Below are 144,179 nucleotides of genomic sequence, written 5' to 3'. Positions count from 1 at the left end.
CAGATCAGTAGCCGAGCGCGCTAACCACTCAGCCACCACCAAGATACGTTTCCTTTCCTTAAATTGTCCCGCCAAGGCGTCGCGCCGAATGGACAAAGTATTGTATGTCGTATTGTATGTCTTATTCTACGTCCTTGTTTTTTGCGCTTTTACGTTCAGCATGGTAAACCAACTCGCCCAAACTCATCCTTTATTGCAAAACATGATCAATTAGTAAGGCAGAGCAAAACGGTATGTCTAAAAATTAACATGGGGAAAACCAAAGCACTGCCCACCTTCTGTTAATGCGAAAGCATTGCTAGTCTTATTACGAGAAAGGCGGGCGGCGTGTGTGTGTGTGTACTCGCAGATGGTACAAAAAATCCCAACAGGTGCAAAATAGAGTGACGTCATCAAGCAGCATTATGACGCACACAGCAATCCGAGCACCGCTACTTCAGATAAACCTATAAATGTCGTTCATCCATATATGCTCACCACAGGCCGAACTCCAAGCGGCGCCAGTTTACCCGATATTCGTGCCAAACGTTTTACGCAACCGTTTGTCGTGCAGCGTTACGGATGGTCTCATACGATCTGTTGTTGCATATAGCTTAAATGTGCTAGTCAAATTGGAGGCGAGCTTGAGACTGGGATTCGAACCGACTACATATGCACCTGCCTCGACTTTCATATGAAAATTGTGAGGCAACGCATGGCACAACCAGGAACACTTTACGAAGCTGTGGCTTTTATAAACTCGTAGAAAAGAACTTTAATGCCTGTACAAACATTACGCGTAAAAAATGCACCCAGGTTCAGTAATACCTTCGCTTTCCCACAGTCTTAAATGTCTTTACCGGATTTTTTTCTCCGTCTCGGGGTCTAGAAAAGATGTTAATGATTTTTACTAAAAATCTGTGTAAAATTTTCGAAACTACAAAAAAGAATGTTTCTACCACTAGTGACAAAAAGTATGGTGGAGCTGCCATAAAAAAAAAAAACGTAAACCAATAAGCTCCTGCCTTTGCCACTACGTATAACAGGCTTAATTACCACTAGTGACAAAATGTATGGTGGGGCAGCCAGAAAAAGAATGTAAACCAATATGCCCCTGCCTGTGCCACTAAGTATAACAGGCTTACCACTAGTGACAGCAAGAATAATAAAAAAGTTTCCTGCGGTGTATTTGTCAACTTGTCCACGAAGGGCGGGCAAATATGAACGCAACTCTCGGGAATACCGCCTGGACAGACATCTCGCATATTCTACCACCACCGAAGTTTTCAGGGAACGGATGTATGTTTTCGTAGCAATCAACTCCCCACGGGAAATTTAGGAACGCTTTATGTTTTGGGGTGAATCTAAAGTATGAAGCTGAGTGGGCGCCTGGCGGCTGTCTTCTAACCCTTTGTACAGCAGCGGGACACGAGTGTCCCACATTCTTCAAGTGCTGGCAAATGGAGAGCGGTGCACCTATATACAATATTTTTGCATGCTCATTACTACCGAACTTCAAAGAAACCATTCAGCATGTTTTAATCTTTCGCTAATGGGCCTCTTTGGTGTTGTGGGTATTTTTAATAGCGCGGGTGTATAGTTCGACGAGACATATCTTGGTAACCTCCAGATTGCTTGCACATCCTCTAGCCTTTCATTACATTGTGCGAGAGGCAAATACAGCTGATAGTAAATAAACTAACGATATGGGCAGATAGAAATGGATTCGCGTTTTTCACGTAAAAGTCAGTAGCTGTTCTGTTCTTGATAAGAAGAGGACTGCACACTGATTCCACCCTTTATCTGAATGAAGTCCCACTACCAGTTGTGGGGACATTTCCTCACCACATCCCCCTTTGGTTTGCTTACCCGTGATTCACCCTCTCTGATGAGTTACTTTAACTTGTTAACAATGGAGGGCTCCGGCGTCGCAGCGACACGAGCGCCACAGACGACGGGATTGCTGCGCGCGTGGGGTAGAGGACATCCTCTTCGCCTGGGGAAGCAATACGCGGGCTGACGTTCAGGTGCAGCGCTCCGCTGTCCACCAGTGGGGCGAGTCCTTGTGAGGAGGAACGTTCTTCCGCATCTCGTCTCGTCCGGCAGCAGAGTATCCCCTACCCTTGCGTGAGCGAACATTCGTTCGTAACCATGCTGGTGAATCGGATGATCTCGATTCCTTAACGTGTTTTGTTGCTAGCTGGCATTATTTTTGCTGTAGCAATAAATGCCTGTTTGTGTCAGCCAGAGTGTCGTTCTTTTGTTCCCTCAGAATAAGGCCCGCCGTGGTCGGCGTGCGCTCGGTAGCGTACGCAACCACGGGATGGTGTCGGGCGGTTCTGCACTGTGTCAGCCGCGATTAAATGGGGGAAATCCCCCATAAAACCCCATACAGTAACAGATGAGCCCAAAGTTATAGGAATAACTTTTCACAAAAAACTCACATTTCTGCCACACATAAACCTCCTCAAAAAGATAGCTTCCCTATCCCCCAATATACTAAAAGTGTACTCTGACGAGAACGCATTTGTCTTTTACAAAGCTACCGTTCCGTTGTACGCTCTACCTCAGATTATGGATGCGTTGTATAGGCCTGCAAGGCCATCCTACCTTAAACGACTGGATCCTGTACAAAACATAGGTGGAGACACCAAATTTTTGGTTGGCCTCTTCTTTGTTTCAAAAGTTGCGTATTGCCCCAGGACGCGTGATACACGCTGCACAATTCATATATGTGCGGTAAATAATTTATTATTGCATTATATATACTCTCGGTTTCTGAGCGCCGGTGTGTGCTGCGACGTGACGACCAGGAAAGAGCAGCAGCCCTGGTCACGTGGGCCCCGAAAGTTCTGACACACGGAGTGCTGCGTCGTCTGCTCTCGTACACATGTTGTACCACAGCCAGTCTCGAGGTGAGCGCGCGCTCTCTCTTACGCCCTGTGCAAGAGGGGCAGTTGCGACGTACCATCGGATCTCTCCGGCGGTGCTGCGAGCCAACCCTCTCCGCTTGAAGCGAGCCGTTGAAATGTTCGCTGGAGGCAGCCTCGGCGCGCGCAGGTTCTGACACCTTGCACCTGTTACTGAACGGCTGCTCCCAGTGTTGAACAAGAACCTGGCAACCGTGTATTATGCAGGCATCGCTATATATGCATGCAAAGGAGGGAAGTAGTAGATGGATCTCAAAACATTGAAATTGGCATGCAGTGATGGCGCATAGCTCGGCTGGATCATTTGGGGCTGGCTCGAGTAAAAGTGAAGCAAGGTATTTCAGTAACAACCAGTTTTAGGAAACATTTATTTTCATCTCAAAGGCCGGCACGGTGTCTGTCGGTACTTCAAAATGTATTCTGACAATAATAGCTTTTGCTGCTGGAATGCGTTCAAACGCACCTATCCAATCTGTTCACACTGCACGAAACACAATAGATAAGACAGATAATTTCCTCTTTGAAACTCTGACAACGTTTACCATACTTAAAAGAACTTGCAGCAATAACAAGAACTGCTTGTAATGAATTATACAACTTTGTCGTGTGACTGACAGTTACGAGTGATGTCGTTTAGACCCTGAAATGCTTTCGCGTTGGTTTGTGGATAAACCCAGATGGCTTGTCATTTTGGTGTGTCAATTTCTTTGTGTAATTGACGAGAATAATTCGGAAAAGCTTTTCAGAGATCAGATGTGCTAAGCGTTTGGCGTGGCTACTGTAAACACCTTCCGGGCCGCATAGGAGGGGACAATCTTCAAGACGTGGCTCAACGATTATTTGCAAGGTTTCAAGAATATCCGATGGTGAAAGATCCTTGAACACCTTTTCAAAAAACGTCGTAATAATTTCCAAGAGAGCTAGAAATTCTGGCTTTGGATAGTCAAGTTCACCATTCTCCTGGGCACGCAGAAGTTTGTAAAGGGGCTGCTAGTCTTGTTCGTCGTCACAAGCATAACGCATGTACGTCACACCCAAGATCACTGATAAGTTTGACAATATAGCCGCCTACGTATAACAAGCCTGAATAAGCAACAGACGCAGGCGGAGCTGGAAGATGTGCTTGCAGAGCTTTCAATTCTTCAACTACATCTTGGGGAACAGAGACGGCCGCTTGTTCAGCTTCTTCACCTTGATTAGTGGCTTTTTTCGATGGCAGTGCTTTTTCTTTACAGTGTGATCCAGAGCTGCTGTAACGGCTCTTGCGTCCAGCGCGTCGTTACCTCCGCACATAAAGCGCAATATTCCGAACAATGCCTCGAGAGGATCACTCCTGAACTTTCTAGTGAGAACGTAGTTGACGCCTCTTCGCAGCAGAAATTGAGGTACCTCCGCTGTTGATTTCGTGGTGAAAAGTAGGGCACTGTACGTTTCCTCTGTGAAGTTCCCAACGCCCGTGGCGATGGAACAGTCTTGGATATTCTTCACGCAGCTGCAAAACTCAGTTTGCAGCCACAGTAGCCGGCCATCGTCTTCCTTGGATATGGACATTTTGCAGTCACTTCCCTTGTATGTTGTGTCATGAATTTCGAACCATTTCTTCATCACTTTCATTACCTGGATCGTAGATGTTGTGTCCTTGAAAGCAAAGAGAATGGAGCTGACTCGCCAGTTCTGCTGGAGGTGCTTCAGAGCCGCGGTGACTTGGGGCGAATACACCTGCACGGCGCGTAGCATGCTCATTTTCTCAAGGTTTGACGGATACACATGCTTCCGTGTCACATTTCTGGCCAACTTTACGGTCATTTTCTTCTGGTGCTCATACAGTTTTTCACAAATGCACCGCTGATGACGCCAATGCCGTCTGTGAGCTCCGGTTCGAAAAATTGGCTGCGAACATTCTTGAAAACATGGCAAGGATCGAAGCTTAAAAAAATTACTCTTTCATCGTCCTGAGGATGCTTCACTATAGTTGACAACGAACCGTTCCCCGTGTGCCTAAACATCGTTCTGTTGGCTGAGTAGTTATCCGCAACGATATGAATGACTACAAAGCCGCATTCCTCAGCTGCAGAGATGACGTCTTTCGTCCACGCATACAAGTCTCTCCCGCTGAGTTGCTTTGTAAAATAATATGAACATGGTATCTTGTACGAGCTGACCGCTCCTTGGAGCATGAAACATAGCCCTCGGTTAGCAAGCGTTTCGTTCTTGGGACGTGACACGCCGTTTCCTGGCTTGTCTCTGGTGCCAAAAACCACGTCGGACTTCCGATGATATATGCACTCCTGCATTATTGCTGCTTCCTCGATTCTTAATGAAGCCATGTGCTGTTTGTGGCGGAGAAGGGAAACTTCCTGAATTAACCTTTCTTTCATGGCGCAACTCATTCCAGAAGACGTTGAGCTGGGACCAACGTAGCGCTGCAGTTGGCACTTATGTGGCAGTGTTAGCAGAGTAGTATACGGGCATGATCATAACCCATCGGCGAAAGAAATCGCCATATGATGCACTCTGATTACTTCTTCGAGATAAGACTGGAATTTCTTCTGATATTCGTCAATTTGGTGAAGCAGGAAGACAGCCTTTTTCTCACCCTTTTCAGCGTCTGAAGCAATGTTTTTAGGAAATGAGTAGCGCTTGTAGTCGCGATATGTGGATACCACCTTCCTTTCTGCTTCTAGTTGCTGCTGTGCTTTTGAGACCTTGGAGCGATAGTACGCTACCTGTGAACGAAGCCTCGCTGTCGTTAAAAGGTATCGGCTAGCTCGCTGCGCATCTTTGTTTGCTGTTTGCAGGAATATAGTAGCCATCTGCTTGGTTTCACCTTCCGGCGACTCTAACAATGCATGCTCGCAATTTTCCGGCTCTGCCTTTCGTTTTGCGGGCTTCCTGGAAAGAGCAATGTCTCTGACCTTTATGGTCCGGCGTGCTTTCTACACACTAGGTGCAAGGTAAGAAGGATACTCTTCAAAATACAGTTGTAACTACACCGGAAACCAATTTTCTTATTTTAGAGTCACTTACGTAGTCACTCGCCAATAAATGCTGTACACTGTAGTTGAGGGATATTTGTCATTAATGACGAGATTCGTCGGAGAATTGTTTTTTTTTCCCATTTGGTGCACTGGTGAAATGACACACTGGGAGACTTTCCAGACCGCGGTTGACAGAATGGCACACAACAGTACACCATGACCACACTACAGCGAGCTTCACGCCACAAGTTTGTGAGACGAGTATCCGTGAGTAGTCCGATGCAGAAACTTACCGGGGAAGGTGACCTTGTCAGGATGGCGAGCGAAGCATGAGGCAGGCGTATTGATGACTTCACGTGGCAAGCCTTTCATTCACACGTTTAAGCGCAGCGACAAAAATAGCGCGTGAGAATATGGGCCCGTGCGCGTGGCGACTTGTCGCTCAAAACCGGCTCCGGCGCCCCCGCAACAAGGGTCGGCTCGCTGCGGCCTCTCGCGGAGATCAGTGGTGGAGCAGCGCAGAAAAAAATGCATTGTCCCCTTGGCGCCTGCTCAGGCCGTAAGGAGAGAGCGAAAGCGTGCGTCAAGACCGGCCTTGGCTGTACTTAGCAGCGTCTTTCGAAATCATGTGCCGACAAACTTAATTGGTTGGTACGGCTATATGGTGGGAAAAGCCAAGCGAACGACGAACGACACTGAGTCCTTAAACCAAGCGGCTCGACGACTGTAGCTGCCGCCGCAACCGCCTGCAGCATTGACCGACAGACTGGGTCACGCCGCCTAGCAGCGGCGCTTCCCGCTTGGTGTATTTGCGTCCTAAGATGTTAACAATCCTGGATTTCAGGACACTGTTGTAAAAAGTACGCTCGATCGTAGTTTGTATACGCTAAAACTTGTGAACCCGCTCTCCACAATCACCGACATTGCACGTACGAACCCGGCGGACTCGCTAGGCCTATTCTTATTGCAAGTGAGCCGAAGGGTAAACATGAAATACAGTCGCTCGTTTCGCTTATTCGCATTACGGAGAAGGTGTAAACAAGAACCAATATAGTCATCGTCTCATCGGCGTGACGGCTTCGCTCGGCCGCCGTTACAAGGTGCCGACTGGTGCATCAGCAACGGCATATATGCCGATCAGCACACCGACCGCTGAGGCGCTGAAGCAGCGCCTCACCGATGCCACGCGTCGCAGTTCATAGTGCGTCATGTTACTGTGCTTTGATGTCACTACTGTTCACTGATGTCACTCCCAGGGCTCTATGTCACTACCTATAGCGCTAGCGATGGGCTTCGATCGTGAGAAAAAGCATTTAGGGACTCTTTGGAGCTCAATTAAAATGTATTTTAAGCGCTTGTTGCATCCAATTCTTCGCCGTGGGGGACCTTACCTACAGAGGAAGCCCATAACAAGCTTATTATAGCCTCAAAATTTGATGTCCCATCCCCTTTAACCGCAGCGGGGGCCAAGTGGTTGAGCATCCGCCTCGCATGCGGAAGGTGCGGGTTCGATTCCCAGTGCCGCCGGGTACCCACCGGTGATACATTAGGTACAAGATTTCCCCTGGTCTGGTGCTGCGCTTATTTAGGGTGAAATGCTTAGGAAAATGGGTCTTTGACCCCAGCATGAGAAATCTAAAATACCCTGTGCCATGGCGCTGTTTGGCCATAAGTGCCCTTGCGCTGTAATAATCTACAATCATAAACAAAACAAACGTTTGCGTCTCTCAACTGGCACATACAGAACATCCCCCATAAATAGTGTCTATGTAGAAACAAATTACCCACCCCTTGAAAACAGAAGGGCCCTGCTTATCTATGCATACTCGATCAAAGACTCAGCGAAAGCGAAGACGCAGGACAAGAAGAAGGCATACACACACTGACGCCGGACTTACAACTGATTTATTTCTTGCCCATCCACGTACTTAAAAGCTATTTTCTTGCGCAAGCCTGTATTGAGAAGTAAAACAAGGAAACACGCCGCACAAAGGCTGTATGAAGTTTGTAGAAAAGAAACTGAGAGCAAAATGGCAGGCTTCATGGGGCAGCGAAGTTAACAAGCTGCACTTTGTAAATCCCGTCCTGGGTAAGTGGCAGACCTGTAAGCACCGGAAACGTTTTGTAGAAGTAGTTTTGTCTCATCTTCGCATTGGACACACACACACGTTACACACAACTTTTTGCTGATAAAACAAGACAAACCGGTTTGTGAAAAATGTGGAGATTAACTTACATTTAATCAAAAGAATTACTAGGCTACTTGCAACCAATAATTATCAGACTACTTCGTTACCTTCGCCGCTAACTTTCCACTAAATTTTCTCGAGTCGAATTGGTTGCTTTTCAAAGCAGAGATGCATCGACTTATACGTCTTTACATTCCGTCCATTATAGTAACAGAAAGAATAACATAACAGTTGTTTAATGTATCCCTCAAACGACTAAACAACAAGAAAAAACGCCTCTTTCGATCAGCCAAACGATCCAACTCTCCTTCCACATGGCAAAAGTATTACGCTGCTGCAAAAGAATACGACGCGTCAACTGCTCAAACTAAAGGCATTTTCTTTTCTACTACCTTACAATCCATGCTGCAAACTAACCCAAAGTGTTTTCGCAAAACCATTAACCCTAATCAATTGAATCACATTTCACTTTGTAACAGCTCTGAACATACGATTCCTGAAACTGGGGTGGCAGGTCTTCTAAACACGACATTTAGTTCAGTTTTTACTAATTAACCGGTTGACAGTTTTTCCGATCATCCATACCTTGGGCATCTACTCACAAAATATAGCACTTGATCCCATCGGCATTGTCAAAGTCATTGAATCATCGAATAATTCGTCACCCGCCGGTGTGGACGCGTGCGTGCGGTGCCAACGCTAAAGTGCTGAAAATACTAAACATTGTGTAATCTGTTGTGATCACTCATTTCCCAGGAATTGCTCAACATCGGTTCAATTCCACATGACCGGAAAGGGGGCATGGTCATCCCAGTCTTCAAGAAAGGAAGCCATTCATCACCGAATAACTATCATCCGATTTCGGTAACAAGCGTCTCTTGTAAAACAATGGAACACATTTTATACTCTCATAATAATAACTTCCTGACATCCGCAAATTTTTTTCATCCAAATCAGCACGGTTTTCTCCAAAATCATTCTCGTGACACCCAACTTGCTCTTTTTCTGCACGACTTACATTTAAAAGGCCACAGGGAGGGGTGTTTGAGCTTGGCTTTAAGATGCTTGTACTATGCAGAGTACAGGCCACTGAGCGTCCGTGCTGCGTACGAGACCTCAAAAGCGAGCGGGAAATTTACAATACATTTTTAAAAACTCCCCCTTTCGCACCCCACAGCGACACCTGACATTTGCTGGCGCGTAATCTTGTGTTCTGCGCATGCTCGAGGAGAAAAAGATGGCAAGGAGAAAATTCATTTCTTTTTTGTTAGCGGAAGTAACGTGTTTGTTTTGTGCCTACTATCCAACTCTGCTTTTGCTCGCCTGGCAGCTGCGTGGTTAGCGCGGTGGCGGTTTCAAAGATCGGTGGTTTGGTGGGTTTGGCCTGATGACCGGGCTCACCGAAACACATTTTCACGGTACCTCTCCCTGCAGCTTTCTCCGGACTTTCATGAGTACTGCAAAAACGCAGCGTCGTGCACGCATGTTGGAATATCGTTGCTGCTCTCCCACTGTCATCGAGCTTGCTGGAAGTGGTTCTTCTTCGGCACACATACAATGATAGCGATTATTTGTGCGGCATCTTCTTGCGAACTGATTTAGCGAAGGCTTCGAAGTGAAGGTGTATTTAGAGTACGGAGGGGTACGGTGAGCTCGTTTTCCTGCGCTTAAAATCCCCGTCATGTAGTTGCTTCCCGTGCTTCGTTATGTCGCCGGTGGCACGCACGAAAGCGCCTTTCTTTTGTCTTTTATTATCCAGTGCGCCTCTATTTCTGTCATAACCACCGTTGTTTTCTCAGTGAATAATTTCGAATAATTTCGTTGCACAGCAACTGTGGGATCTTATATCCTTCCTCGCAGCTTCTGCTCATGGTCTCACTTGCACCATGGATACCTTGTGATATTAACGAGAGGTGGGGAACCCCGGTTGCAGTACAGAAGAGAGATGCAGTTTAACTGAAGGTTTCAGCAGTGTGAAATGAAATAATTACCTTGGTGAAGCTGCAACTCTTATGCTGCACGACTATAAAATGTTGCCACAGGGTGTGAATTTTTTCTCCATGAGTGGCAAAGCCAAATCAGCCTTTTATTGTAGTCTTTTGAATGCTGCATGTAAGTGAACGAGTGATTTTAATAGCTTTATTTTGAACGTAGTCATCAGTTTTCTGGACGACTGTGGAAATATTGATCTCATTATAAGCTTAACTGCTTCAGCGGACTTCCCTATTTTTCGTCTGCTGAGGTTAAACATCTGTGCTAAATAATGCATATTACTTAGCTAGGGTGTGCACCATGACGGGTGTTATCTCTGCGGCCATTAGGTTTGTTTATGGTTCCTGAGGAGGAGAGTGGATGGGCAGGCTGGTTCGAAGTGTTGTTCCGAATGCTTCATTTTCTTTTGAGGATTCTGTAAGGAAAATGGCTCGTGCCGGTTCCCATGCCCGCAAATAGAACCCAGTTAATGTCTTCCAGTACCTGTCAATTGTTGTGACGGGGTATTCAGACATTGAAGACTGAATGAAGCTGAGCCAGCCTGCTTTGTGTAGGGGAGCTAGTGCCCTTAGGGCAGGCCTCTCAGGTAGGAAAGAGCAGTGCAACTGCCCCAAGTGCTTCAATGCAGCACTTTTGGGTGGGCCAGCTGGTAAATACTTGAAATGTGACTTCACTATGCAAAGTGGACGATGACACACAGCAAAAATGGGCTAGGGGGTGCTTCTATTTTTCCGCCTGCATGTTTTTTTTTTTCAGTTCGTACAACCTAATCATATCCATGCTTTCCTGCATTGTGCCTTGCAAGGAACAAATGCACCAGCTGTGCTGGCAAATATTCTGCATTTTTCTGCTTAATAATTAGCCAGCTACCGGCATTATAACTTTCTGTTCGGCACAAAATTATTCACATCTTACCATTCCCCAGAGGGGGCATTTTTTACTTTGTGTTTTCTCTTTTTGGTGCATATACAGAGACTGGGATCTCTTTTAGTCAACGTTCAGTTTTCTCTTGTCGTATTGATCCTGTGTTCACCTTTTTAATAGTCGGCAACTATGACTGGCATGGCCAAATGTACTGCACAGTATGGTGGACTAGCATTCGGTGAGTATATCTTTACTGCTTTTTTCAGGGTAGTGCAAGGCTCCAGTGTAGTTCATAAAGAAAACTTTGGATTTCAGACAGCTTACTTTCAGTGTTTTCATTTTTTTTTTTTCATGTATCATGTGCTGGGCTACCTCTCTGCTTCCTTATCCAGTTATTCTGGTGCTTCAAGAATAACAGTAGGCTTTCACAGCTAGCATGGTCTGCAAAGAGAGGAGTAGTGGAAGTGCTGTTACTTGGGTCTGTATTCTAACTGCGTTGCTTTTGAAAATGTCCCTTTCAGCGACACTTGGTTCGCCAGTCGAATTGAAAATGTCAACTCATTGACTTCAGCATTTCGGCCAAGCAGGCGTTGCCTTAAGGACGCAAGTTGCAGTACTGGCTCTCATATGTTTTTGTTTCATTCAGAATAATGCCACGCTAATTTGATCCGCAGCGGTGCCCTAGTCGTTTCAGCATCCGCCTCGCATGCGGGAGGTGTGGGGTTCAATCCCCGGTGCCACCGGGTACGAACTTTCCCCTTCCTGGTGCTCGGCTTCTTTAGGGTGAAATGCTTGGGAAATGGCTCTTTGACCCCACCTTGAGTATAAGAAAAAACTGTGCCACAGAGTCCCTTTGACAACAGATCCCCTTGCGTAATGAAACTTCATCATCATCAACCCTAATTTCGTTGATGTGTGTCAGTCAGCAGTTGCAAAACATGAGCTATGTGTGACTGAATGGAGTGCACTGCTGTGATGTGTGAACTTAGTGGTTTTGATGCTCATATAAAAGAAGCAACAGCCACCAAAACGTAGGAAAGCACAGAGGAATATTTTTATTTCTGATTTTGATCAACAAGGAATCAATAGAGTAATTTTTTTTACCTCAAAGATAACAGAGTAGTAAATAGAATACAAAAAGGGCATGCTGTCAGTGGAACTTAACCCACGACCTTCTCAAGTTCATTTAGTTTATTTGCTGTAAGGACCAGGCAATGCTGCCTTGGGATTTTGGATCTTATAGGCAGGCTGTACATCTAAGCTTTGCAAATAATAAAAAGTACCATTTAAGAATGGGTGTGGAATATTTTGAGAGAAATTGGGTGTCCTTGTTGTGTGGTGAGAACATCACTAGCAGAGTTCTTGACAGGCAGCCTGCAAATGACCTGTATGTGCATGCATTTTCAAATTGCTTTAAAAACCGGCAGAGCAGTTCAGTTCTATATACCACCATACAGTTGAGAGCACATACACTCTTAAGAGGTTTCACCAGTAACAGTGTCCTTAGGAAATACATGGGAACTTTCAGAACCTGTAGCGTGTCTAAAAATGGCTCGATTTTCATGAGGTCTGTGGTCGCGTTTTCTTCTTTAATGAATGGAGGAAATGTTGAAGACAGCTATTATTTTCAAGTTTCATTTCTTTTACAAATAAGAGGTAAATACCCAGAAAAATTGCACTTTTAGATATGGTGGTCTCTCATGTCATCTCGTGAAAAAACTAAGCCAAATATCAGAGTTTCGTTCGCAACATTTCCTCTCTTTTTCTTTTTTGATTGTCAAGCCGCAATTTTCATTTATATCGAGCTTAGTATTTGCGTTTTATGGGCTTTGAAATTTGCATAAGTACTTTCTGCGGGGATTTGAAATTCGAGCCAAATTTAACTAGCGCGACGTGGCTTTATCTGGCGTCAGACCATTTTGTCGCTACAACACTCTACCACCAGCCACTTGGTTATCTGTGTTCGTGCGCGCAGGTTTTTACTCAGAACTTCGACAGACCTGATCTCTTTCTTTCCTTTCTTCTTGCTTGGGCTGTATTCCGAAAGGATTTTTGTGTTTCCTCTTTGCTCCAGCTCTTGATGCGGAAAGGAAGTTGAATGCAAGGCCCCACCCAAAAGTGCACCCCTCCCCTTCCCCCTCTTGGCAGCCACACAATAAGGCATTGTTAGTGCCAAAACACAGGATGGGGGCTCCCTATTCAGGACAGTGTTGGAAAACAGCTTTGTTTCTTGCCCAGCACCAGGGCGCAGTGACCCAGGTGTCTATACATGTCAAGAATGAAGCTGCAAATATTTCTCATAGGAGGGCGTGAGCTGAACCCACAGGCCTGATTGTTTGAAAACCGGTACTGGTACATGCGCTGAGCCGGGAGTCGGCCAGTCAATTCCTCCGCAAGGGGTAGGTGAGTCAACTTGACCCTGAACCGATATGCTTGTAAACGTTGTTGGGTCGAAAAGTAGGGTTATTGAGAGGGAAGGGGATAAATGCGAAATTGCTTTCCACGTATGCCGTCGCACCTCCGATGCAGCGATGGCGCACCTCAATCTCGGAGGCTGCTACTGCTTGCTCGATGCTTGTTGTCGCTACACCTGAACCGGTCTCGAACCGCTAAAATCGAGATCATGTAAACAAGCAGTGGTTGAGTTGGATTGTCCGTGCTAAACCCGACCCCCGAATCGAACCGACGCTATCGGGTTCATGTAAACAGGGCTAATGATGTAGACTGATTGTCATGTCGCAGCGATTAACCTCCTTTCACTGAGGCACTTGCCAATCACCTGCGATTTCACGCTGTACTCGCGGATAACTATGTATGCCAGTGCAACAGCCCACATCAAGGGGAGAAAGGACCGTCTCCTTCCTTTTACTGCTCAGTCCCTGCAGCACTGCAACTGCAACGTCATGAGAACCGGTGGAAGCCAACGTTCGGCTTTGGCTCCAAGCGAGTGAAGCCAGAATGTGTCGGATCGGCACCGAAACATCGATTCTCTAACGAATCTTTGGTCGAGTGTAGCTGTTTTTCCTCTAATTCTCCTCCCGACCAGGCATATCTGTGCCAGAATGTTCGTGTTATCAGTGCAGGTGATGCCCACTGGATGCGGGTAAGCGTGGGTGCACTCTGTCTGCAGGAAGGAGCTCGCGGATATCCGAGCCCCTTACTCCAGATTAGACATCTCCGTGGTGTAAATAACGTGATGTCAAACGTTCATGGCCTGGCTGGCAAAATCATCCAGTTTTGCTTTTGAACCGGTTTCGCATGTGTCAAGCATTCTCCAGCCGTCTTTATTCTCCCAATTAGGTACGCCTGGGTATGCGCCAAACCTAGCCACACCTCACGCACTACGCTTACAAAAGTCGGATATTTCAATCAGAAAAACGCTCGGAAGGGACGCTATATAAATACATATATAAATTATATAATACATTAAAGCGTATAAAATATAAAATATATAAAAACATAAAAAAGCAGGGCGCATAATGAGATTTTTCCGTAAACCATAGCAGGTGTGGAATTTTCGCTTTCAAACACGTGACGTCATGACAATTCAGGTGCGCTGCCGTTTTTGTGTACAGAATGAGCACACGCGGTTGGCGTCGCTGCAGCGCCCATCTTTTCTTCCATTACACAGCAATTTTTATTATTTTTAACAATAAACCCCTAACAGCAACTTCGTCCAGAACAGTTGGAATTCGCTTGTGCAATCACGAAGTTTGCGTTCAAAGTCACCACGAATAGCAACAGGACGATATCGGTGCTTTTGCAAACCACACATCTCTCCCTTTTACCCAAGTCTGATTTGTTCCGTGCAGAAATTATAAGCAGTGAAGGAGACATGAAACGAAGTATTTCAGCAGTAATTCAGTTACTGAAGTGACTATCGGCCATAAATAAACTGAAGAATTCGGCGACGCCGATAGCAACAAATGTGCTCGGTGGTCACCGAAGAGGAACCTTCAAGATAAGGCGCTAAAAAACAACAACAAATCCAGTATAATGTCGAAATAGTTGCACCTGACTGCAATCCTTCCAGATAGTGCTCATCGCATCTCGAATAACGAAGTGATATTCCTGCGCGCCAATGGTTTTGAACTCGAACAAACAAGTAGTACAAAAGTTTCGCGCCATTACTTCTGTCAAAGAAGCATAGGCCGGATGCTTAAACGAAAAGTAAGGTCAACAACAGCAAAGACAATGCAAAATAAACACTGGCAGCGCAAACAATGAGAGCACAAAAAGCTTTTCACTGAGGCCGCGTCGTCGAATCGGCGCCCACACTCGTATACGGTCGCCAGGCTTGTATTGCGTGTTTGGTTTGGTTTAAGGGGGTTTAACGTCCCAAAGCGACTCGGACTATGAGGGACGCCAAAAATGTCTCGGGAAATTTTGACCACCTGAGTTCTTTAACGTGCGCTGACATCGCACAGTACACGGGCCTCCAGGATTTCGCCTCCATCGAAATTCCGCCGCCGCGGTCGGCACCGAGCCCGCGTCTTTCGGGCCAGCAGCCGAGCGCCGTAACCACTCAGCCACTGCGGCGGCTCTTATATTGCGTGTGGCGATGAAGGAATACGCGGAATGGGAATAGCCGGCCAAAGTGCGGAAGGGGAGGTGTTCCCAAGGTGTGTCAAAAGGTGACTGACATTCATCTGTTCTGGCTAGGCTAAAACAACACTGCTTCTAACCTTCTAACTACAGGCTGTATACCCCACCCTATCATTGTAAATGTATTTTCGCACAGAAGATGCGAGGAAGCTTAGGGGGACCCAAACAGGAAAACATACTTTTCCTTGTGGCAGCTGAGTGGTGGGTTAATGGAAAAAGGTCCATTCTGTGCCCCCCCCCCCCCCCCCCCCGGGAGACGGGTTATTCTTTCGTGCTTCCGTCTCCCTGCTTTGGCAGGATATACACAGAAAGTTCTCGTCCCTACTTTTTGTTCGCGGAAGAACTAGTACTTTCGTGTCGTGTTCGAGGAGATGTCGCGGTAGAATTTACACACCTGGAAGGGTAATGGAAGTTCCTCCTTTCCTCCTTTTGTGGTACTTAAGTGCTGCCATCTATTAACATTAAAAGTTTAAATCTGAGTTGCCTCGTAGCTGGCGAGCCCTCTTAAAAGGGGCTGTGAAAGGGGGTCTCAACAAAGATGTGATGTGCCTAGGATGCTAAACGACGCCGCTTCACAAATATCCTCCTGCAAGTATTTGTCAGATGCGCTTCATGGAAGCCGAGTTATATGTAGTCAAAATTTGAATTTACGTATCTTCGCGCATTTCCCTCTACTTACCTCACTTTATCACGTTGAAATGTCGGCGCTCTTCTGCCGATCTCCTTGCACTTGCCCCTCCGCCGGCTGCTGACACGCGCGAACCAATGTTAACATGGTTATGTAGAGTACAGGCCAACGAACGAAGGCCAACGCAAACCAATGTTAGTGAACAATGTTACCGCTGCTGAGGTAACGAGCACGGATTTTGGCGAAAGCCCAGCACCGCAGGTCGCCGCTAGGTGCGGAAGAGGGCAATTTAATAAATGGTACTGTAAATTACCGGCTTGCTTTTGAAGTCTTGTATGCGTCATGAACGCTTGTTGGCCTGTACTCTACATAATGCTAGCATTTTATAGACAACCTCCAAAAACCTTTTCAGGGACCCTTTACATGTATAGCAGTTGAGACAGCTTCACTTTACCAGTATTTAGGAGCTTACCTGCAGTCTGACTTAACCTGGAAATATCACATTAACTTATTCCAGCCACTGCTAACCATTTTCTTGGTCTCCGAAACCGGGACTTTCAACGTGCTCCTGTGCAGCTACGAAAACTTGATTGTGGTACCGTAATCCATTCTAAAATCAAGTACGCTTCTGCCATATGGGACCCGGAGCAAGCCTACATCATAGGTAACAGCAAATCCCTGTAAAACCATGCCCATTTCATTTTTTGCGGACTACTTGCATACCACTAGTGTAATCGTTTTAAAAGCTTGCGTTGGGCTTGATTGATAACCTCTACCATCATTACAGACTTGCTCTGCTCGCTTTACACTTTTTCACAAAATTTCCTATCATCTCTTGCTCGATGACTATTTCTTTCACTAATTCTCGGCAGTCTTCCCACGCCATGACCATGCATTCGAGAGTAAAACACATCACATGGCACACTTCAACTTTTGCAAAAATATTTCATTCCTAAAGCATCATTGACTGGAGCTGGCTGTCTTCTACAATTGCAAGTGAAATGAATGTGACGTTATTTCATGAAGTTTTAAAAAATGAAAGCGAAGTGTAGTTTTTCTAGATCTTCTCTGCTCATCATAATGTGTTAATATTTTTTACTGTTCATTATGTTGCTTTTTTTCATTATTTTTTGACATCCGTAGCGTATTTATTTCTTGCGTTATTTCTAGTTTTGTGTATTGTTCAGTTTGTCATGTTAGATGTTCCCTGTTGTATTTCTATTTTTTCATTTTTGTCACCCCCTATAATACCCTCGTAGTGAGGGCATTTAGGGTTTCTGGAAATAAAATAAAAAATAAAAACAGTGAGACTACAATTTAAAAATTTGGGGGACACTTATGACCTCTCTTTGAGGTACCACGCGACTGCATTTATGGGTCCTTCAACTGCTCGCTCCTCTAGGCCGCGGTGGCACGGACACATCTTCCTCTTTCACAATCTTATCATTGTGTAAAAACCATTTGTCATACATATAATACCCTGCTTTAACCAAGCCCTACGAATGTGCCTGCGTGGCGTAGAGTAGCGTGTCTGACTCGCAACCCAATGGTCGGGCTCGATTGCAGACTAATTACCCAACTTGTAGTTCTTAGTTTATATTTTCAAATGTCCTAATGATTTTTCAGTCATATTGCAACCATCTAATCAACAGTTTTGTAATGTTTTAATCACTTTTCATTTCCGTTGCTGCACGTGTGATGTAGCCAACTTTTCAACCAGTCCGGAGTTTGACACAACGCTGATGGACTACACCAGGTTTTTCGCTGAACAGGACGCTTAGTGCAGTCGTGTTGGTATGAACATATGTAGTCATCAGCAATCTATAAATACACGAATATTAACAACAATATGCAATAAGGTATTGGAAGTGATATAGCTGTGTTGGACAAGTAGTGATTGTTGATCTGGGCCACGAGAGCAGAATAGCTAGGAGAATATGAATGGGGTAAAATGCATTTGGCAGCTATTTTGAGCTCATTTACAGTGGATTACCCGTACATCTCAATAGGAAAGTACATACAGTTGAACCTGGATATAACAAAGTTGCAATTTTTGGAAAAACTTCGTAATATCGGAAACTTCACTGCTTCGAGGTTTTTGTCTTTCAGTGGCGCAAATGATATCGCTTATTCCTAAAATCTACCCTTTCGCTTTATTTTGCTCGTGCGCATTAATGAAGATCTTACAAGCAATTTGAGAAGAAACACCACGCATAACAATCGGTGAGAATCGTTCAATACAGCTTCGTTACCTCTAAATCGCATATAACGAAATACAGGTTCCAGCAAAATTTCCTGCAGAGCCAAGCCACTCCCCACAGTCTCATGCATTTATATTACCGTTTGCCTTGAAGTATTTTCTTGACGAACTGCAAATATCTTGAACTCTTGACTGATAGCTGGAAGTAAACACCGCTTACAAGAAAGTATCACAAAGTTCATGCATTACTGAGGCAACTGCCACAAAGTGGGTGCCTTCACTGAATGCAAGATCACGCAGTGCTGTGGAAGTCAAGTAATGGTGTCAAGCAACCGTGCAAGCCATCACGTGCTACTGCAGGCTGATGGGAACAGAACATGCAAGCAGGACGGCCCCGAAAAATAGTGCAGATGGTTGTAGTAGTAAAAACGTCATTAAGGTGTGAAGAAGAAAACAGGCATTAGCCCAGCCGCACTGCCATCGCTCAGAGCAAGAGCCTGCCGGCCCTGACAGGCCAAAGATTGTTTCGCCGCTGTGGCTTCGCTACCGCTTAAGCGCTGACCTTAAGGTCCGTCTATACTTCTTAAAAGGTAGAGACAACTGCCGCGCGCGCCACCTAGAAAGGTCCTGTGTGGCAGACGACCCCCACGCTAAACCATAGCCTGCGGAATTCATAAGCGGGGAACCTATATTCACATGCGAGGGAACCATACGTTCCGGTGCCTTACTCCTTTGAAAAGTGTAAAAAAGAAGACCAAGGTATAAACAACATATTTGGCCTTGAATTTCAAACGCGTGGTAAAAGAAAAACACAAGAGAGGATTAGTGCTCCGTAGCCTAGATTCCGCATGATGGGGGCTTGTTTGTTTGCGCTTTGCGTAATAGGTTAAACTTTTATAACTAAAATTAGTTTCATCCAATTAAAAAAACAGAAGAATATTGTAGTAGTCTAAGTCCACGACGGTGGATAAGATAGTCGCAGCCCAAGACGCCGCGAGTTTGTTAAGTGTTTCACGAAGTCCGCATGAGCCGTGGTAGCTGGGCTGTATCAGCTGTGGCTATATCAGACTGTATGAGTTACATCAGAATGCAGTGATATTCATATGAGACTTTGGTACTCAACATTCACGCACGCATGCGCAATACTGTCGCAGCTCGACACACGCACTTATAACCTTTTTCTTGTACCTCTGTGTAGCGAATATCGTTTACCTTCTACAGTCGGGCAGTTGCCGAAGTTTAAAGTCTCTCCGACCGATACTTTGAAGCCACACTTTTCTTCTTGTCAAGTTTTGCTTCCCCGCGCAGGATGCAAAATATTTTTCTTGCCGTCTTCCGTACAGTTTCGGCAACCAACCGTACAGCAACGAGGCATTACGGCTTTCCCAGACCATAATTAGCACAGCAATGTTTGTATGCTGATATCTCGATCTTTCAGCAAAACTTAAATAAATAAATAAATAAATAAATAAATAAATAAATAAATAAATAAATTCGTTGAAGGGAGAAGAATGCGGGCCGTTAACAGAACAGGCGATGCCACAGCAGCCGTCAGCTACTCTACGCGAGCTCTCCACGCACACAAGCGGGAACATTCATGGTGGCGGAGTGGCGGAGCAAGGTCATGTGCTACAAGTGAGCCTATAACTGACGTTGGCGGCGGGATCAAGGCCTTTCCTTACTTATGAATTATCGAGGGTGTTTAGCTGACCTACTCCCCCGTTATATTAGGTGGAGGTTCAGTTTCCCGTCCTCGTACCTCGCTGGACCTCCGCAGCCGCACACTACCAACCCATGGTATGCCCGAATACGCCAACCAGAAAGCCATGCAGGTGGGCTCAGCAGTCCTCTGTTCCGGATACTTCTGGCAAGTGGACACCGCACTCTTCAGCGGTACTGACGATCATGACGCTGTAGACTGGCTCTTATCATACGAGTGGGTGAGCACATAAAACAAGTGGGACGATACCATCATGTTGAGCAACATCATCTTTTATTTGACCAGCATTGCCAACCTGTGGTTTCTAAACAACAAAGCAGGCTTGTGCACATGGACTGCATTCAAGGCGAACCTCATCGAACTGTTCGGATGGCCTGCTGTGTGTGTGCAAGCTACGTGCCAAACACCGCTTTAGTGAGCGCTTTAAGCAGTCGGATGAGACGTTCACAAGCTACATTGAAGATGTGGTAAACCTGTGCTCGCACATCGATTACCAGATGTCCGAGGCTGAGAAGATCAAGCATATTTTGAAAGGCATCGAAGATGACTCATTTCAGATGCTGCTGTCGCGAGATCTCTGCACCATCGCAGAAGTCGTCAGTCTCTGCCAGAGCTACGATGAGCTGCGCAAGCTGAGGCTAATAATTCTGCAGCATGTCACGCCTGTTGAGTCGCTTGCCAGCCTGTCGACTGCACCCGGCTACTCGAAGCTAAATACTTCTTGCGTGAGGAATTTGCATGTGAACTCTCGCTTCTGCCACCCACTCCGTGCCATTTTGCATACCTGGTGCCCGACCTTCGCAATGTCATCAGCGAACAAGTGGCTGAGGCCCTTCCATCGGTCCCTCTGCTAGCACCCAGCACAACCGCCCGTACCTTTCGCTGCATCCCATCCCTGACCTACGCTGCCACCGTCGCATGGCCGTGGCCGCCTAACTACTGCCCAGCCAACGCTCCTTCTCCAGCGTCTGTGCCTCAATTCCCTCACGCTGTGACGCCTTTTTTCCGACTGCTTCGACAATTCGGCAATCTCTGGTGTACTGGTGACAACCGGCCTATTTGTTACTCTTGTGGTCATTTGGCCCGGCTTTGCCGTCGTCGAGTTCCAGTCTCCCAAGTTTCCAGTTGCTGGCCTTCTCCAAGTGAATACTCACTGCCAGCCGAGCCGCCTCAGAGTCGCCCTCTTTCACCTGATAGCACAACCTTCCCCACCGGCGTTCACCTTCTTCTTGTCGCCACTCTCTTTCTCAAATGCATCAGCGCCCGGATATTTCACTAGAGGAAAACTGGACGCCGCAGTTCCTGAAGCAAAAACTGTGTCACCAGCGAAATTTCAAGGCCTCATTTATCTCTCTGAAATCTGATCGCAGTTTCCGTAGAGGGTGTTTCTGTTCTGGCACTTGTCGACACTGGTGCTGCTGTATCTGCTATGGCCACCACCTTTTGCCGCTCATTGCGAAAAGTGACAACCGCACTTTCTGGATTCTTGCTGCGCACTGCAAGCACGCAGGCTTTTGCGCCATTAGCGACGTGCACGGCTTGTGTCGTTATTCAGAAGATTTTCTGCGTCACTCAATTCATCATTTTGCCAACCTTTTGTCATGAAATCATCTTGGGTTGGACTTCCTGTCGTGCCATAACGCAGTCATCGATTGTGCTAGTGCTGAACTCGAGTTCTTTGCACTCAGCGGTTCCTCGTTGACCGATGCTCCTTCTGCTGCTTCTGGCAAGGCCATCGTCGCTGAGGACACTAACCTGCCTGCGTGCTCTTCAGTTCTTGTGCCCATCATTTCTGACCTTGTTTGCGACGGCAACGTACTTTTTACACCCTTACCCCTCTTTATGTGCCGCACGTACCTGCCCATACTTTGCGCCATACTCAGCCTGTTAGCTGGCCTTACCGCGTTGTTTGTAACCAATCCGTTTACATATGCTTCCGCTGTGCGTTGCGGTGATTGCCTCGGTACCGTCTAGCCCATTGATTTCATTCTGTGTAGCAATGAGAATGATGATTTCCATCCTTCAACGTAAATTCCCGCAGCCCGCGGGTTTCTTGCACTTTTTCCTGCACCTCATCGCACTCATTTTCTAGAGCTGGTTCATCAATTTCGTTCCTCCTTCGATTCACACCAACCCGCTTTGATGCGAACATCGACTGTTGCCCATCACATCGACACCGGTGACCATGCCCCTCTGCATCAACGCCCATACTGTGTCTGCACCAGTGAACACCAAGTTTCTCAAGAACAAGTTGACACCATGCTTCAGAGTGGCATGATTCAGGCCTCACACAGTCCATAGGCCTCACCGGTGGTACTCGTGAAGAATAAAAATGACTTTATTGGTTTCTGTGTTATTACTGCCGCCTGAATAAGATCACGCGAAAGGATGTTTACCCTCCTCTCCGTATTGACGATGCTCTGGACTGCCTACAAGGAACGGGGCACTTCTCTTCTCTCGATTTACGCTCTGGGTGCTGGCAGGTCCCTATGGCAGCCGAAGATCGCCCTAAAACCGCATTTGTGACCCCTGATGGCCTGTACGATATTAACGTCATGCCTTTCGGCCTCTGTAAGGCTCCGGCTACTTTCGAGCGCTTGACGGACACCATTCTGCACGACCTAAAGCAGAAGTCGTGCCTCTGTTATCTCGACGACGTCGTGATCTTTTCGCCCGACTTTTACACTCATCTGTCTCGGCTGAAGCACGTATTAACCTGCCTTATGGACGCCGGCCTTCAGCTCAACTTAAAGAACTGTTGATTTGGTGCTCGTGAACTGACAACTTTAGGTCATGTTGTGTAAAACGAATGCGTCCGCCCAGACACCGAAGTCTAGGTCCAGAAGTCTAGGTAGTGACCACAAGCATATCAAGTTGAGTTTCAGAAGTGAAACCAATGTAGGACTGAAGCGAGATGAATAATCAGAGGGCAATTTTTTTTGAGAAAAGCAAGTGGAAACAGCAGCCAAACAAATTGAGAAAGTAATTTTTGAGGATAATGAAACAGAATGGACTTATGCCAAATTAACTCGATTACTTGAGCTAGAGCTAGCTAAGGTGCGAGTAACGCCAAAAGGGAAAAGACGCAAACCCAAGAGTTGGTGGGATGAGGAGGTCAAGAGGGCGATAGAGAAACGTCAGGAAGCGTCCACAGAACACACATATTCCAAGGAGAGGGGAGAACCAGAAGTTGAATTAGACATAAAATGGAATACCTTCATAAAGTGTAGAAGGAAAGCATCCTTTTTGATTAATGAGAAAATTAGAAGAAAGGGTGCCCAATAAATGTCAAAAGTAAATAAAAAGGACAGAAAAGCAGCTGAAAAATTGTGGAAACATATAAATGCAATGAGTAATAAGACTAGGCTAGACCAAAGGTTTATTGTTACTGATCAGGGTATTCGACTAGAAGGAGACGAAAGAATGAAACACATAGGAACAAGGATGACAGAAAATTTTAAAGAAATATTGCACATAATTTATCGAAGGAGGATTGACCGGTTACTGCAATTGCTTCACTTGAGCAAAAGGAGTGGGAGAGGGCAGAGAAGAAGGTTCCTAGTGGCACGTCAACAGGACCAGATGGTATTCCAATTATGTTAGTAAAGTAGCTAGGACCAAAATCCAAGCAAACATTAACATAGGTAGTGAATAAAATGAGAGTGGATGGGTAGGTTTCCGATGAATGGCATCCATGCTCAACCGTACTTCCCAATGCTAGATGTTTGTTTTATAGTGCTCTGTTTTTTTTTTCAAAACACTCAACGAGGCCTCAAGTGGAATGAATATATGGAAGAGTAATATGGTTTTTTGAATGCATATCCGCAGCCTCCGCTGCGTTGCCTGCTACATATGTGAAATGGAATATAGTATAGTTTATGGCACTGAAGACAAATATGAAATACAATGCAAGTACATACAAAAATATAGCAACAAAAGTTAGGGACAAATATGTTGAATCACAGACAATTTCGTTTAATGGGAGGGAAAGGTTGGTACCTGGCAGGGAATTGCAAAGTTCAATTGTTTGAGGGGGAAAAACTACATTTAAAAGTGTTTCTATGCGCAAGAAATGGTGTGATGTTAAGAGCATGCTACAAGAAGAAAATTTAGCGAAGGCGATATCTTTGTTACCGGAGAGGCGATAGGACGAATTTATGATGTGAAAAATAAACAGTTGATGTACCGCTATTCAGCGAGATGTGTTAGGTTATGGGAAGACATGACTGAAGTTGGTGAGAACTGGTAGTCCAAATGGAGCTAGATAAATCTAATGGTTTTCATTTGCACAGTCTGAAATCTGTATTTCGCACTGCTTTCAAGGATTCCGGATTAGACTAACATAGTTAAGCATAGGGCTTGTAATTGTTTCATGTGATAGTAATACAGTGTCACGTAAAGAATTAGCTAGCGTACAATGCAACAAGCCTAGCTTTTGTAGAGCTTTAGGCGTAATGGAAAACATGCATTTCGATCAGGACAGCTTAGTGCTAAGGAAGGCTTTCGTAAAGGACATTCCACAATAGATCATATTCACACTATCAATCAGGTGATAGAGAAATGCGCAGAATATAACCAACCTCTATATATAGCCTTCATTGATTACGAGAAAGCATTCGACTCAGTAGGAACCTCAGCAGTCATACAGGCATTGCGTAACCAGTGGGTAGAAGAGCCTTATGTCAAAATACTGGAAGATATGTATAGTAAATGCACAGCTACTATAATCCTGCATAAAATCAGCAATAAAATTCCAATAAGGAAGGGCGTCAGGCAAGGAGACACGATCTCACCAATGTTATTCACTGCCTGTTTACAGGAGGTATTCCGTGCCATGAATTGGGAACAGTTGGGAACAAGAGTAAATAGAGAATACCTAAATAATCTGCGATTTGCTGATGACATTGCCTTGCTGAGTCACTCAGGAGGTGAATTGCAAATCATGATCAATGAGTTAGACAGGCAGAGCAGATCGATGGGTCTAAAAATTAACATGCAGAAAACCAAGGTAATGTTCAACAGCCTAGCAAGGGAACAACAGTTCACAATTGGCAGCGAGAGCCTAGAAATTGTGACGGAATACGTCTACTTAGGGCAGGTAGTGACAGCTGATCCGGATCATGAGAGGGAGATAACTAGAAGGATAAGAATGGGGTGGAGCGCATATGGCAAATTCTCGCAGATCATGAGTGGCAGTTTACCAATTTCCCTCAATAGAAAAGTGCACAACAGCTGTATCTTACCGGTACTCACCTACGGGGCAGAAACGTGGAGGCTAACGAAAAGAGTTCTGCATAAGTTAAGTACAATGCAGCAAGCCATGGAAAGAAAAATGATAGGTGTAACGTTAAGAGACCGGAAGCGGGCAGAGTGGGTGAGGGAACAAACGCGGGCTAAGGACATCTTAGTCGAAATCAAGAGGATGAAATGGGCTTGGGCAGGGCTTGTAGTGCGAAGGCAAGATAACCGCTGGTCCTTAACGGTAACGGAGTAGATTCCTAGGGAAAGTAAGCGTAGCAGGGGGCGGCAGAAGGTTAGGTGGGCGGATGAGATTAAGAAGTTTGCAGGCAAAGAGTTGATGCAGCTGGCTCAGGACAGGGTTAATTGGAGACACATGGGAGAGGCCTTTGCCCTGCAGTGGGTTCAGTAAGGCTGATGATGATGATTATGATGATGAGTGCTAAACCTGAGAACAACGAATTTATATTCAGAAACGTGTTGAAAGGAGTTATCCTTAAATTTGTAACTGAAGAAGGATGGGCAAGTTTTATTACTGAAGGACATAATGACAATGTTATTGTAGTTAATCTTGATTTGGCATGTTTTACACCATCTGGAAAATGTGACGAATTATTTATTATTGCAAATATGATCAAGGGGAGATGAAATTCTGGCATATAACTTGCACTCATCAGCATACATTCGGATTTTAGATGAAATCTTGCCCTTTCCTCACCAAAAAATCTACTGATGTCGGGCATCTCCTTTAGAGTACAGATGCCGCAAGGTCTCCTTTTGTTGGCTGTTAAGGAATGTAACAAGGAAAAGGCGACTGAGTGCCTGATGAAATTTCATTCCTTTATTGCATGTTTACCTGAGTTCAACTTTCATTGTTGTAGACAACCAGCCCCTTATTTTCAGTGTAGTGGCACTTGCATTGAGTTCTGCGTGACCTTATCCTTTTAAACATTTCAATAGGTATTTTTATGGGGGGGGGGATTAAATGATCCTTAGGTTTGTTGGCGATTTTTTAGTACTTTTGAAAATGCAGACGGCCTTCATCCACCGCTCTGCACTGGGCCAAGCTTTTTTTACCGATGAGCTAACTGACGCAGCTGTTTTACAGTTTTGAGACCTAAAACTAACCTTCGGTGAAAGACGCGTTTGCTGTGGCTATTACCCTACAGCATAAAAGGCTTTGTTGCCATTTTATTTGGGTTTAGCAGGGCATGTAATACGAAGGCAAGATAACTGATGATCTTTAAGGGTAATTGATTGGATTCCAAGACAAGGCAAGCTTAGTAAGAGGCGGAATAAAATGAGAATGAGCAGATGAGATTAACAAGTTTGCAGGTATACGGTGGACGCAGCTGGCAGAGGGCATGGTTAATTGGAGAGACATGGGAGAGGCCTCTGCCCTACAGTGGACGTAGTCAGGTTGATGATGATGATTATTTGGCCGCCATCGTGGCTCAGTGGTTATGGCACTCGACTGCTGACCCGGAAGACGCGGTTTCGTTCCTGACTGTTGGAGTCGAACTTTAATGCAGACGAAATTTTAGAGACCTGTGTAACATGCACTGTGCGATGACAGTGCATGTTAAAGAACCACAGGTTGTCGAAATTTTCGGAGCCCTTCACTACGGCGTCCCTTCATAGCTGGAGTCGCTTTGGGACTTGAAATTCATCCCTGAACAGCAGGTTTGTTTTATGGGGAGCCATAAAAATACATCTATAAGGTGGTAACCTAGCTGGCGGTTCCCTTCAACTCGGCCTTACCAGCGGTGGCTACAACAAACACTTTGCTCTCTTAACAAAGCGGTTCGCTGACTGAACACGCTCTTAGCGCACTAGGCGCAGGTTCTGTCCTTGCCACCGTGTGTTCACATTTAACGTTACCCACCATCATTAGTAAAAATAGGTCGTTTCCTGCACCCGACCAACAATATTTTCCAATGTCATGAAAGTTGGCAGCCGACTTAACAATATAAGGCATCGTCTCCGTCTCGCTTCGCCAACGTTGCAACGGTGATCGGCATCGAACATTGCCTTTCTTTTTTCTTGTTTTGCGGTCTGGTTGCATGCATAATTACTAGGGGAAGCATGTTGCAAGCGCAGCGATGTTCATGCAGTATTTAACATCACACACTTGAATGCAAGTGTTAGGCTTATGTACTTGAGCACAGCGCGGCGGCGCCACGAAAACCAAATTCAAAAGTGAACGCGGCACCACCTAGACTAGTTTTTTATTGCGAAAGCAATATTGGTCGAGGTTTCCGCTCTTGGCCGTCGTCCCAAAGAATCCACCATTGACCTTTAGCGTGACCTATGAGTGACGTCATACCAGCTGTGGAAAAGCGGGGCCTCAACTCGGCTCGTAGCAGTCGTCCCAGCGAATCCTCCACGCGCCGCTGCCGTGGGGGAGGCGCTCGCTCTACGTGACGTCATGCCAGCTATAGAAAAGCGGCCCCCAACTCGGCTAATCGCAGACGTCCCAGCGAATCCTCCACGGTATCTCGGATGATGTGTATAAGGTGAAGCTGCAACGATGTGCTGCAGCTAAGAAGCGGCGGCGTGCGGAAGAAACGGATGTAGAGCGGAAACAACGTTTAGCTAAACGGCGTGCATATTGTAGTTGTTATGGAGAGCGCGAAAGAGAGGCAACAACGACAGAACGAAGCGAGCAAGAGACAACGCGCCGCAAGACTCGAGAAGCGTCGTAACGCAGATGCGGCTAGAAGTGACACCTCAATTAGTGACTCAACTGCGGTAGAGACTGCTTTGAATTCTTGAGAGCGTCGGAATGAGACGCTGCGTAGACGACGTGCCGAGGAAACGAAGCTTTCGCAATTCGACTTGGGTTAACGAGAGCTAAAACACAGACAATTTTTTTTTATGAGAGAAATACGTTGCTTCTCAGAACATATAATAACACTTAGACCTTTACAACTGTATTGTTTCAATAAGCGAAGGAGACAGTTCTCGCTGTGGTTAGTGTCGCCACCTGCTGCTGGAAAATGTGGATTTAAACTGCCCACTGTTTGAATAGAAATTTCAAGACTTTACGCTTGAAGTTTCAAAGCATGGTTTCTACGTGTGCATCGGTCACCGATCATGCAAGCTTGCGTTGGGACATCGATTTTAAATATATGGCAGGCAGCTTCAATCATGAATACATAAGATGCTCATACGGCAACAGGTCGCATGGTTTCCAAGAGCTAAGTACTTGCTTTGTACAGGTTGTTACTAGACATCCGCGTTACGTAAAACATTCATATTAGTGCCGCGAAATAAAGGAAACTTTAGTACAGCACAAAGTAGCTGGAGGTGGGAAGCTCGGCGACGACTCGCAACCAGTTGGGCTCCCCCTTTGTCTTGGAGAAGCTCAACTGAAAGTTGGGAATTTAAATTGTCATTTGTGCCTGACTGATACTAATTGGAACACCTACTGGGCTCGGATTAATTTTGTCCATCGTATACAAATTGTATTCTTTTATTTTACATTTAGTGCAGTAAACAAAAGTACACAAAGAACTGAGATAAAGCGAGGCAGTTTGTTTCAGTAGTTCATTCCCTTTATTTTTCTCTTATAGGTACAAGCATAGAAACTTGGACTGGGATGCAATACCCGTGGTGCAACTGCATGAATATGACCAACAACTAAGCACTGACACACATTTCTCCAATTAAAAATTCCCAAAGAGGAACGTTGCAGTCAGGTGGTCATCTGTTGAAAGGAATAAAACATTCAAGCACAGCCTTCATCCCTGAAGTCTTTAGTTGGAACCGGTTGTGCAGAGAAAAAGTAAATCAGACTAATTCAAGTAATTTCCAGTTATGGCAAGAAACAAGGGTGCCTTCTGGATGGGCCACAAGATCTCGTCCTGCAGTGTTCCGGCATAAAGGTGCCCTTTGAAGGACATAGCAAGTGCTCTTTTTTAAAGAGTTTACATAGACTCCCAAATAGAAACACTGTTATAATTCAGTAGGATACAACTCTATGGCCCACTGGGTCCTGTATTACTCCAGTGATGAACTGCAACAGTCAATGAAATGCGTTTTATAATAGTTTATATCAAGGAAGCTAGATGCATCCAATTTGAGCTCATAATGTTGTCTGGATGTTAGAGTCTTCAAGTCACAAAAAAATTTACTGCTTCCTTGGCAGACAATTCTGTATGGGGGTCATGAATGCAAGCAGAGCTTTACTGTAGACTTATGCCGAATCTGGCTTTAGCGTCAATTTCCTTCTCGTTGACCACAAAGCCAACCGAGGCCATTGCTGCGAGGCGCACTGGTTTTAATCCAGCAGTACCCCCTTTTTTGTCTACATCGAGGTGAGAGTTCAGTACAGTAAACACCTTTGCAAGACATTCAAGGTGGTTACTGACCTTTTGGTAGAGATATTAAGTGCAATGCTAGACTTCACAACATGTGGGCTTGGTCCACACATGTCTTTACATACACTGTGTTTGGCTGCGGCTGGGAAAAAGAGGGGCATCCTGGTGGCCGCGCAGACTCCTGAGTGCTAGGACCTTCAAGGCACCTTGGCAGAGGCAACAGACCACTTCGAACCCTGCTTCCCAATGAGCTGCAGCCTTTTCCCGCCATTTGCTATGCCTCATTTTCTTATTTTCTCACAATTGTCCGGTGTTTTCTTACCTGCTAATTTTTTTCCTGGCAGCTAGGGCACACCTTCTGTGGTGAAAGTAAAGTTGGTGATGTTATATTTGGTTATGGCAGTGCTGTGCAGTAGTTGCGAGTTGGACTTGCTTTCAAGTTCCTTTCCAGTTGTCTTGCTGGGGTTCATGGTGGGTGCCTGACAACAGAGCAGAAATAAAAAAAAGTTAACATTCATGGATTGTCTTTGAACATTCTAAGAAAAGCCTGATAATCCTAAAAAATATGGGCATAGCACATCAAGGAGAGAGGAATTTTTTCCCTATACGTGAAAGTTTTTTATGCTGCCTTGTAATGTACAACGCTTCCTTGTAGCTAAGTGCATTTGCAGCCATGACTGAACTGAGATACAAACCAAGGAGGATGGCCGGTGGAGATTATTTCTTTGGTGTCTAGCAAAGGCTACAGTGGGAGAAGAAGTTTGAAAACTATAACGGGGGGTACCAAGCGCTCGTTCTTCATATGAACGATGGGTGAAGAAGCGGAAAGTCCGCGTGTATATTTCGACCGACATCAACGGCGACTGTGGGAAGCCACGTCGACGGATTCCGAATGAAGCTATCGCACACACACTAGCTTTAACCGGAGCTAAATCATCAGCAATTTTTTTCTTTGCGTCTTTCCTTGGGACCAAAACGAACGCTTGCAGAAAGCAGTGGCTCGATGAGATAACACCGCCAAGCTATTCTGGATACATAGACAGTGGCCATAAATGCGGTATGCTAGGTCATATATGTGTATTGAGAGGTGCAAAGTCCTTCTTTTAGGTGAGCAGGTGGTTCCATTCATTGCTTGTCTTGGGAATAAATGTGTGCAAATATGTGTTCATGCGACAAATGGGGATGCCTGCTTCATGAGGGCGGTCTCTACGGGATGAAATCTATTCAGGCTTAGAGAGAAGCGCTTATTTAAGATGGCAACTGGTATAAATTTTGAGAAGGAGAGATAAGCGAGACACTTTTCTTCGTAAGGAAAGAAGTGGAAGGTTCCAATTAGCGTTCATATTTGATACACCAGATAAACGAGATTAGTTGTTAAGTGTGAATCTTGTACAGACTCCAGGGTTTGAGTGTGACATTTGAGACCAGGATCCCACACCGAGCATAAATATTCCGGTTTTCGGCGTACGAGTGACTTGTACACTAAAATGTTTATAGAGTATATTGCCATAGTGAAATTGCGCCTTAAATATCCAAGCATGCGGTTGGCATTGCTGCAAATGAAGTTTATATGTGTTTGCCAGCACAGATTGTTGGTATGTAAACACCTAGGTATTTGTAAGACATCACGTGTTCTAGGGAAAAGCCATCGAACTGGTAGTCAAAGACGTCAGTGACAACAGGAGGTGGGTTCAGGGAAATTCGCGTTGCTTTGCACTTATTAGGGTTAATGCGCATGTTCCAGGTGTTACGCAAGTCGGATATACTATTAATGTCAGACTGAAGTTGGGCAGAGTCAGAGATAGAAGAAATCGTTCTGTAAATTAAGCAGTCATAGGAAAACAATCAAATAAAAGAGTTAATGTGGTCAGGCAAGTTATTAATGTAAATAAGCAAAAGTAGTGGTCCCAGCACAAAACCCTGGGGTACGCTGGAGTAAACTGGAGAAGGAGAAGAACCAGAGTTATTGTAATATACAAACTATGTTCTGTTGAGAAAAAAATTTTCGACCCATAATAAAAGGTTGGGATCGATGTTAAGCCTGCTACGCTTCAAAGTAATTGATGGTTAACAAGTTCAAACGCTTTGGAGAAATCTAGAAATATGCAGTTGATGTAGGATCCAGGGAGTATGGCAGCAAGAGGATCATCATTTAAAGATATGACCTGTGTCTCACTTGAAAAAGATTTGCGAAACCCGTGCTGATGTGGCGTAAAGAATGTGTTATATCAAGAAAATTATCCAGGTAGGAATACATTATATGTTCGAAGATTTTGCATGGAACGCTAGTTAAAGAAATTGGTCTATAGTTTGTGGGTGAGGGTACCACCTTGCCCACCCACCAATCGTTTGGTAACACTGAAGAATTCAAAAATTGAGTAAACAGGTTAGATAGGATTGTGGATGAGAACACATCGGTACTATTCAAAAACTTCAAATTAACATCTTCTATAGCGGAGGACGAAGACAGTTTTAAGTTCTTAATTAGGTTCTGCACACTGAGAAGTCAATACGTACCGTGTTCTTTGGTGGAAAAATCATGTCATCGATAACAGGCAAGGAAACAGACTGCAGTATATTTAAAAATACATCATTAAATGCATCGCAACACTAGGAATAACACCGCCACGGCGAAATTGCAAGTCCGCGGCCAGTGGAGTTTTCGCTTTAAAAACTGGAGGACGCTTAAGCTTCGTCTTAAGAGCAGGACGCGACAGCGTACGCGTTGCAGCATTGCCAAGGAATCCACGGAACGCCATTGTCCATTCGGCGCGACGCCTTGCCCGGACAATTGAAGGAAAGGAGACATATCTTGGTGGTAGCTGAGTGGTTAGCGCGCTCGGCTACTGATCTGGAGTTCCCGGGTTCGAACCCGACCGCAGCGGCTGCGTTTCGATGGAGGAGAAACGCAAAGAGCACCCGTGTGCTATGCGATGTCAGTGTACGTTAAAGATCCCTCTGGTGGTCGAAATTATTCCGCAGCCCTCCTCTACGACACCTCTTTCTTCTTGCACTCCCTCCTTTATCCCTTCCCTTACGGCGCGGTTCAGGTGTCCACCGAGATGAGAGGCGGACACGGCGCCATTTCCTTTCCCTATCAACCAATTATAGAAGAAAGGGAAGGAATTAACAAGAACAGGAGCCGCATTAGGATCCCCCTTTCCCAAAAAAACGTGCACCCAGAACTAGACATGAAACAAGACAAAAGAGATCCGAAGCGCTGGAACGCATATACGACCCATGGCTGCGATTGAATGGTGCAGGTGCCGCCCTTTGTCCAGTTCATCAATGGCCTGGGCCGTCTTGATAGCCCCGCCGAACGCTTTGTCATGGTAGCGAAAGCAGTGCAGCTTGTCAAAACAGCGCGCCAGCTCAACGCCACTCAGCGAAATGTGGTAGCCGAAATATTAGGAAGAGCGCTGGTTGCCAGAGGTAGCGTGTAGATCTTCTCGGGCCGCCGCTAATTCCCGCGAGGGGAGAGGCACTTGAACTTTCTTGGTTGTCCAGTCTACGAGCCGACAGCGTGCCTCTCACGTTGGTGGCGCACGAACACGTGATGCGCGGGCCGCGGGCGAACGATCCGTCGTGTGAATCGGCCTTTACGGCGCGGTTCGGGTGTCGGCCGATATGTGCGACAGATAGTGCGCCATTTACTTTACCAAAAACCAATTTTCAATTTTTTTCACCCGAACCACACCTTAAGGCAAGGAAAATGAAAATAAAATTGGTTTTAAGGAATGGAAATGACGCCGGTCTCACATATCTCGATGGACACCCAATTAACGCCATATGTGAAGGAAAAGCACCCTTATAAGACAAAACCGTATTCACTCGACGCGACTTTGTTTATTCCGAACTTTCGAGCTGGCGCGATGGTGGCACCACCATTTTCTTCATCTTTTTTTCAAACATCACCTCCCGGGCCCCCACTGTACAAGGCCCTGTACATGGGCTCTGGGAAAACAATATCACAAAGATCGTGGTACAAGTTTTTTTCTTTTAGTTTTGTACAAATATTCGCTGGAAAAACGTGCCGAAAGAAACTTAAAACTTGCTACATTTGTAAACTTGGAAGGGCAAAAAACGGGACGACGGACAGGGTAAGGGAACACAAAAAACAGGTTCACGAGCGCTACTACCAACTGTTTATTCATGCTGAGGTACAGAAGTTATATAGGAACAGAATTGTCGAGCATGCGCGTGGAAAAGGCACACAAACCGCACAATCACACAAACCGCACATCAGACATGCGCACAAGTTAATCAAAAAAAGAATCTAAAAAGGCACATTCCGATGAATAAACGTGTACAGACGTGTCACTGACACAACGATCGGACAGCTTTCGGATATAATAAGCCTCTAGAACGAGCCTAGCCTTATCATTGCCGCTCTTGCCTAGAACCGTGGTTTTCTCCAACCTTGCCCTACACGTGCACGAAGCAATGTGACGCACGATATTAGCACTAGTGTCTTTGTTTTCTATGTTTTTGGCATGCTCCCGTAGCCGGTCATTAATACAGCGGCCAGTTTGGCCGACGTATGAAGCCCCACACGAGAGGGGAATGCAGTACACCACTCCTATTGCACATTTGGTGTATGCGATCCCATGTTTTTTGTTGCAGCCCCTGCCGGCACAACCCATGATGCGGGGGCATAGCTTAGATAGCTTATTGGGTGCTGAGAACACCAAAGGCACACTGTGCCTGCCCGCCACTTTTTTTAGGTTGTGCGTGAGTTGGTGTACGTAAGGGACCACCACCGGCGTCGAAGAAGGGGGCTCAGACCTTTTTTGGGCGCCTTTGTGTTTCTGCAGGAGGGTTTCAGCAACAGCTGAAATGACCGGGCCAGGGAAGCCAGCAGATAGAAGTCGCTCAACCTGATCATTGACACTCTGTTGAATTTTATGAGGGCAACATTTTTGAAGCGCAGACTCCAGGCAAAGCGACGCAATACCTCGTTTAACCACCTTGGAATGAGCCGAGTCGTAGCTGAGGAGCTCTTTGTTGGCTCGGGGGGAGTACATTCAGCAAATATGGTCTCGGCAGAACATAAGCTTGAGGTCTAAAAAACGCAACGCCTGACTTTCAGGCAGTTCATGGGTAAAAACTAAACCTTTCCCAAGTCAATTAAAAGTATTTAAAACCAATGAAACAATATGGTCAAGGGATGTAGAGTTCCCTGGTCTTAAAATAATTAAAAAGTCATCAACATATCTAAAAACTTTAAAAACTGGCCCCCCTTCAAAAGTCTGTTCAAGAAGGCGGTCAATTGAAGATAAAAATATGTCACATAAAATTGGAGATACACACGAGCCTATACAGATACCTTTACGCTGCAGAAAAAAACTGGTTGTCATGAGAGATAAATGTTACCTGCAAGTAGTATTCTAATAATCTTAAAAAATTATCTACCGAAATTGCAGCTGAGTTCTGGAAGGCCACAGCCCCGAGCCTTCAATGCTTTCTCTGACCGAAGCTAACAGCTCAGCATGTGGAACAGAATAAAACAAGTCTTGTATATCAATGGAAAAGGCTAAATCCATCCGATCGTTGGTCTGCACAAAATCGGCAACTTCTTGTGACTTCTTAATCAGAAAGGGGTCATCAACGGGAGTGTGTTTAAGCTTGCTGAGCAAGAAACGGCTGACGTTGTGTTGCCACGAGCCCTTCTCGCTAACAGTAGTTCTAAATGGCATATCCGGTTTGTGCGTTTTTGCCGAGAAGAAAACATCCAGGGAATTCTTTGAGCTGGCATTGATGGCAGTTGCCAAGGACGACAAATGTAGGCTGCTGCAAAAGGCAATGAATTTTGTTTTCACCCTGGCTTGGCTTCGTTTAACGCGCACAAAATTTTTGTGAACCGCATGTTTGTTGTCATGCCTAATGGCCTCTTTAATGTAAAAGCTCTCCAAGCTTTGAATCCTTCCAATTCGAGCCTCGTCTAGGCATAGCTCAAGCAACATAAAATTAGATATGCTACTTTAAGACGGTAATGCTGAGCATACGCCCCATGGAATACGTAATGAAAATCAATTCCCCCAAACCTCCCGAAACACACTAACGTACACATGTTACTAGTTTTGCCTAAACATGCGTAGGAAAACCGCAATGCGACAAGCTTGTTTCACGGTCACTTGTTGGTTGACTTCGGCCGTGGTTAACCTGATCTCTTACCTCTTTCTTCCACCCACTTGTTCTATGCAGAAAGGGCCGTCGCCACGCTGCAGCTCCACGATGCAATCACGTGAGTAGTTACGTTTGCGGTGCACAGTTCGAGCATTTGGAATATTTGTGATCTGGCAAACCCCCTCTTTTGCGCAGTGCGACTTGGTCGGAAAAGGCAGCCAGAGGTTATTCCCGGCTCATAGGGGACAGCATCTTCCAGTGCGAAGTGAGAACGTTGTTAAAGCCCCTTTTCCCTGCAGTCACAAGATTTTCGTTTCAGTGCGCTAGCACTACGGTTTTCAATCTCGAAAAAAACCCGTTGTCTGTTTGTCTGAAGCCAGCTCTAGACCTACAGAAATAAAATAGACACGGCCGCGCCTGCGCCGCGAGTGGGATTCGAACCCGCTGCGGCGCGAATCGATCAGCATCGTTGACAAATGCACGAGAGCACTACACGCTTTCGCCGCAGGCTAACAAGCCTCGTGTTTAACTGCAACACACTCTAGCGCTCTGCATTGTATGTCGTGTTCTTCGTCAACTTCCATCCGTGCGCAATGAATCCAGAACACACCAATATCGCAATGTCCTCTGAGGACGCGTTAATCTGTCACAAAAATTCGATAGTGCGCTACAGCTACGGCCCCCAATCACAGATTTCGGTGGTCTTTGCTTGAAGCCTGTTCTTGAAACCCTATCCTAGAACCGAAAGCGAAATTAAACGCGCCGTGCTAGCGCACATACTTCGCATTTGGCCAAGTAAGCTAAATAGGCTGTATTATTTTGTTTACAGGAAATTTGTTTTTAATGCCATGCCGACGAGGCACTTCAAGCACAGGCACATTAGTTCTTGGAGCATTAAAAAAAGTTTTTTTTTGTCTAGCGATCGTTGGAACCAAGAACACTGTAAACGCCAACGAGCGTGACCCCTCGGATAGTAAGGTTCTCTCGTGCGAGACGTCATAGACTCATTAACAGCAGCAACAACAAAAAAACTTGCGCAAACTATGTTGGTGCATTCGAGCTGTGCACGCTATACGTGATGACTCAGATTTTCATCCTGAAGTGAACAGAACGAAAACGACTGCAGGATGTAAGAAGGACGCAACGCAAGCGCTGCGATGTGTTTGATTTTCATCAATTACAAAGATTTTAATCGTGCTTGTCTCACCGGTATCGCTGCAGAGTATGTAAAACTCACGCGAAGTGGCTTTGCAAATCAAAAATATCAAGAAAGCGGCGAGCGTAAGCGTTTACGGAGGAGTGGTGTGGTTAGCATTGGCTGCGGTCCTCGACAGATTTAAAAGTTCAGTATACCATTCCAATGATGAGTGGCCCTCATGCGCCCGCGGGAAATTGCGCGAGCTCTTCCTCACAATTCCCTGGTACTCGAGTAATGGGGGTAACAGCTAGCGTGAGCATATCAGGTTAGCCCAATTGTCAGTGCATCTCGACAATGTCAATGCACAACGGCGTGTCATTGGCTGGCGCACTTCCGCCTATTTGCCATCGTGTCCGCTGCCAATATGAATGCCGAAGTGAACCATTTTTAAGTGTGACATGGCCGCTGATTCGTGGGCGGTAGCCGTAGTTCCCACTACTTGGGGGACACAAAGCTGTCAGGCAGGGTGCAAACGGAATAACAGTGGTACGACCGTCCATGGTGTGCTAAGGTGCCTCTCGTCTGAGTAAGAGGCGTTCGGTGCACAAGTTCCAGCCGACTCTCGCAGAAGGTGATCAGCGACGGGATCGTGAGCCTGCTGTGGCGCAACCCAGACAGCTACGAGGAGCCACTACAGTTCTGCCCCCGGATGAACAATACCGTCTGCTATATCACCGAGAACGAGAGCCAGGTATACATTGTGATCCTCGATGCACCTACAGCGCTATGCGATCATCCGAAATTCCACACAACGCTAGGGGATCTGTTGAGTGATTGTTTAGACATGTTCCATGAGATATTAGGGGTCATGCGTTCCTGGAAAGGGCTACTGCCAGTAAAACAAACTGAAACTTAACAGGATGTGAATAACTTTTAATGGCGCACTCTGTAGTCAACAGCCGACGGTCGATGATTACAACTGGAAAGGGACCGTTATTTGTTTCCACTTATGCGGAGTTCGGAGGAGGTCTTTTTTAATACATTCAATTCACCGTGACGACAGTATTCATGCAGCGAATATCATGCCTCAGCAATGAGACCGATCTATTTCATAGCGAACGAACAAGGAAAAAACCATTGGAGTAGAGTTTTGTGGTTGTCTTTCTCGAAGCCTTGTTCGACTTAGTGCGCTAAATTTTTCTTTTTGAAGAGCTGAGAACAAAGCGGAAACATTATCGGTGTATAGTCTTACACAGCGACATAGGGATTGTTAGGATCATTGAGACCAGAAGCTGAATCAGAGGTAACAGAAAATACTTCAAAACTGCACTTAGCTGGGCTAGTTAGTCACACTCCTTTATTATACTATTAGCAACAAATGAAACGCGAACAACACAATTGAATCAAATAGAAATTGAGAAGTTCTTAGACGGGGGAACCTCAATACTGGTGGAGGTTAATTTCACTTGTATTTAATCACCAGGAGCTAATATCCTGGTGCTTTATTGTTGGCACTTCAGTTCTCCTGTTCGCGTTTAAATCGTTGCTGACAGTACATTCAGTGCGCCCAGATGCGGACAGGCAGGGAAGGAATACGAACACAGCGTCTTGGTGAGCTGTAGCGCTATATAGTATACAACGATGCGAAACCAACTAGCCCCACAAAACTACTCGAGAGTAAAGTTTATAGCATACATTGAGCTTTGTTTCATGAGCTATACAGCACTGTGTCCGTCCTCCTCCTGTGTCGGTCAACGTCTTGTTGCGATGCAAGGAATATAGAGATTACAGCAAACATTAAATTCATCTTGTCTTTCTCAGGATCTACCTGTCACTGTTTATGGCTTCACAGCCGCAATTATTCTTGCATAGAGTGCTCGAACGGCGCACTGCGCGACAAAGGCAGTTAAATTAGGCTGCACGTACGAAATGCGAGGCGATAGTGGCTATATGACTCGCAGATCTAGGCCTACGTTGCTGCATTGAAGCAAAAATATTGCCTTGGAGGCCAACCGCCATGGCCAGATGTCGCTTTGTTCGGTGTGCACCACGCTGCTAGCGTGCTTTTCCAGGAGACTGGTTTGTGGCTGTGCATGGACGAATCATGCAAAGCGCACGTGTACGAAAGACGCTGACAAAAGTCGACTGTAATAACACCGACCACGCCTGGCAATGGTTGCTGCGTTTATTCTTTCAGTTTCTGGTCGTCGCCTACAATCCGCTAGGGCAGAGGGCGAAGCACTACGTTCGACTTCCAGTCTCTTCCAAAGAGGGCTACTAGGTCGAGACGCGCCTGAACGAGACCCTGTGGACGCAGGTACGGGAGCGGCGAAAGCCTCTGAGAGGCAGCATGAATGGTGTTTTGTGTGTCGTGCAGCTCATACTCCCAGCTGCAAGACGCTGGGAAAAGGCCAACAGGGATAAATCCCGCGCTCGAAATAAGATCGAGCTTGTCATAAATGTGAAGCCTGAAGCGCATCTGCTCTTGATTGCATGTGTGCCGCTGTTTTGCGCACTTCAGCGCAATAAGTGCCAAATCAGAACCCAAAGCGGGCCACACATGCATGTTAGCTATCTATTCATGCCTCACAAAAAAACGCTGTAAATTCTCTAGCTCTTATTTGCATGACTCCATTACCCTTCGCACATGCACATCAACATCGATCTGCGACGCAAGCAGGATGTGTTGGCGCTGCTGTCGCCGAAAAAAAAAGGGGGGGGGGGGATAGCAGGTAGGGGTACGGCCTATAGTAATTGGTGGAAACAAAAGTTTTCAAAGTAGTTCCTAATTTCCCAGTGCACCCATGAAGCCGCCCTTCATGGACAAATCCAAGTACATCCCACGGCGTGATGTGTAAAAATGAAACGTCATTTCAATGCCGATGCGATTTAAAAAAACGCAAATAAGTGTGTGATGGAGTTACTTCGGGTTGGGTACTGTCTGGGGCACCGAGCGATGGAAACACACGTAAAATATACTGTGAGAAACAATTTTCTCTCTTCACAGTGATCCTACGAACTTTGCCGTTCGTAACAGCTGGCGAGTCATTTAAGAAACACATGAAAAACCATTCAACGTTCTTGCAAAAGCTGGTATCTTTTAAAATGTCACGACAAAGGTCTGCTGTGATGCTACACATTCCTCCCACAACGTTTAAGCGCTGTTATGTCTGGCGTGCCTTCCAGTCCAAATGAATAAAGACGCGAACTCCCGACATGGATTTCCAGAAAACCAAAGAAATGTGACTGCAAAGACGCGCTCGCGGAAGGAATGGCAGAGGCAGCGACGACAATGGCGTCCCCATGTGGTCGAGCATTCCATCGGGTCGACGAACCGAGTGTTGTTCTCTTTAGTTATGCTGGGGTTGAAAATTGAGAGAGATTAGAGCCTTCGACAAAAGTTCCGCGTTCCGGTTATCAGACGCCGAAGTGCAAGGTCTTTCAACACCTGCTTGGAGACAGCCTGACATTCCTGGGCCACATGGGCCCGAATTCCTGTGTCATGCACGCTCATTCCTGGGCCACATGGACGTCTTCTGAACCCACGTGTGCGCCCACGTGGAAGCTGTGTTGACGACAACGTGATCGCGTCCTGTTCCCTTTCCATCGACCGAACTGCGAGAGAACATCACGACCGCCCTGCCGGAGGCGCTCCCACCAGTGTCATCGTCTGCACGTTAGATTGGACATCAGTCTTCAAACTGTATTCCCGAGCCAGTGATCTGGGGAATACGAAGGGTATTTCTCGAGCTGCTGGTTTGGTACCAGAGAGCCCCCTCTTGAGAGAGACTTTTTGCTGGGAGACACTCTCGACCGCGAAGAAGCTCCCTTTACTGAGAAGCACTCTCAGTTGCTCTCACCTGTCCAATATGTAAATAATTTTTGCATAAGGTTTTCCTTGTTTAAGTGCGAAAAAGAAAAAAAAGAAAAAAGCGCAGGTCTCACCGAGATTTGAACTCGGATCGCTGGATTCAGAGTCCAGAGTGCTAACCATTGCACCATGAGTCCGCAAATCGAACCCGAGCGGCCACGCCCGAACGCGAAGAAGCGGTGCAAGCGGGTGCTCAAGAAACGTCCAGGGCAGTTTAAGTGGGAAAAAGAAAAAAAAGCGCAGGCCTCACCGAGATTTGAACTCGGGTCGCTGGATTCAGAGTCCAGAGTGCTAACCATTTCACCATCAGTCCGCAAATCTTTTTTTTTCTTTATGGCCTGGCTTTGACATTGCACAAGAACGACTAGAACAAAATTACAGGACACAATGAACAAATGCATTATTAAATCAAAAGGTACTCCCTCTTCGTTATCAATGGACAGATACCGTATTACATAGGGGTGAAGTGAAAATTGTTTCGTTATCGTCCTTTGGAGTACGTCCCAAAAGTAAACCCCTTCCCAACAATGCAGAAAAACGTGCTTTATCGTTTCTGGTTGCTTGCAGATAAGGCAGTTAGGACCCCACAGAACAAATAAGCCCTTATCCTGTAAAAACATTTTGACTGATAACGTTCTAGTGTGCAACTTGAAAAAAAGTTTTAACCCCTGGCTCGACATGCATTCTCTTTACCCTCTTTAGCACATTCCTTCCAGGACCTCCACTGTACAAGACTCTGTACATTGGTTCCGGCAGAAAAACTTCACATATATCCTTATACAGCTTCTTCTTGTTCACTGTAGATAAATATTCGTTGGAAAACGTAGTTGAGAGAAACCGCACACTTGCGACAACTTCTCTAAAGTACCCAAAAATTCCGCCCGACAGGGTTTCGGTTGCAACAACAAAGTCAAGCAGCGCCCGCCCGAGCCTTACTTGGCACGCGGTGCGCAAAAACGGATCACTGACATCACGCAGAAACATAAATCTGTTAACAATCTGCCGCAAGAAAAGGTGTCCCAGACCCACTCCACCATCCTTAACTATTCTAAATAAATTCGTCCGGCTGCACCTTTCCCATTGCGCAGCCCACACAAAAACAGCAAAAATTCGATGTAGCTTCTGTACGTTCATTCTTCCAGAATGCAACGCTTACATCACATACCACACCCTGCTGATAAAGAAAATATTGCACACGGTGGCGCTGGCAAAAGTTGATCAGCCTGTTCCTTTCCATCTTTCCGCCTTTTCGCGCACATCCTGGGTCTGCGCTTTCCAGTATGTCTCGCTATCGCGATAGCTTTCTAGCGGTACTCCCAGGAACTTCGTTGGGGCCTTCACCCAGGTTACGTTTGCAAAGTGGTCAGGCGTTGTTTGCCATGATCCGTGCCCGAGCCCCACTGACTGACCAGTTCACTCTGCTGCCCGATTCTTTGCAGAATACAGCGACGCATTCAATGGTCTCAGTTACACATTCTCGATTAACGGAAAAAACCGCCAAATCATCTGCATATGCCAGCAGCTTGACCTCCACCGCTTGCAACCGAAAACCAGTGATCCTCTCGTTTCCAATGCTGTTTAAACACAGCGCCTCAATGTAATTGGCAAATAGAAGAGGGCTGAGGGGGCCACCTTGACGTACCGAACGCCGCACGAAAATGGTGGGCCCCCAGACTCTGGTTAACAATCAATCTTGTCATGCAGTTCTGATACGCCAAGGGGACTCCCTCCCGGATAACAGAACCAACATTCACGCAATCCAGAATGCACAGCAAAATTTTATGCGCGACACAGTCGAACGCCTTTTCGAGGTCAAGCTGCAAGATGGCAACGCGACTATTCGTAAGGTCACAACACTCGAGCACACATCTTCCCTTGTGTATGTTAGTAAGAATAGACCGGCCCATTATCCAACACGTTTTAAGGGGGCCAACAATTCGCTGGATTACATACTGTAACCTTTGCGCCAACACCTTCATGTTAATTTTGTAATCCACGTTTGTGAGTGCAATTGGCCTGTACTCCGTTACGCGTCGTAACTTTTAAGGGGGCCAACAATTCGCTGGATTACATTCTGTAACATTTGCGCCAACACCTTCATGTAAATTTTTTAATCCACGTTTGTGAGTGCAATTGGCCTGTACCCTGTTACGTGTCGTAACTTGTCAGCTTCATCAGTTTTGGGGATTAGGACAGTGTGTGATTTACCAAAAGACGGAGGCAATTCATCTACATCGTAAGCTTCATTAAATACCGTTGTCAACACACGCGCAATACTGCATGCTCTTAAATGCTTTGTAAAACGCCGCACTTAACCCGCCTGGTCCTGGTGATTTCCCATAATTTAAATTGTCTATTGCCGTTTCAACCTCTGATTCGGTTATTGCGAGCTCTAACTCGTCTTTCTGCTCGTCACTAAGACGCTGCATTGCCCCCAGAAACCTGTCCTTAAACGTGTTCGTGTCTGAGTCATGTAATTCGAGGAACGCCTGATAGTACTAAAAAAACGCACGTTGTATATGTTCGTTTTCGTCTGATAAGATGCCACCCCATTCCATGCTGTCAACGTGATTTCGCCGGGAATGGGCCTTGTCAATGCCCAAGGCTCGTTTCGTCGGCGTCTCCCCTGCAGCACCTTCTTCCGCTCTGGCCCGCCCCAATGCTCCGCGATATCGGTCCTCTTCTATTAGTTGAATTTTTTTGTTTTTATTTTCCTGATGTCATCGATCCATTTACCAGGCGCTTCACATTCCTTTTCGAGCAGTTTTGCAAGCATACACCTCAGATTGCGTTCTTTTAGTTTGTCTTCGTGCGCAATGGCACTAGACCATTCGACTGCTTTAATTTTAACCTGTTCTTTGCAAAGTTCCCACTGTTGCATATTTTCGGTGCACTACTTGGCTCTATTTTGCTGATTTCTCTGATTACTGCGCGGTTAAACTCATTGTCCTTAATTAGCTTATTTATTTTCCATAGATCCCAACTAAAAGCACTGCCCGGTTTTTTCATTCCTATCCCACATTCTACTAAACAGTGGTCCGAAAAAGACACCGGCACTACATGGTAACTGTTGCATTTTGAAATCACGTCAAGCGATACATAAATGCGGTCAAGTCGAGCATGGCTTGTCCTTTGAAAGTGTGTGTACATCACACCGATCGCACCTTGCATACACTCCGCCACATCCTCAAGGTTTCATTTGCTTATGATTTGCGACAGTATCTTCGTACTTGCCTCCCTGAACACCCTTGCACTGGTCTGATCGCAGCCGTTCAGGACGCAGTAGAAGTCGCCCATGATAAGCTGTTTCACGAAACAAAGACGCTGTTCAGCACTGAAAAAATGCGGCCCTTTCGTCCGCAACATTTGGGGCATACACACAGACAACCCACCACTCAGCGTTATTCAATGTAAAATCGACAGCGACACATCGGCCTGAAGGGCACGAGAAATGATCGTGCACGACAAGACCCGGCAACTTCTTTACAAAAAGGACGCTACCAGCAGATGTACCAATCGCATGGCTTACAACAGCGTAGAATCTAGACGTTAAACGTCGCATCATGCTGCCGGTCTCTTCCTCCCCGTCTACTTCTGTCACCTGCACGGCCAGTAGGTCGATATCGTGCTCCGTTAAGAGCGGCTACACTTGGCTTTGCTTTTTCTTTCCTGCCGAGCCCCTAATATTTAGTGTGGCTACTTTCAACAGGGTTACCGAAGCCATTTTCGCACAGAGTGAAGAGGCCAAGAGCATGGTGCTTACCCTTCCCGTCTAGCACATGGCTAGACGCCGTCGTTGCCACCGTAGCCATCCGGTGCAGGGCCCTGACCTTGCCGCGGAGCTGCCTTAGCACGCTTGTCCGCCAAAAAGTTTGGTGTAGGTCTGAGGGAACACCGTCGGGACTGAGCAGTTTTTGCTGGCGGCTCCTCACCACTGGAAGCAGCCGCCTTGTCCACTTGGCGGCCGGTCAGGGCATGAGGGCGCTTGGCTGAGGCGGTGCCACTCGCTGAACGGGCGCAGCTCTGGTCCTGCTGTTTCTCGCTGTTCATTGGCTCGGCGTCCTTCGTTGCCGGGATGCTCTCCCCGTTTGTCGACGTGTTGCCCTGACTCACGAGTAATTCTCGCTATTCACCTTGCTTCCCCTCTTCACTAGTGTCTCCGCTAGGAGGCCTCGAAATATCGGTCGTCCCAGCGGCCTTGCCAAATTCCTCGTCCCCTTTTCCCGCCTCCTCCCCCTCGACGACATCCATCAGAAGCTCTGGGGGTATCGTCTCTCGATACCGCACCAGTAGGCACCGCGTATGTACGAACTCACTATCGCCGTGGCCGTAACGCCTGCATTTAGAGCATCGCGATACCTTGCATTCACGTCGAACGTTACTCGTGCCACGGCACCCTAGGCACTGCATAAGCCGCCCAGACACCGCAACAAGGGCCAGCTCTCCGGCGACGCGTGACTGGTGTGGCAGGTCGTCAACCTTCATGCCGGATTTCAGATTCAGGAGAACGGTCCTGGTAGTAGACCCCTTCTCTCTGACGCCTGAAACACGCCAATGCTCCCGGGTCACCTCCGTTACGTTCCCAAATGCCGCAAGTGCCGTCCGAATGTCGTCGTCGGATACACCATGCAGCATCCAGTGCAGCCGTAGTTTCACCAGTTGGTCGGCAGGATCGATGATAATCCAGCGCCGTCCTTTAACTTCCAGTTCCTTGAACGCTGCCAGCTTCTTCGTTGCTGCGATACTGTTGAGCGTGACCGCCCAAACATGGTTGACCTCATACGCCTTCAACGCCACAACGTCGGGGAGCGCACCGGCGTTGGCGAGGGCGTCGCGGAAATAATCGACCCTGTAGGGCCTAACTCACACGTCGCCGTGCAAAAAAATGGTGTTGAACACAACACGACCGGTAGACAACGTAGGCAACATAACTTGGTAGTCCTGGTCTTCTTTATCTTCAATCCTGTTTCCGCGACCCGCAACGGCCACTATCGCCGCTCCGCCGGAGCTCATGATCCTGCGTCCGCACCGAACTTGTAGCCGGAAGTAGAATGTCATGAGTTCGCAAATCGTTCCCGGGCGCCAACGCCGGAACACGGTGAAGTGGTGCAAGCGGGTGCTCAAGAAATGTCCAAGGTAGTTTAAGTGGGAAAAAGAAAAAATAGAGAAAGCGCAGGTCTCACCGAGATTCGAACTCGGATCGCTGGATTCAGTGTCCAGAGTGCTAACCTTTTCACCATGAATCCGCAAATCTTTTTTTTTCTTTATTGCCTAATTTGACATAGAAACAAAACAATTTTCATATAAATGTTAAAACTGACAGCGACACGTTGGCTATCACGTAAGGTTTAAAATCTCTACAAACACACAAGTTCGTCCTGTGAGGTAATCCACTCAGGTGGATCGGGCAGACCCCTGTATACTTCTCTAAGGAGCACCACACTTTCAATGAAGTTTTCGCTCACAGGACGTGTATTGAGGTCTGCATGTCGAACTTGCATCCTAGTTTTCCACAGGCTGTGGAGGCCCAGGAGCATGATTAAATCCAAAGGTATGCCCTCACTCTCTACTGGTAGAAACCGTATCCCATATGGTTCTAAAGGAAGTTCTTTTTTCAGTGTTCTCTGGAGGACATCCCAATGAAAGATTGGGTCCCAACAACCCAGAAAGACGTGCTGTATTGTTTCAGGCTTCTTGCAAAGAAGGCAGTTTGTTGTCCAAGGAACGAAAATACCGTTTTCATGCAACCAAGTTTTAACTGGTAGTGTGTTGGAATGTAACTTAAAGAAGAAAGTTTTAACTGAGGGTCTAACTGGCATCCTTTTCACACGTTTTAAGACATCTTGTCCAGGGCCTGCACGTTGCTGTAAATGGTACATTGGCAATGGAATAATCACATCCACAAGATCCTTATAGAGTTTCCGTTTGCACACATTGCTCAAGTAGTGCAATGTAAAACGCGCGTGCAACATTCTGTACGACCGGACAACTTCGCGCATGTAACCTGTCACTGCGCCACCCATATTATCACTGGAGGAGACCACAAACTGAAGGAGCATTTTTCGCAGTCGTGCCTGGATGACTGTCCGCAAAAAGGCGTCGCCCTGGTCGCGAAGAAAAAAATAGCGTGAAACAACCTTTCGCAAAAATAAATGCACAAGCCCCAACCCACCAGATTTTACACGAAGAAACAAATTTGTTCTGCGACATTTTTTCCACGTTGATGGCCACATGAAAACTGCAAATACGCGGTTGATTTCCTGGATGCCAACCCGAGCAGCGGAAAGCACATTCATGACATACCATATCTTTGCAACAAGGAACACATTACACACATAAGCACGAGAAAACATTGACAGTGGCTTGCCTTGTCATCGATTTGCCTTCTCTCTCGCCCTCTCCGCTTCGTTGCACCCAGTAGTGGGTGGGATCACGGTATGAGTTGAGTGGCACGCCCAGATACTGAGTCGGCAAGTTCGACCATTGCAAACGTGAAAAGTGCTGAGGTGTGACGTCCCAGTCGCCGTGCCAAAACCCAGCACTCTTTTCCCAGTTCACTTTACAGCCTGTCTGTTGACAGAATTTTTCCACAACAGTGATAGTTTCTTGAACACTTTCTCTGTTGGAACAAAACACCGCAATTTCATCTGCGTACGCTAGTATTTTCACATGCGCTGACTGTAGCCTAAGACCACTTATACGGTCGTTATTGATGATCGCCAAACAAAGAGGCTTGAGATAGGCTGCAAACAATAAGGATGACAGAGGGCAGCCTTGTCTTACTGACGATCTCACGAAAATACTAACAGTGAGCTCCCCATTAACAATTCTCGTCGTGCAGTTCGCATATGCCATTCTAACGCCCTCCAAAATGACGCGGCCAACGTTTGAGCGTTCCAATAACAGGAACAGGGCGTCATGTCCTGTTTCGGAGTTCGGAGATACTAGACAACACGAAAAAAGTTGAGTTATTAATGCCGCATTACTGTATATAAGTATTCGTTTTTCCCTAACACAATTCTGGACTGGAATAAGCTTCCGAATGATGTGATTTGTGCACCTTATTTCCAAAGTGCGGTTGAAATGGTGATCTGATGTATTTCTCCAAGGTCTCGTACGTTTTAGCAGCGCTGTGCAGATCTATGTTACGTATTTTTTTATTCTACTTATAGTATTGTTACCTTGCTGACATATTCCCCAATATCTTCTTTGCATGTGTTATTGTATGTAGCTATATCCCCCCTACAATAATGCCTCATGGGCGCTGTATGTACTTGCAATAAATAAATAAATAAATTCGAAACCCGGTCGAAGGCTTTGGCGAGGTCCAGTTCCATCATTGTCACATGGGCACCAAGCACGTCACAGCATTCAAAAACTGTCCGTGCAACGTGTACGTTTGTTGCGATGCTGCGGCCTTTAATGCCGCACGTCTGGTGTGGCCCAACTAGATTTGCTATCACACTTTGTAGCCTTTTGGCCAGTACTTTCATGAATATCTTGTAATCCACGTTGGTGAGGCTTATCGAGTGATTAGACCCTACCGACAAGCGTTTTTCTGGATCCTCAGACTTTGGAATTAAAACGATGTGCGAGCTGGTGAATGACAGAGGAACTTGCTTACGCTCATACGCTTCGACTAGCACTCTGAGCAGAATGTGGGCGACCGGGAGCTTAAATGCTTTGTAGAATGCAGCGCCTAGGCCATCAGGTCCTCTCGACTTTCCTTTTGGCAGTTCGTCTATTGCTTGTTCAATTTCTGCCAAAGTAATTGGTTGCTCGAGACGTGTTCTGACTTCATCATCGAGTTTTGGCATTTGGGGCAAAAAGTCAGTCAGGAAGTCGTCGTTTACTTCGCGTCTGTGGCCAAGTATTCCTTGTAGTGTTCTACAATCACGTTTTTGATCTGAGCGGGTTCACTAGGGACGATGCCTCCTTTATTATTTGCCGTATTTCTTTTTGATTCGAGTGTCTTTTCACGTCGTCGGACAGCGCTCGTGTTGTTCGCGTCTCTCCTGCCCAGAGTTTTTCAGACCTCGCCCTGATCAGTGCTGCCTTGTACCTATCAGTGTCAAGGCATTCAATCTGCCGTTTCACGTCTTTGATTTCTCTCGCGTACATTCCTGGATGAAAGCTATCTATGCTAAGCAAAAAATCGAGTTCTTTGTGCATTTATTTCTCCTTTTTCTTCTCAGCATATCGAAGTGTACTGGCATTTTCCATCGCCATATTTTTACTCGCTGCTTCAGCTCCTCCCATTCAACTGCATAACTGGTCGGCTGCGCTGAAAGTAGTTTTTCAAGTTCTTTCGTTCTTACTTTTACAAGATTTTCGTTTTCTAAAACTTTTGCGATGAACTTCCACACATGCCAGTTAAATTGTGACCTCCTTTGCTTGGTGCCGAAAGTTGCAATAACTAAACAATGCTCACTGAAACTTACGGGCTTAACGTCATACCCAGAGCACAGTGGAAAAAGATCAAGTGAGATATACATTCGGTCCAGTCTGGCGTGGCCATCACGTTGAAAATGTGTATGTCTGGGGCGAGAATTGCAAGTGTACAAATTACCGATGTCTTCAAGGTTACAGTCACCGAGAAAAGAACTAAGGAGCTGTGCGCTTTTATCCCTCACCCGCGAAGCTTTTGCGCGGTCCTGAGCGAAACAAACGCCATTGAAGTCGCCTAGCAGGATTAAAATCTTGTCTCAATTTAGATGCGGTGCAATACCTTCAAAAAAGGTTCTGCGCGCTGTCTCGGCATTCGGAGCATAAACACAGACAGCATGCCAACTTAGATTCGAAAACAAGAAATCAACAACAAGTAGGCGACCATTTTCGAAAGCAACAACAGAAACAACATTAATACCTAAACTTTAACGAATATAAGGAGCGCAGCCTCCCGAAGTGCCGACGGAATAACACAAATGTCGTACAAAGAACGAAATGAGACACCATGCGATCAGTTTCCTCCGCACTCTCGATCTTAGTTTCTTGGATGGTAATTAAATCAAGATCGTTTTCAACAAAAAAGGCGATAGAGCTGCCTTTGTTTCCTTCGTGCTCCTAACCCACGAACATTTGGTGACGCTAAAACAAAACGCTGCATGTTTGACCGCCATGATCTACTGGAGTAGGCCCCGCAAGAAATGTTTGTAAGGGGCCAAAGGTGCCTCTGAACTCACTGCGCCTGAAGTGTCCATGTAGTGCTCTTTCATTCAGCCGTCCGCAGGTGTCTTGAAAGTCAACCAGCTGTCTGCACGTCTCAGGGCAACAAGCACACACACTGTCATCACCGTCGTCTTCCTCTTGTAGCACATCGCGGAAATCTTCAGCCCTGAATGGGCGGGCCCTGATATCGCCGTGCAAAAAAACAGTGTTCTCGACAAAACGAACTGTAAGCAAACTCGGCAATACGACCTGATAATCACTGTCAGATGCAAAAATCCTGTTTCCGCGGCCAGACATGGCCACTGTAGCTGCTTAAACGGAGCCCGTCATCGCACGACCGTCACGCTCGGCGGCCGGAAGTCGAATCACCATGAGTCCGCAAATCGAATCCGGGCGGCAACGCCGGAATGCGGTGAAGTGGTGCAAGCGGGTGCTCAAGGAACGTCCAAGGCAGTTTAAGTGGGAAAAACAGAAAAATTTAAAAAAAGCGCAGGTCTCATCGAGATTTGAACTCGAGTCGCTGGATTCAAAGTCCAGAGTGCTAACCATTACTCCATGAGACCGCACCTTCCGACGCCGGGAATCGAACCCGGGCCTACTGAGTGAGAGCCAGGTATCCTAGCCACTAGACCACGCCGGAACGAGGAGAAGCGGTGCGAGCGGGTGCTCAAGAAACGTCCAAGGCAGTTTAAGTGGGAAAGGAAAAAAAAATAAAAAGGGCAGGTCTCACCGAGATTTGAACTCGAATCGCTGGATTCAAAGTCCAGAGTGCTAACCATTACGGTTTCAACGTCGGTCGCCTGACACCAACAGTCTTCTGTGATGGCTCGTCGCCTTCGCTCACTTTGGGCTCTCCATTCACACCGTGCTCGTTCGGTCGCTTCCCTGCTTGGTTGCTGGTTGACACATCTGTCACTTCCATGTTGTCACCATGTTTGGGAACGACGGGAGCTGACGCCCCACTACCAAGGACTTTGTCTGTTGATGCCTTAACTTCTGCAGGCTGCGCTACCTGTTGCTGCTGCTTACTGCTCGGCTCCTCTACGCTTGTGGATGTTTCCGGAGGAGACACAGCTGGTGATTTCTCCTTCTCCACCCCGTCCCCTGCCTCTGCTGCAGAGTCTTCCGCGTCAGCCTCGTCCATGACAAGTTCGGACGAGATGTCAGTGTTGACTGAGACGGCAGCACTCTCGTACGTGCGTACGCCGCTGCTTTCTTCGTGCCCGTAGCGACGAAAGGCGCCGCATCGTAGAACCTTGAACTCACGGCGAATGTGCCCAGTACCGTGGCAGCGCATACACAGCGGAGCTCTGCCCGGTACAACCACGAGAGCCAACTCACCGCCAACCCTGACTTCGTGAGGGAAGTCTTCCAGCTTCACGCCAGGATTCATTTTCAATGAAACCAAACGCGTCGTCGACCCCTTACTGGCGACACCCTGGACGCGCCACCGTTCCTTAGTGACTTCGCTCACCTTGCCGTACGGAGCAAAGGCTACCCTCACGTCTTCCTCGGGCACGTTGTGCAGCAACCAGTGTAGCTTGACGCGGACGTCCTCGTTTGCCGGGTCAATGACCAGATAGCGGCGGTCCTTGACTTTCAGTTCGCCGGCAGAAAGAATTTTCGTCACCGCCTCAGCACTCGCGTAAGTAATAGCCCATACATGGCTCATACGATACGCCCCCAAGGCGATAACCTAGGGGAGCAGCATCAGCTGAGCCAGCGCATCCCCGAAATCTTCGACCCGATAAGGGCGGGCCCGCACGTCAGCCTGCAAAAAAATACTTTAACACAACACGTCCTGTAGGAAGGGTAGGACGAATCACCTGATATTCCTCATCCGAAGCAAAAGCCCTGTTTCCGCGGCCAGACATGGGCCCTGTAGCTGCTCCAACGGAGCCCGTCATCGCACCTCCGTCACGCTCGGTGGCCGGAAGCCGAAATCCGCTTACCATTACACCATGAGACCGCTTTTTTTCTTTATTGCATGACTATCCACATCAGTAAAATATCGTAGTTGCCATGCCCCTTGGCAGACAACGGTGTCTAATGGACATTAATTACAGCAAGTTGGTCGATCAGACACAATACCTCATCCGAATAGTTCTGCTGCTTCAGGACTTCTCTTAATTTATACATATATTCGACAAAATAATCACATACCAATCGTGCATCCATGCCACAATGTCTAATAGGCATTCTACTCCTCCAAATGCTGTGAAGGCCGAATAACATAATCTGGTCATATTGTGCAACATTACTTTCAGTGGTCAGGTTCCGCATTCCGCGCCGTGTCAATGTCAAGTCTTTTTTAGAGTTCTCTGCGAAACATCCCAGTAGAACACCGCATCCCAACATTCCAGGAACACGTGTTCTACCGTCTCTGGCTTTCTACAAAGGAGACAGTTTGAGCCCCAAGGAACAAAAAGGCCCTTTTCATTTAGTCATGTTTTTACTGGTAGCGTTCTTGTATGCAATTTGAAAAAGAATGTTTTGAAGCCAGGTGCAACAGTCTTCTTAACTCGCCTGAGAACGTCTTTTCCAGTTACTTCACAGTATAAGGTTCCGCACAGTGGAGCTAGAAACAACTGTTCAACAAGATCCTTGTACAGTCGCTTCGGCGTTACACTCGCTAAATACCCTAGAGAGAACCGCACTTGCAAAAACCTGAACGACCAGACTACCTCTCGCAGGAAGTGAGACACTGTATACCTACGAGCATTGCACGAAGAGACAATGAATTCTGGAAGTGCGTTAGATAGCATGCTCTGTATGAATGTTCTCAAGAAGGCGTCATATTGGTCACGCAAGAAACAAAACCTTGAAACCACCTGAACCAAAGCCACTTTCTTATTTAGAGCATCGCAGCACTCGAGCACGCTGCGTGCTAGATGAATATTTTTAAATATGCTTCTTGTTTTTATTCCACACGTTTTGTTAGGTCCTACAATATCTTTTATGACTTATTGCAATCGCATAGCTAACACTTTCATCAGAATTGTATAATCAACGTTTGTTAACGTTATCGGTCTTTATCCTGTAACCTTTACCAGCTCGACTGGGTCATCTGTCTTAGGAATTAAGACCGTATGAGCATTGTTAAACGAAGGTGGCAGCCTACCGACCTAAAAACACTCCTTGAAAAGCTGATAAAGCATAGTGGCAAGGTCATATTTAAAGCTCTTGAAAAAGGCCGCACTCAAACCGTCAGGTCCCGCCGACGTTCCGGCATTCAGTTCATCAATTGCTGTCACTATTTCGTCAATACTTAATTTGTTCTGTAGTTCTTAATTGATCTCATGTCCTAATATTGGCATAAGTGGCAAAAAGTTTGCCGAAAACCCTTCTTCACATGGTGCTTTGCTTGCAAACAGCTCACGGTAATGTTCCACGAATGCACTCGAAATTCCAGTTTGATCACTCAGGATTAGCCCCAAGGTAGATGTATACTGGTAGCGAAGGCTCCATAGACGCCCATTGGTCCAAAAAATGGCGGCTCATGGGCACTCCAGCGCCCCTGGATTTTGGGGGGCAAACTACGCAAACGTGACGTAGAATGACGTCACGCATACGTATGCTTTTGGCGCGAGTTATAAAGCGGTCTTTCTGTAGAAACCGCGTTTTCGAGCCCGTATCTCTCGAAGGTTGCTGCCTTTCAGCGCGCCCCAACCTTTGCCAGTCAAATGTGCTCGAGTTCCTGCTAGTTATGGCCTTGTTAATGTGCAATTGGGAACGCAATGAAAGTGACTGGTAAAGGAGGGGCAGCATAGAAAGGCAGCAACACTTCCAGACACTGGCGAAGCATGCATGATTCGTAGTGCAAATACTGGTGCTAGTACTTTTGAGAGCTTTTGAGTACAGCAAGGTATGATGCACAAAACACTGGCTCAAGTGCACAGTTCGCAATAGAGTGTACGGCAAGTATGGTTTTCATAGTTTCATATTCATTGTTTATTGCAGCAACCAAACAAATACAGTCACAAAGCACACCCTTGGCACACAAACAGTATTGTTTAAGTTGGCTAATCATCTCAATAGTCACAGTGCAGATAGGAAAAAGCCCTGAAGTGCCACGAACGTTGTTAGGAAATTGAAAAGTATAGAAAACAATGCTACGACAGCTTCAATTGAAGCAAACATAACATGACATAAGTAGGCGCATCAACACAGACCATAGAGCACACTGGGATTATTCTTCACATTTAATTTCTTCAGCTGAAAGAATATAGCAGGTGCGTTTACATCTGCAAGGCAATGTTAAAGCCAGCTTTCGCACCCTCAAACGTGCTCAACGTATGAGCAAATACCATACATTGAGCCGGCGTACCATCTCCAGAGTACTTCTACTCGTTAGCCGGATCAATTTGAAGTAATTTTACGTCAACAAAAGTACACATGTAGTACAGCGTACAGTGAAGTGCAAGGACATTCGCGGGGCAAGGACATTCGCACACCTCAGCACTGAAAGTGTGTGCCCTGCAGTGTAGTACATAAATATCCCCGAAAACATGAAGCCAAGTACGCACGAACGGGTTACAGCTATGAAACACGAGCGAACAGCCCGGCGAAACCATATCGAAGCTATTGCGCATACCTAGAGCAGACGACACACCTGTGAAAGTCATGCGGGAATCGGTGTAGCGTGACACCAATGGTACTATCCACGCTGTCGCAGACACCACGGAGCATCGTTTCTTCACATGCCGCAAGCTCATCTTGAAATGAAGCGCTAAGCGCTTCAAAAGAAGAGCGCGAAGCGTGCAAAGACGGAAAAAGGCTTCGCACTGGCCGCACGCCGAAGGAAACGACAAAACCGAGAAAACTGCCGCAGCGGGGTGCAAATCTTACCGAACGGTGACAAAGAAGCGACGTGCAAGGACGACGAAAACTTCGCAAAAGGAGCATTTTGAGACCGGCGAGCTAAATTTATACGCTTTACCAGGCGCGCCATCGCAGACAGCTGGCGATAAGAAATCGCCACTGTGGCCGGGTTAGCCGGGTATCGAAACAAGGCCTGCAAAGACGCGCTGTAATGCACCGCACACTCATGAATAGGGGGCAGGTCAAGAGTGTTGCAAAAATACAAAATTTGCCAGGTTTTAATAAAATGACCTCTTTCATAAAACAAGGTGCTAATATATTTTTTTCTTTTCTATTGGCAGATTACATTCCAATTTTGTAGTTTTATTATTTATTTATATGAGTGTTTTGCCCCCCCATCCTCTGGTTGTGCTGCAGTCGCGCTAAACCACTTTTCGGCCCAGCCTTCGCCACCACTATAAATCCGCCTTGGAGCTCCCGCCACTGTGGCCGGGTTAGCCGGGTATCGAAACAAGGCCTGCAAAGACGCGCTGTAATGCACCGCACACTCATGAATAGGGGGCAGGTCAAGAGTGTTGCAAAAATACAAAATTTGCCAGGTTTTAATAAAATGACTTACCTCTTTCATAAAACAAGGTGCTAATATATTTTTTCTTTTCTATTCGCAGATTACATTCCAATTTTGTAGTTTTATCATTTATTTATATGAGTGTTTTGCCCCCCCCCCATCCTCTGGTTGTGCTGCAGTCGCGCTAAACCACTTTTCGGCCCAGCCTTCGCCACCACTATAAATCCGCCTTGTTAGCCCTCTGTATTCGATAACTGAGATCTCGTTCGAGCGCGCATATCGCTTTTTATCTGAGGGCACGCGTTTTCTTGGCGTTTCGCCAGTAAGCCATTTTTCCGTGCGTGCTTTTATCGCTGCCCCTCTGTACTTCTGAGCATCTAAAGCTTTTCTAGCCTAACTTTGACGCCCTTTATATCATGCATGAACATGCCCGGCGTTTGTTCCTCTTCGCGCCCTAAATGCGCCAGAAGCTCTCGCAGTTGCTTTTCTTTTTTTCCCTCATACTTTATTATGCTCGAACGTTCAATGGCATTAATTTTAACCTCCAGCTTAAAGCGTTCCCAAGGTTCAATACATGCTGTTTCACCAGTATTAAACATATCCATGCTTTCCTTAACTTTTCATTAAAATATGTCGTCTTCTATAAGCCTTGAGTATAGCTTCTACATATTCCAGTTCATTTTTGCTTTACGCTGCGTCCTTCCTCCCAAAGTTACCGTAAATAGTAGGTAGTGGTCACTAAAGGACACTTGCTACACTTCATACTGCTCACAGGAAGGCGAAAACTCCGGCGACACATACACCATGAGACCGCACCTTCCGACACCGGGAATCGAACGCGGGCCTCCTGGGTGAGAGCTAGGTGTCCTGGACACTAGACGACGCGGGATTTTTTTATTGCATTTTGACAACGGTTACAAACAAATTAAACATGTCAGTAACACTTACACTGACACGGTGAGTTAAACTTTTTTCAGTTCAACCAAGTCATCAAGCACATTTTCCACTTTGGCTGATCAGGCAGTGTCCGATACACTTCCTTCAGATTTATTACACCTTCAATGAAATGCTTGCGTGGAGATCTCAAAACTACATCTGCATCGTTGAATTGTGTCCTTGTTTTCCATAAACTATGAAGGCCAATGCGCATAATAGTGTCATAAGGGATGTCCTGTTTTCCTATCGGTAGAAACCTGATGCCATGCGGATTTAATGGCAACTATTTCTTTAAAGTTCTTCGAAGCACGTCCCAGAAAAAAAAACGACCCAAATATCTAAAAACACATGATCAATTGTTTCAGGTTTTTAAACAAAAAACAGTCTGTCGACCAAGGGACAATGAGACCTTTGCCATGCATCCACGTTTATACCGACGGTGTACCGATGGGAAGTTTAAAGAAGAAATTTTTTAAAGATGGGTACACTGGCATTCTTTTAATCCTTTTGCGCACATCTGCCCCTGAGCCTCCGCAATTTGACAAACGGTAAATGGGTACAGGGAGTATTGTTTCTATTAGACCTTTATACAGATTTTTCCTAGTGACATTGGAGAGGTACTGCATTACAAATCGCACCTGTAACATCATGTACGCAAGCACAACTTCGCGCAGGTAACGTCTCACGTACCACGCATTCCTTGAACCGAGCATATAATACAATTCCTGGTAGCAATCGACATAAACGAACTTGCAAAACTGTGCGATGAAAAATGTCTTTCTGGTCGCGAAGAAACATAAAGCGCGACACGATTTGTCTTAAAAATAAATGAGCAAAACCTTGACCTCCTCTCTTCACTGGCAAGAATAAGTTCGTTAGACTGCTTCTTTCCCACGTCGACGCCCAAATAAAAACAGCAAAACCCTGTGGATCTTTTGAATATTGATCCGCGAGGCGCTCAAAACATTCATGACATACCATATCTTGGAGATGAAAAGCAGGTTACACACAGTGCCGCGCGAGAACATTGATAATAGTCGCCCTTGCCACGCACTGGCCTTTTCCTTTGCCATTGCCGCCTGTTCACTCCAGTATGGTTTGGGGCTGCTATAAGAGTCCAGCGGCACGCCAAGATACGTCGTCGGAGTAGTGGCCCATCGAAGTCGAGACTAGTAGTCTGGAGTTTCCTCCCAGTCACCATGCCAGAATTCGTAACACTTCTCCCAATTTATTTGCGCCCCGGTGCATTTGCGAAACTTCTCAACAACAGCCTTGGCTTCACAGATACTCTGTCTACTTGAGCAGAACACAGCGATGTCGTCGGCGTAGGCCAAGATTTTCACATGAGCTGACAGTAACCTGAAGCCAATTGTACGCTCAGATTTCTGTATAGCCAGACAAAGAGGTTCGAGATAGACTCTGAACAAGAGGGGTGACAAGGGACATCCCTGCCTCACTGAAGAGCGCACATGCAGGCTTTCAGTGAGCTCCCCATTAACATACACGCGCGTTGTGCAGTTCGCGTATGCCATTCGTACACCCTTCGACATTACACAGCCCACATTAGCATGATCTAGCAAGCTGAACAGAACAAAATGTGACACACGGTCGAAGGCTTTTGCGAGATCTAGCTGCACCATTGCCAACCTGTCGTCTAGTGCGTCGCAACATTCAAGCACACTTCGCACTGTGTGTATATTAGTGGCGATGCTCCGACCCTTGATACCGCAAGTTTGATGACTCCCCACTAACATTGTTATGACACTCTGAATTCGTTTTGCCAGAATCTTCATGAATATCTTATAGTCTACGTTGGTGGGGCTTATCGGGCGATAAGACCCCACCAACAAATGTTTTTCTGGCTCAGCAAACTTCGGTATCAGTACAATGTTATGAATGGCATTGGCGTACGTTTTTTCTCGTACGCTTCGACAAGAACTTTCAGCAAATTCTGGGCAGTCTCTGTCTTGAAATGTTTGTAAAAGGCGGCTCCTAAACCACCAGGGCCGGCTGCTTAACCCAATGGCAGTTGATCTATCAGTGCTTCCTCTAACTCAATAACGGATATTGGCTGTTCAAGACGAATTTTCATTTCATCGTCGAGCCTTGGCATAAACGGTAGAAAATCTTTATAGAAACCTCCCTCCGCCCTTCGCGTGTGACCCAGCAAATCGTTGAAATGGTCTGATTACGCGCTTGATAATGTCGCTATCGGCCGACACCTCATCACCATTTTGTATCTGGGGTATTTCTTTTTTGGCAGGCGTATCTTTTTTCATCGCCTAATGCGCGCTTCGTTGGCGATTCCCCTGCCCACAGCTTCTCTGCGCGTGCGCGCACCACCGCTGCTCTGTACTTATCTGTATCTATTATTTCCAACCGCACTTTTGTATTTCTTCTTGCTTTCAAAAAGGTTCCTGGCTGAGTCTTTTCAACACTAATGAGGAGCGCAAGCTGCTCAAGGAGCTGAATTTCCTTGTTTTTCTTGAGACCTTATAACTCTACTTGTTTCAATTGCCCTCCTTTTTGAAAAACTGCTTAAATACTTCAAACTGAACAGCGAAACTTTCCCGTTGCTCCATGAGCAGCTTTTCTAGCTGTTTTCCTACTCCACTGACAAAGCCTTCTTGCTCCAATAACTTTATATTGAATTTCCATAAATCCCAGTTAAATCGCTTTTTAAAGGGACTCCTGCCAAAGATTGCAACCACTAGGCAATGGTCGCTAAATGGCACCGGTTTGACTTCGTGCGAGGTACACAAAGGAACGAAGTCTGCCGACACATATATCATGTACAGTCGAGCATGGCTATCTCCCTGAAAGTGCGTGTATTGCGGATGCGTGCCAGTCATATAAACACTTCCTACATCCTCTAAACAATAGTCGCTGGCCAGAGCATTCAATAATTATGCACTGTTGTCCCGTACGGCCGAAAGCTTGGCCCAATCGACTGCCTGACAAACAGTTTATATCCCCCAAAAACATAACAATCTTGTCGCATTTTAAAAACCACTCAATTCGCTCAAAAAACAATTTGCGTTCCATTTCTACATTTGGTGCATACACACAAATCACTCGAAAAAGCAGGTCACAGTACAAGAAATTGGCGACCAGAAGACGACCGCATTCACCGGATAAGAGCGACTGCATTGTTATGCCTTTGTTGTTCCAGTAAAGAGAACACAACCGCCTGACGCACCGACAGAATGACACACGCACAAATCAAATTGCGCACGAAAGGTAGGCACCATTCGGTAAGTCGATCCTTGACTTCCAATTTTTGTTTCCTGGATTGCAGTTACGTGAAGGTCGTTCTCAAGAAGAAGCCGACTGAGCTGATACTGTCGCCTTCTCGCTTCGAGACCTCTAACGTTTAAAGAGGCTACACGTAGCACTTCGCGTAGGATAGCTGCCATTTCGAAAACAAAGGATGCCTTATTCTGTTTTATCTACCTTCGTGGCACAAATATTTGACCCCCACACCCCGAAGCAAGCTCAGCGGCAAAAAAAATCCATGAAGGCGGTTTACCCGCCTGCCGTGAGTCCACCGGCACGTTTGGCCGCGGCGTTAAGGTCGAACGCCTCATACCTGGCGCTTTGACCGGAGGCTCGCCACTACCGCTGGCATGAAGTTGAGGCGCACTAGAACCAGCTTCAGAGTGCGTACGCTTTCCGGCCGCGCTTTTGGTTGCAGTTGACAGAAAGTCCATGGGTTCCACCGAAGGCTAGGTGACGCTCTCCGAAGAGTCCACATGTCTTTCTGTCGCACCCCTCAGCGTGCCGGAGACTGGTGTGGGATCTGCGGGAGCTGCAACCAGCTGTCATGTTGCTGCACTGACTTTGGGTAGCACCTCTGGTTGATCCGTCTGGGGAGGCGTCAACGTTGGTTCTTGCGCCGCTGGCTCACTTGCCGCTTTCGATGCCTTCACCGCTTTGGCTTCGTCCATTAGTAGCTCCGAGCTGTCTTCACTGCTCACCCGCCCGGTGACGTTGGCGTAAGTACGAGTGCACTGCTCCTTCTCATGCCCGAACCGACGGCAGGAACCGCACCATGGGATCCGGCACTCAAAGCGGATATGTCCTATGCCACGGCATCGGAGGGAGAGCGGAGCCCTGCCCGGGACGACCACGAGCGCCAGCTCGCCAGCGACGCTCACCAGATGGAAAAGGTCGTCCAGCTTCACGCCGGCATTCAACCTCCAAGTCACGAGCCTCGTCGTTGAGCCCTTGTCAGACACCCCGTGTACGTGCCACCGCTCCTTCGACACGTCCGTCACCTTTCCTAATGGTGCGAAAGCAAGCCGCACATCTTCGTACGGAACACTGTGAAGCAGCCAGTGCAGCTCCAGGCGTACGTCATGGTTTGCAGGGTCGATTACAAGACACCGGGCACTTTTCACTTTCAACTTCCCGGCACTGACAATCTTCTTCAGCATTTCATCATCTTTGAAAGTGACTGCCCATACATGATTCATGCGAAACGTCCCTAGGGTGAGCACTTCCCCCAAGAGCGATAGCTGAGCGAGCGCATCTCCAAAGAAATCCACCCGATATGGGCGGGCCCTGACATCAGCGTGCAAAAATACGGTGTTCACAACGAAACGTCCTGTTGGCAGACTCGACAATACAACCTGATACCCGGATCCTGACGACAAAGTAGAAGCAAGAGACCTCTTTCCGCGGCCGGGCATGGCCGCTGAAGCCGCTCCAACGGAGCTCATTTCACGTCAACACGGACGGTGGCCGGAAGTGAAAATCCACTAGACCACGCCGGAACGAGGAGAACCGCTGCATGCGGGTGCACAAGAAACGTCCAAGGCAGCTTAAGTGGGAAAAAAAAGAAAGGAAAAAAGCGCAGATCTCACCGAGATTTGAACTCGGATCGCTGGATTCAGATTCCAGAGTGCTAACGATTACAGCACGCGACCGCTTTTTTTTTCTTTATTGCCGGGCTTCGACAGAGTACACGAACAAATTTACATGATACCCCTTTCAGGAGGGAATCTGACACTAAACCAGCCGCTGCTGCTCGCTTCGTGATGTTAAAAGTCCCTCAGCGACACCAAGGGCTCTACCCTCGAGAGCCAATCAGAACCTTAATCGGCCGTTTTTTTGTATTTCAATAAACCAGTGCACACTCTCAGGAAAGAAAATTCGAGCAGGCCTCGCATCAGGCTCACAGTAGTATCGAGCCATTCGCGAGCGCCAAATAGCGTGGAGACCCATATAGCAATATTGTGCCATAAGGTACGCCCTCTTCGTTTTATAGAGGCAGATACCGTATTATATACGTGTCTAGAGGCAAGTCTTTCTTGAGCGTTGTTTGCAAGACATGCCAGAAGCAGACGCCTTCCCAGCAGTGCAAGAATACATTATCGATTGTCTCTGAATTCTTGCAAATCGAACAATCTGAGCCCCAAGGCAGAAACATTCCCTTTTTCTCAATAACTGTATTGACGGCCAGTGTTTCTATGCGTAACTTAAAAGGGAAAGATTTAGTCGCCGGTTGTACCTGCATTTTCTTCAGCCGCCTCAACACATTACCGCCCTGGGCCTCTACGGTACATGGCCCTATACAATGATTCAGGCAGAACAACATCACGGAGATCCCGATACAGTGTTTTCCTTTTTACAGTACTGCTGCGAAAAACAAGCAGCTAAAAATCTAACCCTTATTACGACTTCGCTGCTGTATCTATAATTCCGACCTTGAATGTTACCTGTTCCCACAATTCATTGTGGTAACGGACGGCCGAGCCTTACTTGACAGATTGTACGCAATAAGGGGTTACTCGTGTCACGAAAAAATAAAAACCTGCTCACGATTTGGCACAAGAACAGATGGCCCAGGCCTAGCCTTCATTTTTGACACTTCTTAACAAATTTGTGCGGCTGCATCGTTCCCAGCTCGAGGCCCAGACAAATACAGCGAAAATGCGGTGCAGTTTCTGCACGTTGGTTCGTGAACATGCAGTACGTGCATCATGTACCACAGCTTGCTTATGAACAAGTTGCGCACTCTAGCCCTCGCGAAAGTCGATAACCGATCCCCTCTCCAACTGTCAGCTTTTGCACGCATGTCTTCTAACTGTCCTTTCCAATACGGTTCTCTGTCTCGATAATGCTCCAATGGGACCCGTAAGTACTTCATTGAGGTCGTCATCCAGGACACATTCGCAAAGCTAACTGGCGTAGTTGGCCATTCACCATACCACAAGCAAACACATTTTCCAAAATTTACTCGACTTCCTGTCGATTGACTAAATTAGCGAAAACAATCGATGGGTTTTTTTATGCTCTCATCATGAACCCCGAAAACGGCTACGTCGTCCTCATAAGCCAGCAACTTAATTTCTGTCGCTTGTAGCCTAAAACCTTGAATCCCGTCAATCTGTATTATGCTCAAACACAGGGCTTCTATGTAATACTAAACAAAAGAGGGCATATATAGGGGACAGCCCTGGCGCACCAAACGCTTCGTGGGCCCCCAGACTATTATTATTAGCCTAGTTGTGCAGTTGCGGTACGCCAGGGCCACTCCCTTCCTGATGACTAATGCAACATTCACTTGATCGAAAATTAAAAACAAAGGTTCATGTGCCACGCAATCAAAAGCCTTTTCCAGGTCTAACTGAAGAATAGCAACACTACTGTCTGTAATATTGAAACACTCAAGAACACATCTTGCGTTATGAATATTAGACATATTAGAACTGCCTTTGATGCCACAGGTCTGATGAGGACCGTCTATCACATTCATTACCCTTTGTAACTGCCTTGCTAGCACCTCCATAAATATTATGTAGTCAACGTTCGTGAGTGAAATCGGCCTGTAGGCTGTAACCTGTCTTAACTTTTCGCTGTCTTCCGTTTTCGGAATTCGGAGAGTGTGAGATAAGCCAAAAGAAGGATGTAGTGCTTTTAATTGATGTGCATCATTAAAGTGTGCAGTTAGCAAAGGAGAAATCTCTTGCTTAAAGGCTTTAGAGAAAGTCGCACTTAAACCGCCTGGTCCAGGCGACTTACGAGAGTTTAAAGTCTATTGCTTTTCGCACTTCAGACTCGGTAGTGGGTTCCTCTAATATCTGTTTCTGTTCATAACCTGTTTTTGGCATTGCTCCTACTAACTTGTATTTGAGTGTGTCAATGTCTACGTCATGTTTTGCGAAAAGCGACTGATATATTCACCAAAATTTTGCTTTATATGCGTTTCGTCATCTGCTATGACTCTTCCCCATTTAATCTTATCAACCCGATTGCGCTCAGCCCGGGCTTTTTCCGTGCCCAAAGCTCGTTTTGTCGGTGCTTCACCGAAAACCGCCTCTTCGGCTCTCGTACGCATCAGCGGATCGCGATAACGCTCTTCTTCCATAACTTCTATCTTCTGTTTATTTTCTTTACGTCATCAATCCACAGAACAGGAGCTTTACTCCCCGGCTAGATTAGTTTCCGCAGCAGTTGTCTTAAATTCTCTTCATTAATTTTTTCATGCGGCAAGCCTTTTCAATTGCTTTCATTTTAATTTGCTGCTTACATAGTTATCATAATTTTCTCTTGAATTAGGCACTACATTGCCTTTTTTTTCTTTTTTGTTGCCATAAAAACGTTCGCACTTTAACAACTTATCATTTAATTTCCACAAGTTCCAGTTAAACGTAATGTCTCGTTTTCTTGTGCCTACCATACACTGTACCAAACAGTGGTCCGAAAACGACACAGGTACAACCTTGCAATTGTTACAGCTTGGAAACAGGTTTACCGTTATATAAATACGGTCCAGACATGCGTGACTTGACCGCTGAAAGTGCGTAAATTGCACATCTCGTTCGCCTTCTAATCAGACAGCCACATCTTCAATACTCCATTTATCTACTAACGCGGGCAATCTTTCGGTGCTTCTGTCTGGATATGCTATCGCTTGTTTCGTCACGTGCAGCCAACACACAGTTGAAATCACCTATGACGATCAATTGCTTATCGACAGTACAGTACTGTTCGATGATTTCAAAAAATGCTGCCCTCTCCTCGACCTTGTTAGGTGCGTAAAGGCAGATTATTCTACACTCCAATCCAAGTAGGCATAATCAAGCACAATAAATTGTCCATAACAACATGTCGCGTAAGCGCGAACAACCAGGCCCCGTAGCTCTTTTAAGAGCGCACACCCAGCCGACGTTCCAACTGTATCAGAAACTATCGCGTAATACCTAGAAGTGAAACACCGCACCGTGCTCTCGGTCTCTTCCTCCCCGTGTACTTTAGTTTCTTGTACCGAATACAGATCAATGTCGTAGTCAGTTATAAGTCGATATACTTGGCTCTATTTTCTTTTCCCCGCCAATCCCTTTACATTAAGTGTGGCTATTTTCAGGAAAAGTAGAGCAGCCATTTCGGCAGAAAGTGAAGAGACCGAGAGCATGACGCTTACCTCAGAGTACTGCTAGATGCTTTGTTTAATGCCCGGGTCATCAGGTCGATTGTAGTGTCCTTGCCTCAAAGGTGAACTTGCGGCGACTCGCCTGTCAGCTGAAACATTCGGGCGCGGCTTGTAAGCAGGCCTCCGGGCCTGAATAGCTTTCGCTGAAGGCTCGTCTCCATTGGTTGTAGCCTCGTTGGCCTCTTCGTTGCGAGACACTTCATGAGGACGCTTGACGGGCGCACTAACGGTCGCCAAGCGGCCGTCGCTGTCATCCATGCCCTCCTCACCCACAGGTTGGGGCACCTCGGTTTTTGAAGCGCCTGCAGACCCTCCGTCCTCTGCCATTTTGGTTGCCATAGATCCCGGAAGTTCAGGCTCCTCCCCTTGGTCACTGGGCGCCCCGGTGACCTCCGCCGAAGACGGTGAGGCAACCGTGACTGCTGCTGCCTTATTCGCTCCCTCTGCTTCCTTAGCCGCCTCCTCAGCTTCACCGACATCCATTTGCAGCTCCGTCTTTTCGTCGTCGAGCGCTGCTCGCGTTGCCGATGCGTAGGTGCGAACGCAATCAGCGTCACCACGGCCGAAACGTTTGCATTTCGTACAGCGAGTATTTTTACATTCTCGCCGCACGTGCCCAGTGCCGCGACAGCGCAGGCATTGCATAGGCCTACCAGGCACAACCACAAGTGCCAGCTCTCCCTCAACTCTTAGCTGATGAGGAATGTCTTCAGCTGTAACACCTGGCTTCATCTTCAGTAAAACAGTCCTAGTAATAGGGGCTTTTTCCGTCATGCCTTGAACTCGCCACCGCTCACGGGTCACTGCTGTGATCTTTCCGAAAGCTGGAAATGCCGTTCTTATGTCATCAACGCCGGGGAGCATCCAATGCAGCCGCAGTTTGACATCCTGGTCCTCGGGGTCGATGCATAATCATGCACCATTCCTCTTTTACTTGCATTTTCTTCACAGCGAGCAGCCACTTGGTTGGGTGAGAAGTGCTTAGGGTCACCGCCCATAAGTGGTTAACCTGGTCTGGTCCAGTCTTCCGGTCTTGGCGAGTGCATCATGGAAGTCCTCGACTTTGAAAGGCCAAAACGCACATCGCCATTAAGAAAAACAGTGTTTAACACCCCGAGTCCGGTAGGCAAAATTGGCAAAAGAACTTGATACTCGTTAACTGCAGCTGCAGCATTCCTGTTTCCACGGCCGGCACGGGCCGCTGTCGCTGCTCAAACAGAGCCCATCCTACACGCGTCCGTCACACTCGGTGGCCGGAAGTAGAATCCTCACCATGCGACCGATTTTACGAGATAGCGTATAAAGCTCGTTCGGTTGAAAAGACATGGGCGTAGATGTAGTCGGCACCAGGTGTCGGAAATAATAGGGGGCGTCGTAAAAAAACCGTATCATTGTAATTTGTGGTTGTAGTGAGTGATGCGTGATGGGCGATCACGAGTTAAGGAAGTCATTGTAATTAATTCATAAATTAAAGAAGTGAAAATTAAAAAAAGGGAGTTCAAAGGTGCCAGAATGCTCAGAATTAAAAGCAAATGCTTGGTGATGCTAATTAAAACATTCAGCGTGCAATTGATCAAATAGTTAATGGCAACAATTGGGAAAAGAAAAACAAAAATGCGCTCAAAGGTGTCAAACTGCTAAGAATGGAAAGCCTTGCCTACAACACTATGGCGTCATAGCCTTCAGGCGGAGCTTAAGTGTCTTGTTCAATTTTTGTTTTATTACCTTCTTTGAACATAACAAAAACACCCATACATATGTACTGCGTCCATATCACTTGAGAAGTAAAAAGCGCGAGCGTAAATCTGCTTCGCTCACGCCAGAGGATTAAAAGCGTTTTAGCGGTACAAGGTCGTCCATTACTGAGAGCCACTCTGGTGGCTCATTTTGGTTCTTAAACACAGCGCTTATATAGGTTTGGCTTGGTTTATGAGGGCTTAACGTCCCAAAGCGACTCTGGCTTTGAAGGACGCCGTAGTGAAGGGCTCCGAAAATTTCGACCACCTGGGGTTCTTTAACGTGCACTGATATCGCACAGTACACGGGCCTCTAGAATTTCGCCTCCATCGTAATTCGACCACCGTGGCCGGGATCGAAGCCGCGTCTTTCGCACCAGCAGGCGAGCGCCATAACCACTCAGCCACCGCGGCGGCCCGTTTATATAGAAGACGCTCTCTGCAACGTAATCTCTGACGGGAAGTACAGTTTCATCTGCATGCCTGAATGCCATTCGATTTTTCCCTATACTGTGTATGCTGAGAAGCATGAACATGTCGTATGAGATACTGTCCCCGCTCTCGACAGGTAAAAATCGTATGCCGTAAGACGATATCGGAAGCTGCTTCTTTACTGTTCATTGCAAGATGGCCCAGTGAGATACAGAGCCTGTACAGTCGAGGAACAAGGGATCTAGTGTCTCTGAGGTCCTGCAGATTTAAGAGCTTGTGGACCATGGGACAAATATTACCTTTTCTCGAAGCCATGGCTTCAGTGGCAATATGTCACTGTGTAGCTGAAGAAACGTTTTCACCCAGGTCCGCACCGGCATCTTTTTAAATCTCTTCAGTACATTTTTTTCCTGGCGTACACATTGCATGAAATGGTACACAGGTACAGGCAACACAATGACAATGAGAACTTTGTTAAGCTCTTTCCTTATGACAACGGCAGGACACTGCAGATAAAAGCGAACTTTAAACAACTTAAATGCGTGAACAACCACCCCAAGAAAGTCCCTCATCCTCGCATGTCTAACACGACTGGATGACACAACATAGTCTGACAGTGCATCACCGAAACATACTTGCATTATCGATCGCAAGAACGCGTTTTCTTTGGGTCTCGGAGGAACATAAACCTTGGCACAAGTTGTCTAATGAACAAATGAGCCAAACCCAGGCCACTGATATCCACAGACAGAAAATGATTTGTGCGGCTTGTCCTCTCCCAACTCGACCCCCGACTAAATAGTGCACACTCAGTGCAATCTTTGAACGCTGGTTCGTGACATGCACAGTGCCTGAAGCACATACCACACCTTGGCCACTAGGAATAGGCTACATACTGTGGCTCTAGTAAATATAGAATAATCTCAACCACCTCGACCACCCCATTTGTGCGGACATTCGATATGTACAAGACTCTGTACATTGTCACTGGAAAAACAACATGACACAGATCTCCGTATATCTTTTTCTGCTTCATGTCACTTAAGTGTTCTTTCGAAAAGCGTACTACAAGAAATTTAACTCTGTGAGCAACTTCTCTATAGTAACCTAAAGTTCTCCCCGGAAAACTATTTGTTCCCACAACAAAATCAGGCAAAGCACGGCTCAACCTTACTTGACACCGAGTTCTCAAGAAAGGATCAGGAACATCTCGAAAGAAAAAAAACTTGTTCACAAGCTGGTGTAGAAATAGATGACCAAGCTCGAGGCCACCGTCTTTCATATTTCTGAATAAATTCGTCTGTCTGCACCGCTCCCAGCTCGATGACCAAAATAAAAACATGCAAAAGTATCTTCTACGCATTTGCCTGGGAAGAGTGCAACAATTGCAGGACGAAGCAGAGCTTGCTTAAAAGGGCAACTTGCCCACCGTCGCTCTCGCAAAGATTGATAAATATGCCCCGTGCCATCTATCTGCTTTTTTTCTGTACTTCATTCACCTTGCCGAAGTCCTTGGCACTTTGCACAGTTCACTTTACTTCCGGTTGCTTTTCTGAAACTGTCAACACGCTGGACAGCCTCGCGTATGCTTTTCTGATTCACAGCAAAGACCGCTAAGTCATGCTCGTACGCAAGCAACCTGACTTCAGTTGCCTGCAACCTGAAACCTTGAACAGCTTCGTTTTTAATAATGTTCAGTCGTAGTGTCTCTATGTTAACGACAAACAAAATGAGGCTCAGGGGGCAGCCCTGCGTACCGAAATTTGCGCCCTAATGGGGGCCCCCAGACTCTTGTTTACAATTAATGTGGTAGTGTAGCGGCGGTACGCCATGGCCACGCCCTTTCGGATTACTGAACCTACATTTGCGTGGTCTAAAATACAACGCAAAATTTCGTGGGCTACTCAGTCAAATGCTCTTTCGAGGTATACTTGGAGGATGGCCACACATTCGTTAGTTAGATCACAACACTCGAGACCGATCTTGCCGTGTGTATGTTAGCAATAAGTGACCTCCCCTTTATACCACACGTTTGGTGAAGTCCAACAATATGCTTAATTACTGACTGCAGTCTCCTTGCTAACACTTTAATTAATATTTTATAATTGTCATTAGTCAAGGAAATTGGCCTGTATGCTGTGACCTGCTCCAGCTCTTCCTGGCCATTTTTTTAAAATTAGAATTGTTTAAGATAACCCGTAAGACAGCGGCAATCTATTTATTTCAAAGCCTGCTTGGAAGAGCGCAGTCGATATTGGTACTATTTCGTTCTTAAAACCTATATAGAAACCTCAGCCGTCTGGCCCAGGCGACTTTCTCATATTTAAACTATCGATTGCTCTTTCAACATCGAGTTCTGTGGTTGGCATTTCGTCTAGTCGTGGCATAGCTATAAGAAACGGTTCTTTGAAAGTGTTCATGTCAACCACATGTTTGTTCAACAGCTACTGATACAACTTGAGGAAGCCTTGTCTAATATGATACTCTTCTGCCGATAGCATGCCGCGTTATTCAACCCTAACAATGTGGTTTGTTTCTCTGCGTGAGCCTTTTCCATTCCCAGTGCCCTTTTCGACGGCGTCTTGCCCATTGCCAATTTTCCGCCCATGCACGCACTAACGCTTTAGACAAAGAACGGAAGAAATTTTACCCAAAGAACGGAGCCTGACAACGCAGCTTCTCCCTGAATCATCGTTCATTCGATCGAAAACCGGGACCATGAACCGCACTGCAGGAAGCGTACCGATAATCTATTACCAGTAATTACGTCACGAAATTTCCGCTTAAAATGCGCCTACTTGCTATGTTCACCTCATTGTGAGCAAGGAACTCGTCCGGGTTCCGGGACGTCTTTCATCATTGTTTGACTTGGTCAGTAACTGCAAAAATAAATTAACTTGTATGCCTGAGCAGAAAAATTTTCGTCGAATCCAGTGATGAAAACCACTCAGTGATCGAAGACTGGCAGTGAATAGCGCTGTGACAGCCTTAGGTATCCGCCAGCACAAAAAGAAAAAAAACATTGCTATAATTGCACTTTGCTTGTGAGATTGGTCACTGGAGTACAAGCCTGTATTTTGTCTTGTTTTTGCGCTTTCGAGCTTATAAAAATTGTGTTTTTAGAAAAAAGATTTACTCTCTCGAATAGAATGTGGTAATCTATCAATACAGACAGACTTCAATTCATCCTCCGCATCCCCTTAAAAGAACATCAGTATAATGTCAAGAATGTGCCTGGAGGACCTTGGCGTGCACTGCGAAGACTGTGAATGCTGTCCTGTCAGCGCCTGTTCCTTCAATATGTGTTCTTTCTGCGTTGTCCTGTCCTTTTCAAGTTGTTCTTAGAAGACATTGAAGCTGTCATGTCTTTTACATGACGACCGTTCTGCTCAAATGCAGGGACAAAGCCACAAGCAAAATAATACACAAGTAAAAATTCTGAGTTTTCAGGTAAGTTCGTGAGCGAAAAAGAGCGGCTGTTTTTGTTTTCTGCCGGCTCTAATGTCTACGTGTAAAACAAGCTGGACTGGTGGTGATGCCACGGATTGCGAAGGTATACGTTCACTGTGATTATTTCTTAACTCTTTTTTTTGGTCAATCTCTTGATGCATAAAAAGGGATACCTGTGGAAATAAAAACAGGAGTGCTACTCCGCGCTTGTGGATGCGTTCTTTACCTCCCAGCAGCTCGTGTTAAGCACGTTTTGACGATTTCAGAATGTTGCGAACTTATCACACCGCGTAATATATACAAGGCACAAGGCCGGAAATTTAATGTATCTCTTGGGAAAATCCCCGCCCCGGATTTGGGGCATGGTTTTGTGCCCGAGAAAGAAAAACGCCATTAGTTCATTATGCGAGAAAATACCTTCAAGCTGTTCCTGCCGCCCATTTTGCTGCTACTGTCCTTGACAGAGGCCCCGTCTACACGCATGTCCACTTTTCCTGATACTCTGGTTACCATAAAATATGAATGTCTTCATTCGAACCTCCTTTCTATGGTGTGTATTCTACTCTGTTCTTTCAGGTTGTTCCCATGGCGAACACGGCTATGGACCTTCCGCTCAAGAAGAGCATTGCCACAAACGAGCTGGTGTTCGAGGTCGATATGTCGCCGCTGGGTGCAGTCGCCTACCACGTGTCCAAGACAGCAGGTGCGCTTCTCCACCCTTCCTTTAAACGGAGCATGTGGCCGACACTGTCGGGCCGAGGAAACGCCAAGGCACGACGCAAAGTGGCTCAGCTTCCGCTTGGTTAACGCATCCATCCAGACACAGTTTTGGATCTTCTCGTAACTTTGCGAGCCAACCAAAACACACAAAGCTGACAGACGTGTGCAGGGAAGCTTATGCTAATCGGCCAGGCGCTTCAGATTAAGCTAGGGGAGGAGTATGGTGGTGTTCAGCCGGGCTAGATCATACTGCGCTGTGTCTTGCCATATCATCACACATATTACCATTACTGACGACACGAAGAAGCCACTGTACGCTGCACCGTCCGAAGACAGCATGACGGCACGGTAATGAGCGGCGCTCATGTATATGACAACAACCTGCGTCAATCTGTAGTATTAAGTAAGCCTGGATAACGACAATGTTACCTGCATAGATTCGACCAGTATCGTGCCAGCTGCTGGATTCTTGTCTGCTCACCGAAGAACCTTCAAATTTGTTATTTTGGCCTGCATTAACAAGGATGAATACCGAAAGCGCTAAAACAGGCGCGGTGATTACCACGACAGCTGCATGCCGTGAATAATTTGCGCGGGGCTTTAGCAGCTGATCTCTCGAACAGGAGGAGCGCACATCAAGAGTTCGAAGAAACCAGAGCGAAAACACATAGCAGAGGAAGAAAGTCGTAAAGATGATGCACCGTACTGCCACTTGAATATTTTTGAGAGCAAAGCAAACAAATTTATCCCTCCCAGCCACCATTCACATCACGATACTTTTCTCTGAAGGTCTAAGGACACAAAAATATAGTGCGAATTTTAGAGTCATCATGAGACCATCACCCAAGCATTAAATAAAGAAACCTGCCCACCTGAAAGCCTAGTTTGCATACGCGCTGTTGTTTCTCTGAAAATTATTAGTTATTTCTTTTTGGAACCCGCGTTTGCTTCGGTTTTGTGTGGTGGTTGCTTCGCGTGAACGCGCTGGGCTGCTCTTATACGGTTTGGTGGTGCTATCATAAATCCGATGGAGGTGAAATTTTAAAGATCTGCGTTCTGTGCGATGTCAGTGCTTGTTAAATAACCCCAGGTGATGGAAATTATCCGGAGCTCTTAACTACGGCGTTCATCATAGCCTCAGTCGCTTTGGGACGGTAAACCTCATAAACATAAGCATAAATCTCATGTTCTTTGGTTATCTCTTCTGACCATGATATTTCAAAGGAAAATGTATTTTAGTGAAACTGCTGACTGAACGAAATAAAAGTTCTTTGCTTTGGCATCAATAAATTCAGTCGGTGTCCGGTGTAACCTGTGTGTGCTTCTTCTCCGTAATTTCCTTGTGTGTTTTCTTACTGTTTTTGTAAATCCATCAAACCGCTCTTTGTAATGTTTTCGTGGAAATCAGATGTCATCAGAAACAAAACAAAAATACCCGAACATTCTCAGGGGGCGGACTTCCATTTGCGAGGAAATGGTCGGCAACGAGGATGTTCGCATTTTTCATAGGCATCATCGAAAGACGCGTGGGGTTCTTGACACATGAATGTGAATTGCCCAAGCTCATCCACGTTTATCATAAGTCCGTCTACATTACAAAGGCGCCACGACAATTTTCACGGGGACTGTGAGAGAAATAGCTAATAATATTCTACGTCACCGGTGAAAAGTAAGACTCTGGCAAAAATAAAAACCGGGAGAGCATTAGGAAGAAATTAGCTTACTGGAGCTGTACGATGAAGTTGAAACGACATCATTGAATTGAGAAATATGGCATAGCTTTTCAGATTGCCACTAGCGTCAGGCGCTGGCTGCGCTCGGGAACTGCGCGCAGGCGCAGAGGTAGTCAAGTGGTTTAACTTTCTTCGACCACACTACCGCTACAGAGCCGGCAAGGAACTGTGCATGCACGCGCTGCTTCTGTACAGCTAGCAGCCGCTGGCAGCGTCAAATGCATGCGGTAACGCTATGCTAAACCTCTCAAATGATCAGACCCAGTGTGCGTGAATCTCGTTCAGCAGACCATGGTCTCAATGTTAAGAAGACCAAGGCATCAAAATAAAATTCAGGTCGGATAGGCTAGGACTAGAACAGGGTTGCCAAAAGGCCTTTAGAATATACGCCGAAACGCCAAGAGCTACAATGCCTCGGAAGGCTATGCAGCAGACATGTAGCGGTTGTGGTGGTGGGAAAGAACTTTTATTTTATTAAAAGGAAGGACGACTGTGGGACCGGTTGTCGTGGGTGGTGATGTCCTCAGCCCACGACTCCGATTGCTTTTGCCATCCTGCGTGCTCTTGAGATCAGCCGTTGCTGATCGCACAGGCTTGAGCTGGACGGAGCCGCTTCCCACGAGGAGGTAGTGAGGTGAAACATAGGTTATCGCTAAGATGTGGCACTCCCACGTGGAGGGGTATAGAATGTGTTGGGCGGTGTTGCATGACGAGCAGTGCGAGGGGGTGTACCGGTGTTCTTCCTCTTTCTTTTGCAGTCAGAAAAGCAGCAAGCGAGAACTACGCCATTTTCAAGATTGACTTGGAAGAAGCGTCCATAGAAAACGAGGTACAGTATTAGTTGCGACTTAATTAGTCAGGTGTTCCGAAACTTCAAATCGTATCAGATTTATTATATCATGTTAGAGGTGATTGCATAGATTACATACAGAAGGAGGTCCCTGAGTGACTATTGGAAAGCGGCACGTAATATCAATGCCGGCAACGACACTCCCCAGGCAGCACAAGCCATTGGCCCAATATTGGGATTGTGATGGCAAATGGTGGTCCTACATAGGACCACCATCACCACTATTACCCCAATATAGGCAATGCCTCTTTCCGACAGTTCCAATGATGGCCCCACATGTTCTATGTGTCCCCGATATTGGCAGTGCCGCTTAGTTACATCGCCAGCAATGGCCCAAGCTGGGCAGTATTTTCCCGATATGGGCATTGCCACTCACTTACATTTCCAATAATGGCCCCAGTTGGCCACTATGTCCCCCATAATGGCTTTGCCACTCAGTTACATTCCCAATTATGGCCCCAGTTGGCCATTATTTTTCCCATAATGGCTTTTCCACTCAGTTACATTCCCAATAATGGCCCCATTTGGCCATTATTTTCCCCATATTGTCATTGCCACTCAGTTATATTCCCAATAATGGCCCCGGATGGCCACTATTTTCCCTATATAGGCAGTGCCACTCTGTTACATTTCCATTAATGGCCCCTTGTTGTGTAGTATTTCTCCAGGATTGGCAACGCCACTTCAATAGGCAGAACGATATCGGTCATTGTTTGCCACTAATTCTCAACCATTTCAGTGCATTTATCACCCACGAAATTTGTGGGTGATAATCCATGAGGATTTGCTTGGGGCAGTTATTGGATTTACACAAAAATCTTAGGCAAATCGATCGAAAGATGAACTATAATATATATGCGCGTTAGTTCTTTAAAAGTCTCTCACAAATCCCGATATGTAAACAATGCAGGCTGGCGCGAACCATAGGAAATGGGTCGATTATACATACGCGTGTGCGCGCGCTAATTGGTAATCAAGAAAATTCATTCTTTGTCCGTGAGACTCCGTGCACAGCACACGCGCAATACGGGACAGCCTGCAGCGCACTCATTTTAAGTGGAATGAATAAACTGCTTGGCAGGAACACGTATTTTAAATGACGAATGTCTCTTAAGAGAATGATATGTATGGTGCAGATGGTCTAGTTCACTCGATCGTTTCCAAGCGAAGGGTTTATACGCAATTTTCAGCTTATTCTGGTTAGCATCGCCGCAAGCTATATGGCTTCAGCCGTCGCGTTTTCCATATGAATTTCGAGAATTTGGGGGAAAAAATCACGACTGCAGTGTACACAGCCGGCGTTAGCAAGATATGCAAAAAATTCAGAAGGGCGCACACTTTGTTGACCTAAGTGCGGTAGGCGAATGCCTTGAGCGCGGTGTTGCTGCTTGTGTCACTGATGTGTGGTTAAGATGTTAAGTACACAATTATTTTGAATATTATTCTGGAGACATTGGAGGGTGTTTGGGAGGCATATCCGTCTGATTCGGCGCCTTTCCGCACTCTCCGGCGTCATATATTAGTGTAGGCACAGAAAAATCAAGAAAATATATATTTGAGAAGTAGAACCAATTCCGTGTTGGAAGGAAGTAGTGTAGTGGGTAGTATGCGCGACTGCTGAACTTAAGGATGGTGGTTCAAATCCCGCCGTGCACAAAAAGTTTTTTTTTAGCGAGTTGTCATCTATTTATTGACTGCTATAGTGGGACAGATTTCGCGGAAGGACGGACAATGATGACCCATTAAAGGCTTTCTCCTTAAAAAAGATCTCTCTTAAAAACACTATAGTTCACGCATCGAAGCAGCTCGCACTGTACCAGCGCACACGGGAAATTTACACGATCGACCTGTGATGAGACACCATGAAATTGGAAAGGAAAAGGACGAGACGGCTTCTTAAAACCGATGTCGTCCCGTTCATCGCTGTGCGCAACAATATATATATATACATATGCATATTCATCTTTCACCTTTCTCTCGTTGAAACATTCCAAATTTGCTAGCGGATTATAAATAGCTGTCATCATTCACAATTCTGTTGTAACAGCTAGCAGTGCATCATCTAGTGCCCGCTGATTACCACAACCTATATACAGTTGAGCGAAAGTGCAAATATCGACGACTTCCACGACTTGCATACAGTTCAGGCAGAATATAATGCGCGCTTGGACATATAATTCTAATAACTCTTCTGGCATGTTGCGTAGTGTGAATATAAATGTTTTAGGCCTTTACATATTCAAGCACAAGAGCAAATTTTGCATCAAATATGCGCATAAATCATCCTTTATCTTTTGCTAGATAATGCGTCAGGAGAATTTACTACGGAAACGTACGTGGTCGGTTTCTTTCGCCCCTGGACTGTTACGCGGAAACTGTCGCCGCCTGTAAGAAAATGTAAGGTGGGCGCATTGAACGGCGATAGCGCAGAAAAAACAGCCAGGCTGGCGATAAAATATGGTGCTTATACAATTGTGACCTATGTCTGGAATACATTGCTCACGTGCCCGATAGAGAGACACGCGGTTCGCTTCGCTCAATCATTGACATTCGATACATGTGCCACCACAGAACACTTCGCACTGTTGTCATAATAAAACTCACTTAGGGCGGGTGTTGCCAAAATCCACACCATTATACACTTTAATCGCATGTTCTGTTAGACCAAGGCATGCGCGCGCATTCTGTGCCAAATTCTGCTGTGTAACATACAAGGAAGCTTTTTTTTTGTCTCCACTTATAATCATAACAACCACAAATATGTGTGCTGTTGCTCTCTGGTAATCAATAAAGTGCACCATTAATGCACATGCAGTCAGCCATCTCTAGCTGCTTTTTTCTCACCTCTAATGAAGAAGCTAGGTCATTGTGTAAAGCATGTTCATACTGCAGGTACTTATTCAGTCGTCCATATGTGTATTGAACGGGCAAAACATTAAGACAGTAATGAAACTGTTATTGTAATTAGCTCATTGTACCACTCATCTTTAGTGTCTCAGGCAGATATATAGCACAGCAAAGGGGTCAAATGTATCTTCCTTCTGTGCAACATGCGCATGAAGCTTGTTTCTATTAAAATGGGAATATAAAGAAGTATATATCACAGCCTTTTGGCCAGCGCTTTATTCTCACCAGCGTGTAAAGTGTCACGAACACATTTCAGATGGCATTCAGCAGAGGTACAATGCTCAAGGTAGCATACATATGTGTCACCTTCTGCAAACATACACCACCAAATTAACGAATTAATAGGTGGTGAGTGTAATACCATATAGCAGACAAGTTAACAGTAAAGTTCCTCTCCAAAGTTTGTCACCTGATACACAAGTATTTGTCCAGATTGCCTGTATAGCTGCAAACAGTTCAGATCCCCCTGTGATCTTTTTGTGAAACCATTTTAGCCACAGTCCACATTTTGGATTATGCATTAGTACTATTTGTGTATCATAAAAATGTGTCCAAGAATGCATGCTTCTGAAGGATGGACCAGATCAGTGCCATATTTTCTCACATGTAGTTGTAGTTGGTGCCTCGATCATTGACGTGGGGGCTTAAATGCTGCATGAAAACCATAAGTTCAATTGGATCTGCAGTCCCTGCCTGTTTCAAAAATTATGTAATGCAACGGTTCCTTCTTACACACGTACATTTCTTCTCAATCTTTAACCTAGCAATTCAGATACTCAGCGGCTTTCAGCCATGGAGTCTTGGACTTGCCCGTCTGTCTATGGAAATTTTTGCCCCTTAATTGTGTCTCAAATTTTTTTACCACCACCACACCAACTAATCAGAACTAACTGGAAAAGATGCTTCCATCTGCAGTACAAATTGACAATTTAATTTAATTGTACCCATAAATTAGTCACTTAGATAGGAACTGCTATATATACTCAAAAAGTATAGCAAAGTAAAGCAATGCTATTATATTTCATTATCTTAAGTAAACACATCAGAGGTTATTGCTGAGCCTTTCACTGACATTTGTTCAGCAAAGCAAATGCAATACCTTATGTTGTGGGTTACACTGCATAAAGCCATGGAGGTGCACGACTATATCAAATGTGTATGCCCAGGAGCAAAATTTAGCCACTCGGCCTACTATTGCGCCAGTGTCGACATACATGCAAAGGCTTGCATGTGACTGTTCACACCAAACGAACTGTTGGTATTACAATGAAATATATACAACATCAGCAGTATGGGAGAAAATTTAGGAGTTTAGAGTTGAGAGCATTTCGTATTTTCATATCTTTTATTGGCCTGTGCAATACAAAATTGTTACTTCACGCATTAGTATAGTCAGTTAGGTATAGTACCAGTTCACGCAATACAGCATGATGTTGATTGCATTGTCACTGACATTCACAGAACACTGCTGTCATAAATAAAATTATCCTGCAATCTAATTACTTATACAGTTTGGATATCTCATCACATGGCTTTATGCTTCACAGACCTCAGCCTTTTTGCTATAGGTTTGAAGAAGTCTACATACTCCAAAGTACTAACATCTACGATATCAGATTTAAAGTACTTTAATTACTTTTCTCCATTTCTGTACAATTTACTGCTTCTGCAATGGTCAGGAACAAATATGCTTGTAATACCCGCATAGTCCAAATACGACAGCACAATAATTGAATTAGGATATACACTATCTTATACACAGAACAGATATTGATTTCCTGAAGTGGCTGAAGGTGACAGACAGCTACGGAAACGAGCTTTTGAAAACTGCAAATATAGAGAGTAGCAATTTGGACTAGCATAAGACCAGGCTATAGTTGCACGCAACTGATATGGGACGACTCTTTTTCTTCCACTAGGCATAATATGTATGGCAATAACAATTAATTTCTCTTGAGCTGTACAATTCTTCACTTAGGCCATGCACCACACTTCAAGGCTGTATTTAACTTTAGTGCTGTGCCAAATATTCACTGTTGTACTAATTCCTCAACTTTAAATGCAAGAGTGAAGTCACACTATTTCTAGATGCAAAATTATAGTACGAGAATGCCTTCACCAGGATATTTTCTTTATTTTTCACTTTCAATACACATAAAAGATCCTTCATTCAAACATCCTTAATTAAATAGTCAACCCAAGCCTACTTCAGAACGTGCTAAACTTTACAGAGCGAGGTGACCCTATATTTGCACTTGCTCTTGGCAGGCTAGAATTGCATGTCCACAAACTTTTCTTCAGTCTTATTTTGGCTTGTCTTTTGTGCCCCTCCTCTCTTTACTAAATTCTCGTTCATGGAATGTTGCAATCATTGGAACATAATCAAATAATAAATGGATTGTTGTTGTAGTGGGATGCTGGTACTGTTTTGTTTTTTTGAATGACCGGCGCCTAAATTAGATCGGGATGGTACGTGTTAGGCAGGTATGAAGGCTGTACATGTTTGAATAAAGAAACGTACCCCTGAAGTTTTCAATTTTCAGGAAAAGAACTACAACAAACATGCAAAGCAAATCGAGGAAGACGAGGAGGAGGAAAGGAAGATAGGTTAAACAGGGGCCGGGAAAAGGGGTGAGGGGATAAAAAGATCAAGGAGAAAGCAAAACTATATGTATTATTAATGACATGAGCTAGTAGCATAACCTATCGTTTCCTGTTGCAATTAACCATGGGCCGGGGAAAGGGGTGAGGGGATAAAAAGATCAAGGAGAAAGCAAAACAATATGTATTATTATTGACATGAGCTAGTAGCATAACCTATCGTTTCCTGTTGCAATAGTTCATGTAATCTCAATAACCTGAACGGGTGTCCATAGGACCGTCGATCATCTCACGACCAAGAAATTGTGGTGTAAAAGCAAGTTACACTACCACATTAACTCCAACAACACATAGTCATTTCCTGCGTTCTCAAGATAAATGGTAGAAAATACACAATGAGCTATCTTACTTTTTGCAGTGTGAAACAAATGAGGGTATAGGCATACCTGTATGCAGAAGGAAGTGAACTCTCAGTTTTTACTGCAGCAAAAATGCTATCAAAGAAGAAACCTAAAAGCCTGATCTTTCAACCTAGGATTAATGAGCCCAGAAAAAATTTGATAAATGAAAAATTGCTATGCGAGTGCTCTCAGGAACAATAACTCATCTTTAAGCCCAAACAAAATTCATGAAACAGCTAAGGCATTTCATGTCTCGAAAGGAGGCAGCACAAGCATAAAAGCCCCTTAATTCCCACTGCACTCTCAGATTCAGAAATTCCTTGACTGCTCATGAATTAAGCGAGTGAGATCAAAGTAACTTTTCTTCTATTCTTATGTATTTATCTTTTTTTTTGTAACGCTTGGCTGCAAAGCCAAATGTTTCACATACTCGGTTCCTTCTTCACCAAGTTTCTTGTTGCAATAACCAGTTAACTGTGAGTAGGCTTTATGCGCAAGTTTTTTTTCATGTTTCGAAGAAGTGTGATTGTCTACCAACTTGCCTAGACTGCAACTCTAATCAAGCTATAAGTGTAAATGGAGATTATTCTATGGCTTATAAGACTATTGCCAGGAGTTTGACAACTAACAAACCATTAATTGTTGACCAGCCACCATGCAGCAAGTTTACCACTGCATAAAATACATGTAAAGGACTGGACTGGAAACACACTTGGCCCCTTTTATGCCCACAAACGGTGAATCCAGTTCAGTCATTAAGGACAAAGAAGTATATGGCACCTCTGTGTGCCTCCTTTTGGCAAAATGAAAACAACACGTACGGCACAAGCAGCAGCTTTAAAGGGGCATGGAGGATATGACTTGAACCGATTGCTTTCTTATAATCGATTCCATGGCTCTTGCTTTCTGTGTTGTTAGTTCTTGCAGATAAAATCATAATTTTAAATTTTTTGTCATCTCTCAATTCATAACAATAGCAAAAAACTGCTAACTACCATTTATAATTGAATGGCGCATCACCACAGATCCAGTGAAAGAACCCGTCTTTTTTAAGTACACTTTTCTTGCAAAAATCTCTAATGATGACAGCAAATGTATCTAAATTTTTGCACCCTCCCTTTTAAAGCGTTATGATGTGTAAGTAGCTTTTTTGTTTTCAGACAGCAGTAATCCATCAGATTTGTCCTTGGCATCCCTTAAAGTAGCAGCAGCTTCGAATTTCTTGCTACAAACTTGATGCTCTATGGTACTTTTATTCAGTATAAATAGCCCAAGCCTCATGTCATGAGCAGACATATATATGGTTACACAGCTAGATTATTCAATTTCTTTTTAAAGCAATATATAGTCATGTTAAATTAAAGTGCTGAAAATATGATGTGTCTCGTGCTAATTAAGTGACGTAATTCAAAGACTGCATTGGAACAAGTGTTTGAAGGGAGCTCCTTCCTACAAACAGATCTACTTTCTGGTGTGGCTCGTACCAAGTGTTGATGTACTTCATCCTCAGCATATTTACAACATGGGTGAAACTACATTTACGAAAGTTAAGTGTGCAGTTCTATAGGCTCATCTTATCAGCCCGAAATTAGGTGGCATGAGAAAAGAGCTGCAGGGGACACAAAAAATTAAGGGCGCCCATCACAGCAGATGCCACTGCACTACATAGTGACAGAAATCCGTTTTTGCTGGTGGACACTAAGAAGCGGTGCACTGCTTAGAAGCAGGTCATTTCAAACTTATTATTCGATGCAACAGCTTTCCGTGCCATGAAGTGACTTCCAGAGGTGAGTGAGCATCCCTTCTCTCCTATGAAGTTTGAACTCTAGGTTTGTCAAGTTAAATTTCCAATTATCTTTTTTGTAATCATGTCATTAATGCATCACTTACAAGCAGTTAAGCTGCATGCACTAGTCTTACCTAACATTTAACATAAATGCGTGTTAATTCAGCCTTGCATTCTCAATATCTTTCTTTGCCCACTACTCTGCAGTCTGTTATATACTAACAAGTTGAGAGTATACTTTCAGGGGAACAAGAGGGTTCTGGAGTTTCTGGAGGCACAGCAACGACCCTGCCAGTAAATTTGGGTGGCCCTGAAGAGGGCCATTATAGCTTCAAAGTTGAAGTTCCCCAAAAGATGAAATTCCAAGTGCTTCATTGCAGATCTAGTATGCAACGGTGGCTCAGTGGTTATGGTGCTTGGCTGCCGACTTGAAAGATGCAGATTCCATCCGGGCTGCAGCAGTCACATTTTGATGAGCATTGAATACTATAGAGGCCTTTGTACAGTGCGATGTCAGTGCATGTTAAAGAACTGCAGGCGGTCGAAATTTCTGGACCCCTCAACTATGGCGTCTGTCATAGCCTGAGTCGCTTTGGGATGTTAAGCCCCATACAACCAAATCCAAACCATGCAAAGGATGGTGATGTAGAAGTTGCTGTCTTCAGCACCAATTAACACTTCAAGCAAGATGCTGCAATCTGCAGCTATCTTAATAGAGGCACACAATTCTTCAGCCACCACAGAAATGTAAAGCCTCACTGAAGGTGAAGCAAAGCGAAAACGACATGCCCCCTCTTGTACTGAAGCTTTATACATCGAACTTTATTCTTGATGTACGAAATGGGCCAGATTTTGGTTTCTTGACCAAGAGCACTGTAGCGACGCACGTCCATCCTTGAAGAGTCAATTGGGACTCTAAAAAACTCTCTGCCATTTGGCAAGATGCCAGCTTTGGCATTGCCCTCCAGGAGATCAACAATGACTACAGCGCAGTTATCCACCAGAAAGCAGTGACCGACTTTCACGTCACCACCCACTTGTCCTGTAGAGAACGGTGTGCACGCCCTCACCTCCGACATTCGTCGGCTGAGTTGCGCCAGAGGCTTATTTGTCGTCCGCAGTCTCTTCTTTACCTTTCCGAGGTAACTTTCAAATGGAAATGCACTGAACTCATCGGCAGTGCCATGCTCCAGGCATTGCTCTGCCAAGTGTGCAAGGGTGTGCACATTGTACACGAGTTGTTTTTGTCCGTACAGTCTGCCAAATTCTTGCACAAAGTACCGCAGCAGGTCGTGAGCAAACTGGTTGAGGTCTCTGTGATGCTGAGGAGAGGCAAGTACCCTAACAGATACATGCAAATATAAAAAATGCTTATAAAGCTCATCAGACAGGATGGATTTCAGGAGAACAGGCCTCAGGTATAGTAAAAAGGTCCTGAACTCTGTGGCCTTCCATCTGTCGAGTTCTTCGGTGCCCCTCGGTTTCCTATGAAAGTTCTTTGGAAATGCAGTTGCTGCTTCTCGCAGCTTGTCGTTCAGTGCACTCCTGTCAGTCCGGCTCAGCCTGGCAGCGTGCCCCTTGCATATACAATTCCTAAGGAGCCGCCGCATAACACCCAAACAGACTAAATTCATATACTCTGTAGGAAAGCATTTCACCATATCTACGTTCAGAGATGTAAATGGTGAAACACCAGTGTGATGGCGCCGATCCTCTTGCGAACGAAAAGAGGAGTCTGTTCGCTGTGGTGCATGCAGGTCAGGGAAAGTCATCCTGTTTTCCAGATAGTGCCCTTTTTGACTGCAACGTTCACAGGCATGATAGCCTGTGTGGCCAGTGATTGCCTTCACGAAACTCCTTGCTGGAGCGTCACAGATCACGGCTTTTAAGCACACATTGACGTGCACCCCTTTCACCATCAGTCCGTTGCAACTAAGGTTGCGCACTTCATCAATGAAAGGCCTGAGGCATTCCTGGAGGCACGGAGGTTTCCCTGCACCGCAGTACGCACTGACCATAAATGGTTCAGATTTCTTGATGTTAATTACTCTGCACAGAATTGGCCAGAGTGCAGTCTGGCTACTCCTATGCAGAGGCAGCCCATCAATATTTGCGTGCAGCTCGACATTCTCAGGCGCTGGTCCTTGGCCAACAGCATGCTGAATTCCTTCAGCAAGGCCAAAATGCACAAACGAGTCGCCGTGTTCTAAATTAGCTTTCCGCTCCGTCTGCATGATGGTCCTTGCATCTTTCGGGAGCTCTACAATCCCACGCCGACGGCAGAAGTCCAGCAAATCGTTGATGCAGGCGTGCGTCAAATTGTGCTTGCTAGCTATGCTAGTTAACTCCTGTGCTGTCGAGAGATGGCGATAACAAAGCTCAGGAGACTCCTCGTGAGGCTGGCCCATTTCCACGTTCTCAGCAGTAAGGCTGTTCGTGGACGAGGTCTCATAGCTTGAGTCGCACGATGTAGCAGTATGCTCACTAGAAAGGCTTTCAGCGCAACTCTCGGACACATAAGCCTGCTCGTTGAGCTCGCTCTGAACAGATGGCATCGACGGGTCTGCACGTAGCTACGAAATAGCTCGTCCGCTGCCACTAACGCAAGCGCCGCCTGCGCAGGCTTCGCTATTCGGCCGCTTGCTTGCTCCGGACTGTAGCGGGAGTGGAGGGGCGCTGACGACGTCCAAGGCCGCTTCGCCGCCCGTTCTCTTGCTTCCGGAGGATTTCAGATGCGTAGACGGTGGCCGTCGGATACCGAGCTCTTCCAAAAGTTCCCTGTACTCTTTTTCGATGATGCGGTACCTCCGCCACTTGCTCATGACCTCCGTCTCCATGCTCATGACGGAGCACAAAAGATCAGAGTGACGAACAATCAACAAACGTAACCGCTCAGAGCTACAGTTAAAAACGAAAAGAGGCCTAACAATGAAGATACTCGCAGCGCACAAAAGCACAAACATCACAAAAAGGCGTTAACACTGTGCATAAAAAAGACCTCCGGTTGCGAATTATTTGGTATTATATTAGGTCACTATCTTTAGTAAATAAAAAAATAGTTGAGTTGTTTTTTTTTTAATTCACGGAGAAAATAAGTGGCCGCAGCGGCACGTCTTAGTAGAATGCGTCTAAAATACGGTCGTGCCGCACCTCCATATTTACCACCACTCGCTAATAACTGTTCTGGTCATAGCCTCCTTCACTCGCTCATCCATCCACTCCAGTGAGAGCTACACTCTACTGTAGGGTTGCCGGAGCAAATGTAGTCACTGTCTGTAATTTATATTTTTTTGTGATTTGTTTACAGCCTTTCTCGGCTTTGTGCCAGTGATCGATGCGGAGAGGCTATTTGCTCTATTTAAGCGCTGATAGCTGGTAGAAAACTTGTCGTGAAATATTGTGTGGGCCTCGGGACAGACGGGGCATCAGCCCAACAGCCTTTACACAAAACTCAAGGCACAAAATGCGTGGTTCTAGCGTGGTTCTAAAGTGCGTGGGCTACCCCCACATTGACTGCTTTTCATATAATGTACTAGAATCCTTTACGTCAGGCTTTCAAATGAAGCACAGGTACTCCAAAACGGCAGCATGAGTACGGAGAAACGTACGCCGGCCTCATGTGACGCCGCTGATTATTCGTAATATGGTGATGGCGGCCGTGCTGGACATCTTATCTTTTCGCATAGACCTAACGGCTTAATTGTGTGCGTCAAGTTGGCTCAGCATAGCACCTGCCTTGCGATTAATTGTGAATAAATGGGCTATACTGGAAGGCCGCTTTAATCGGTGCATTGAAAAGTAGAGAACGCTGCTACGCAGAAAGAATACATATGGAAATATACACCGATGATCAAAATTTGCCTTTTGTTGGATTTGTAATCGGTGAAATTAATTTGAGCGAATGAACAAGGGCTTCGGTGGACCCCGGCCCCTGTCCGGCGAGCTTTAGCTCTACCGTACGGTAACTACGCCAATTCTTTTGCGAAAACGCTGAGTTGCGTGCAGCTACGCAGAACGACAACACCGAATGGGAGCAGCACATATGTTACATTTCAGGGCATGCGGTAGGGTTTTTTCTCGACAGCCCCGAAATATCTTCCCCTGATCAGCATCTCTGACAAACGCTTCCTGCTGGATAGGTGCCGCAGCGTTTCTTCTTTTTTTTTCCTGCATTAAAAGTGAGCTGAAGAGGCATTACTGCGAACCTAAAGCTTCTGAGTGACCGGCGCCGACCCGAACTCCATCGGTTTTGTCTATTGTCCATTCAGTGATTTCGTAGCAACAAAGTCAATTTATGCAATCGAATCTGACAATCGCGTGCCCTAACGAAAGTCGACGATCTGTCAGACAATACCCGGTTCTGCGTGATAAATGCAAAAAATGTTGGAAAGCCGATAGACGTTCCCGCCGATGAAGTTGGTCACATGACCGCGCATGTCGAGGTGATGAGCCGTACGTATGGGTTCAGAAACGTCTATCGTAACCTGGACATGGTCAGTGACTTTCAAATTCATCAGTATATCATGCCTCCAGACGGACTTTCCCATTGATGTCTGACCAGACGGATATGTTCCCATTGATGTCTGAGCTGGCACTCTCTTTGTTGTCACTGCCGTCATCAAACGCAGCCGTCAAACAAATGCTCAGCTAAGTCTTAGGGCTGCGACGGGACAAAAATTCTTGGCCGGTTTAAAATCCTTCTAGCAGCCTCCATTCCCGGCCATACCAAACTTCACGTACATGGAGGAGCGCTTGCAAACTCTAGTTATAGATATACATTCTATTTCGCAGGTAGGTTTTATAGTGAACGAGACCTGGCTGAACATTTGTTCGGCGGTGCGTTTGATGACGGTAGGGACAACAAAGATGATGCCAGCTCAGACATCAATGGGAACACATATATGCTAGGGCTCGACGAAAGTTCGTCTCCATGGTCAGGCATGATACTGATGAATTTGAAGGTCACTGACCATGTATGGGCCAAACTTTCCCCTTCGAATCAGGTCACGATGCCTGAGATCCCTCTCTAGACTACTTCCGACAATTGGGCTATATCTTGTCTAGCCGCAACCTCTGTACTAGCTAGTTTGTCTTGGAATTTATTGTAGTGTATTTATTTTAGTGTTTGGTGAAAATGTCGTGAGCTGTGCCTATACTGCATTGCTGAATGCATATCATTACTGAGTGAGTTTATTGTGCGATGTTTTTTGCGTGTTGTTATTTTCCCGATACTGCTATGCTTTGAGAAAAAAATAAAACACGACGTTTATGATAAACACCACATTTGCTTAATCATGAATTCGCTTGCAGGCAAGCCTTGCGCTACTTCTAATAGTATTATGTAGATATACTTGCGAAAAATAGTTTAATATGGCTAAGGAGTTTTCCATGCAAAAACAAAGTTTATTGGCTTTATTTGGGCTACTACGGAGGCCAGCTTGGCTACCTGTGCTTGGAGCTATCTGGCAACCCTTGCTGCCCGTCCGACCGCTCCGACGGATGCCATCTCTTTCTTTGTTTGGTCGTCGCTGCGTTTACACCGTGTTTTCCCGTGATCTTCAAGCCCGCCACTTGCGTAAGTATTTATGCTTTTTTGTTAGTAGCTTTTTTTGTTTCCTCATGAGCCTACTGTCATGAGTAGCAATAAGGGGAGAGGCGTCATTTGTTGCCCTGTTCTGTAATTGTACTATTTTATAGTCATGTGGGAGGCTAGCTTGCAACATGGGTTCGGACCGACGACATGTGCACCTTCAATTGTATGCCTTTTTCATGCACTTATTTTCTTAACGCTGCGTTGTATTGCTTCTGAGATGTGTCGCGAGACCTTCGTGCGAGAGGAACATGAGAATAGGGCGAGCGAGCTTGTGAAAAATCAGTTTACGCACTAATCTTGGTTTGCATCGCTTTACTCCTTGCAGCATACCACCAAAACCGTTTGCGGTCGTGAAGTTCCCGATGGAGGACGACAGCTTGGCTGTCGTCCCTGTCGGGTGGATCTCCCACGATTGGCAGCATTGCCACTGGCCGAAAAGGCGAGCCGCGGAGGTAATCCGCCTCGCTCGAGAGGAGGCGGACCCATCCGCCCCAGGGTGCGAGTGGTTCCGCTGCCCAGTCGCTGTCGTCACAACATGCAGTAAGTGGTTTTATTGCCGGGATAACGCTATGTGTGCAATTGTGAATTGTGGTGTCTAGCATCCCGAAGCGACGCATGGGCTGTGACGGGCGCTGTATTGGAGGGTCCAGGATTTTTTAACCGTCTTTAACGTGCGCCAACACATCACAGCACACAGGCGCCTTTTGCTAGCTTGTCAAGTGACAAATCTTTTCAAAACTCGGAGGCTAATGAATGATGCACACATGCATTTGTGAGCTGATGTCATTGCTTCATCTGCATCAAAAGCGATTGCCAGTTCAAATTCGCATGTGATCTCAAACACTGCAATGCCTTGTTTTATGGTGATATCCAGTTTCCAGGTCACTGGACTCTACAGGTTTGAAAACATTTAGGACTGACTGTGCTTTGTTCTTGTCCGAGTTTATCGCTCGTGATTGAAAAGATATCTCTATCACATGGGCATTTCAATGACTTTCAAACCAATTGTCTACGACTCAGGAGATGGACACTAGTTGCTGCACAGTTAGCTGCAGCAGCAATTGAGTCAATACATGGCTTGCTCGTGACGTGACTTCTGCTCCTATCAAGCGCTGGCGGCCATGCCGTCAAACCACTCGATCCCAGACCGTCCGCCTTGGGTGGCCTGACTGCTCCTTAGATGCTTTGGAATATTTCCTTATCCTTTCAGGCGTGATGCTGCCTCCACAGGGAAATCGGCTATTCAATGCAGGCTATTACTTTGAACTTGCTGGATCAGTGCATGTGCCCTGCACAAAAAAGGTGGAAATGTGCGACAATATGCATGCATACATAGTGTGGCCGGGTTACGATGCAATGATAGATGAGGATTTGGTCTGAAGAGACCCACAGGGATCGTGAACTATCTAGTTTACTCTTCCAGCTTTGTGACATTAGAAAGAATGGAAACCTCAAATTATTGGAGGTACAAAAATGTTTCACGAGCTGCTGGTCGATGATTCTGTCTGCAACGAGTCTACGATACCTAAAGCTCGGCCTCAGCATGCTGTCCTTTCTGCCGTTGTTGCTGGCTGTGGCCGTGGTGATCTGAACCACTTTGCCTAGTGCTGTAGCCAAGGTATATGCAGTGACGCAGGGCCCAGTCTGTGTTTGGGTTGTCAAACAAGTCAGATGGCCTCACTCGAAACAAAAACATTCACTTCTTCACGGTGTAGTCCTTGCTCACCATAGCTTTGCAGACATTAAGTTCACGACCCAAACCTCTTATCTGTCACAAAGTGCACTCTGTACTCTTGTAAATTGAGGCTCTTGGGGTCCAAATTGTCTTGCTTAGTCCGAGCCAGCCACAACCTGCAGCTGTTTGTGCTCTGGGATCTTGGAGTTCTTGTGCTAAGTTCATGTTAGTCTGCTTCTTCTTGTGCCTGTACCTGTCGCTATGATTGAAGCCACTGAGGATAATGCACAAAACCATAGTGAAGCTGCGGATGGACGGGAATCAACTCTGTGTGAGCAAACAGAGGCAGCGGTAAGCTAGAGGCAGTCTGGCAGTGGTTCAGCACAGCATGGCCACCTGGCAACCGATGGGCACTGAATGCGACATGCGGGCCATGTATAATGTATTGAGACTTTGAAGCAGCACGGAACTTGGTGGTGATTTCGAAGGCCTTCAAGAGCGGCAGTGTGCACTCTTGAATTTGTAAATCAGAGCCTTATAATTGGCGAATAATTGCTGATGTTTAAAAATATTCAGTTGAACCTTGCTGTAACAAAGGAAACCCCAAAATGTCTGTTTTAACCGTTTTATTTTTATGGCAGTCATCGACCTTTGTTGCAAATGGATTTCATGCTAGCAAGCTTATCTACTACAATGTTTTGCTAATGTGCATGAAATTTGACTCCACATTGCAGTGGCACTGTGAACTAGTCGAAGAAAGATAGGTGTACAAAATCAAATAGTTTGCTTTGTCACTTGAAGGCTCCACTGGTACTTTCTTACATCACTTTTGCTGTGACAATATATATTTGTAACGCTGTTCCACGAATTTCTTGAAAGTAATGAGATAGAAGAGCTGCTGATATCATTATGAAATTTTTCTGCTGCCAGCAAGCAGCACAGAGAAATCGTACAAACAGGAGGATGTCTCTCTGCATTGCAACATTTGCTGCACCATGACAGTGCAGTTATCAGGAACGCAGTCTATATAATAATGTTCAATTATCAAGTGATTTCTTCTGTAGGGTTATATGCTAAACTGACGGGACCAAAATATGCTTCACTTCTAATTAACTGGAAATTCCAATTAAGCGGCTTAAAAATATCGGGAGTCAACTGTATAAATTATTTAGCGGTTTTAGGCGAATAATACGCAGTGATCTGTGTATACAATGATGTCTACCGCATCATTTGAAAGTGTGCACCAACAAGCTGTGGTGTCAGTCGATGCATGCGCATGTACCTGTTAGTTCTAAGTAAGCAAAAACATTGGGCGCACAAGACAGGGGCAGCTTTGAAACCAAAATTACTGCACGTGGTTGGTGATCAGTCATTAAAAGCCTTACAAAAAATTAACACCGATTTTGTCTTTTATACACAGATAGCTTAGTGTGTCACCAGTGTGCGTTGCGGGAGCTTTCAACACACACTAGTGCCTGCCTCATGCCCTAATTTAAGTAGATCAACTTAATATGTCAGCCTTACCAACGCTTGCCTGTTTCTTGTAGAGCCCACATGAGAACGGCTAGCTGTCTTACCTCAGGCCTAATCGCCTGCATATAGCCATAATGACCAGGCAGTGGAAAGCTTCTGTGAAATGTAGAATTGGCAATGGGGAAAGTAAAAATGCAGTATTCTGTACTAATGGGAGACTTCAGTGTCAATGTTGGCAAAAAGCAGGCTGAAGACCAGGCAGTAGATGAATATGGCATTGGCACTAGGAATAGCAGAAGGTAGGTATTGAGTTCGCTGAACGCAATAACTTGAGAATCATGAATACTTTCTTCAGAAAACGGAAGAACCGAAAGTGGACATCGAAAAGCCCTAACGAGGAGACTAAAAATAAAATTGACTTCAAACTGTGTTCTAACCCTGGCATTGTGCAGCATGTGGAAGTAATCAGAAAGGTGTGATGCAGTGACCACAGATTGGTAACGTCTCAAATTAGTCTGGACTTGAAGAGGGAACGGAAAAGACTAGTAAAGAAGTCCATCAACAAATTAGCGGTGAGAGGGGAGGCAGAATAATTCAGGATTTCGCTACAGAACACATATTCAGCTTTAACCGAGGAAGACAACCTCAGTGTAGACGCAGTGAACAATAATTTCGGAGATATTACCGAGTGCAGTGAAGAAGTAGTTCAGGGGAGGAGTGCAGGGAAGAAGTTCTTTACCAGTAAACTATCCAAGCAGATGAAAGATTTGATTAAGACATGAGAAAGTGTGAAAGCCTCCAACCCAACAGACAAGATAGAACCGGCAGAGCTATCAAAGCTGATCAACAGGCGTAAAGTATACGACATAAGGAAGTATAATATGGAGAAAATCGAGCATTCTTAAAGAACTGTGGCAGCCTGGAAGCAGTGACAAGAAGATTAGGCGTAGGCAAAGATCAGATATATAGGCGCTTAGGGACAATTAAGGGGGCAATGTCATTACTAATATGGACAAGTTTGTCAAAGTAGCAGAGGAGTTCTATACTGACCTATACATTATTCAGAGTAGTGAGGACAATGAGATTGGCAGTAGAGAAGAGCAATCAAACGTTCTGCCAGTAACGAAGACCGAGGTTAAGAAAGCTTTAGAAGCGATGAAAAAGGGGAAAGCAGCTGCGTAGGACGCGGTAACTACAGATTTGTTGAAGGATGGTGGGGCTATTGTGCTAGAAAAACTGGCCACCCTGTATAAGCAGTGCCTCTTGGCATCGACGGTACTGCAGTGAAACTGCCCATATTCAGGGCCACTGCACAGAATGCCTCCACGACAAAGTAGTGCGTTGTTAAAAGTGCTTTCAGCGCAAGCTAGAAGCTAATCACAGAAAAAACTTATAAGGTCTGTATTCTAGAATTTTGGTGCCTGGCTGGTTTCATATTTCAATATAGTTGCACATTAGGAAGCTGATTTCACTTACTGTCCTGACTGGCCAGGGGAGAAATACAGGATTCTGTGTATTATGGCCCAGCGTTACAAACTGCCGTTTTTTTTACGTTGTATCCTACTATAATTGAGTGCACAAGCTGTAGTTTGTAATGTAGTGGTACTGAGTCACTGTATCTTTCCAACATCTTCAGTGCTTGGCAACCTATTTGTTAAGGGGTTAAGCTAATGAACTGATGAGTGAAACACTTTGCAAGACAATGAGGATTACATGGATGGAGTGTAGTGCTAACTGGCAACCCATTGCATGGCAGATGTCAGCAGACAGTAAGTGCAGTCCTCCTCGGTTGAGGTGGTTCTGGCGCTTCACCCAAGTAATGTGCTAGAGTTAGGATTGCGCCAGCTATTCGGAGCACCACGGACGTGAAATTTCATTACAATGGCCAGCATAGAATTAAGTTGCAGCAACATGTTTTCTGCTTGCCACCAACCACATATACAATATATATACATGGTGTCATAGTGTTTCGCACAATATGTGTACGTGGTCATTGCAAGCCCATGCATGTACAGGGTTGTCCAATTGAAGTTTGAACACTGCTTCGGGCAGCCGGCGCTCTGCGCAGCGTCTCTCGCGTGCCTGTGTAACTAGCGCGCAGGTGCAGTGAAAAACATAGGCATGGATTTTGCCGCGTCGTCTGCTACAGCATGCCAGCACTGCTGGATTAATCTCGCCTTGCAGCGAAGGTCACTTTTGCATTGAGCGCAGAGCGCCCGGGGAATTACTGTTTCTGATGCAGCAGCTTAGAAACCCAGCACCTGCGCGTGGTTGAGAGCTGCATCCATGGTAGAAAAAGCTTTTCCTTATAGTTTCTTCTTGCGATCAACACTTAATGAAAGGCTGATACGAAGAAAAACTTCGTCCAAGTGTGATTTACAGCAGTTTACTTGGAGCCTTCCGCCGCTTAGCTGCGATATTTTATAATTTTAAGCACTTCGTGCCGAGCGGCCAGAATAGGCCGATTCATGGGTGCTTTCATCTGCTCAAAGTGCCGCACCCCAGTACAATGCCAGTGCTAAATTTATTGGCTGGCAATACAGGTGCAGGGTAGGCGAATTTTTTTTATTTGCTTATTTAGCTTAACACACAATGAACTAGGCTGCTAGGGAGCTTCACAATTTTGATAAAATAATGTCTAATGAATTCACACACCGGAGCATTCTTGTGGAAATGATATTCAGTAGTCTCAAAGCCGGCCTTGGTTGCTGCTCATATGCGGCCACTGTTTTGCCGTAGATGAGCAAAACATGCCCATGTTTTTCATTCACTTTTTTTTACCATTTTTACGGTGCAGTGTTGGTGTTCATACAGGCTTTTTATTAATCTCCCTCCATGGCAGCGCACCGTATATTAAGCACTAACACTGCCGAGCGGTGCTTAGAACGGATGAATGCACTCGTGTGTAACCGGCTTATTCTGGCTGCTGGGCAAGAAGTGCTTGAAATTATAAAATATTTCAGCTAAGTGGTGGCGCTAGCCTCCAAGTAAACCGCTTGAACTCAAACTTGGACAAAGTTTTTCTCTGTATCTGCCTTTTATTATGTGTTGATTGCAAGAAAAAAAAACGATAACGAAAAGCCTTTGCTACCAGAGATGCAGATCTCAAACACGGTCAGGTGCTGGACTTCTAAGTTGATGTGTTGGCAATGGTAATTCCCTGGGCACTCTGCGCTGAATGCGAAAGTGGTCTTCACTGCAAGGTGAGCTCAATCTAGCGGTGCTGGCGCGCTGCAGCAGAGGACGCGGCGAAAGCCATGCCTGTGGTTTTCACTGCACCTGCACGCTAGTTACCCAGGCACTTGAGAGGCACTGCGCAGAGCAGCGGTTGCCCGGAGCAGTGTTCAAACTGGAGGTGGGCGAACGTGTACTTCATGTGAAATTGCTAAGCTCGAAGCACCTACCGCTCTTGTGATGCAAATAAACTTAAATTGCACCTTAAGGTTCCAAAATACATAATCAAAACCTCTCCACTGTTTGGCTTCCTGGCCTTTTGCCTGCTGTGAGGCTGCTAGCCACTGCAGCACCACCTCGTTATTTTGGAAATATGGCGGAGGCCTATTCCAGAAGGGCATCATTTTAGCGTTGTCTTGGCCCTTGGCACCTGCTTTCATTCTTTCAGGTTAATCATATATCATGCTTGCTCCCTTCAGCTTCGGACACATGTGACAATGCAATTGAAGAAATGGGCATGACTATGCTGACATGTACTATGACTTTGGAGGTACACTTTGAAGGCCTACAGGCTCTGGTGCAACAAAGATAGAGCTAGCAGGGGGCGTATGTGTGCACCCAAGTTTATATCCTCCACCTACTTAAGCTGCCTAGCTCTTGCCTCTGTGGCACATGCACGGGGAATGGTGCTATTAATAGCTTGTTTCTTCAGACTTCTTTAGCATGTGCATTTTACCTTGTATCAACCCGGACCTCTACTGCTGCATGTAAATAACGGGCCAGTGATTGAGGCATCACAGAAGGATGCATACTGAGCATAAACTAATTGCAAAATAGCATATCATTGTCAATAAGAGAAAACTTGCAGTAATCGTGCTGATCACGCAAAAGGCATCATTATTTAGCATGCATGACACTTTATATACTACGATCAAAACTGCCGCACTTCAGGTTTTTGTTCACATACCCATATGTTATCGGCACACTGCCCAGATATAAAAACAGGAAATATTTGTGCCACTGATCAGTATCTAAGCAGAAAATTTCTTTACATCTGTAGTTGTCATTATCAGTCTAATTGCATTGACTGCAGAACAAAGGCCTTTCCCATGTCCCTCCAGTTGACCCTGCCCTGTGCCAGCTGTGGCACCTTGTGCGTACAAATTCTAGTGGAAAACTGTCGTGCATTATCGTTTACCACCTTCCAGCCTAGCAGGAAATAAACCACATATGCAGCAAAGGCCACTGATGCTACCACAGAGGCTGTGTGCTTGGCCACCAAGGTCACATGATAATCTACATCCCTTCCCTACATTTCCTTTCATAGCCCACAGGCTGCTTCAAGATGCCTACTGTAAAGTGTTTGTGTTTGTAATAGCCAGGAATTATTGCATTAAAAGTAATATCCAGGAATTGTTGCATTAAATGTTTGCCTTATTTTCATGTGAAGCAGCAATTTTAGTGTGGACTGCACTTGAGTTGGGTGTTTGATCTCTAATCTTTTGCAGGATCATACAAGATTGCAGAAAAAAAGGCTAAAAAATATGAGATGAACTCTGCAGTGGAAAGCTCTGCAATTTCTGGTAAGTGGAAAATCCTAAATTTTTAAACATTAGTAAAATTAATGCATATTCAAAATATGCACGCATTTTTCTGTTTTAGGCAATGAAGGTCCGGATGGGCCTGAAGTCCGGCTGCCATCGCCACCCCGGCTGCCATCGCCACCACCCCGGCTGCCATCGCCACCACCCCGGCTGCCATCGCCACCACCCCGGCTCCCGTCGCCACCACCCCAGCTGCCATCGCCACCCCGGCTGATATCACCACCCTGTAAGCCTTTATCTGTGTTTAGTCTTTAGATTTGCATTGTTTCAGTTATGGCTTAGTGAATTTATGGTAATATCACATAGGAGAAAGGGGGGACACCCACCCTCTAGCCGTGCCTGCTTTTTATTGATCGCAAAAAATGCATATGGGTGACTCATGAATTTGAGCTCAATTAAGACCCTGTTGCAAAACTGCAATAAGTCTGCTTTCCTGCATAGCAAAAACCCCTTTACCACAGAGTCCATGCGAGTCCTTGAAAACCTTTCAAGAGGGAGAAGTTATTTTCAAGGGCTGAACAATTTGAGGTGAAGGCAACGGAACAGATTCTTTCAGTTGTCAACACGTGTGCCCTATCCTTAGACGATGTCATGGCCAGTTGATACAGAGTGTTAGGTGGTAGCTTTAGAGATCACTTCTTGGTTGTTATCGTTGTTACAATGTTCTTTTTGGTGCCTTTAAAATCACCAGTCACACCTGTGTAGGCATGCGCTGTACCCTCAGAAGACTGAAGCATGCGCTGATTGATGTCAGACGTTCTTTCTGAGAAAAATGTTCCCGGGCGTTGTTTACGGCGACCCGTGTTCCGAATGTGACAGTGTCTACATTGGCGAGACTGGCAATTTTAAAAGGCACCTAAAAAAACATTGCAACGATAGGTTTGCCGAGAAGCAATTGTAGTGAGGTACTGTAAAAATTGAGTCATGAAGTTTAGCATTTCACTGTTTTCAAGCAAAGGATGGAAGGTAGAATATAGTTTTTGTACTGAAAATTTAAAAGTGCACAGAAGACAGGGACAAGAGGACTGGATGGGACAAACGCTGCTCACAACTGGGTTTATAAGAAACATTTTTCATTAACAGCCCACCTGTGAAGTCATAGTCAGCATAGACTTGCACAATGTAACTGCCAAAGGCAGGAGAGAATTTTAAAATTGTAATTCATCAGAATGTAATCAAAGGATGGTGCTACGTGTGTACAATGCTTGCTGACACCAAAGCATGTACTATAGTAACCATATGCGACTTGCCCATGAACAGCAGCTCTTTTTGAAGCATGGTCACAGAGCCTTTCGCTCATACACTCGACACACAAATTGCCGCAATGGCTTTGTGGTTAAGGTGCTTGGCTGCTGACGCGAAAGGTGCCGGCTCAATCCCGACTGCAGTGGTCTCACTTCAGTGGAGGTGGAATGCTAGATGCTCGCCCGTGTACTGTGCAATGTCTGTGCACGTTAAAGAACCCCAGGTGGCTGAAACTATCGGAGCTCTCTACTGAGTTGCTCCAGCTAAGGTGGTTTGGGACATTAAGCCTCGTAAGTCATGACTAAGAGACAATTTCGGTATCTTTCTTTCAGTTTGTTTTTTTGCCATATCCCACGATTGCAGTCCTGTGCACTTCAGGGAAGCATCCGTGGCATTCCCTACAATGAAGTGGCAGATTCAATCCACCGCCTGTTCCAAAGGGCGTGGGCGCTCTCTGAGGCGGTCGTTAATGCACCAGCCAATTTGGCTGATGTACACTGCCACACCTGTCTGGTATTCGATAGATGACACCAGTGCAGCAAGGAACATGCATGTTTTGGTGCTTCTTCCGGCAGTCAGTATGGCGATCCGGCCTTTCCTCTACAAGTCTTGCATAGCTGCGACAGCTTACATGGCGTACAAAAATCCCAGCTGTATGCCATACTTAGAGGCAATTTTCTTCGGGCTATGAAAACTTTGTGCTGTAGGGCGTAACCTAATACCATTTGTTCTTGGAACCTCATATATTTTGAACTCGAAAAGTATGAGGTTATGCCCTAACTGCACAGTCTCATAAGCTGAGGATAATTGCTTCTCAGTATGGCATACGGCTGATGTTTTCTGTGCCATGTAAGCTGTTACAGTTATGAAGACTTATAGAGGAAAAGCCATATTATCGTACTAGCTGCCAGAAGAAGCACCAAAACATGTACGTTCTTGCTGCGCTGGTGTAGCCTATAGGACCCCACTCAACTATGGCAAAGTGTGCATCAGTAAAACTGGCCGGTGTATTAAGAATATAGATACCTTCCTTTTGGGTAGTGTTTTCAACTTTAAAATATTGTGTAAGGCATTGTTACACATGGATTACCGTGTGGTATTTTCCTCTGGCTGCTATATAATTTACAATCCATTTTCTTGTGCTGTTTTGGCTTCAGTTTAAGCAGCTAAACAATGACCGCGACGTCAACATGTGGTTACAGGTCACGTGAGGCTTGAAAAAATGGCAGTATAATCGCTACTCCTACATTTGTTATCATTCAGGCTCTTTGGGTGAAAGTGCATATTTCGCTTCTTTCCTTGTGATGCATCGGTAATCACGGTTCCCTTTTCTCAAAGGTCCCATGTCTGCCCCACTCCCCAGTTTTGCAGTCCTGCAAAACCATATATATACAATTTTTTGTGTTATCTTTGCGTTGCTGTCATGCATTGTTGCAAGTGTTTGGTTTGGACGCGTTTCTGAACATCACTGCGCGTATGACTACGTATTACTCCCCCGATAACAGAGCAGCAAGCTTCCACACAACCGACCGAAAGGCACTTCTAGCATTACTTTTTTTCGAACTGAGCACAGAGAGGAGGTGAAGCCTTAGAGAAAGGCGCATGCCGTGATCACCGACGCACCACAAGGAAAGAAGTGAAGTGTGTGCTTCCGGCAGAGCAGGCGGATTGGTGCATCACCCGTTCGCAACAGTCTCACAGAAGCAAAGACTCCTTGCGTACTTTTATTTCTTTGGGCTAAACTTACAGCTGTGTTGTGTCGACTGCAAGGACATTTTAAAGGAAATCCAAGGGCCAAAGTAAAAACAAAAATGAAGTTTTCCAGAATACTGTTTTGGAACAGAGAGCGGATCAAAACTTCATTGTGGTAACTGTCTTGAATGCTTTCCTGAACTGCACAGGATTGTAATCGTGGGACGAGGCAAAAAAAAAATGAACTTGAGAAGGAGGTACTGGAAGCATCTCTTTTGGGTGATAAGTGCGTGAGCGAAAGGTCTGTGACCGTGCTTCAGAAATTGTCCACGTGCAAGTAAAATATGGTAACTATATAGTACGTGTTTTGGTGTCATCATAAATTGTACACACGTGGCACCATCCTTTGATTGTATGCTGGTGAGTTATAATTTTCTTGTTCTGCATTTGGCGATTACCTTATGCAAGTCGATGCTCGCTACAGCTGCGCTGGTGAGCTGCTATCAGAAATGTCTGAATAAACTGCTATGAGTAGCGCTTGTCCTCTCCGGTTCTACTATAGTAGTTCTACGACTATAGTAGACCATAGTCCGGTTTCGGACTATAGTCTAAAGTGATTGAATGTGTGTGTAGATGGTGCCTTCTGGAGTGTACTATTTTATACTGTGAGTGAGTGCGTACATGGATGGTGACTGCGGGAGTGGAATATGTACTGTTATAAGTGACTGTGTGCATAGTGGGGAAGATCCGACAGGTTTTAGGTCGTTGTTAACATAAGTGACGCTACGATGGATCAATTGCCAGCAGAATAAGCAAGGCTAATCCCACCTGTAGCATACAACTCAACTCTGCGGTTCTCTCATTCAAGTTGTTCTTGTGCTTTCAAATTTGCAGCATGATACCAGCTGGGGCAGCATACAGCTTCGTTAAGGCTTTTTGTGTTTTTGAGGGTCCGCCAGAATAAAGGAGCAGTTTAAATTACTAAATCTGGTAGAATGAGATGACACCCTGAACAAACATGGTCTTAATGAATGGGAGCTCATAAATGCTTAATGCTAATTCTGTACGAGGCAGTTACGGTGTATATATATGTATCCTTTCAGCAGAAGTGCTGATGTAGCATTTTGGCATTATCTGTGTAGCATTACCTGTGTTATACTGAGTAATTTTTCCGTTCTTCCTGCATCAACACTAATGCTTCATGTTCGTGTCCAACTTCAGCCCTGCTTAGCCACTCAATGGAGGCGGCCACACCAGCTGGTGCAAATTGCACTGCGGGCTGCCCGGCTAGTTCGGCCTCCACTGCAGGCGACCTTGAGGATGTGGAGGAAACGACTAGCGATCGTAAGGCTTTTCGCTTTCTTTACTTGTGTATGAAGAGCCTGAAAAGACGAGAATGCAGTGAGAGGATAGGATGAGAATCTATTTTTTTGAAGTATGAGCCTAAACAGGCCTCGGTAGAAGTTCTGTTTTGCCTTAAAGGAGACCTAGTTGGTGGATATTTCAAAACGTGTGCTTTGAAAATGACCACTGTTTGTATAAATATGCCTGCTGCAAGTAATTCTTAATAGAAGTACTGAACCTAAGCGGTGATAAAATTTGCTACTTGACACTTCCACAGCTCTATCTCATTCCTACTAACTAGTTGCAGTGAGTTTTCCCGGCGAGTAGCACTTTGTTTCCTTTAATTTCTTTTTTGGTTCTGGATTCTGGTTTTTGTTCTGTTATTGTTGTTTCCCTTGGCCTATGTCACTAGAAAGCCACAACCTTCTAAAGACGGACCAATAGAAATAAAACAAACATTATAGATTGTGGCTCAGGACTGCAAAGTGGTCACTGTACTCTATACAGTTTATCTAGTTTTTGTGCATATATTTTTTATGTGCCCAGCCTGCTGTGCTTTCTCACTCCCACTGGCAGCTGTTGTCACAATGGAAGAATACGCTTATGGCTGTTTCCATCCTTGCCATGATGTGACGGCAATCAAAATGGCAACCAAGCTGAATAGAAAACTGGTGGTACATAGAAGGAACAGTATTCAGAGCAGCTATTTTTAACTAAGGCATTGTCAGTGCATGGTGCATTTGTGATATATAGATCTGCAAGGGATAGAGCAGTTGTACAGAACAAATACCTTTGTGTTTAGGTGTGCCTTGTGGTGGAATCAATGGCAATTTAGTAGCTTAATGCAGAGCATGTTGACGCCCAGTGTTGGTTTACATTACCATCATCGATGCTGCAGTCCCACAGGGTGTTAATTGTTCTGACGTCCAGTGAAATCCTCCACAGCAGTTCATCATCCTGCAGAATCTCGCACTTCACAAACAACCTCACCATGACATCGTGTAGAACAGCCACAAATATGTTCCCTCGAGGCATCCACCACATTTGCATTACCCGTTCTGATATGTCAAACTTGCGGCCAGGTGCGGAGTTGTTCTGTGAAGGATGACAGCTGTCTTGAACATATTCGTGAAGAAGCACCGAATGCTTATGGGGCATTCACTCTTGGACACTCGGCGGAGAGAGCAAGCGAAATCCTCTGCCACCGAAAAAGCTGCATCGTTCACACTTCCCAACCACCTCGTCTGCGCTCATCGTCTGTGTGTCGTCTGTTCAAGGCGTACACAAATATGGCAAGAGGTTAATCCATGCTGTCTACGTACGATAACTGTATGCACGCTTACTTACGCTAAATGCTTCCAGACGTTACGCCAAGTCTAGCATTGTCGCTTTTAAATACATAAGATTAGCCTAGTGGCGCTATCTGGTGGTTACTCTCAAGCCTTTTTTAAAAAGGAAAGGATCGTCACCTAAAATAAAAAAGAACACATTTATCACTCACACTTTTTTTATGGGTGAGATGAGACAAAGCGAAAGAGCGCTGGCGCTTTTATGGGCATTGAACGCGCTCAAACAGGCAGTAACAGCGACGAATTCAGTCCCAAACGAGGCGTCCCGCACCGAAGGGCGTCACCATGTTTGTTGCCGAACTTCGTACTCTCCTTCCTATTGGCTGACGGGATTCGGCGGATTTTTTTTCCGGTGGCAGAATTCGGTCCTGGACCGATCAGGCTTACCGCTTGGTATTTCGGCGCAATCTCTGCCGCGGCAGCGGATTCCGCTCGTTCTCGCTGCCGAATGTCCAAGTGTGAACGCGCCGTTACTTGGCCCTGAGCACTATTGATGAAGCGCCGCATTACAAACTGGTAAAATATGTAGCCAGGAGACATTACATGCATCAAACAACCACAGAGAAACTGTGTGCGTGGCATCAGCTCTTTTGTCAGCTGCAGAAGAACCAACAACAGAGTGAGCTGGTGCATCATTGAAGAACCAAAAACAGCGCTCGCCCATCTTCTAGTCTGTCTTTATGGCGCTGTTTTTAGGTTTCCATCAGGTACCGGCACTCCCTGCAAGCGTTGCTGTTCTGAGTGGCGGTTCCACTGCAATTGGAACAGTGCTCCTTTCATCAACTATCAACACTCCCAAGAGTGCTGAGCATACAGCTAAAAGTAAAAAAGAATACGAAAAATCCTTCTCAAGAACCATGCAGAAAATTCTGGGCAGAGCTGTGGAGCAAACATAAAATTTCATTTACCGCATCATCCCTGATACTAGTTTGTCTCCCCTTTATTTATGGTGCCATGCTCTGATTTTCGATTGCAAGCCAACACCCGCATTTCGGATTTTCAAATTTGAAAACAATAGGTCGACTTGCAAGCGTGTAAATGCAGTATATTGCTCATATTGCGTCCTTGAGGTGTAAATATATACATCTGCTGTGAAAGCCTGCCCTCACTGAAAACCTTGCTCGTTTCAGCGACAATGCTCAAGGTGCTGCGGCTGCTGCTAGAAATACGGCAGCAGCAGCGGGAAATCCTGCAGAGGCTGAGCCGGCTGGAGCAAGCTCGGCAAGAGCCGAGGACATGGTCACCGTCTCCTCCCGTGAGCTCCCTCCAGCCACTGTGCCCTCAGCTGCCAGCCTTCACTATTGAAGATTTTGAGGCGGCAGAAGCTGCTGTCAGAGATGACAGAGTCGCAGCTGCCCTGGTAATTTAATTTTTCATGCAATGTTTTATTACAGTAGTCTGTTGGGTGCTTAATGTAGTTGAGATATTTATTGAAAAATCTGAGCCCCAGAAGTAGATGCTTGCCATGCCTAAGCCATAACCATGCTGTTCTTGTATAAGTTTTCAGCTAATATAGTGGGAATGGATGAATTTTGAAAAGTCCGCACATAGTAGGGTTACTGTGACATTGTTAATAGTCTTTTATTACAACTGAAAATTCCGGAAACAGTCGCGCCCACTTATACCGAACATTACAGTTGCATAGATTACTTTATACTAAGTCTAATTCCTGTATTACAGTGAAAAATCCAAACTCTCTTACAGAATTAACATTTGTTTCTTTTTGATTCGAAATAAGTGCCTTAATCGTTTTTGCTTCTTCTACATTCGAAATGAATGCATTGTTTCTGTTCCTTCTAAAATTGGATTGAACGTTTCTTCAAAATAGACCCTATTTAATGCACTTTCTAAGCTCCCAAGCGCAGTCGTGTGCTCCTTATCAAGATCCTTGGCGATAAGCTGACTGCAGGCACTATGCAATTAATCCCCATTGCCGCTTTCACGGCAGCTAGTGCTAGGTCAGGCCTGTTGTCATTAGCTTCCTACTAGTTCAGTGCTTTTAGTTCACATGGCATATTCGTTTAAAAGCATCAACTAGGGTTCATGACCTCTGCAACAAAGCACACAAGATGGTACAAAGGAAAGAAATTAACACGGACAGCACAGCTGTATCGGTGTATATAGCACAATTTCAGCTGATGGAAAAGGTGCGAAGGAAACAGGGCGAGAATTAACAAGAGTAACTAACATTTTGATTAGTAATTATATGCTGTCATTGACATATAGCACATGCTTGGCCACATGAGCAAGTTCTTCACTGATACTGATGGGGTACTAAGGCAAGGTTTACCTGCTTGGATATATGAGGGTGCAACTCTGATGATTCAGACGAAAATCTCTGTTACCTTGAAGTTTGAATTACAGAGTACCGTATCTGTGCTGCTAACAATGCTTTCAAGAGATATTTTAAGGCTGTCTTGATTTATTTATTCACAGGACTATGTTATGCTCTACTATACTATTTGTGGCACATTTCATCAAAGTATTGAGCCTCATGAAGCTAGTGTAGTGTAATGTTAAGTCTATTTTTTGGTATATATTTTGTTCACAAAGTTTGGCTGAGTTAAGGTGGCACACAAATTATTTTAATTATTGGATTTAGACGATTGACTGGGAGTGCTGTTTCGGAGCTAATTTTTTACATTATTCGTTGCTTTCCAATTAAGGAGACAGCTTTGATCAGCCTTTTGCCTGGCTATTGCTTTTTATGCCTTTCATTAATTGAAGTGCAGTACTCCACTCCAACCAGGACAGTTTCAAGAACCATAGATGCTAATTTTAGTTGCATATTTTCCCTGTAGTGATGCATAAGACATGAATCACCGTCAAGTATTCCCTTACGTGTGCTAAACAATTTAATATTGAACTTCTTGATGCTGTTACGGTGGTCAAAATGCAAGAAGTGTTTCACATGAGGTGTAAAAAAACCACTATAATTGCTGCTGTGTTGTAGCAGGTATACTACGATTACTTTCGAAGTCACACCGTTGTCTTTGCTATTGCGTTCTACAAGTTAAGTGGTTATAGAATGTGATTTTTCATGTGAAATACCCGTTGGGCAACTGCAAATTTTTCCTTTCAGAAGAAGCAGCTTCTCCGCCTAGGCGGGAACAGTCTAAAGGAGGTGGCGGCGAATGTGATGGGTGCTGTGATGGGGGTGGCTGTGCAGAGACTATTCAGCCTGCGGGGGAGAAAAGGAAAACGGCCATTCGTCGGCACAAAGCTGTGCAGGGTGGCAACAGGTATACCTGATTTTGAATTGCTGTAGCTTTTAATTTAGAAATATTGCGATTCCTGCTTTTAAACATGTACAAGTTTTTCCAAGCTATTTTCTTGCTGTATCTTACTGCAATTTTTTATAACAGCTGATGAATATTCTGTTGCTGTGTTTATGTGATTAGTTTGGGGGTCTTAGTCATATAGAACTCCATAAAGAAGCAGCAGATGCCCTCAATCAAACCAATCATTTCCATTTGTCATATTGTAATCCGTTGTCATGAACTTCCCTGCAATGGCCGCTTTGACGTTGACTGCAGTGTCTTCATGATAGCTCATTTTTTTTTGCATTTCACTACTGTACAGTACTTGTGTTGTTTGTTGGGATACCTTGTGTGTCAGTAACGTGTGGTTTTTCTGTGTCAAATCATGAACTTGGATTTCCATATGCTTGCAGGAAGTGTATCGTTTTAAAAGTTGCATTTCTTGGTCTTAATGCACACTCACCTTGCACAGATGGCATCTGCGAGAGGCAGGGTGTCGACATCCTGGCAGCACAGGGTTTCATTGGCAGGTGGCTGCCCGGTGCGTGCGACCGAGGGGGCGGCCGAAAGAGGCGCTATGCCCAAGCTTTCGAGCCTCCTGAGTCTCACGCTCAAGCGCCACCTGTTAACCCCTGTGCTGGGTCAGCACCCTGCCCAGGCGCGCCCTCAGCCTCCTGCCCTGCAACCCCTCCAGGCATGGCCATCATGTCCCCCTCAGGGGTCCACCCAAGCTCTGCCTGCCCCTTCCTCTGCCCCCCCCCCCCACAGCCTCCTCCTCACGCCCAGCCACCGTCCACCCAAGCTCTGCCCCTTCCCCTGCCCCCCCCCCCCCACAGCGTCCTCCTCACGCCCAGCCACCCCACGCAGCACCCTTGCCACATGGGTCATTGCCCCACGGGCACATGAAAAATAAAAAAACATTTTTCTCAAATTCCTGCTTGCTTGTTTCATTTTGTAGCTGCTGGACATTAAGTAAAAAATGCGCATGAAATATTGTTTGCAAGTCAAAATACATATGCAATGAAAATACTGCATGCAGTTTTGAAATTTTAATGGGAGTTCGAACCAATTGCATATACAGCTAGAAGTCGCACGGTAATGAAAACCACGGACGGGACCTCTAAATGCATGCGATAATTCTGCACTTGTCTCGGAAAATACTGCAAATGCCTAGAGGTAGCCAAGATATGCCGGTATCCGAAAGGCCACTATTCGGCCATATTGGGGCCACTATTCGGCCATATTGGAGCCACTATTCGGCCATATTGGGGCCACTATTCAGCCATATTGGAGCCACTGTTCGGCCATATTGGAGCCACTATTCGGCCATATTGGGTCCTATATTGGCAGTGATGTTTGGGCCATTCTTGGCATTCAGATTGGCTGAAAATCAGCCCTATCTAGGCGGGAATGTTGGGCCATGCATGGAAAGAGTTGCGATTTGCCTAAATGCCAACGAAGGGCCGATATTCGCGCCAATTTTCGGAAATGATATGCCAACGGTGGCCCGTTATTGGCGTGCTGCTTGGGTCCTTGCTAGCTCTCAGCAATGACATCACAGGAGGCAGCTACAAGTGATAAAGGGACAAAAGATTTTCTGTACTGGCTCCACTCCACAGCTTTCCCGTGGAGATGGTGAGGTTGTGTCGCTTCTGCTTGTGCCAGTAGAAGGACATTAGAGGGCCCCGCGGACGCAATTCGTAAGCACACCAATGTTTTTTGGCTGCAGCGGTACCGCCTCGTCGTGGACGTTACCACTGGCCTTGTGAAGGAGACCATAATCTGGAGAGGGGCGAAACGCTGTCGCTGCGCCAGTCCTTCTACTGCTACGAGTCCCAGCGCTCTGGAGGCAAAGCGGGTCTCGGTGGTCCTTCTACTTCCGGCGCCTACATCTTCAGCCCAGCGGACGATGAGCCGTACGACCTTGGCATGCATGCGACGCACAGGATCATCAAGGTATACTCTAAGGCCGCCGCTTCAAGTGACATTATTGGCTACAATGAAGCGGACCATTAAAATGGCGGTGCTTAACCACAACAGAGTTGTTCGGGTTAGGGCTGCGGTTCTCTAACATGCGCAGCAAAGCATTCTATGTTCGAGACTCGGACGTAGAGGATGCTAGCTGTAGATTTACAACTCTAGATAGAGTATCTAGGCGACACCGTAGCTGCCTAGAGAGAGCGGAAGAATCACTTCAGAATAAGGAAAGCATTTGTTTTGCAAAGCCTGCTGTGTTTTTTTGCGTTCTTGTTTTCGTCAATAGGAGGAAAAGGGGAAGGAAAGTCGGGGAGATTAACCGGAACAAGAAACTGGTTTGATACTCTGCACTGGTGGAACAGATTGGGAGGGGGGGGGGGGACGTCGAGCAATCGCAGCTTCGTCTTTACAGTGCAGGCTCTCTGTATCGTTGTCGCATTTGAACGAGAGTCAGCGCAGGAACTCAAGTTTTTTTATGCGAAGCATACCGGCGCAGTCTTACCGGCTCTTTTATCATTGATAGGCGGGGCTACTTTCTAACACCGCGGCGCGATCAAAAGCTTCGCGCGGTTTCCGACAGTGAAGGAACCTTCACAACACGCACAACGAGCGCGCCCGACGCAGCCGAATTTTTTCCAACGCACGACATTTTTTTTCCCACTGCACCCAGCTAGCAAAACACTCGAAGGAGTGATGTCTTAGAGGACAGGGTGACACATGTCCAAGGGTATTTAACTTCGTTTTACCGGCTCTGAAACCAATATGAGCCGCAAGAGTGCCGCGGCGGCGATGCCGTCGCGAGATCCGTTTTAGTTTGCTTCCCCGCATGACACATAAGCAGGCCGGCCGTAGCACTTCTTTGCACATGACAGTAGCGTCTAGCGAAGAACCAGTACGCACGACTCCCAGAAGGCTACCGAAACACCACTCTATTATTTGAAACAGGCTCACTCCACTGCCTCGAAGGAAAATCAGATCTCAGCTTCCTTCTTGATCCTTTCGCGCTGCGGGAGTTAGGGATTGCTTCTCTGTTGACGAAGATCGTAGACATCGTGCTCGAAGCTGCACCAAAGGCCATCGCTGCCTGACACTTCCCTTCGCGCCCCATGGAACCGAATTTGTTATGGCCGCTTTCGTTTTTGGTCGCTGTCTCAAACTTGACCTCGTCAAACCCACCGGCGCGCCGATACCGTTGGACACACCAAACACACTGCTACGCGGTCAGACCCACACCGTAAAAAGCAAAAGCAAACTGCACACGGCGCCTGTGTAGCACAGCGGGACCACAGCGGGCAGCGAGGAGGTTGTAGAACGGGGAAGTACAATCACTTCAACGCGGACCTATCCAAATCGATCGAGGCGCTGCAGGGCCGTGGGCACCGCGCTGCGAGACATCGTTCAGCGGGCCGTGTGCCTGAGCTTCGGCGAAGGTTAGCTTGCAGCGGCGTCAAAACTTTGTCGCGCCTAAGCCGACGAATCGCCCTGAGAAATGCACCGTGCGGGCCCCGTTTGAGGTGCGAAAAATTTTCGGCATGTCTCAAGCCCAGAAATTCTGGACTAGCGCATTTTTCAACGTGAAATAGTTTATGAATGCAATTTCTTTTCACACATAGTAATATTTCACCCTAGCAATTCAATATATCCGCAGATCTGCCCTCGGCAGGCTTGCATTTTTTTGCTTTTAAAGTTTTTGCTATCGTAAAAAGCGTTGCCTGTATGTTTTCGATGGCTGTCATAACTACTCGATGCTAGCGATGAACAAACTTTAATACAAAGATTTTGCTGCGTGTCGGAAGAATGGACCATTACCTTCATTATTTCCTTAACAGTGGCCAACATATTCCACAGTTGCCTCACAATTAAAATTGATGTCTAAGAATGCTGGACATTGTGCGATTCTCGTTAGTTCTAGAAGGTTATGCGCACTAATTGCAGTTTACCGCGTCGAATGGATGCTCAAGTGTAGAGCAGCGTTAAAATTTATATGCTGAACACGAAACGACCAACGGAGGTCATCTGGAGTTTATTATATCCCTCTGGAGGTAAATTTTGTTTCCTAGGATACGAGATACCAAATACAAGGGATTCTATGAGAGCTTTCAAGGGTAACAGTTATTTCTTTATTTTATACTCCATTCCGTTATATACAGGTTTCACTGCAGTTCTTATTGGCCGAGTAGACCTAGCAAGCGACTTCGCCAAAGAACTTCGTACCACGTGTCCAGTCATTTAACGTGAATCCAGTTGGTGAGAAAACATGCTTCATCGATGCACCAGCGTAGCGAAACACCACAGGAATGGGAAGATGGCACACACGATGCGCTCTGTATGTGTTTAAAAACAAAAGAAATATTGGAAAGCAAAAGTTATGCGTTGCAGTTTCGCGCGTGCGCATTTACAACCCACGTTCCAAGCGGCTCCTGGACCAGCGTCTGTTCGGCCAGGCCTTTCTTAAACCGCCCTTCCCCTGCTCCCCATAGACTACTGCATCACTCAGGCAGATTAGCGCATATGGTTATGTCAAGAAAAGTGCAGGCTTGTTCACTCTCAAATTCGCACAGATGTGGAATTTTGCGGTCGGTTTTGCTTAATACCACGTTTGATCGCAGGGTTTGCCACTACGTAGAGTTCAAGAAGTGATATTCTTTTTGGGGCAGGGAGACCGATAGCATATGCTTCTGCGCCTCTCGTTCAGTGCCGGTATAATCCCTCTGAATAAGTTATCCTTGTTTTTATCATGATTTCCGAGCCCTTCGATTTTGTACAGCAGCAGGAAATATCAGCTCTGAATACCCAGGTCTCTCGATATAACTGTTTCTAACCTGTATTCTCGCAAATTCTCTCATTCATTCCTCCTGTCATCCCAATCCAAGCCCGTTATACTTAGTGGCACGGGCAGGGACACTTTATATTTCTTTCTTTTTTGTGTCCCACAACAATTTTTGTCTTCCCAATCCGACTTCTTCTTCACGCTCTTGTTCAGCACGGCCGCAATGTGCTGGGCGAAACCTGGTCGACAATCAACGTCCCGAGGGCCCTGAGGGTAAGATAAAGTTAACCTTTTGCTTTTTGCGCTCTCACAGGGTCTAGTGGTACAGGAGATCCAGCAAGTGTTCGACTCATGGCTCACCCAGGTCATCCGGCTCTACAGGGGCCTAGACATCATCAAATTCGAGGGGATGCTGGGACCCATCCCGATCCAGTGAGGCCCTTGAATTTGAAGCGATTGACTCCAAGGCTTAGCAAACGAACTCCGCAGTTAGCTTGCCTTTGGCTTATAGGGGAACCTCGTAGAAATCTCGGCTCGAGAGGCGTATTTATACTTTCATACGTGACGATATGCACCGAAATACAATAATAGCTCTCACTAATTGCCCAGGCCAGGAATCTCGCTCCTGAGCTTTAGAAAATTTTAAGGATGATGCGGGTTAACAATGGAGCGGCAACCACAGGTACCACCGTTAGCACGCTTAACACGAATGCTCGAGCGCGTGTCTTCCACTGACATTAGTGCCGCTGGGCGTCGGCCGCTGGGTCTGAGACAATATTTGGGTGGAAGGAGGGCGCGAGCTTGCTCCAACCGCCGCAGACACACCGTGCGGCATGGTCTTGGACTCAGCGCCCAGCGCTCAGGGGCTGTAATGTGATCGCAGGACGCGCAATCGAGCGTTCCTGTTAAGCGTGCTGTCGCAGGTAAGTTCAGCGTCGTAGACAGCGAGCAAGCTATTAAAGCCATACCGGGCAGAGATGCCCTGATTATTTCCTTTTTGAGCGCCCTCCACCCCGTCCCCACTTCCCACGAATGGAATAATTATGGCAGCCGGCTGATATAAAAAGAGACTTAAAGTAGCGCAAAGCCACTCAACAGACTTCTGTGTTCTGCCTGAAGCGGATGCATTGACTGGGAGAGGGTACATACGCCGAGCCAAAACTAAAAGCGAGCTACTACTGCGACCGTCGGACGGCTTATTGCAGCTTTCGAAATAAGCTATCCGTGTCCTTTCATGCCGTAAGTGTCAGTGCCTTTTAAAAAAATTTTTTCGGGCCAGCAACTTGTTAAAAATTTCGAACACCCGAGCGGCTGGTTCCTTACTTTAAGTTCTGATTACTTATTAAAGGCGCAGTATTGGTAACAGACGTCGACACCTGGGGCAGTGATCTCTTCGATATTGTAATTTTTTATATATTTATATTTACACATACTGTTGGCCGTGAGGATATAACAATGATGGGACATAACACGCATATAGTAACATGATCACTCGCAAATACTGCACACAAAAATAAATAGTTCACCATATTCCACAACATACCCATTTCATGAAATGTAATCGATTGCACATTATAATATTTCGGGTATATATGGTTAAAGAATTGATCCCTTCTAAACACAAGTGCAATCAAATCACAGAAGAAAAGAGAAACAAAGATTAAGCACATTAAAACCTCAAAGTGCAAAGAAAGAAGTGTTCTGCGGACAGGACGCTTTTAGCGTCAAGTTTTCACTTGACAATAAATGTTTTCATATGCCGTTGAACTACTTGGCTTTAGTAAGAATTAAAAGAAAGTAAGAATCAGCGTATACTTTATTAGGGGCGCTTGATAACGATATTCATTGCTTGCTGTTAGGTGTTAACTAGTTTCAGGGCTAAGTAACAGGAACTATTGATAATGATGGAATTTATTGAAAGCTGAACTAATAATTTTGATCTGGTCAACTGCAGACGTTTGGCAAGAGGTGGCAGGTAAAGCAGACGCAGCATCTCTGTGACAAAGTCAATGCGTGTATCCGGACATTGAGCCTAGCGGCTCTTCTTTTCAAAGTTTTAAATAATCCATGCACATTCTACAGGATCCCATATAGTGCTGTCATATTATAATGTCGGTCGTAAATATGTAAAATAGCTGTTAATTTGACAAATGGCGAGGTATGTTTTAATCTTCAACGCAAAAAGCTAGAATCTTTACCTAAACAAACTTTCGAAACGCGTTTCGTTCTGCTTAAATCCCAGGAAATTATGAGCTTAGCCCATAATTGTCCTGCGCTCTTGGTCCAGTGTAGATACGTTTTCTTCTTATCTGTGTTTTTTTTCGCTTATCTAAAGGTATGAGCGTCCACCATAACAGTAATCATAGATACTCTCTGTGTTTTCTGTGACCCACAGAACCGCTGTTTTTTCCTCATTTATCTTAATTTTCAATTTTTCGAATCACTTGTCGACTGCTCTGGGAGCATCAATAAGAGCTCGAAGCCGTCGGCGAAAAGTCGCAATTAATCAAACTACAAAAAAAACGTAATTAAAGATCCTCGCCTCCGCTTTCGGCCGCTCCGGCTGCTGCAAGGATAACGACTGGGCTAGCTTACAAAATGGCAACTTGAAGAATTCTCAACCAAGCGCTGTGGGCCGACTAATAAAAAAAAACATAGACCACTTGTCTACAGTCTTTGTCTATTCATAACGGTTATGCCAGCGTCGATTCTGGATACGAACCATTTAAAGCAATTCAACGGAGGCCAGGGCGAAAAAATTGGCAAACTGACTTTCTTGAAACATAAATAAAAAACAGGACAAAAATGACAATCGTTGCAAAAAAGCTGCCGCGGAATGTGAAGGCAGTTGCAAACATTGGGAGTTTTGCTCATGTTTAACTCCGTACACGCCTCGACCAAAATTATGTGACGCCACATGTTCCTCGAACGGTCTCGTAAGCTGCAACGACCACTTAGCGGACTAAATTTAGCCCACAGAGTTTCGGAAACACCAGGCGCTGAGAAGTTTTACCATCAACAGGGTACATGCCAAATTCCCCGAGGTTTTTGCTCGATGCCAAACAGTTAACAACCGACGCCCCGCTCAGACAGCGCTGCCCCAAACTAGATTAGGCCGCTCCTCTGGGAGAAATGAAGAATTCGCTCGCACCTTTCCTTCACACGTCTGCACCGGGATCCGTTACTTTGGCAATATGTTCTTTAGAAACGTTGGGCTTACAGCGACTATTCTTTGGGAGCACATAACTGCCCGTAGTAATACATTCCCGCTATCAGAGCGTAAGCTCTACTTCACGACAGAAGCAGCAACAGCCGGCCCATCGCTGAAGCCTTGACCTTGAATAAATGAATAAAATAAATATTGCCGCGACTGGGATTCGAAACTGTGACTGCGCGAACATATACGCTCTGCTGGCCACTGCACGAGAGCACTATGCTATCGCCGCAGTATTTATTTTCTTGATTGCATATAAAAATTGCCTCAATAGAAAATCTGAATGTGCTTGCGCCACAAAACACTAGGCTACGTAATACGCGTCCACCATACCCCCGCAAGTCCCCACCTTCCCAAACATCAAAATTCTGGGAGGCACATGCATCCAGATAGGGGAGTCAGCTAGGCGGCTCTTCCTGGGCACCATATACTAACCGCACCAAAGCGCACTGCTCACGGAACAAAGATTTCGACGACCGTGGTGATTCGGCATGGCGTTCCATAATGCAGCTCTTGCTGAGGCTCAGGCCTCGTGTTAAACTGCAACACGCTCTCCTGGTGTACATCGTCGTCTTCAACAACTACCATCTGCGGCGCGAAGAGATCAGATCAGCTTAACCTCGTTCAGAGCTTATAACCTGACTCTAATATCGTCGCCAGACGTGCCGACGACACAGAAAAGCAAAACCCTGAGCCAATCAGGCTAAACGCATGTTTTCGCAAGTCTTCTCGGTTTAACTGCGTAAAATCTTACCGTTTTTTTTTAAATGCAAGGGTGGTTTGTGCTATAAATCCTAGAAAGCCTTCCTTTTCCCTGGATTATTTTCTTTCAAGCTCTAACGGTTACGTGCGTTTTAAATCTTCATTTTACGCACAGTTAGCTTATATGACATAGAGTGCATGTTCTCCTTCTTCCGACTTTGATATCCCTTTGACGCACTTCGCATGTGATCTTCGCTTGAGCTTCGATTTCCTAAAATCGCAAAGAAATAACTGACATTCCTAAGAGTGCAAAATCCGCATCGTGCATTTAATAAAATAGTGCCTCTTTGAAACGTCACTTTTCTTGCAGGAGTCGACGAAGCAAGTACATGGGCCGCGAGATCATTACGTGTTTCACGACGAACCTTCTCAAGGATGGGATCTTCTACACGAACTCGAACGGTCGATCAACGATCGAGAGGAGGTACTCACGCGAGCTGTGAGCGGCGTGACCCACGTGGAAACGGTCAGACGACCGGCAAGGATTTGTAGGCCGACTTTGGCGGACGGCATCGCGCACATGCTGATAGCGAAGAGCACGCGAAGCCTTGTGGATTATTATGCCTCCTATTTAACAGTAACGTACTTCGCATCTGTCTTTGTCGAAAGCAACTCTCAGTTTTGCAATCGAGCTTCCAGAGCGCTGCACTTCGATCGGTGAGGAGGTCAAGAGGTTTTTTTCAAATAGCGTAAACATTATGTGGTCAGATGGGTTGGTGGCGCTCAAGCCATAATGCACTCTTTAGCGGGTTAGTACCAGTATGTTTTCCAAAATTTCTTTCCTTTGACGCGCTCTTTATTGAGTCTATTTCGCGACGCGCACCAAACCGAAAAGCGCAACATAAGAGTTGAATTCTCGTTGTTGCCCGGATGAGGCTGAAGCCTGTATTCAGGGATTCACGCGGAAGTTTTGCGCTTGCGTAATGAACATTTAACCTACATACCCTTCGAGTTTCCCCACCAAGTATTGGTCCGGGCCGTGAAATTAGCCTGAAATAACCCGATATCCAGTGGCTTTTAATTAATTATCGAAGGATTACAACGACTGCGACATCCACCTTTTTCGACGCCGTGCGTGCATTTCCCAGGCGGGTATGTATGAACAGTGATCGCGGCATCAGCGTTGGTGTATGTGATTTGGCGGCGGCCTATAGAAAACGCCGATTGCCGCAAGAAAACAGCGAATAAATCTAAGAACTACTCAGCGCTTGTGGAAAGCAACTTGGCTGTATCGTTTAGTATGTTTCAGGCTATCAGTGAAAGACATTGAAAATAAAGCTTGCTAATCTTTTTGCCTACCGTGCTCAAGTACGCTTTGGGTATTTGTCGGCTGCCGACAGTTTAGCCGCTCGTGCCTACGCATACGCCGGGCTGAGCTTAAGGAGCGAGCCCAACGGCCTCACAGGCCTGTCAATAAGTGGCATTTCCAATGATGGCGACGCGACAGGCGGTAGTGTGACGGGTTCAAGCGGTGTGTGACTGCATTACATGATGCCGTGATTATCCGCCTGGTTATACGTATAAGCTCAGGCGTGTAATTCTCTGTCTATTTGGCACGTTTTTGTGCAATCCTAACCATGCCAATCCAAGCCAATGTTTTTAAACATAAAACATGGTTGGTGGTTTATGGGGGTTTGACGTCCCAAAGCGACTCAGGAAATGAGGGGCGCCGTAGTGGAGGGCTCCGGAAATTTCGACAACCTGGGGTTCTCTAACGTGCACCCACATCGTACAGTACGCGGGCCTCTAGAATTTCGCCTCCATCGAAATGCGACCGCCGCAGCCGGGATCGTGACCGCGTCTTTCGGGTTGGCAGCCGAGCGCCGTAACCACTGAGCCACCGCGGCGGCCGTAAAACATAGTAGCCACTGTACGCATTTCAGCTGTGTATTATGTACCCGAACATTTGCGGTCTCTCTTGTTGCCGCGGGAGTCGGTATGCAATGCTTTGCCGGACTGGCGGGGAACATTTATGGGTCGGGTCACAGATGATTCAAGCGGCAATCTTCAGTAGGACTCTGCCAGGTCATGTGTGTTTCTAGGGAGGCGTTCTCCCTGTTTTATTCGGCCTGTGCAAAGCTTTCCTCCGCCTTCGCGTGCGGCCGCATGCAGCAGCCGTAGCCGATCAGTCGAGCGCTTTCATGCTCCGGCGTTTAACCAGTCACTTAGGGAGACTACATACTACTAGCTCTGCCGGCCTGGCTTTTATACGTGTATACATCCCCGCCCAACACTGCCTGAAACGGCCCATAAAATTAACACGTCACCATACAGAACCACATCTTCCATTTGGAGGAGTAGGTTGTGAGGAAAAGGAAAGGTAACGATAAATGTATCACTCTCAGTGAATATTCGAACCGTTCCCACTTCATCCCTCCAGCGGGGGGGGGGGGGGGGGGGAAGGAAGAAGTGGGGAAATAGGAAAAAAATTAGGCTGTGGCTTAGCTCTCGTTAAGCCTTGATATACAATCGAAAAGCTTCAGTTTTGGTTGGTTTGACGTCATGGTTATGCTTCGTAGCTTAGCTGGTATTGTATATATTGTTTATCTATAGGCGTAGACTTGGTTACTCAATGGCATATGTTTACGAGTTAGATACAGAAGCGGCTGTATTAAACTTCTTTATTTATTACTGTTGGACACATTGTCTTGCAGTTCCTCTATAGCCATAAAGACAGCCCGGTGATCCGAGTAGTAGGAAGCGGCTGTCTCTATGGTTTCGCTGTTGTGCAGCCAACTCCCAAGCGAGTACTTCTGGATCAGACGAATTTAGTTTTTCAGGTTTTCTGCGTAGTCTACCAGCAGCCGCACTCTACTTCCCTTCCATGTCGAGTGCGCACGCCTATTCTCAGGCAAGCGCATTTTATAGCTTCCTTGCGCATGCACATGACGCACATGTGCAGTAGCGCGCGGCTGCGCCGAAGGTCAGGCGACGGAGTCGGCGGCGGTGGTGGAGAAAGCATTTATTTGAATATTGCAGAGAGGTTGCGTGGGGAGCAATACCTAGTGGGCCGCTCCCCTTACAGTACTAGGTGGAGTCCCTTATTCAGGGACCCCATTGGTCTGGGCCGCAACTCGGCAGCGGCGAGGAGCGACCACCTGTGCGGCGCGTGACGTTACTCGTGCTCCGACATATGCCGGCTCGCGCGAAGCGCGTTGTTGACTAGCGTAGTGAAGCTTTTCGCTTCTAAAGTGAGAAAGGAGTGCCAGCAATCGTCATAAGACGAGCGCATAACGCAACTTTCACCGCGCATTTTCTTTCGTCATAACCTCCTTTCCATCGCAACTCATAGCGCGCTGGGTGTCCGAGTGTGTCCGAGAGGGACCTGGGAACCAGAATGACCGATCAGTTTGGAAACAATCGTATCATCACCATCCCCAGCTCAGCTGTGCTCACTGCAGGGCAAAAGACTCTTCCATACATTTAGAATTAACCCTGTTCTGTGCCAGCTGCGGCCACTCTATCCCCGCAAGCTTCCCCATTCCATCTGCTCACCTGACACTGCATGCGATGCTCTGCTACATTTGCCTTCGCTACCCTAAGGAACCATCGGTGGTTTGCAACCCGCATTAATGCCTTGCCCATGTCGTTTTCTTCTTCTTGATTTCGACTAACGTATTGTTCACTGACGTTTATTCCCTGATCATTCCACTCTCTTTCTGAATCTTAATGTTACACCTTCCATTTTCGTTTTCATGACTCGCTGCGCTGCCCATATTTTCATTTGAATCTTTTTCGTTAGCCTCCACGTGTCTGTTCAACAGTGAGTACTGCTACTGGTGGTGGTACTGGATACTGGTACGTTGCTATTTGTGAAACGTTATTATGTGCCAAATTCTTTCAACCTGTTGCAAATGGGTTGCAAGCCCCAAGGGTAGCGTTGGCCTGGCGGCCTGGGGCAAAGCTGGAAACATCCGAAGGTCCCGGCAAAGGATGAGTCGACTGGCAACAGAACAACTTGTTTATTCTGGCATCGCAAAAGAGCAGCTGGTCAGGGCGACCACGTTACTCGAAGGAAGAAATCGAAGTCTCTCTCTGGCGTCCGGGGCAGCGGCTTTTATACCCTCGGAGTCGAGGGCAAGAAGGAACGGCTTGGGATGAGGCGCCCGATACGGCGACGCTCAGACATGTTCAGACGTGACGTGCGCGTCCGCCGGGCCGGCGCTGGTCAGACCTCCTCGCCTCCCAGTTGGGGAGCTCCTCTCCCCGGCTGCCGCGCTTTGACAAGCGTGGGCACCAACATGCACACACACACACGCACACACGACGACACGTGGCATTGAATCCTGCCTGGACGCGCTTGGCGAGAGGCGTTACGGCAGCACTGAACGGGCCCAAAATGACCGCCACTTTGAACGAAGCCGCGCCGTCCGTTGCATCCGCGCCGGCTATACCGCGCGTCGTAGGCTAAACTTAACAAACCCTAGTCATAGTCTCGCTCGTATACGGTCCGGATCTGCGGTCAAAATTTGAGTCAGATGTACTCCCTTACCACTTCCAACACCTCGGCGCCTATCGTGAATCGTGAACTGCTGGCCCTCTCCCAGGTTGTTGAACATTACTTTAGTCTTCTTCATGCTAATTATTTGTCCCACCGTCCCACTTTGAGTGTTCAAGCCGTGAATTATGTGCCGCAATTTCTCCCTTGAGTTACTTAGCAGGGTAATGCCATCCGCAAATCGGATATTACTGAGCTTCACGAGGGTGTTGTCGCGGGCTAGTTAGTTTAACATTGCTTAAAAGGGGAAAGCGCAAACACAGGGCGAAGAGAGCGCGCCTGTATTGTGCGTCCCTCTCATCGTCCTGTGTTTGCGCTGTTCCCTTCTCTTCAATTACTGAGGTGTTCTCATAAAAGTTAATTTCCGGCTCTTCCGAATCCAGCCCTCTGAATACCTCTTGCAAACACGCCGTGAACAGCCGCGTGCATAGATTGTGTCTCCATGCCTGACACTGCGCATAGCCGAGAAATAAAGGCGCCTATGTGCTGTGCGATGTCAAACCACGTTAATTATCCCCAGGATGTCGAAATTATTCCGGAGCCCTCCACTACGGCACCCCTCTCTTTTTTTCTTCTTTCACTGCCTCCTTTATTCCTTCCTTACGGCGCGGTTCGGGTGTCCGCCGAGATAAGTGAGACAGTTACTGCGCCATTTCCTTTCCTCAAAACCAATTTTTTCCCAGCGCGCCTCTCTCTTTTCCTTTCTCTTTCTTTCTTCTCGCTCTTCATTCCCTTCATATCCCTTCTCATTGCCGGCCGATATTAAGGTGGCAGCCCTTGGCTCGGCAGTTACGGTGCCCCAGCCAGCTTCTTTCTTTTGATGTTTACAATAACAAATATTACCACCACCAACACCATGGCATGCTTCCCATGGCAATTATGCGCTGGGAATTTACATTTTTAGAAGCCGGTGGCAAGTGGTGCTTCAAAGGCTGCAGGGTGCTTCAATGCTTCGATACCTGCATCGCCGCGGTGACACCCATTGTTCGATCGGGATACACAATTCTGAGTCGCAAAGGTTGCACAGATCCCTGTTAAGAACACTCGAAGGATCTAACTTTCTGCCTGAAATAAGATTTTATGCTTGGAAGCAGTGTCGAACGGGCTTGCGGCCCGGAAAGCCGAAAATGCTGTCTTCTGGAATGATACTGTGGCGTCGCAACATTGAGTTTCTGCCGCAGAATAGCGTAAGATTCTACACTTCGAACGCCGACGCTGAACATCGAGTATTTAAGGGAACTTAAGGACGGCGCCTGCGCAACGCCATTCGTTATCCGTGCGCTAATCTACTCTAGCGAGCCGCGCGAACAGCTACAAAGTACGTGCCACAATCAAGTGCGCGTGCTGTTGCTGCGATGGCTAGGTGGTTGTTTAGTGCGCCAGGAGAAATCGGCTGTTCGCTGCTGACTTTTTGGTGGCGTGGCTTCAAATTCAGCTGAAAAAATTTTCCCTTTACATCAACACAATTTATGCATCAGGTTTTGCATTTCTTTCGGTGACAGTTTCACTGAGATTTCGGGATGGTGTTCGAAAAAGATTGCTGAGAGCAGGAGCTAAAATAATTTGGTACTTATTACCCTAGATAGGTAGTTGGCGTCTTCCACTGACGCAGAAAACAGTGTTGAACGGTCAGGCATAATATAGTTTACAAAATTTACCAGATGAAAGGTCACTTCAGGACCCATGAGTATTTTTATTTTCTACCATTCTTGCTCATTAATATTGCTCAAGCGTGTTAGAAGAGTATTGTTTTTGTCCTGAATAAACGAACAAACTCAGTTCCCAGAGCACAGCACAAAGGAGTGTCGCATAGAATGAAACAGAGGCAGCATCTATTTCCTCGGCGTCACCACGAGTGGACTATGAGAGAGATATAAGACATTTCTGAGGAGACACCCGTACAGGGTCTACATGTACTACTGGGAAGAAAAGTTTCCGAGGCGCGAGTTCTAAGAAAAATGCTTATTGTAGCTCCACATCGCTACCCAGTCATCTGATATTATATGTAGGCATTAAAGGCCTAAATGCTTCTTCCTCTCTTCACAATATCAGTCGGCTGGGTAGCGAGGTAGAGCTGCAATAAACGTTTTTCCTAGAACTCTAGTTCCGGAAACTTTTGTCCTCAGTAGTACATGGCCCTGCTTGCGTTCACCAGATAGATAATTATTAGCCTCCACTTTGAATCGGGGTGGTGACAAGTGTCATCTAGCCATTAATTCCTAGCGTGCTCATTATCTTCTGATTAACTGTAGATTTTCTTCCCGTTGCTAAACTACTCTCTAAGCTTTCTCCACCAATCCTCTAGTCGTCTCTTACTTGCCTCTGCACCGTGACAGCGCCACCTTCAGGAACATATAGACAGAGGCAGAAAGTGTTCAGCGAATTCAGTGCCTCATATTTGTTTGTTACGACTAAGTGCCAGTCAGCGCAACTCACTCTGATGAAATGTGAAGCTCTTGGACAATACGATATCTCCTTCACGCACAGACAAATTTTCTTGCGTCCCTGTCTGCATAGCCAGTGTCGTATTGCGGAGTCAGTTTTGTCTTTTTCATGACGCGCTCTTTTCGCAGGCGTGGACCCACGGCAAGGAAAGGAAACGATAACTGGAGCACCACGGCTTCGCAGTACTATCCTGTTGTGTCTTGGGTATACATGAAGGTAAGCTGCTGTTGACAGCTCTCATTCAGAGTACAACGCACTCGCACTAGATCAGGCACGCCTTGTTGCCTTCACGTTAGCGTACACACTGCGCGAACTCTCGAGGCTAACGACGCAACTTACTCGGTTCTTTCTCCCTTGCCACTCCTGACAGGACGAGGTTCGAAACATCCAAATGACCATCCTACCAGACTCGGCGCAAGGGACAGCCAGTCTCCACGACGAGGAGGTCGAACTCATGGTAATGTGATCAGTCGTTGTTAAGTTCTGAAAAACACCGCAATATTTCAACCCGTGCTGAAGTGTCTACGGTTGGTCTGCTCGCTCCTGGCTCGATACGGACCTGTGCCGCCTTGATCACTGATCAGGCTCACTGTGTTTTCTAGCGCTATGATGCCAGCAGTTATCATTGCTCTGCTCAGGTGTGCGGACACTAATTGTTTAATAACTACGGGTATTTACGGAGTGTACTTGCATGGGGGTACTACAAGTAACAGATTAGTAAACTGCTCACTGTACACTCAGTCAACCAGCAATGGGGCCCTGCCGTGGGAGGGGGGCACGTTTTGTCACTATGCGCGTGCTTTTCAAGCGTCCATGAGAGAGTCGTACGGATATGTAGAGAAGCGGCCAATCAGTCCATTGATCTGAAAAGTGAGCGCCCTTGTGTACATTCTCGTCCATCTCTACGCGTGACTGCAAAGTCCCGGTAGAGGTCGCCACGGGTCTAGGCCACCCCTTCCTCTTGTATGCAAGGGACACTGTTGGTGGCCGTTTTCCTGAGCGACGCCGAGTGAGCGGGGCTTAAAGGTTATCACAGCGGCACTCGAACCTGCCTAGAGACTACACGCCATGTGTCGTGTTATAAGCAAGAATGCATGCGACAAGCACAGAGCGCATTTTTGGCAATGGAAAGTAGCTCCCTTCCCACGACAACTTATTGTCGCAATCAAAAATATTAACTCAAAAAGGGCATTCTACTGCTTGCGGTAGCACGATGACGATCCACGTTTCGATCCCTCGTTTTCGCCTATATTCGAGCGCAGCGGGGCAATGGCGAACCGGTAAGATGGCCGTTTGACCTAGACTTAGCGCATTCTATATTGAAACTCGTACGAACCGCACATTATGGCTACCCGGCACTACGAAGTTGAAGTCCAAAGAGTTGTGATCCGTGCGCGAGCGTACAGACACCACATAGTATCAAGCATCGATCTCGAGCCCCGAAAAGTGCAGTTGTTTCTCAAGATGACACTGGTCCAATCGCATACCACCTATGTGTCATTGTGCACATCAGAAAGTGGGTGCCGCCATAGCTATCATCTAGATGCTGGCTCTGCCATAGGACACCCCGCCCGAGCGCAGTATACAAGGTGCTTCGGCTTCACTAGGCATGGCACTCCGGCGATAACCGAAGCCGACCAGGAGCTGCAGCTGCGCCTGGCATGTCGCGCGCATCCAGGCTCCCTTTGATGCCCTGTAATCGAAAAAGATAAGCGCTACCGTTTCAAACGCTACATTCGCGGGAAGGGAGGAGACCTGAGACCAGGAGTTGCAACTGCAGCTTGCTCCTCGCCCGTATTCCCCCGAATTTAATATAGCTCTCAATGCGTATCCACAACTGCCATCGGCTCCGTGATGGAGAAGAGGCTATCGCGCATACATCTGCTCTAGGGCCGAATCCAGCCCAAGAAGACCTTGAATTTATGCCGCCAAGGCAGCCATTAACTTTCAACTCTTGTAACGTCCTTCACCAGTATTCAACCAAACACTATTCGTCTTCGCAAGAGCGACGTGGCCCTCACGCCAGCGCTCAGAGACAAAACCTTCTGAGAAAAAAGAGGAGTCGCACTGCTCTGCCGGTCGTGCGAGGTACCTAACTCTGCCGTTTACGTCCCATCGGCTTGTACTGAAAATAACATCAGGAAGAGGATCATGGTGGCTGCATCAGAGGGAGTCAGTGCCAATTCGTATTGGGAATGAGCCCGTGACCCCCGTGGCATCATCCCTTGCATTTGACACTATAGCCGGAATCCTTTACTCTGATTCTCTTGAAGATCAGAATACAGGACGCTGCACACCACGACAATCAGACCACCTCCTGGCAACGCCTCTGTACCCTCCCAACGAACCTTCATCAATGACCCCTAGCCTCCTCTCTTGAGCGTTAAAACACAAAGCGTATAGAATCCAATACGTTCATGCAATAAGGCATTTTCAATCACTTAGTCCTCGCGGCGTTAACGTGGGCACGTTAGCGTCGCGAGGACTAAGTGATTGAAAATGTCTTGTTGCATGAAAGAGCGAGCACAGCTTGAAAGGGACGCTGAGGACAACTCCATCCAGTTATTGTTCTCAGCAAAAATTTATTATCGGCCTTTTTCTGGCTATGTTGACATTTGTAGGGCAGAAAAAGATGCATTTATCGATGAGAAAATTGTATTTAAACATTTTCCCGCCATTAGATCTAAACACGTGACGTCCTAATCGAAAAGCACGCGTGGACAATATTTTTGAAGCGAATGGCGGTGTAGCGCCCTCTGGGATCAACACTTCGAAAAACGGTGTCGACGCACTCATTTTACTTGGGAAATCGGCCACTGATGACGGCACCTGTATTTTGTTTTCAGTTGAACGAGGTACCTCATCGATACAGGCCAGCTTCTTTTGACCTCAGTGTCCCTGAATAAATGCGCAGCCTCGCTCGCTTGACAGAGAATGTGGCTTGGTAAGGAGAAAGAAAATCGACTGGCGCACGTAACTGTTCACCGCGCTAAGTGGTATCACCTGGAAATAGGCCTCCAAGCGGAGAAGGCGCTTACATGGAGGAGAGCGGGGGCATCCTTGAGGTAGCAGAAGTCAGCTTACCAGCGTATCTCGAATGGCAGTAAAGATGGGCATCTGCACATCTGTTGGCGGGAAGAAACAGTAGCTTTTATTTTCGCACGCTGTCTTTCCAAACGGCCGTTTATGACGCAATTTAGCATGCAAAACGTCTAGATAAGGCAATATGCGCCCTACCCATCAATTTTCAGTGTCATAGACAAAGAAAACGTGCTGCAAAGGATTTCAAAGTATTGCGTCCGCAAATTTGGACATCGCGCCTTAATGCCGAAATTCTCCAAGTGTCGTTTCCTTGTCCAGATGCGTCGTTGTTTTTGTGAGCAAGTACTGTACTAAATACCCTTAATTATTAACTGTAGATGCTCGACAACTTGCGTCTGGAAGAATAAACTTCTTTCCTCTTTACTCGCGTCTGCGCACGTCTATGCCTTTCTCGATTTCTCGCTGTGCACGCGCATAAAATGTGCGCGTGCGGTTGGCTATGCCGGGTCGCAGGTGCACCGACGGCTGGTGGAGGAAGACGGCTGCGGCCTGTGCGAAGTGGTGAACGACACGTCCGTGGTGCGCGGTCGCCATTGGGTGCACTTCGGCAACTCCGAGTGGCCCAGCATGCGTCAGCGGGCGCTGCAGCTCGTCTACGCCCCCGTGCTCGCATACGCCAAGATGAGCAGTGAATCCGTCGACGGCGCACTCGCCAAAGGAAACGTGAGCACGCTGCAGAGTGGGGACCCGACATTACGGGAAGTTCTCGCATAAATCGAGAACCGTGCACACGGCTCCTTTGGTTAATGGTAACGGCGGAAGATCAGAAGGTGACATATCCACTTGCGGCAGCTGCATGGAGTCAGTGCTGTGATTTCGCATGGGCGCCGAATAAGTATGTTCGATTACGCTGTGAAACGACAAAAATGTGGTGTTATCCCTCGCTCCAACCAAAATAATGAAAGACTTCTGTGGAAGATAAAACCAAAGCGGCATGGCCGCACGTTTGCAGTACACGGTTTGGGGAATAAAAGAAATAAAGTTATGCACGCGCAGAAAAGCCCTTCGCATGCAACGCCTCGAAGCACTAAGTTACTTAAATGCATACACCATCAGCTGGAACGAATGCCAGCTGACTGGGCCTCGAGAAAACGCGGACACACGTCTTCCACGCGAGCCCGCATGAAGCACTCTTTCGGGATTTCAGAGCGCATTGAATGAGCAGCGAACGCGCGATGAGAAAAAAAAAATGGCTGAGGGTCGACCTGGTTGAACCTATAGTTGACGAGCGAAAGCAAAGCCGGCGCTATTTATAGCGAACAATGATGTGAGATCATTTCTACGTCATCGCATAACGTCACACCAGGCGCTGCGAATCTCAACTCTAAAGGTCAAAGTGAAAGATAAGTCAAAGTTAAAGGTCACATAACCGCTGGTCAGCGGTCATGCTAGTTGATCATTAGATATACCCCATGCCATACTTTGTATATCATGGCTATGGCAGAATGACTAAGTCATAGTTTGACCTTGCTAGGCATTCAGAAGTTGTAGCTCTGGTAGTAGAGCTCTCGCTCTAAAAACTGCAGTCACGAGATCTCTTATATCTACCGAAACGTCCTTTTACGCCGACGATGCGGGATGCATTAAAGCTACGACAGGAAGCAGATAGTGTAAATGTTTAGTGTAAGTAAAAAAGAACACGTATAAGAAAGCACAACCAGAGACTGGATGGTCATGATTCAAGCGCCTGAGTCAGAAAGCGTAAGGTGCTATGCAAGGGCACCTGAAAAATCGAATCTTGTGGCGTTCGCCTGCGCAGCACAGCTTTGTGGGTTCGGTCGCCGGCAGTGGCGACCGCGTGAAAATCGAGGAGAAACATAAAAGCGCCCTGGTACTGAGGTTTTGGTGTACGCTAGGTAATGCACTTGGCTTATTAACGGCAACAATGAGTTTCCAAAGCCGTTAGGACATACGAAAGATTTTCGTGCGATTCCTCACTCGCGCCTGAGGTCACGATCCGACTGACTGACCCGTTTGTGACTATAAGCATATTTTCCCATACGTTTTTTCTTCAAGGCTGCGCTGCTACTCCATTCAGGAAGCGATGTTATGCCTAGCATCATACTCTTAGTGCTGGCTTTACCGGCTAAGGTGCACGTGAAATCAGGGTGCAGATCAGAAATGGGGCCGCGGCTGCATGCCATTGCAGAGCGCGTCTGACAGCTTGCTGTTTGCAGCTGAGGCGTGATAAATATAAAATAAAAAAACTCCAGAATAACTACCGCCCCTTCTAGTAATGTCAGGAGCTGCGCCACTATCAGTGGATGACGTTTTGCCAGGCGCGGGATTGCTGTAAAGGCAACCAGATTACCGAAGAGTGGTGATTACGTGGCCATCTCTAAAATCAGTCATCGTGCCGTTTCTCAGCCTCAAAGCTTCTTCGCAAGCAGAGACAAGCGTGTTGCCAGCTTTCAGTAGCCGTTGTCTGTCACCTTTTTGGAGATGGGCATGGAAGCAGTAATGCGACGCTTGCGAAGACCAGCACCGATGACACGGAGGAGACTTTCTCGTCGTATTCCCAACCGCGCTACTATGCACGCGAGTCTCTTCACCTCACCGGCGTGGCCACTGTTGGCGCAGTTCTCGGGCTTGCGCGAGGAGCTGCCGGAGAACGTGCACATTCTGACGCTGGAGGCGCTTTCGTCCTCCCGGTTGCTGCTGCGACTCGAGCACCTGCTCCTCGAGAAGGAAGACAAGGAGGTCAATGACAAGCCCAAACCAATAACGGTAAACGTGCTTTTTCGCTACTCCTTTCACACCACTTCGCCGTCGTACGGTCTGGATAAATTACGCGGTCACAAGCGCGAGGGCGCACTCACATCGAGACTGCCTGAAAGTTTAGCGGGATGGAGATCAGTAAAGTTGTTTCTGTTCCCGTTTAGCAAACTGTGAGGCATGCTCAGTGAAGAATTGCATAGCAAAGACCACGTGATGAGAAACAAAAAAGAGGGCCATTTGTGCACTGTATTGCACATTGTAGCAAGAAATATGCAAAATACTCAGCTTAATTCGACGTAAATGAAAACAAAAATTATGTTTCAACATAAAAGCAACCCCATCAGAAGCCTGCTGTGATCATTTTCACTTTAGTTGGTACGAACTGATTAACTTCGTAACCATGCTATATGGACAAAAAATTGTCTTCTTGGGCTAGAACTTATAAGCAGAAATTCAAGACAATAGCATTTTTCAACGAGAAATAGTTCATGAGCGCAATTCTTGCATATATTGTAAGATGTCGCTATAACAATCTTTATATCCGCAAATCTCCCCTCGGCAGCTTTGCATTCTTTTGCTATTACGGTATTGCTATTAACGTTCCTAGCTGGTTTCCATCGCTGACGAGCGATGGAAATCTTTCTTTCAATGCTTTTCCATCGCTGGCGAGCGATGGAAAAGCATTGAAAGAAATATTTTTTTACGCACCGAAAGAATGGGCCATTACCTTCAATATTTCCATAACAGTACCTTGAAATATTCCAATATTCAAAATTATTGTCCAAGAATCCTGTACTTGAGTCGTCTGGAAACACACACAGCTGGACTCGTGTATTTTTTTTTTGTTATTCGGAGATTCAAGCAACTCAATCGCGCTTTTATTTCTTCATCTTCAGATTGCCGTGCAATTTTTTCTATTCTTGCCCTTAATGAAAGTGTTCGAGATTCAAGCAGTCCGAGGCTAGCATCGAGTTTGAACATCGCGCAGGAAAGGCTTGGTGGAGAGGCTCGGTGTTCTCAGACTGTGGTACTCGCGCCACCTGTTTGGCGGGCACAAGCGGTCAAAATTTAGCTTTTGCAAAGTAATATAGTCTTGCATCAGGAAATGGTGCTGTCGAAGATGAGATTCTTATTTACAGAACTATCCTCTCGGGGTTTCATGGTACTTGACAGTGGCTGAATATTTTTTATAACATTTGGTCCGTAAACTGACATGACAGTCGCATCTAGTTCTTTCATCGTGCCGAAAAGCAAGGAATGCTGCTTGGAGTTACAGTGAAACGATTTGCAGTACTGGACTTTCGTTATCGGTTCGTGTACAAGGCTGCCGTACAGGAGCCGAAGTGTCCAGCTTTCATTTATACCTGTACGTGCTCTGCCCTAAATTTTGTCCTTCAACGTAAGTGGGACTGTAATACCAGATGGTACGCAACCTATGTGGGCGGCCACGTGACTGGTTCCATGCCGCCCACGGTGCTTGACCGTTTCAGCGCCTGCTCAAGCGCAACCATTTGGAGGACGTGCGAGAGGCGACCCTGACTGGCCACATGCTGCTGGACGAGATGCGGCGCTTGCGGTGGCGCCAGACGCAGACCTCAGCCGCGAACACGGTGCTCGGCGGCTCCGGCTTATTACGCGACCAGGAGGGCTACAGGGTGCGCCTGGCGGACGGGAGCATCAGGACCACTATGCAACGCTCGTGCCAAAGGCGCGCTAAGGGCCGCATCACTTCCCCGCTCCAGTCTTCCATCTTCAAATGCGTGTACATGACTCACTTGACATCTGAAGGAATAAAACCTACCCGAGGAAGGCTTAAGTGCGGTTTTGGTTACTGTCGCTCGCTCGAAAGAAAGAAAAAAAAACCTTGTCTTGCGTGCGAGTACAGTCGCAAGAACCTGATCTCGTTGAACTATACTAAATCTAAAAACTAACAAGGCTAGTACTAATGGCTAGCCACAAATCTCTGGAACCAGGGGTCTGTCTGTAACAGTTGAAAAGATGACAATTAGAATTTAGCTAATCGCTTCTCTAGTTACCATGATTAGTATGGTTCCCGGTGTGCTTAAACACTGGCATTAGAACGCCGCAAAAAGCGTCTGTTTGCCAAAAAAACCGTTTAAATGATTAGTGGCGGGCTTCCGTGAAACCACTGGTAGAGTTCAACGAGCGCAGACACTTGGAACTGTGCTGGCACACAGGGACAAAGCTTATTCTTTTTGAGCCAAAAATAAAGATTCTGAACACGAGTTAATCTATAAGGGAGTCAAAAGGAGTTATAGGTCCCCTATCACGCTACCTAATAGGAGCCGGGTATGCTGTTCATGCCATGGGGCAGATTTCCATAACTAAAATATGAAATACTTACGGTTGGCAACAGAAGCAGATCCCGTCTTCACTACATGCGAAGTTCTTGCAGTTGCCATGGTTTTAACCCATGGAGTTTTCAATATCCTCTGATCCTAAGCTGAATACCTCTGCTGCCACGGTTAAAAGTTCCCTTCCAATGTTAACTGCAACAAGTTACTGTGGCTTCAGGTGGGAATATGCCTCCGTTGCCAACAGCGTAGCATTCCGTACTCCGAAATCTGCACCTAGGATAGGGCAGCATACTCTGCTGTAATAGGGAGTTATATAGAACCCCATTCACTCCTTTCTTACTCCCTTACAGGGCGATTCATGCTAGTGGTATACGTTAAAATGACGTTTCCGGAACACGGTTCGTGCCGCTCAAAACGGAATAAGTTCACATTGTGGGGCAGCCGGGGATGATTGAAGCGCAATAGTGCACGGAAGTTTTGCAAACTCTTGACCAACCCTTAGGAACCCTAACGCGACAGCGTTTGATGTCACTTAAGAAGGAAGCGTTTGCTCAGCTTCGCGTCAGCGTCTCGTCTACCGGCGTTGTCGCGCGGCGTACACAGGAGCGGGCGACCAAACACACGAGGGCGTACGAACTGGTGTCTCCAGACGGAGGTGTGGAGAGATCGTGCATAAAGCCTTTCAATTGTCCCCTGTCCTTGCTAATCGTCCTGTTCAGCGGCGACGGGAACTTACTGCGGGGGCAATGTAGGAACAATAGCGTGTGGACAGAAGGGGCGCTGCAGCCTTCGCAGAAAGGAGCCCCGCCGCCAATGGCGGGTACAGCAGCGGCGTAGATTAATCCGCAAGTCGCTCCAGTGCGCAGTTAGTCATTGGCCCCCACCAATCCCCACCTAGGAGGTATTTCCGGCGCCGACGCTGAGCAAGGAATCAAGGGGTCGATTCACGTCGCACGTTGCTGCATTTCAATGGAAGGAAAATGCGAAAAAAATTCCGCGCACTGTGATTTCAGTGCACATAAAGTAGTCCCAGGAAGTTGAAATCCATTCATAGCCTCAAACCACGCAGCGGTGCTTTGCCGCGTCAACAAAAAATGAGAAATAAGAAAAAAAAAGAATATATAGTCGCATCCGCATTGCAGTAAGACGCTGGCGCGGATGTTTGCTGAGGCATGAGCACCGGCTCGCCGATACCACTGTGCAGTGAGGCCCCTACAGTTTACCACAGCGTGCAGCAGAGATCCTGCTGTGCGCAGGATTGTATAACCGATTGGCGTAGTTTGTCGGCGTCAGGAGTGCGCTTTTACTAAAATAAGAAGCCGTAGACAGTTTGGTGCGCGTTTTGGCGCCAGAGTAAGAGTTCTAACATTGGGCAGCTAAACCTTACATACCTATTTCTAATGCCCTTAATTTTCGGGTTAAACCAAGTTTTACCAGGTTCTAGCACCTCTAGGAGATTTCCGAGAAATCAGGTTCAAGAACATATATTTATCCAGAGCACGAAGCAGAAGAGACCGCACGGGAACTGCCGGATGTGTTGTACTTAATCTAGCGTAGAGTTCTCAGTTCAATATTCTTTTAAACTTCTTTTCATGTTTGCACATTGTTATCAATAAGTCCGAAAAATAAGTTCTAGAAGCGATAGGCCAGAACACAGGTATATTATACTGCCCGCGCGTCTTGCAAGCACCACTGCATTGACACTACCTCTTCTAATGACGTCATTTTCCAAGGGTGTGAGATTGTCCAACGCTGGAAGAGGAAAGGTAGAGAGATTCTCATATGCTGCGTGCGCTTAAAGTCGCCAACCTTAATGTTGAATGAATATTTTTGCTCTTAGTGAACAATGGTATAGGCAGGTCTAGCACAGACATTGGAGTTTTGCGCATGAATGTGGTAATGAGTGTAGTAAGAGAAGAAAGGAAAGAGAGTTAACAGATTAGGTACGCAGTTTCCGCAGCGCCACCGCATCTTCTTCACGTCAGAGGTCGGTGTTTGTCTATAGCGTATCGCGTCTGCAAGCGCCGGTGCGCGCGAATAGCCCGAAATGCAGGCCATATGGGCGCGAGGTACACTGACAAAAAACCAGCCGCCGTATGCTAGCTCAGAGCATACACAATTTGAGCCCCGAGCTCGACGCCTTAGGCTTTGCCTTCAAGGCTAATGCTAGTCGTCCGCATCGTTCCATACATAGATCGTCCTTTCGCGGCGAGGAAGAAAAATGGTGAAAAATCCCAGCTTCCGATGGTAGGGCGAAAGGAGAATGAAGACAAGAGGTCCCCGCGGTTAACAAACAATATTTTATTTCACAATCGTTTCTGTTTTTTTCTCCTTTTTTTTTTCAAACCACACACGATTTACCGTTCCGTCCTAACAGGAATAGGGCGCCCAACACACACAATGCTCCCTCTCTTCGCCGCGAACAATGGGCAACATCTGTTAGATAAGCAGAGAACCAGTCGGTGTTACATGCCACTCGCACACTGCGCGCGGTGTTATGGAACAAGGTCCCCAGTGTTGGCCCTCGGAGCGCTCTCACCAACAGCATGCAGTGACTCAACTGCACAAGGGCCTGCAAACAAGCGCAATCCGCACAGTGCCTGCGTGAAGAACGCAGCCGCACTCAAAGGTGCTGTCCGGACTTTTTTGCCCACTTGTACTACGCAAGACTTGGGAAAATGAAGTCATGGCGTGTGTGTGTACACTGTCGTTTACAAATGGCGTTCGCCTTCACGGACCCTCCTCAACGGCGCTTCCATTCATTGCACGCACTCTTAGGTATTGCGCTGGTTTACAGAAAATAGACAGAGCTACTCGATACAAAAGCCCAGTCATATAGTACCAGGCTTGACCTGATATCAACACTTTTGTCTCACGACTTTTCGATTGTTTCTGTGTGCCATCAAAACTGAGTACTTTACGTGCGACAGTTTCGTTACTTCGCTACCACGATGCGGGGTTGCGTTAAAAATCAGATCGGTATGTTTACAGTTATGACCATTTAGCTATTAAAAGTGCCAAATAACTCGTCAGAAAACAGCTGCAGGGAACTGCTGATTTCGTTATGACCAACATATGGCACGTCGTTGTTTTTACAACAGTAGCACAAGCTTCATGGGATTCAAGTCCAAGACACGCTCGCAAGGCTTCTACAGGGCCACTTACGCCTTTGTCGAAAGTGTAGGGCTTGCTGCATGCGTTGTCAAGGCCGCAGCAGGGAAGCGCGGTGGAGAAAAGAGAGTTGTCCCCTTTCCTGAGGTCTCTTTGAAGCCCGGTACTAGCCCAACTAGAAGTTCTTCTAAACTACCTGAGGTCTCCTTATGCGATGAGTGCCGTACGAGAGCGGCAGCAAAGTCGTATACGTGAGCTTCGGTCACGTGCACTGGGCTGTATACGTTCGATAAAGACTCGGCGTTCGGGTGGCTTTCCGCCGAAATGCAGACGAGAGCAGGCACGAAACGCATGCATTTAGCCCCGCTAGAGTGGTCATCAAAAGCGTTCTGTGCAAGAAAAACAGCAAACAGCACTGCAAAAGCCAAGAGAGTCATCTGGTTTTCACCAGTGCCGCCATGTTACTCGTCAAATGGCGTTAGCCTGTACAGGATACAACTTCTCGTGCACACTTTGACGGTCAACGAAAGGAGGAGCAAATATTGAAAGTGCTTACAAAGGAAGCAGTGCTTACAAAACTGTATACTTCTTTTATACCATTCTTTTGTCACCCTTTTGCCTGAAGACAAATAAAACAGGCTTTGAAAGCAGTCGCAAAAGGCGGCCAATCAAATTTCACCCTGCATTGCGCAAATGTCCAGAGGCACAAGGCGCACAGCGAAAACCTGCAACACGATCGCAAGCTTGCTTGAGCAAGGCATCCTGAATACAGAATGACTCAGTTGTCCCCGAGTAACTGCTTTCAACTCAGAGACCAACACATGCACTTTCCTCAACTCTGGCCATGTTGGCGGATATTTATGGAAAGTCTTGCCCAATATCTTTTGTGTGTCAATGCTGGGTCTGCCTCTGAACACAATAAGCCTCGTTCATTGACATGGCCAGGGCATCATTCGGATGCCTGTCAGAACGAAGTTCTCTTAGTGCTGGCAGCTGGAAATAAAAGAGCAACATCTTGATTCTTTTTTCACTGCTTGATTTTTTTCCCTTTGATTCAGAAGTAGTCAGTTCAAGAGAACACCGAGTTTAAGCAGTTAGCAATGTCGGCTGTCTTCTGCATCAATGCCGGTGACTATACTTCTGTGGAATTACTAACGGCTAAGTTGAAAAACCCTGCCCATATTCGAAGAATTGTAGCAAGTATACGCCGCTGTTTGCGCCACAGTTGTATTAGAATTTCAAATTTCCAGAATTTCAAATGTCCCAACCGGCGACTGTCGAGAAGACACGACAACGCACGGCAGCCTTTCTGCCATCTGTTTACAGCTTACTTTTTGCCTGTCGAGAATGTCGTACTTCGGCAAAAACTACGAGTTGTTAAATTAGAAATCTAAAAACAACTTCCATCTTCCGGCTGTTTCCCCCGGTACCTTCTCGATTTCTTCTACCTGTAACCTTTAATGCTTACAGCGCGCGTCTAGATCGCTTCGACTACGTCGCGAGTCTCAAACTCAAATCAAATCAAAATTTATTCGTCTGCATGCATACATGTTCATACATTCTGATCGGCCTAAGTACATTTTGCTTGTGGGCTGATCAGGCAGCAGGTGGAGAAGTAACTCTGTATGAATACATTTGTTTTCTAAAAAAGTCATGCTAACACGAAAAAGTCTGAAAACAAAATAACACATATGAAACAACTCAGGCTATACACAAGGCAATACATTTGCACACCAATTCTTTATGTCCTTCATCATCCCACGCTTGTTATTAGCAATACATAGATCATTGGGAATTTTATTAAATACAGCTGGTACATAATAATTGCGAGTCTTTTTACCATAGTTTGTATATACCCGTGGCTTAACAAAACGTTCCGTTCTTCTCAAGGTGCCATATTTTTTACGGGAGTCTTATGTTCATTTGAATAATAATACCACGTTAACACAACAAAGTGGAAGAGTTCACGAATCTGAAGGATGCCTAACTCATCGTATTTCCCTTTCATGTCAACAGAGTGTAGTCTGGTGGAGTAAGATATAGTGTTCACTATTCTTTTTAGGATAACATTTTATGCTTCTTTCTTGTGTTTGGGGCAGTTACCATATACAGTAATGCCGTACTTTAAAACAGGTTCTACAAATGCTGTATAGATCAATCGTCTAAGATGAAGCGGAGATTTGCCACGAAGGTGATACATCATAGCCGCAATGGCCCTTATCTTTCTAGAGAGGTAGACGATGTGGTCGCTCCATGTGAGGTGTTGGTCAAAGTGGATGCCCAGATAGAGAACTGTTCTCTCCATTTGCATAGCTTTCAATTACACTGGTAACAATGGGATGCGTGAAGATACAGTGGTTGGTCTAAAATGACAATTTTTTTCTGACTAGATTTATGGACTAAGAATGCTTAGCCACGTCTATAAAAAAACACGAAAACTGCCTGCAGGCCGACCATTACGTAGCTAAAACAAAGAAACAGAACAAAATCAAGACTGTTGCCAAGTTAAATTTTCTTTCTTTTTCAATAAATGAGCCGGCTTCAGGAATGGGGTGATCAGGACTTTATTTTGGTTGGCCATCTAAGCCCGCAAAGATTGTGTTCACAAACGCCTCCTGAATTGCTGGAAGGCCGCGACCGAACAGGACCCGACAAAACCTGCCGTCAGGAATGTGGTTAATCTTGATAAAGGTATGCTGGAGTTAAAATTCCGGTGGCAGGTTTCGTAAATATGTCAAATGAACAAAAAGGGCGACCTGAAAATCTTTCAGGTTTCAGGGCTACACTATTGAAAATTGTTGGGGAAAGATAGATTGCTGTTTACACGTGGCTGAGAACTACAGTTGTTTCCGGTGACAGTGCGTTTTTTTTAAGGCTTCATCTGATTGACCTAAATTTTAACAGAGACTCAATACGCGTCCCAAGTATTTGGTTCCAAGTATTTAGCGGTAGAAGAGTGAACTCTATTCAATACTTCACAAACATGCACGAGTCATTTTCCCGTTGGGTAGTTAAGCGAAATACTTTCCCAGGGCCACTACACATCAACAATCGTTTGTCCAAAAGTGCTACGTACAAACTGAGACAGTTTCCGCTAAACAAAATAAAGAGCCCTCATTAAGAACATCGGCAGCAACAACAGCAGCAGGCACGCCTGCAGGCTGAATCTAAACCTTGTCATGCTTCGGGACATAGTTCATGTGCGTGCCACTGCGAGCATTTCAGAGCTTTAGTCTTACGAAATTGGTGGAATCAGATAGGAATATCAAATTGATACAACCACACTCGTTTAAACGCGTGGTCCTGCCGCGTTAGTGACACTATAGCTCTGTTCACACATCTGCGCAAAATTTGCAACACGCGCGTACACACACACACACACACACACACACACACACACACACACACACACACACACACACACACACACACACACACACACACACACACACACACACACACACACACACACACACACACACACACACACACACACACACACACACACACACACACACACACACACACACACACACACACACACACACACACACACACACACACACACACACACACACACACACACACACACACACACACACACACACACACACACACACACACACACACACACACACACACACACACACACACACACACACACACACACACACACACACACACACACACACACACACACACACACACACACACACACACACACACACACACACACACACACACACACACACACACACACACACACACACACACACACACACACACACACACACACACACACACACACACACACACACACACACACACACACACACACACACACACACACACACACACACACACACACACACACACACACACACACACACACACACACACACACACACACACACACACACACACACACACACACACACACACACACACACACACACACACACACACACACACACACACACCACACACACACACACACACACACACACACACACACACACACACACACACACACACACACACACACACACACACACACACACACACACACACACACACACACACACACACACACACACACACACACACACACACACACACACACACACACACACACACACACACACACACACACACACACACACACACACACACACACACACACACACACACACACACACACACACACACACACACACACACACACACACACACACACACACACACACACACACACACACACACACACACACACACACACACACACACACACACACACACACACACACACACACACACACACACACACACACACACACACACACACACACACACACACACACACACACACACACACACACACACACACACACACACACACACACACACACACACACACACACACACACACACACACACACACACACACACACACACACACACACACACACACACACACACACACACACACACACACACACACACACACACACACACACACACACACACACACACACACACACACACACACACACACACACACACACACACACACACACACACACACACACACACACACACACACACACACACACACACACACACACACACACACACACACACACACACACACACACACACACACACACACACACACACACACACACACACACACACACACACACACACACACACACACACACACACACACACACACTCTCTCTCTCTCTCTCTCTCTCTCTCTCCCTACTTCGTCTGAAGTTTATTGTGTATTAGGAAGACGGTTTCTAGCACTGCCTCTTGCACTAATGACGGCTGTGCGACCTAATGTTTTAGCTTTTCTGATTCCCCCTCTCCTTGTATTGTGTCGTCTGTGTATACCAACAAAATAACGCACTATTTATGAGAAACTCCATCACTAAATGAAAAGTAACAACCTGGAATGCTATGTAACGCATTAACTGCTGCTTAGTGGCGCAGGAGCTGCATTTTTCGAGAAATCAAAGCCGACCACGCACAGTAATTTTGGAGGAGCCATTAATACGTCCATGCTCCTTTCATTAACGTGAAGTATGTCTTGGAGGATGCAAGCATCTGACAAAACGTTAGTTACGAAGTTGACACAGTTCCCTCACATGAAACTGATCATGTGGTTTAGCAACAGAATGACACGTAAAGTGGGGCAAAAGATGCTCTCCGTTTCACCGCAATGTATCTGTGCACTAATATTTTCGTAACTTAAACGATCCGGAAAATGCTTTCCGTGTGATTCACAAAGCAAATCGGAGTCATCACAGCAATTTTTAAAGTGTCTTGAATCCTTGAGTTCTGGCATGATTCGTCGCCAAAATCGTGCTCTGATAGACATATGCGGGGTCCGCCACGGAACGGTGGCAAATAGCAGTAAAGGGAGATGTCCTGCAATACACAAATATGCCAAAAAATTATGGACTTACGCCATTGTCTATCGCCGGCGCTTCGCTTCCACCGTCGAACACAGCGCTACTTTCACTGTCACGGAGCGTGAAACCTGCATGACAAAAAAAAAGAAAAAGCAATGTCGTCGTCGTAGTAGAAAGCACAGCTAAAAGCCAATTCCTAGAACGGCATATAAATTTTGAAGCTGTTCAATATCAACGCGACCGAGCGTGACACGTAATGTGCTAAAACAAAACGTAATTTACGAGAAACTAACGCTTGCTGTGGAAAATGTGGCGATAAGTGCTAGCAGAAGACTCATAAAATACATACGTAATCAAGCCTCGATAAGTGTGAGCAAAAATTAAGCTATGATAGCGACGCTTTCTCTACAGCAACAAATCTGCTCTTCGAGCACGCGCAGCTCCAAACATGGCGGCAGAGTGCTTAGTGGCTGTATTCTGTGATGCGCCTTTCTCCCATTCATTTTTTGTTGTTCGCAGGCCGTTGTGAGAGGCGATGCTGACCGCTGGTTACAGAAGAACGAATGAATCGTGATAAGAACCCCCGTAAAATACCGCCTTTTGGCTTAGGCTCTTTGGGGTTAAAGACCCAAAGCCACTGAGGTTATGAGGAACGCTGTAGTGAAGTGCTGCGGATAATTTCGACTACCTGAATTTCTTTAACGTGCACTTACACCGCTCAGTATACGAGCCTCCAACATTTCGCCTCCATCGAAAAGAAACCACTGTGGGCGGAATCGAACCGGCGTCTTTCGGGTCAGGAGCCTGGCAGCATAACCACTGAGCCACCGCGGAGGCTCTTTTATGTCATTGGAGTACGTTTAAATTGCAGGCTGCCATGCCGGAAAGCGCCAGGAACTATAAACAAATAACGCTTGGTGCGCATTCAAGCAGCCTTAAATTAAAAATACTTCACTGCAATGCCTGCGCGTAATGAACCTTTCGATAAATGTCGTGAGTTGACCTAGCGATCTCTGGTAATGGGTGCATTGGCTTGTCGCTTACTCTATCGAAGCGGCCCAGGGCGCGCTATATGGGCGAAAAAATACGGACACTGTTTGAACAGCAGGAGCCCTTGCTGACGGCGGTCATCCTAATTAATTAGCAACCAGAATTTATAGCAGAGAGAGAGAGAGCCGCAGAGGGCGAACACCCAACTTACTTTCGTACTTGCGCAGCTGGTAGGTGGTGACGGTCAAGGGTGGCAGGTGCATCGGAAAGACAATCTCCGTCGTCGCGGCGGTTGCCTTCCGCTCCGGGATGCGGAGCACCTTCCGCTGCACCGGCACGAGCTGCGCCAGAAGGACGGCGACCGCAGTCAGCCCGTCATTCGCCCTCGCCTCAGTTATCGCGTTGCGTTGCACGTGCCACGACGCGCCACGAGAAAATAGGAATCCATCGAACTGCCGGCTAATTACAGACACGTCAGTTGGTTTTTTCATATATCTCTAGATCATTCATTTGGTGCAGTTAGCCTAACCAAAGCTCCATTTGTCCTCCCGCATGTGTGTTCATATTTCACATAATCGGTAGCTGCTACAAGAGTCGATGTGGATTCAATCTTTCCCTTAAGGCTACTTGGCCGCCGGTGGTACCATTTTCTGACTTTTTTTCGCGTAAATTCCCTGAGCGAAATTGGGCAACCAAGGGGATAGACATAGAAACACTGGCCATATGGCGTTCATTCCGCCTAGACGCTAAAAAAGCAGCGTGTGATTAACTCCTACCGCGTGTTTGGCTCCTTTTAGTTTCTAATATAAAATAGTTACGTAATAATCCACAGAAACTGCAATGGAGCAATATTTCGAGCTCGGGTGCATCCTGCGCAGCCAAGTGCTTGTGCAATTGAATTGGAAAACGTTTTTTGTTGCATGTGAAAAATGAATGCGTACTTACGATATTGCGTCATGGTGCTGCAATACAGCCACGGACCTTGCTGCATAGGGACGCGAGAGCAAGAAATTGTCAGCATTCTAACATATTTCACCCAAAAAATCGGCATATAGTTTAAGAGGAATACGATTATCGCTTGTCCTTTCATTTCTTGATATTTGTGAAATTTTTGTGGCCATTAGCTGGAAGGGACGTAAAACACTCCCATAAAACGTTAGTGATACGCGGTAAAGCACTTCTAAAATAATGAGCCAGCAGTGCTGCTTCAAATGGCGATAAAAATAGCATAGTGGTTGCTGACCTAAACGATCATACACCTACAATCACTATTAAAAGCATCACTATACGGTTGGAATATACACTGGGCGCGGAAAACGTCGAAAACGCCACTTCAGTGGTCAGAAGAGCACTGGAGTATGAAGATTTTCTGAAAATCGAAAGCACTTATCTTTGCACTTTCTACGTCATAGTAATTTCTAAGCCCCATTAATTTCTTGCCGCCTTAAAACATGTGGTACATGGTGGTGGTGGTGGTGTGACACGTTATCAAAACAGCCTTTATGTCAGTCATTTAAAAGCTCCTGGGCCAAGGTGACGAGGGCGCGTTGCAGGGTCAAGTCCCGGGAGGCGAATCAGATGGGCCACAGTGGGGTGTGGAGAAAGAATTGAAAAGGGACTAGAAGGCCGAGTAGCACTGTGTAAGGCAGTGTTCTATATCTGCGTATGTGTGCACAGTTTGAGCACTGAACTGTGGAAGTGTACCGGTGCAAATAAAGTGTGGCTGGTGTGCGAAGCAGATTAAGTTCTATTCGGCGAAGGATGCGAGCTTCACGGATCGATAAGGCTGGGTGTTGTGCTGGTAAATTAGCTAAGTCGAATCTTTGCTGCGTGTAGTATTCGTGGACAGTGAGTTTGTAAGCCCTGACTGCGCGCACCGACGGTGGGCTCGTCCATAGGGTCCCTTGCGCCCGGTTGTATAGTACCGCAGGCAAGCTGTTGAGCCAGCTTATTGCAGCGAATACCCATGTGACCAGGAATCCATGGAATGGTCACTGGAAATGAGTGTTAAGCTCTAAGAGGCCATCTCTATGGCACCAGCCACGGTGACCCGGCCCTGGACTGAAAGATATTCCGTCGCCCAAAGGCTGCACTGCACGCGTTGCGTGTGAAAATGAACAGCACCGCACATATCAGAGGGTGCCACGCAGATTCCAACCCTTCGGTCTGGAATGTTTTGTGCCTGCTCTGACGACGGAACCTGCGCTCACGGAGAAGGACGACCACTGCTCACCGAGAGTGTCCACATCCGCAGAAACATCGAGCTGCCCGATGACCTTGAGCTGCTTGCACGCCTGTTCAGGTAGGGAAGGTGACAGGACATGCGAAGCGCAATGTAGTAATGCTGCGTGCAGGTTGCACTTGGTAAAAACACATTAAAAAGTCACGATGGAACAGCGGCAATGCCGGACAATTAATGGAACACAGGATTATCTCGGAGTTTGCAGGTGCAATTAAGTAACAATAGGAAGGAAAAAAAGCTCCACCTGACTAACCGTGCGTGCGTTTCTGAGACCGCGCGTGTTAGCTTAAGAATAAAGGACACTCACAAGACCAGCAGATATCAGCTGTCTCCTTTCGCCTTTACGCGCTCTCGCCTCCCTAATTCATTTTTTTTTGTTTATAAGCCATGACAGATAGTGCGCAAATGCGCCGTAGAGGTTAGCCACGGTCACAAAAGCGGTATAGGCATTAAACTCCGTGAATAATTCTGTCAACAAATTGTCACCAAATCTCTCAACACATGGAGTAAGCGGCGTCGCCCGTAGTTCCTTTCCTGGACGGATTGCTGTAGCTAGTATGCATCCGACCCGCAGACAGCAATTAAGGGAGAGAAGACATTGCACCATGCGTGTGCATGTGTGTATAGTAGCCAACCATATTTTCGGTAAGGGGAGCGAAGGCCACAGATTGGCTACAGATTACGAGCCTTAATCGATGAGCCCAAAGTGGTAACGATGTTAGCACAACGTGTTCAGGGGAAAATCCTTGATAAGGTTTCGTCTAGCCGATCGGCTTCGACCATGCGGATGCTAACAAGCAATTACTGCTTGATTGGCTAGTTCCTTGTGTGAGCTGCCCATGCCAGCCGCGGGTCACTCGTATTATCTTGTGCACACACGTACAGGACGCGGCACAAAAGCGACTCGGCGCGCGTGCACGTGCCTGGAGAATGCCGTTGGCTTGGCGCGCGGAAGTACTTGAAGTTGGGCCTGCTGGTGTAGTAGCCGGTCCAGTAGGCGTGCTCCTGGTCGGCGTACGGGAAGAAGTCGTCCGAGAACTCTGGCCACCGCACACCGCTGTCGTGCAGCGAGTTCAGGTAGCAGGCGGGGGTCGAGTAGAAGGCGTGCACGCGGCTCCCGTTCGCTTGCTGCGCAAACCAGGGCTCAGCGAACTGCTTCGAATGTCTATTCTCGAGCAGTTGTTAACGTCGCATAGCCAAAGCTTACTGAATAGTAGGCATAAAAAAGATAAATATATTTTTTATGGCCATTTATTCACATATAACTTGCGGGCCTCAAAGAGGCATTGTATAAAAGGAATCAAATACAAAAGCCGGCGTAAAAAAAGCTTAGAAATCAAAAGCATGATGGAAAGTACAGCAAAACAGACCCAAAACTAGTGAGCTGAGGTTACAAAATATCGCAGTTCACGAGAAGTGATATAAGTACAAGGCAACAGCTGCGCTTCATAGAAGACAACGCAATGGGGGAAAGCTACAAAATATTGTATATGCGGGGGGAAAAAAACATATCGCACGTATACGCGAGTAAACAGAACCCAACCAAGAAACAGCCTCAATGAGCTGAAAACACTGTTATATTAATCATGAGGACAGAAATCACGTGATAAGCATTATCAACGAAGTAGATGTTCGCGAATTAGATGTTCGGTGATTGAGCTGCAGGGCGATGTAGTCCGGAAAATCGTTCCACAGGCTGATGGCGTGCGGGAGTGGTGAGGAGTTAAAAACATGTGTACTTCCGTAAATGTGGGTACATTCTATGGGTGCTCTATGGACTTATGCAGCTGCTGCGTTTTACCTCGCACGCCGAATTTCATGACGTCATTAGAAGGCACAATAAAGTAAGCTCGGTTCATTCTCTCTAACGCCACAGTTTTATTCATTAATACAAGGAAACACGCGCTGAACTCCTTATTAGCATAAAAGACTGTCAAAGAGCTGAGAAGAAAAGCTGTCAAAAATCATAATGAATTCGTTTTCCAATGAATGCTTGGCGACTGCAATACACCCGTGATCCACAGCAGCGCGACAAACGCATGAAAGTACAATAGCAGGCCGTTCTCTTTAGCGAAACGAAATGTTCGACCTCTTGAAAGCAGTTTTCTTCCGTGACAGCAGCCCGGTACTGTTTGAAAAATTATTTGATACCTTTTTTTTAATCAAACAGAACTCGAAACGGTTACAGAATAAGTGAAAAACGCAAGACAATCGAAAACGAACCATCACATTATCAAGGATTTGGCAGATTTCTTCGAGATTATTTAGACAGCAGCGCGAATAAAATTCACCAGCCGCACATACTCCGCGTCATCCCAGCGAGCGGAGACGGTCTGCACTGAGGAGAACGAAGAGCGGAGAAAGAGAGCTGGCAAAAATTGCGTCATTGCGTGTGTTTCTCCCGGAGGATCCCGCCAACCGCGATTGCTCCCCGAGTCTTTCTCTGCGAGTTTATTCGTCGCTTGCCGTCGCTGGCCATTTCTTCGTTCCTTGCGATTATATAGGACGGTCCACACGGGATGCAGTCGCTATAAAGAATAAGGGAAATGGCGCATTTGGTGCAGTCACTATAGCTTTCCGGGTGGCGTACGACTTTACGAATAGCGCTCGCGGCGATGGTCTTTTCAGTAGGGTTCTCGCCAAGTGACGCGACGTTCCTTGCGGGTTTGTAGCCTGGCTAACTACTGTGGAGCGTCGGCAGCCTCTTCCGCGCCAAGCTTTCCTTTTACTCTTGCAAAGCTAGTACAAATTGGTCTATCTCCAAAACGCAAACAAGTGACGGCGAACCGCCTAGGGAAGAATACGGCAGCCGTCGGCCGCTGTCGACGTCATATAGGTTGCTGCTACTTGATTTTTTAAAATTTTCTCTTATTAAGAAAAGATTCAGGGGGGGGGGGGGGGGGGGGGCTTTGTTGACCTTAAGTGCGGTGAGGCGAATGCCTTTAGCACGGTGTTGCTGCTGTGTCACTGATGTGCGGTTAAGATATTGACTAAGTACACAATTTTCTCTGAATCTTAAATGCTGGAGACACGGGAGGGCGTTTGGGAGGCATCCGTCTGATTCGACGCGTTTCCACAAACCCTCTCCAGCATCCTAGACAAGGAGAACTACATATGCGTTGGCAGGATGTAGCGTAGTTGTTAGCACGCTCGGCTGCGGAACGGAAGGATGGTGGCTCGAATCCCATCGTGCACAAAGATTTCATTTCTTATCGAGTTGCTGGCAGTAACGGACGCCGGACAGATCCATGGCCGCGAGTATGAGTCATTAAAGGCTTTCGCCTCAATATTGGTATGTAGTGGACAGCTGCAATGAAAAGAACAGATACTAAACGCTCCATGAGCAGTGCGACATTCTCGTACCGTTTCTGCAACAGCGATTGTCATCGGGGCATGGTGTCTAAGGGGACTCAACATAAGGCTGTCATGATCCCTTTGGTGCGCCATCACTGGAGAATGGGACGCAGGCGCAAAGTGAAGCATCAGAAATCGAAAGTAAGGCGCAGGCATGCTGGTCAGAGAAGTCTCCTGTGACTCAGCCTCTACAGTGACGCACCGCATGAGCCTTCATGTGCGGTTACTGACCTTGGTGGCGGCAATACGATCCTGTGTTCATAGCACATGCACTAAAGAGACCACGCTGTGCTTGGATCGAGCCCAGTTTTTCTAGCATTTACGCAACCCTCGCTAGGGACATGCCGATCCTGGTGACATTTGCTGAAGACACGAGCATGTGACGCACAGTCTCCGACACATGACTGAAACGCTGACGTGAGACACACGTCTGACGATGCATGTGTCGTCTCAGGCAGAAAGCCTAACCATTTAAACGTGGTAGAGCATAATATCAGTTGTCATTTACAATGCATAGCGTATGCAAGAACCGGTCCACTCACGTATGCTTGTTTAGTAAAGGGTGGCGCTTGAACATGTGCGGCGAATCGGCGAGCTCTCCGGCTGGGACGGACGACTGCGCATCGACAGGCGCCTGCTTACGCCATAAAAAGCGGAGCACAGAATCGGCTTGCTCAGTTCGGCAGCGGTGCACCGGTGGGCACGCACCTTGAAATGTATTCCTGCTTCTGCGGGTGAGCAATTTTTTTTCCAATCACTTTCTTTACTTTGCTCTTTATGGTTGCTGTGGAATAGTGCCCTATATTTACATCCCTTTTCGTTGTTGTTTTTGTTTTGAAATCTGATGACGAAAGATACGAAAGACTTATCAAAGCAGCTTGATGAATTCCGAAGAGAGATGCGCGTTGAAATGCGCGCACTCAAGGACAGTGTCAAGTTTTTCTCGGACACTTCAGATAATGTGATAGAAATTCAGAAAGGCTATAAAGAACTGAAGGACGACATGAAACAACTCATTTGAAAAAACAAAGAACTTCAAGAGAAACATCTGGCCTTGCAGGCTCGAGTTGACGAACTAGAACAGTACCAGAGGCCGAACAATCTAGAAATCAAAGGACTATCTGAAAGCTGTAATGAAGTGGCTGCAGTTAAAACCGTAGCTGAGAACTGGGTGAGGAACTTACAGATGCCGATGTTGACATCTGCCACAAGTTGGAAGTGCTAATTCAGTGATAAAAACATAATCATCCGCTTCACTCGCCGGTCAAAGCGAAATGGCATCTTGGCAAAAGCACGCAAGACAAGCCTAACAACTGAGTCCCTTGGATTTCATGGCCCAAGCAAGTCAGTTTTTGTTAATGAACATCTCACTCGAACAAATAAGGTGCTGCTTGGTGCTGCTATTTCTCGTAAGAAGGCAGCCGGCTGGAAGTTTGTTTGGACGAGCAATGGCAAAATTCTTGCAAGGCAAAGCGAAGCGTCAGCGCTTCTACGCATAACGTCAATGCGTGATTTGGATCTCA

The 144,179-nt window shown here is 46.3% G+C and overlaps 3 non-coding genes and 1 pseudogene across 4 annotated transcripts; 1 reads left to right on the top strand and 3 right to left on the bottom strand.

Moving 5' to 3' along the window:
- Positions 1 to 35,735: 35,735 nt before the first annotated feature.
- On the top strand, positions 35,736 to 132,269 carry LOC144121584 (lysosomal alpha-mannosidase-like; annotated as a pseudogene). The gene is made up of 16 exons (XR_013312645.1): positions 35,736 to 35,739; positions 35,850 to 35,889; positions 35,967 to 36,036; positions 37,538 to 37,660; positions 39,107 to 39,226; positions 70,905 to 71,031; positions 73,540 to 73,610; positions 105,465 to 105,691; positions 108,796 to 108,914; positions 112,769 to 112,882; positions 119,530 to 119,617; positions 119,772 to 119,858; positions 122,957 to 123,166; positions 125,084 to 125,230; positions 126,712 to 127,037; positions 132,251 to 132,269. The product of XR_013312645.1 is annotated as a lysosomal alpha-mannosidase-like (transcript).
- TRNAQ-CUG (transfer RNA glutamine (anticodon CUG)) lies at positions 40,846 to 40,917 on the bottom strand. Its single transcript has one exon. It is a non-coding gene; the product is annotated as a tRNA-Gln (tRNA).
- On the bottom strand, positions 50,440 to 50,511 carry TRNAQ-UUG (transfer RNA glutamine (anticodon UUG)). Its single transcript has one exon. It is a non-coding gene; the product is annotated as a tRNA-Gln (tRNA).
- Positions 50,517 to 50,588, bottom strand: TRNAE-CUC (transfer RNA glutamic acid (anticodon CUC)). Its single transcript has one exon. It is a non-coding gene; the product is annotated as a tRNA-Glu (tRNA).
- Positions 132,270 to 144,179: the final 11,910 nt, after the last annotated feature.

Source organism: Amblyomma americanum, chromosome 1 (assembly GCF_052857255.1).
Source record: "Amblyomma americanum isolate KBUSLIRL-KWMA chromosome 1, ASM5285725v1, whole genome shotgun sequence".
In the NCBI taxonomy this organism is placed as follows: domain Eukaryota; kingdom Metazoa; phylum Arthropoda; class Arachnida; order Ixodida; family Ixodidae; genus Amblyomma; species Amblyomma americanum.
The sequence above is the reverse complement of the archived record's forward strand: the minus strand, read 5'-3'. Positions and strand labels throughout refer to the sequence as shown.